General features: G+C 43.8%; 4 protein-coding genes and 2 long non-coding RNA genes across 19 annotated transcripts; 3 read left to right on the forward strand and 3 right to left on the reverse strand.

Moving 5' to 3' along the window:
• Positions 1–1,573: 1,573 nt before the first annotated feature.
• POLR2D (RNA polymerase II subunit D) lies at positions 1,574–6,338 on the reverse strand. The gene is made up of 4 exons (XM_064435796.1): positions 6,182–6,338; positions 4,451–4,631; positions 3,269–3,364; positions 1,574–2,172 (listed from the first exon to the last, which is right to left on the reverse strand). The coding sequence occupies exons 1-4, from the start codon at positions 6,252–6,254 to the stop codon at positions 2,094–2,096; spliced, it is 429 nt and encodes a 142-aa protein (XP_064291866.1). The 5' UTR covers positions 6,255–6,338; the 3' UTR covers positions 1,574–2,093.
• Positions 6,339–6,408: 70 nt separating this feature from the next.
• On the forward strand, positions 6,409–12,103 carry LOC135309623 (uncharacterized). Of its 3 annotated transcripts, none has more exons than XR_010369819.1 (2): positions 6,409–6,445; positions 7,118–12,103. It is a non-coding gene; the product is annotated as an uncharacterized LOC135309623 (long non-coding RNA). The 3 variants fall into 3 exon arrangements; XR_010369818.1 differs by lacking the exon at positions 6,409–6,445 and adding an exon at positions 6,552–6,609; XR_010369817.1 differs by lacking the exon at positions 6,409–6,445 and adding an exon at positions 6,653–6,827.
• AMMECR1L (AMMECR1 like) lies at positions 10,925–27,501 on the reverse strand. 2 transcript variants are annotated; one of them, XM_064435795.1, is made up of 7 exons: positions 27,361–27,501; positions 23,154–23,598; positions 17,920–18,030; positions 17,327–17,441; positions 16,514–16,604; positions 15,451–15,547; positions 10,925–14,311 (listed from the first exon to the last, which is right to left on the reverse strand). In XM_064435795.1, exons 2-7 carry the CDS (start codon positions 23,558–23,560, stop codon positions 14,200–14,202), a joined length of 933 nt encoding a protein of 310 aa, XP_064291865.1. In that variant the 5' UTR covers positions 23,561–23,598; positions 27,361–27,501; the 3' UTR covers positions 10,925–14,199. The 2 variants fall into 2 exon arrangements, with proteins under 2 accessions (XP_064291865.1, XP_064291864.1); XM_064435794.1 differs by lacking the exon at positions 27,361–27,501 and adding an exon at positions 25,822–26,076.
• Positions 17,688–19,472, forward strand: LOC135309624 (uncharacterized). The gene is made up of 2 exons (XR_010369820.1): positions 17,688–18,100; positions 18,495–19,472. It is a non-coding gene; the product is annotated as an uncharacterized LOC135309624 (long non-coding RNA).
• Positions 27,502–28,244: 743 nt separating the features above from the next.
• SAP130 (Sin3A associated protein 130) lies at positions 28,245–48,023 on the reverse strand. 7 transcript variants are annotated; one of them, XR_010369816.1, is made up of 22 exons: positions 47,868–48,023; positions 47,287–47,403; positions 46,370–46,605; positions 45,674–45,832; positions 44,479–44,590; positions 42,821–42,945; positions 41,907–42,031; positions 41,203–41,353; positions 40,903–40,993; positions 40,518–40,622; positions 39,357–39,498; positions 38,986–39,107; positions 36,430–36,732; positions 35,286–35,463; positions 33,963–34,067; positions 32,848–33,209; positions 31,255–31,503; positions 30,850–30,975; positions 30,025–30,128; positions 29,662–29,794; positions 29,251–29,364; positions 29,028–29,053 (listed from the first exon to the last, which is right to left on the reverse strand). XR_010369816.1 is itself a non-coding variant. In XM_064435793.1 (21 exons), the coding sequence occupies exons 2-21, from the start codon at positions 47,396–47,398 to the stop codon at positions 28,895–28,897; spliced, it is 3,174 nt and encodes a 1,057-aa protein (XP_064291863.1). In that variant the 5' UTR covers positions 47,399–47,403; positions 47,868–48,023; the 3' UTR covers positions 28,245–28,894. The 7 variants fall into 7 exon arrangements, 6 of the variants coding, with proteins under 6 accessions (XP_064291863.1, XP_064291861.1, XP_064291862.1 ...); XM_064435793.1 differs by lacking the exon at positions 29,662–29,794 and having other exon boundaries at positions 28,245–29,053; positions 31,255–31,500; positions 35,286–35,460; XM_064435791.1 differs by lacking the exon at positions 29,662–29,794 and having other exon boundaries at positions 28,245–29,053; positions 35,286–35,460.
• Positions 48,024–49,720: 1,697 nt separating this feature from the next.
• On the forward strand, positions 49,721–89,751 carry UGGT1 (UDP-glucose glycoprotein glucosyltransferase 1). 5 transcript variants are annotated; one of them, XM_064435801.1, is made up of 41 exons: positions 49,721–49,875; positions 52,183–52,318; positions 54,069–54,151; positions 54,695–54,825; positions 55,685–55,797; positions 57,017–57,191; positions 58,535–58,631; positions 59,270–59,348; positions 59,539–59,639; positions 60,453–60,552; positions 61,644–61,704; positions 63,252–63,343; positions 64,018–64,168; positions 64,418–64,537; positions 65,315–65,400; positions 65,797–65,932; positions 66,873–67,004; positions 68,330–68,494; positions 68,682–68,802; positions 69,493–69,591; positions 70,922–70,945; positions 71,475–71,569; positions 72,154–72,360; positions 72,953–73,084; positions 74,038–74,168; positions 74,800–74,895; positions 75,208–75,310; positions 75,761–75,840; positions 76,306–76,495; positions 78,205–78,363; positions 79,960–80,045; positions 80,377–80,461; positions 81,414–81,502; positions 81,973–82,077; positions 82,635–82,719; positions 83,274–83,456; positions 84,619–84,779; positions 85,263–85,377; positions 85,579–85,695; positions 85,988–86,147; positions 86,564–89,751. In XM_064435801.1, the coding sequence occupies exons 2-41, from the start codon at positions 52,194–52,196 to the stop codon at positions 86,587–86,589; spliced, it is 4,596 nt and encodes a 1,531-aa protein (XP_064291871.1). In that variant the 5' UTR covers positions 49,721–49,875; positions 52,183–52,193; the 3' UTR covers positions 86,590–89,751. The 5 variants fall into 5 exon arrangements, with proteins under 5 accessions (XP_064291871.1, XP_064291870.1, XP_064291872.1 ...); XM_064435798.1 differs by lacking the exon at positions 49,721–49,875 and adding an exon at positions 50,024–50,117; XM_064435799.1 differs by lacking the exon at positions 49,721–49,875 and adding an exon at positions 51,244–52,045.
• Positions 89,752–111,671: the final 21,920 nt, after the last annotated feature.

The raw sequence follows: 111,671 nt of genomic DNA on the forward strand, positions 1-111,671 counted from the left end.
CTCCCGGGACCCCCGGGGCAGCTTGCCAAAAGAGGCACTGCCCGCGGCCAGGGCGGTAATTGCCTCCCGGCACAGCCGTGTTGTGCCTGCTCCGTGATGGTTCCCTCACGCTCGCCAAACGCCCAGGCGCCACAAGACACTCCGCCCGGGTGGATCCCAGCAATCCCTTTGGAATGGGTGCCCGGGGAGGCGGTGGAGGCACCGTGTCTGGAGGTGTTTAAGGACAGGCTGGAGGTGGCACTCAGTGCCATGGTCTGCCTGGCAGGATGGTGTTTGCTCAGAGGTTGGACTCGGTCTCACAGGTCGTTCCAACCTAATCGATTCCGTGATTCCATTCTCTGTCCCCCCTACCGGGCCTCAGAACACAAGCAAAACCTACTAATCTCAAGGCTAATAATCTGTTTGTGTAGGATGGTGGGAACTCCTGAGATCGTTTACAGATCACTAGGTCTGTTACACTCCTTGGTATTCCTAAGGGTGCTTACAAAGGCCTCATCAAGTAGTAGAGTGTAGATAGAGAGATGCAGAATGGCTTTTTCCCCTGAATTAGTTGTGATTAAGACCTAAGAATCTGTGTGTTTAGATGAAAATGTCTTAAAGCTGCTTGAACAGAAACATTTTACAGAGCAAACCTGGTTCAGCAGGGGCAGCTGCTGGGAAGCATATGCTGTATTCAAAGAGGACACTAAGCTTTATAAAATAAAGCTTTGTTACCTTGATTTTCCTTCTTCTGTTAGAATTATCCTGACCCTGGTAAAGCTGCATGTGTGGTTTATAGGCTAGAAGGAGCCACTGCCACCCCAGCTCACACACAAATCTGTTTGAAGTACTGTGCTCCAGATGAGGTGAGCCCAAACAATTGTCACATACCAGGACAGCCTCAGCACAGCAGCAACATTACATTTCTAGCAAGACCCAAAATAATATTTTATTTCTCTCCCTTTTGCAAGATCAGCGAGACTATTGCTTATCATCACAAATAGTGTCTTACCACATCTCTCTGCCTCTTCTCTCAATGTTCTCTCCTGCAAAATTTTCCTTCTTTCAGGTGGGGTGGTGAAATTACAGGACTTGAAAGGGCTTGTTTAAGAAGTTTATCCTACACAAAGGACGATTCCTTTCCAAAGGAATAACAAAAGCTAACAATGTGTGAATGTCCCAGCAGCTGAGCTCTGGCAGCACCGGGTGTGTGATCCCCACAGGCTGCACCAGGAGCCAGCCCTCCACTGTGCCCCCTTATTTATGGTTTGGCTCCATCTCAGTCTTAGGGCAGTCAGGAACATAATTAAGGAGTCCATAACGTCAAAATTATTTGGTTTCTTCACTTTCTTTTTTTTTCTGTAGCAGGCTACATGTTGGGTGTCTGCAATCCCTTGGCACAGAGCAGGGGAGCAGAGAGGGAGATGCTGCCCCAATGCTTTCTCACTGTGACTGTAGTAACACCTCTGATCTGCCCTAAACTGCACTGGGGTCATTACACTCTTGGAGTTCCCAGATTTCCAGGATCTATTCGTTAAAAAGCTCCTCATTAACAAAATCATAATATGTACCTAATATTTATAAAACACACAACTTTAATTTAAAATATCTTTTAATTTACACTAAACGATAATAGAAAAATATTGAAGCTGTAAAAATTCACTGTCCCGATCAAACAATAAAACAAACAAACAAAAACCAGCACAGATATTGATGCTGCTCATCACTGAGCTTTCTGAGAACTATGAACAAGTTTCCACATCCTTTAGAAGTTCCTAAAAAACACAAAATCACATCTACATTTCTGCTAAAAACCAAAAACATTGAAAATTTACAACCTGGGGAGAGGGATTAGGGAAGAAACAAATACTTGAGCCACTGGGAAAAGGCCTTTCAGATTCTTTGCTCTCACAGCTCAGGGGATCCTTGCCAACATACACGTGGAACAAACCAAAAGGACAAGGCTGATCTCCAGTCTGAATGCACCTGTGGCAACACAGCACTGGAGCACCCTGCACCCACAACTCAGCTGGGAGGTGGACTGATGCAGAGGGCTCAGAAACAGCCCAGGTCCTCAGGATTTCCTGCTCAGGTAAAGGGGCTGAGGGGTAACCTTAGTACTGGAAGCTGCGTTTAGTCTGAATGTCGTCCAGAATCTGCTGCAATTCTTCATCCTCAAACCGGCCCTCCAGGCTGCGAGGCAGGAGCAATAAGGAGACATTAAAGGTTTCAGAAATGACCTCTCCCCGTGATTCATTTCAGTCAGAACTCTCTCCTGTCAGTCTCAACACACCATCACCCACCTGTGTGACCACAGGAACCACCTGTAACATCACTGTACGAAGAGTGCTCTAATCCCTATGCACTACTTCTTTACATGACAATTCCATTCTTCCCAGAACCTTCTGCTGAGTAATTTCAAAAGGTGTTTTCAAAAAAGGCAAGGCAGGTGTAAGCAGACCTCTAAATGAAGTCCATGTAGCTGCATGCTCATAAACCAGTCCGTTCTTGCTATGAAATTCACCATAAAATTATGGAATGGTTTGGGTTGGAAGGGACCTTGAAGATCATCTCATTCCAACCCCTGCCATGGACAGGGACACATTGCACTAGACCAGGTTGTCCAGAGCCCCATCCAGCCTGGCCCTGGACACCTCCAGGGATCCAGGGGCAGCCACAGCTTCTCTGGGCACCCTCTGCCAGTGGCTCACCTCCCTTACAGGGATGAATTTCTCCCTGGTATCTAATTTAAATCTACTTCAGTTGAAGTCATTCCCTCATCCTGTCACTACTCTTGTAAAAAAGTCTCTTTCCATCTTTCTTGTAGGCTCTTTCCAGGTACTGGGAGCCCACTATTAACTCATCCCAAAGCCTTCCCTTTTATATAATGACAAATAAGGAAGAAACTGTAATTCAGATGATTGTTTCATTCCCTCCTCTGTCTCAGGCCATGAGGTAACCAATCAAGACATGAAGAAGCAACTGCTCTTCCGTACATTATCCACAAAACAGTTCATTTGCTCCAACAGAAAAAACTCCAAGGAGCACAAACACAGCCAGCTAAGAACCCAAATTTAAGAGCTTTACACTTGAACCAGTAAAAGCTCTCAGAAGTACACAAGGGACATGTACAAAGTGTGTTGCTGTCAGATCAACAGGCAGGGAAGAAAGACTAAGACCAAATATTTTTCCAGCAAGGGAGCTGGATTGAAGACAGAGTACCAGGGCATGGCTGGCTTTGGGTCACAGGGAAATGACAGCAACCTTTGTAGAACATGTAAGTGCTTACCTAGGAATCAGAGCTTTTGCTTCCTCGGCTGTCTCAGGACACAAGTTAGCCAAACATGCCAGTTCAAACTTATGGAGCTTTTTCTGCAGCAGTAAGCTGTAAGGGAAGACAACAATTTGATGGAATTACAAGACAGAAATATAAAGAAGCTTAAACTGAAAGAAATACTTCTCTTTTTATACACTGCTTCTGGCACTGAAGTAATTTTTTTTCAGGAGAAAAGCCTCATTATATAAATGCACAGAGGAAAAAATAAAATCCTATCTGCTACCTCCACCTCCCCTGAATTATTCTGCAAAGTCTAGAAAATCCTCCCATTTAATGCAATCAGCTGTCAGTGAAATACTGAAAACAAAGCACTTCAGAAGGCTTGACCTGGACAAAGTATAACCCTCCATAAAGAACTTCTTGCCTCGTTAGGGACCCTAAAGACTCAATTAAAGAACAAATCGCTCAACACCATTAAGATGTAATTTTGTTTAAAAAAGCAGGTGTTAGAATGATAGGTGCTGCTGCCTATTTCTTGTCCCCAACAAACCTCTCCTGTTGAAAAGCAGATTGAGTTAACATTCAGGCAACACACTCAAACCTCCACTCAACACTCACTGCAACTGGCTCAGCGACAGCGGCAAGAAAGGCCCTTTTGCAAGGTTTTATTCCGGCAGAGTAACAGTAGCTGAAGGGAAACCCTGCTACAGGGAGAGGGAACCAGGTGGAGCACGCAGCTTAAGAAAGGGAAGGGCTCCAGGGAAAGGGGGGTGGCCACTGAGGAGACAGGAGAAGGAGAAACCAGAGGAAGCTGTGACACAAAGGTCCATTTGGGAGTGTTTTTTCTGGGAAGGAGAAACCAGAGGGAGCTGTGACACAAAGGTCCATTTGGGAGTGTTTTTTCTGGGAAGGAGAAACCAGAGGGAGCTGTGACACAAAGGTCCATTTGGGAGTGTTTTTTCTGGGAAGGAGAAACCAGAGGGAGCTGCGACACAAAGGTCCATTTGGGAGTCTGTTTTTTCCCCCAGCAGGGCTAACTCTGGTAAGTAGTTACTGATGTTTCCAGGGCTGGGGACTTGGGGATTGACCAAGGGGAGAGAGCTCACGGGATATTACACTTTTGTGAAGCAGGAGCAGTGTGAGGGATCCCATTCTGCAGGGCAGTGTTTGTCACAGCCCGACCCCGCCGCTCACCTGCGCACGCTGGCGATGGTTTCGCGGTTTTTGAAGCGGCTGAAGCGCGCGGTGTAGTTCAAGGTTTTCATGAAGACTTCTGACAGCTCCTGCTCATCCTCCGCGCTCTCGTTCTGCTGCTTGCGGTGCTCCAGCAGCATGTGCACCTCGGAGTTCAGCAGAGTTTCCGCAGTTTCAAATTCTGCGGGATGAATGAGGGAAGGCCAGCATGGAAAGAGGTGTTTGAAAAGGGGAATTGCACAAGTTTTGGGTGTAATTTAGATCTGGGTAATAAAGAAGTGAAAATGTCTTTCATGGCAGTGTGTGAGCTCTTTCACCAGTGACTGGGCAGCATTTCGTACTGAAAATGCTGATAAAAATTACACTGTGAGTGACAGTCCAAGGTGTTTGTCTTTTTGACCGTATATTTTACACTTGCAGCCCTGACATTCAGATTTTTTCATATTTGTGCAGTATGTTTTCTTCACCCAATTTTGGCAGAAGCAATGCATGACTTGATACAGAAAAAATATCTAGAACTCTAAAATTCCACAAAATTCAGAAGTGATGCCACAGTCTTCAGAAGTTTCTGAGCTCTTGAAGTAAATATGAATGCTGTTGAATGTTTTTAAAAAGGCTTCATTTACTTGAAAAGTTAATTGACCTGGCTGAAATTTTATTATCAGAAAAAAAAAATTAACCTATTTTTAAAATTCTCCCTTGCCCTTTAGCCAACTTTGAATTAATTCATCATCACCATAACCACTATAAGTCTTCCAATAACAAGAGCATCTTTCAACATCACAGTATGAGCTGTTCAAAGCAACAGGGTCAGAGGCTGCATCCCAGAGTGCCTGACAGCACTCTTTTATACAAGCAGATACAGGGACTGCTAGAAAGGGCCTGGCAACTCTTATTTTGCATTGAGCAGTAAATCAGCTTGGGCTAAACATGATATTTTAGCATTAAAAAAACCCGAAAAAATAGTCTTTCAGAACTTCCCTATTGTTCATAACTCAAAAATGCAGCAATGCAAAGGTGTCCATTTCAGCATGGTGTCCATTCCCCCCCCCCCCTTTATTTTCAGGGTGGCTCTGAGGTGTAAAAACATTTCTAGAATTTATACTGAATTAATTTTCTGAAAAAAAATACACAGACAATAAATGTCTATAGCTACCAACTCTGGATCTGTACAGCTGGTTTCCTAACTGCAGCAGTACTCACAGATTTCCAGAACAGCTCAGGCTGGAAGGGGCCTTACAGCCCATGCAGTTCCAGCCCTGCCGTGAGGACACCTTCCATCATCCCAGGTTGTTCCAAGCCCCGTCCAGCCTGGCCTTGGACACTCCCAGGGATCCAGGGGCAGCCACAGCTGCTCTGAGCACCCTGTGCCAGGGCCTCAGCACCCTCACAGGGAAGTACTCCTGTGTCAACAAACATCACTGAAAAAGCTTATATCAAAAACCAATAACCTTTTCACTATAACCTGACAGGACTTTTTTTTTTTAATACCCAACACACACGTGGCGGCCCATCTAAAGAACCGCCAAATCCTAAAAATCATGAGATCCTTAAATATATACAAATCACTTATTATCCTGATTTTTAATACTCGGGGTTAGCAGCTGCTGGCGGGGCGTTGAGCAGCGCTCCGCTCCAAGGAGCCGCTCGGCGAGGCTCGTACCCTGCAGGCGGCCGCTGCCGGCCTCCAACCACCCCCCGAGCCCGGGCTCCTCGCCGCCCCGCTCGCACCTTTGGGGAAGACGAGCTGCGAGGCGTCCTCCTCCACGTCTGCCGTCCGCGGGTCGCTGCCGCCCGCCGCCATCACCGGAAAGCCACGGCGGAAAGGGCGGCCCCGCCTCACGGGAGGGCGGGCGGCTCTCCGGGCGGGGGCGGGAACGGCTGTGCCCGGGTGAGGGCTGAGGGCTCTGCCCCGGTGAGGGGCGAGAACAGCTCCGCCCCGGCTGAGGGCTCTGCCCGGGTGAGGGCTCTGCCTCGGTGACGGCTCTGCCACGGGTGAGGGGCGGGAACGGCTCTGCCCGGGTGAGGGCTCTGCCCGGGTGAGGGCTCTGCCCGGGTGAGGGCTCTGCCCCGGTGAGGGCTCTGCCCGGGTGAGGGCTCAGGGCTCTGCCCCGGTGAGGGGCGAGAACAGCTCCGCCCCGGCTGAGGGCTCTGCCCGGGTGAGGGCTCTGCCCGGGTGAGGGCTGAGGGCTCTGCCCCGCTGAGGGCTCTGCCCGGCTAAGGCGCGGCTGCTTCTCCCCTCTCTGAAGGGCGGGGAGCCGGTTCTACCCTGGGCGCTGCTGAGGATAAAAGAGCTCGGCTGCCGCTGTGGGGGCACTGAGGGGAAACAGCGGGAGCGGGGAGATTGAGTGCTCTCCCAGCAAAACAGTCCTCAGAGGTGTGTTTAAGCTCGCTTAGTAATTAGCTGCTTTTAGAGAGAGGAAGCAGCGGGATGCTGGAGGTGGTGTGTATGAACAGAGGGCAAATAGCTGTAAAAGACCAAGACTGCAAGTCCCTAACAGGAGGGTGTAGGCAGGTGGGGGTCGGCCTCTTCCGACGAGAGGACACGGTATTAAGATGGGCCAGGGGAGGCTTAGGTTGAGTATGACGAAGAATTTCTTCACTGAAAGGGTGACTGGACATGCACTCGCCCTTCACATGAGCAAACTCTTCTGCTCTGTCCTTTAGGAAATAACCAAAGAGCTCAAAGCTGCATTGCTGCCCTTCACCAGACTGCACAGCAGCATCCGCCTGCCCAGGAGCACCTGAGGATGCCCAGGCATCAGAAGCATCTCATCTTCATTCCCAGCAGTGGATCAGGCAGCTGTAACCAGCTCCATTTCACTACCAGAACATCCTCCAGCTGGACAGCAAACCCCTAGCCTTAGGAAAACCGTGACTGTGCCAGAATTTCTGTCTAGCTCACTGTGATTAATAGACCTCAGACTGTAAAGAGGGAGTATGGATATCATAAATAACATGCTTCATAAGGAAGGTTAATTTTCAGACCATTCAGAAGCAATCTACAGTCCCCTAAAAGCCATAGGCAGGCTGAAAATGAAGATAATTCTCCCAACACTGCCAGCAAAATAACTTATGGAGCAGTGTTTTCCCTAAGGAGCTCACATGTAAGTGCCTAACCTAAGACTCTTAAAGTAATCATCTTATCAGCCCTTACTATGTCATCCTGTGCCCTTAAAGAAAGACAAAAATAGACTGTTGAAGGATTTATGATGAAAACACTCTTATTCTCATAAACTTGTGTCTGAGCCTGGGTGAATGGTTTCCTGCATGCTGGGAAAAGGAATGAATTAAAAATAAATTAGAAGAATATGAAGAGATCAAATAATAGATTTTTAATATTTGTTATCTAGATAATGAGCATAGCAGAGAAACTGACTGGAAAGTAATTTGCTAAGTGATACAAGCAGAAAGACATTCAGGAGGATGGAATGGAAATATCTTGGGGAACATCTGGCAAATTAAACAATTTCAATTAGGCTTAGGAGAAAACAAGGAAATCCATGCCAGATTGAGGAGAGAAGCATTTAAAATCACTTGGAATCCTGATGGCTGCTCAAATAACCCGTCAGTCAGAGCGCTGTGATTCTCAGAGCAGTAGGTAGCTCACAGAAGTTTCAGTTATTAATTTCCCTTTTTGTTTTTCCCCAAGGATCCATTCCACTTAAATATACAAACCCAAGATTTTACAGGTACAGTTAAAGAGGCTACCATGAAAGATTAAGTTTATTATCACTGATGTGTTTGGTTAAGGTCTCAAGAGCAAAATAAAAATGTTCCTGAATGGAAGCAGCTTTCCCCCACTTTTTTTTTTTTAATAATTAAAAAAAATAAATTTATAAACCCCATAGTAAATATTGCTCAGCTGCTGCAACAACCCAAACATAGCAGAGTACCTGACCTTTTGTTATTTTTAAAATGCACTGGCTTCTTCCTCACTAATAATTACTGTTTTGGCATTTACCAACAAAACATGCATAGAAAAGCAAGGTGAGCTTGATTAAAATAGTCACTGACTAAAGGAACTTTCAGGCTGGACATCCTAAAATAAACTTATTGAAAAAAAAAAAAAAGAATACTTGGCCAAACATAATTTATCATGAAGAAAGTCTCTAATATTCCATATTCCAGGGCAAAAAGCTTTGATCCTTGCTGGAGACATGGTGTTGAGGAGCAATTGTTACCATGCCTGTCATGGTAATTTCTGTGTAGCCACAGTCTGAACACAAACCCTGGAACAACTCATTGCACCTACACAGACCTTACAAAGTGCTCAGCTAAGTATCTCCCTGTAACCACATGTAGGAACTAACAACAAGTATATCCTGTTACCAGCATAAACCTGTTTTATAATACGCCTTCCTTCTAATTCATCAGCAGAAGAAATGTGATTTTTCTAGGAGTTTTTCAAGCTTTCTAGCAGTAATTATCTTTCCCATGGAGTGCCAGTGTGAAAGCAGTAGATCCTTGTGGAGATAACCACCCACTGAGAGCACCATGTGCCACAGCAGCCAGCATTGCACAGACATGTGTGATTTCATCTCTCCACTTAAAGTATAACTCTTCAGGTTTAGGTCTTCACACCATTTTACCTTTATTTTTACTCCATTGAAAATTATGTAGCCAAAACCATAATGAACGAACATGTATGAGCTAAGTGAAGTTATGCTAATATCCAGGAATAAAGTCATAGTAAGGCTCTGAATGCAAAACGACATGATCTGTTTTTAATACATATATGACATTATCAACTAGTATAATACATAATTTATGCCAGAATTCATCTGACTCTAAGAGCAGTCTAGCTGACCATACAAAAAATATGGTTCAATAATCTGGATACTGTTCCATTTGTAGAATTATATACTTTAAAGAACATGGAACAGTACTCTTCTGTGCTTGCTGTGTTTTGAGAGTGATATCAAACATATTTACAGACTGGAACTCTCCTATCCTACTGCTCCATGTCCTATCAGTGTACATGTTAATTTATGGAGTTGTATAGGTAAGTGTTCTGATTTTCATTTTATCTTCAAGATAAAAATGGCATTTCTCCATCACAGATAAAACAAATTTCTTTTTTGTGTTTAAAAAATGTTTAAAATATTCTTCCTTTGAAGTATCCTCTAGAAGTTTCTGCTAATCTTTCAGTAATTTGGTTTGGTGCTAAATGACTAATTCATTTTGTTTCTTATTTCAAACAGAAGTAACAACAGAAGAAACTGTTTCCAGGAGAATGATCCTGGTTTATATTTAGCCTGGATTGACCTATTTCAGTGTGCAGTCACATGCACACCCTTCTACCTGGCCTCATCCTCCCTGTGAGCTGCTGAGGGCTCCTGTGCTCAGGAGTGCATGGAAGAACCTCTGATGAGAGACAGCAGGCAAAGATTTTATGTCTGATTCAATAGCAAACAAAAAAAAATCAAGCAGGAAAGGCATATGACACTAAAATACACAAATTAAGGCACTGTATTCCTGCCAACAAAGCTGAGAGAATACCCTTGGTAATTCCCCTGGGGTAGGAGAGATATGGGTAACTTCAGAATTCACAAAGCAAATCAGCTGGAATTCACCTGGAAATCACATTAGTCACAGCACCCAGCTCACATTGCCCAAGGGATTGACTTTCTAGCCTTCCTAGTACCAGCACCTCAAAATAGGTTTTTGCTTTGGAGTTGTTCTGTGATAAATGAGCTTCTCAGGCATATTTAAGTCAAAACTACCCTCCCCCTTGGTTTGGTTGGTGTTTTTTAGGGTTTTATGACTGTTCATTGACATCCAGGGCTGCCCTTCCCAAGAGCCACAGGCAGAAAATGCAGCATCTCCAACTGTACAGCCCCCATAGATTAAAAGTTAACAATTATCTGAAAATGTTTGGAGAAAACATGTAAGCCAGAGATCCAATTCAAAACGATTCTACAATTCAGCTAATTCTGTCTCAAAGCAAACATTAAAATAGTAAGAATCTAGAAAGAAGGGTGTTTTATTCCTCTGAAATAAGGTTTTTAGATCACCTGAAGACTATAGCCCTGAAGTGTAGACAATTTGTTCTCAGTTCATTTTAGAAGTCAAACCCCAAAAGAACAATTTTGAATTTGAGAAAGATTTACAATACTCTGCATGTATGTACTTTATACATTTCACCATCATGACAAGTGACAAAGTTATTGTCAAGCAAACATTATATCAGGATACAAAGACACTGCCATGCCATTATTAACAAAATATATGTAATATTTGGTTTTAACTTGCCTACTATTTTCCCTTGCTTTCTTGTAGTGAGCCTGTTTGATTATTGGTGTGTTTCCAGACAGCTGTCACCCCACTCTGGCAATCTCCCTGGTTTTGAACCTGTGGTGCAATTCACAGGTTTGCTATTCACACCTGTAATATATTGCCTAGATAAGAACAATTTCATCTTATCCCCCATAAAGGCTGTGGGAACTCATATAAAGAGGACAGTACAAATAATCTTTATCCATTATGATTTATTCTCTACAATACTTCATTAGAGGATAGAGTTCAATTATTTACACTCAGAAATTATTATATAGGTAGGAGGCAACCAAGTGTAATATAAAGAATTGGTCTGACGTCTCTGCACTGTAGGTCAAAAGAGGTCTCCTGCTTTAAGGAAATAAATTAACCAAAAAACCCCCAACAAAACAACATGTAGTTTCTGAATACAAACAGAAAACAGCACTAATAGTCAGTGAAGACTGCAGAGGTTTGTTAATGTACTATGAAAACAAATTATTCTGTGCAAAGGTTAAAATGAACTCTTAGATTTCCTTACAGATTTTTTTCTTGTTCTGATAAATTGTAGATATGTGATATTTTGACCATGTAACATTCCCAAACCGAAATGGCTTCAGTTGAGATTGACTGTTGAACAACATGGAAAAAAAAAATTAAGAACCTCACAGTGGAAACATTTCAACACTGACAGACTCCAGTGATCAAAGACATTCTCCTGTAGTTACCGTAAAACAAAGACATTTCATCATTGCAGTGAGATTATTTATCACTCGTGGTTGTCATGAGAATAAGCCCTTCTAGACCAAAAGGCACTTGCTTCTAAGGATGAGTTAATCCAGATCAAACCAGGTAACAGTTGCTTTGAGGAGTAGTTCTAACCAGCTGTCCCAGCCAAGCAAACACAGAGAAAATCTCACATCTATTGGCCTGATTTTGGTTGTCTCCATCTTGAGGCAATTCAAAGTACGGTTTGTGCCCAGTTCCCCTCTTTCATCCTTATGCATAGCTGCCATGTAATGATCTAGAAACGGGATTATTTCCTGAGACCACCTGTCCTTGTCATACATTTCTCTGAGCTGACTTAGCTACTGACACAGTTTTCAACTGATTTTATAGCTGGACCCTTATGGGACTAAAGCTGAGAGGGCCTGTTCCTTAGCAGATCAGTGTTCTGATCTGACAGCTTCTCTTCTCACTGCAACAAGACAAGAACACAGTACATATTTAGAGGCATTTATGTTTTGTTTGTGTTTTTTTAAACCGACTGAGTGGGGAAAGAGAAGTGGGAGAGGACAAGACTTCCCCAGTCCCAAACCACCTGTCCCACTTCAGGCTTAAACCAACCAAGTTACTCAATCCTAAAATTCTGTTCTTTAAAAAAATGACAACTAACCCTCCCCACCCCACCCTTTATTCATCCCCTAGTCAAAGAAACTGAAATCAGGAAAACACTATACACTGTTGAAGACACAGAACAGGGCAAACACCTGAAAAAGAAACAGTATAGTTGAAAAGCCTGGCACAGTATGCCTGCATGACCAGTCTCACCGAGCGTGCTCAGGGGTGAAGTTTTAGCACCATTTTTTTGCCTTTTTTGAAACCTTTTAGAAATTAAATTCTAACATAGAACACTTGAACAGTAATGAGTGTAGCCCTATGTATCATACTGTTTGACAGCTGAAAGGTGAGTGGTATGCCTGGAGCTGACCCCACCCTCCCCCATCACTACACGGCACCTGGGGGAGCAACTACAAACTGCAGTGGTTTGTAACCAGACTCATTTATTCTCAGCAGCAGGAAGTCACGAAACAATCCTTTCATCTTCAATTCTTTTCAACAACATCACAAGGGAAAAGTGGCAATTTGTAGGAATGACCCAATACGGAAGGAAAGCTGGGTCAATATTGCACCGTTATCCAGAGGAATCTCCCTCACATCTCTCTCCTCCAGCAGAACTTACACCAACGTGAAGCGAAATGGCACAAGTTGTGCCTTGCTTCCTTAGGACCAGGAGCAGCACGCTGCAGCTCTCAGCTTCCTACCAGCCCTGTTCCTGCCATACCACAGCATAATTTCAGGCTTCAAACACCAGCCAACTACAACACACGAGCAGGCTCAGAAGATGTGTGCAACTGAACAGCCATGACTGCTATGCACTCGTGTTCTCTTCCCCAATCATTACTGACCCTCCAGAAGCTTGGAAAACCAACTAACCAACCAACCCATCCCACCCCCAATTGTATTCTGAAGTCCAGTTATCTCATTGAAAGAGTGTCATAGCTTAGAGTTTATGACATCCCTCAGTGATGCTGCAGAATAACAACTGCTATCTTCCTTTCACAAAAGAGTATTCCTTGTGATCACCAACCACCACGGGAGAAGAAACACAGAATGCACAAGAGTTTCATGCCATTTGGGTAATACAGATTTCCCCACTCACTGCCTGGACGTGGCAATGACTAAGCTGAGTAAGATAAATCTTACCAGCAAAACTGAACAGCACCATTCCACAGGCCTGGAATGAACAGAAACACTCACAGCCCCTAGAATCAGTAGTCATACTGGCAAAAGTGGCTGTTCTATCAAAAGGAAGGTCCCCAAGACTGTTAGCTTAACTTAAAACAAATTTCAGACACTGGTCTCACTTGTATGACTACAGTCAATGCTCTGCAAACCCCTCCCCAGCCCTAATCCTATCTCTTACAAATATTTGGAAACAAAATTTGGTCAAAACAAAGACTGTCCAGGGACACTCGAGGATCCTTTCCTCTGCGTACACAGCAATGCCATGTCACTCTCTTACAGCAAAACAGCATTATATTTCACAGCAGGCTTCATCACCAAGAATCCAACCTACCAAGGATCTGAGCCTTAAAGCCTTCAAGGGTTTATTTAAATAATGGGTTAATTTTTCACATGTTTTCTGTCCGTGAGGATGGGGTGCTATCCAGGTGTTCAACCCTCCCCAATATCATGATGTCCGCCTGTGATGCGTGGGGGCTGCAATCAGCTCTCAGTACACAACAGATACCAGAGGTTAAAAAAAAATTAAAAAGAACCTAAAAAATGTTTTGTTGGACTCCGTTGCCCAGGCTGCCAGGGGAATGCTCCTACTTGATCTGGGGGGCTTCCATAACAAACGACTCCAGTTTCCAGACGTCAGTAACAGCCAGGAACAGATCAGTCCGAAGCAGCACTTTCACTCCCAAAGGTCTTCTGCACCTCACGACAGTTCGTAGGCATGGAGCCCCAATCCGACTGAACCCCCGCTGGGAGGGAAGGCTGAGATAAGGCTTGGGCCCCTGAAGTCCTGTCACGCTGTCACCCTCCCCCCAGGTCAGTGGGAAGGCAGACTTGGCAACGGAAGCTAGCATCATAAAATGGTGCAGTAATAGAAGTAACTGGACCAGGAAGAGGAGGCGTCTGCCCCGATGATGTCATAGCCGTTGGCAGCGACTGGGGAGTGGGACTGGTCATGCAGCCGTGTGTCAGGAGTAATGATTGTAGAGGGGGGGGGCATGAAGGGTGCCATTCTGGAAACAATGCTGGCGGGAGGCCATGTACTCTGCATAACTGATTGTCACCTTCTCACTGCGGTACCTGCGGGAACAGGCGGAGACACAGCGTCAGAGCGCGCAGCGCCGAGCCACTCCACGTGCAGCAGTCACCCCACACCCGCCTCCAGCCCACAGCCACTGAGGAACAGGAGGAACCCACTCATATGTATAACCTGTGTGAGCTTGAATTAGCACCAGGATCCCAAAAAGTGAGTCCTAATCAAGGTGATGATAATTAAAGGGATGCCTGAAGAGCACACACAGGAAATAAATGATCGGTTTGTGTTCTTTTTTATCTACAAATTGCATGAAAATTTTGCTGGAAGAAGATTCAACTACAGTGATTAGTATTTCACTATTGTTTACTTTTGTGGTTATCTCCACATTTGAAAAGGTAGTGAAAGAAATTAAGAAAAGGTTTATCATAGCACATAAATGACTTAGTCCATGTTGTACAATCAGAATTCACAAAATGTGATGTTCCTTTGGAGAGACCACAGTTTTCCAAGCTCTTCTAAAGCATGCTAAACAACAGCCAGCTACAAAGTGGTTTTGAGTTGCACTAAGACCACATTACATGAGATTTTAATGAAAACCTTCACCCTGTCATCTCCTGTTAAAGAAAACCCTGCACACTCACCTCATTTCTCTAGAGGTAAAGAATGACCTGATAATTTAGTGTTTCTATAGAAAACCACAAAGTCCCAATTTTTACTAACATAAAGGGGGCAGAAACCAATAGGACAGCTGGGGCTATAGAAAAGCAAGCAAATTCTGAAAACCAGCCCAATGTCAGTGTAGTTTGGTTTTAAGACAGGTGTCACCTACTAACAGCTACAGCATTCACAGACGAGCACACTGAGAAAAGGAAGTTCATTGAAAAGATGCCAAAAAAATCAACCTTTTCAACTCTCAAAGCTTCTGCTTCTGATCTTTCACATATATAGTAATATTAAAACCAGTGACACTTAGAAAAATTCCTACTTTGATCCTGCATGGACCAAACACATTGTGCTTAATTCTATGTGCATTATATGCCTAACACATGGCATTTTTGATTTGGTTTTTCACACTATGTCTCCTCTGGAAGAGGCATAAAGGCTTACATCGAGCACAAATATTTTAAATCACCCAGAAAACACCATAAAGTAAAATTAAAAGGCAACAAATATATCTGCTTACCTGGTAAGTTTAATTGTTTTCCTAAAATCATTGGTAATGGGAGCCTTAAAGCCACCTTTCCTGAGTAAGGAGTCTATGGTCTGGATCTGATCCCAGTCTATTGAAAAACAGAAGCAAGGCAAATTTTTCAATATAAAAAAAATATTTCAAAACCACAAGAGATGCATTAAAAGGACTCTAGAAAAACAAACAACTGAACAGGAAACTCTGAGCTTTAGAAGTCCTAGTGTTGAACTGGACACACGTGGCCTGATGCATGCACACTATTGCACATGTCTACCCCTTTAAACTGATATTGCAGCTGGCCTATGAAAGAGCAATTCCATTTCCATTCCATGTCTTCTTATAAAGGTCTGTGCCTTGCTACTGTTGCAGGGACCCCGAATTTTTTCATCATGTGCCACTTAGGTCCCTTGAAAATAAGATAATAGTAATCTCTTTACAGAGACAAATTGGGGTTGATTCTCTAGGGATAGCACAGTGCACTGCTATGTGAGAGATCAGAGTTAAAGTTCCTACCTTAGTCTTTTGCCCCAGAGCCAGGAGAATGCGACCACTCCACTCTGCTAGGTGGAGGAAAGGAGGAGGCAATATTTTGAGCAGTTGCCATGGTGACCACTACTCTATTTGAGTGGGAAGTGTGCTCCAGAGGGGCTGTGTTTCTAGCCCTCCTCTGGAGGATGCTACTTTAGCAAGAATGAGGAGGAAAGTGACTCTCCTGTTGGTGCTGGGCAGCGTGCAGTTATCCTAGTTGGTGGGAGAAACATAGAAGAGGAAAGATGCACTGCTCAATGAGGCTGGAAGATCCATACTTTGAGATCCTCTATTTCTTCAGCCCTAAAACATTCTGGCACTAAAATACAGCTGTGCAAAGCTATGGGATGAGAGACAGGCCAGATGAAAACCCAGCAGCTGTATCAGGTGTCAGTTGTCCAGATTAAGCCTGGTGATTCCATGGCACCACTGTGAGGACAGCACTGTATTCCAAGCCCCAAACTGACAGATTGTTACCCAATTCTGTGACACAGTGTGTTGACATGTTGGGCTGCCATCTCAAACCCACCTTGTTCCTTAGCAACCTCAGGTAAATACGTGGCTGTGCGTTTGACACCTTTCTCATTGATGAACTCTATTCTGATCCCATGGATTCCAACCTACAGATGGAAATGAACAGCCAGATAAGAGGTGTTTGCTAGCACTGAGCCCATGACTGAGTTGTCATTCCCACAACGCTGTGCATCTCTCTCTCTGCACAGTTTGGCTTTTGCCTGGGTAAGGTCGTTCTCCTCCCCACTCTCTGCTCTTGCCTGGCAGGTCTCACAAGGAGCTCTCAGCCACCCTTCCCAGACAAGCCTCACCAGTGGCCCTGCCACTTCTCCTGAGCTAAGTCTTGTCAGTTTTCCATCTCTTCTGTCACTCAAGAGAGATAAAATCTCTGCACGCAAGAATGATGCCTAAAATTGCCTGACTATGAAGTCCATATATATATATTGAATGAAATACACTTCAATGTACAAAGTCCTAAACACCATTCATACCTTTGGTCTTAACTACTTTTTATTTCCAGTTCCTATCCACACCATCAAAATACTTCCCAGGTTTTTATACAAGTATTTATACCCATTTCCTATTGGGCCAAGTCCATAAACCACTTTCATGTTTCTTTTATTCCCATTCAGATCCCCCACAACCAAAAGCATCTTGCTGGGCCATCCTCTTCCTTCCTTCCTTCTAGATTTCCAGCCCCATTTCTTCTATTCCCAGTCTCTTCTACCCCCAAACACCCCTGTAAGGAAGGAGATACATCACCATGTACTAACCCGAACCCGAATGGAACGAGAGAGTGATGCAGAGTTCCAAATGCACCTGTTCTCACCTCCCAGTCCAGGTAGTCACTGGCATCCTCAAAGTTAGTGAGGAGGGAGACAGAGCAGAAGAGTTTGGGCAGCTCCTCGCGGGTCAGGGGGGGAAATCGGCTGTCCTTAAGTGCACTAAAGGGAAGAGGAGACACGTCACCCAGTACAAGCACCAAAATAGTGTCAGATGCTCAATTATTCCCCTTTTGATTAGGCCTGCATGAAACATGCTTCTCTGTGACTGCAGAGAAAGTGATTTGCATCTCTCCCCAATCTAATGAACTGTAATACCAGTGGCAAGCCTCCTGATGCTCCCCAATGCCTACTGCAGGCTGAGAGAAATTACGTGCTACAGATGTCAAAACTGTTAGTGTGCAAGATAGATTTGACAGCAGCCTTAAAATGCCAACTGCAACTCACCTTTTGCAAAGATGTTCCACTACATCCTGATACATCACCTCACTGTAACTCTCACACACTCAGGTTTAGTTCATTATGAAGCACATTACATTGAACTACGTTGATCCAACATCCTAACCTTGAATCCTTACAGATCTCCAGTGAACAAACTAATTTCATGTTCACTTCATACTGATTTAATTTGGACAGTTACCTGGTTAATGTGTATTCCCTGAGTCCTGAGTGAAGATTCATGGCTGAAAAGGTCCCGATGCAGCCACGAAGCCGCTTGTCTCGCCCCGTCTTCCACGTCACAAAGAGTGGACTGCAAAGGCAAAAACAGAAAAAACCCTCCAGCCTCTAAGATATTTGGTTGCTAAGGGGAGACAACCAAGGTACAAAAAAGCCCCGTGCCTTTGCTCTCTCTCCCTCCAGTAAACCCCAGCAGGCAGGGCTGCTCACCTGCTCTCTAGCAAGAACAAAACTTCATGCCCACACCCCCCACATGCAAGCCCCAACACTTCCCTCCACCTTTTCAGCACACTCCATCCTCCCAGCAGGACTCTGGGAGTCCTCCACAGACATCTTCCTGGTGTGCTGCCTTCTAATGACTGAAATGGTTATTTGATCCCACTGATTACCTGTCAGTACTGGCCTCACTTTGTAACATCCACTAGTTTCCAGCTTAGGCCATATGGAAATTAATACAGGTGATGCATGTTAGTTCTTTATACTACCACTTCTATAAATCAGATTTACAATAGAAGCTTTTATTTTTTCCTTTTTAAGGAATGAAAAGAAATCCAAATTATTTTTTCCCTGTTATTTCCACGAGGATCTGACTTCTGGGTCCATCCCTAAGTCTCAAGCAGTTTATGTCCACATTTTTGCTTACCTTACATTTGGTTTGTATTTACATGTATTTTCTCCTGTTGAACACATATCTAAAACACTATTGTTCCTACTCAAACATCACCTGGATTCCCACCTTCCTGTCTACCATCATGAATTTACAGGCACAACAGCAGATTCTCAAACTCAGCAGGATCATTTCAAGCTGTTAAACCACAACTGATTTGGCCTTCAAGAATAACAACTTCAGAGTAACAGAAGAGATAAAAAGGTAAAGATGACTGTGAACATTAAATACAAAAAAAATTAACTTCTACAGGAGTGAGTGAAATTGCAAAGAGCCATAGAAAGAAGCACTGAAAGGACAGTGGTGGTTGCAGCCCTACAAGAATGTCCAAACATCTGCAAAATTTTGTAAGGCAACCGATAATGCTGACCTAATTATAAAAACAGGATGAGGGATTCTGTGACTGGTTCAGAGTACTGAATGCAAGACATCAGTCTGTGGATTTCTACTGAACTTTAAGTAATATGATAGCATATGATTTTCTGAGATTAAGAAAACATTGACAGGAGATTTGAACCATCAAGACTGATCTGACAACACAGCTCAGACACTCACTTTCCTCAAACTCTTGAAGCTTTTGTGAGCAATGCACCACTGCAGCAAACCTTACAAAAATACTGAGATGTTCTGTTAGACAACAAAACCAGCATGGAGTGTGGATGATTTCTCAAACACAGCAACAGAACTTCTTATGTCTGAGTAGTGAGAACATCATTCAAATTGCAGTAATAACTCAGTGCCCACTGACGTTCCTCAGAGCAACAATGGAATGAAATCCATCAGCATAAACTCATCATTCAGGATCCAGTAACCAGCTGTGAGCAATGGCAAAAGCAATGCCCAAAAGAGCAATTAGCCCTTGAGTGATAATTGTGAAGGACTTTGCCCACAGAGGAAGTGGAAACATCCTTCCACACCCAGCAACAACCTCCTGGTTGGCTTGACCAAGACAAGGGATTTGCTGCTCTAGTTTTCCAGTAACACTTCAAGGCACTTACAGGATATAATTTTTCTACATTTTCATCTGTCTATCATATGTTGAAAGAGCAAACAGAAAAAAAAAGTGTAAGAAAATACATTTGAAAACTTAAAAAAAAGGACACTAAACATACACAGGAGATCTGTGAGAAACACTACTGTCACAAGTTCAGTGGAAATTTACCCTAATCTAGTAAAAATTTTGAAAGCACTACTCAGTCCATGTGACATTCAACCCAAAGAGAAAAGGCTAGGGACATAAAAACCACCACTCACAGAATGCAAATCTAAGTAAATTCCCCTTCAATTCAAATTGCAGGTTCACATTTTCAATTTACCTCTTTCCCCTTTCCAAAGGGAAAAAAATCCCACAACCCATCTTTCCATTGAGCTGCAGCACAGCTTTATGCATCTATAATAGAACAGATATTATCAGAGGGGAGAGGATAATTGCATTCTGAAGGCTGTATATTTTAAAATACCTTAAAGCACATTTAAAACCATTTTTCATTGTGGTCAGAACAACTGAGGCATAAAAAAAGATATGATTCTGTACACATAGATAAAATTTCACTATTTTCACTGCAGAGAAGATGATGTTTCTGTCTCTGAAGAATAAATGCACTCAGCAAATTGCAGGTGCAGCTGACAATAAGGCCATTGTTCCAGAGCCCCTCCTTGAAAAGTGTTATTTCCCAGATGTACTGAGAAAAGTCACAACAATCTTTTGTCCATGCTCACCCAGGAGCATTTACTGGTACTTTGCAGCCATATCCTCAGCAGATTATGTCAACCTTCCTTCCCCAGCCACAACATCCCACTTTATATATGTTTGATGAGGGTTTTGAGGCTGAGAGGAACTAAAACTAACAGCAGCTAAAAATTAGCTTCATCAATTGCAACTACAAAGGGAATTTTAAAGTAGAAAAGTACAGTTCATTTGAATCAGGCTTTAGCTTGTACTAGGGAAAAACCTGTTACAGAACAGACCTTATGATGTAATATTCTATTATTTGTCTTGTATGGCAACTAGAAGCTTCCAGTATAATATAGTTTTAGCACCAGTTTGTAATACCCACTATTAAAAAATCAGACTGGAGTACAAAAGTGGAAAAAGTAACCAATCAACTACTTGCACAGGTTCCAAATTGTAAATACTTGCAGTAACCTGAAGAGTAAAGGGGATATTTCCTTCCTTTGCCAAGTTAATTCAGACATAACTACAAGGCTTCAACGCCACCATCTCTTCACTGACCTGTGACCATCACTGCTAACACTGGAATAAGGGAACTTTACTTCAAGGTATCTTCCAGCTCCATAATTCCCATCAAGAGTGCTGTCCATGTGCACATCCCCTCAGGCTGGTGACTGAAATTCATGTGGTGTTCAGTCCATAACCCTGCAACTTGCATGTTATTACACTGTTTATGCCAAACCCTGACCTTCACACCTGCTTTTAGCTTTGCTATAAAGTTCAGCACCAGTTTAAAAACCAGTCTAAGAACAGGATGTGCCTCTTTCTATTCAATCAACAGTCTCTTCTCTGTTTGTCCAGAGAGACTCCTGGTATAAACCTTTGTTTTGTCCAAAGATCTCTTACATTAACATTAATTATGTCACAAAAGGCCACAATGCAAATTATTTCTGTATTTTCACTTTGCTTACTCTTGTGTTTGATAACATTTGGCTTGAAGTTCATTACAAGACTGTCTCAAGTGGGGCAGTTCTTCCTTGTGTGCTGCTCTTCAAGAGAGCAAACCCCAAGCTTTTCCCTGGGGTACATCCATTTCCTGGAAGCAACAGAATAAATGCTGAAACACAAGAAAATCCAGGCAAGCATTTGATGACAGGGGAAGAGAAGGGAAGGGCTGGTTATGCTTTGTTGGTGAGCTGATCTAAAAGACTTGTAATCATGAGCACTGAAATAACCAGTGAACAATTTTTAACTTTTCAAATCTGGGCATAAAAATTCAAGCAGCTGCTATTCCCTAAAGGATATCCTTTTTGATACTAGTCAACAGAAAAAGCAACAAAATCCAGCCAGAAATCTCCTCTGACACCAAAAGAATGTAGCTCTATAAAACCATCTCTTACCGGCTTAACAGCAACAGCCAATAACCCTTTGCACTCTGAGAGGCAAAACAACAACCAGCCAGACACCAAATGCTCCAAAGGGAGCCCACTCAGCTCCCTTTATGAACACCAGAAATGTTTCAGCCTGGGGACTCCCTGGAGCTATTTGATATCCTAGTCCAGAGCATTTCTCTGTCCATCTGTATGTACAGTATTAAACAGCTTACTCTGCAGCAGCATTCAGGACATGTCTCATAATCCAGCTGGAATAATAACTGCATGGAAGCACAGCCTGCATCCACCCTGGCAGCAGAAAGGTGGGCACACACTGACTACACAGAAACAAAGTCCTTGACCTGTTTTAAGCCATTGTTCTTTACATCAATTTAAAATTCATTAGCTTAAATTAAGGATGTCAGCAACTTTTTGTTTTATCTATTGCTCTGGAGGAGGCCCTGGAGGAGTGTCAGAAGGTCCATCTGTCACTGATCTTTCCCATATAATTCTTCTAACAAACATTTTAATAACATTAACATTTCCACACCTACGCAGTCAACCTTCAGACAAACATCAGCTAAATCTCACCAAAGTGAAACAGCTTCATAAATCCTTCTCCTCACTCCTGCTCATACACATCTCCTTTCCTCCTAACCTTGGTATTGTCCTTGAAAGTTAACTCTCTTGGCAGTGCTGGCTTCATGGTTGGACTCAAAGGTTTTTCCAACCTAAATGATTCCAGGATTTCTCCCCACATTGCCCAGCTAGCACGATCTCCTCCTTTCATCTTCTATAACTGTTAAATTTTAGCTTCCCCTCCCTGCTGAACCCATTCACTTGGACAGCTGAAAACTTCTTTGAGTGTCCTTGTCCAACCCTCACCAGCCCAGCATTTGTTTCAGGATGAGCTGGAAACTTCTTCCAACTTCAACTTTTTACTTTATTCCCTTTCCATTGCTGTGCAGAAGGAAGTCTCTTCCCCTCTCCAAGTCAGTGTCTCACATTAGAAGCTGGAGCTTCTTCAAATTAATGACATTATTTAACTGGTTTTCTAGTACAATTTTGTAGGTGGCACTACTCACCTAATTTTTTGCAGAGGAATCTACTTACAAAGAAGGGGGCAAACTTTACCAGAACATTGCCATGAAGTGGGTCTGCACTCCTCCACAAAGAACACAGCAGACTGTGAGCTGAAGAAGCACCACACCTCTTCACACTTGGCCCAGCTCTTGCTGTAGAGCTGAGCCCTTTCTCTCTCAAAGGACATTCTTTAAAGCTCACTCACCTCCACCAACAAACAGCACTTTAATCTTTTGTGCACTTACAGTGCATCCTTTTGTTCCCAGCAGACAAAGCAAGCAGCAGAGTGCCCCCCTTTCCCCCTGCACACCCCTCTTCCCGCTCCCAAAGGAAACCCTTCACCCTTCCCACAGCTCCGGAAGCTGTTTCCCAGCTTTGCTCCCACGTCAGGCTGTACTCACTAGGGGTCATTGGTAAATCGAGGAAGCCGTGGCTGAGGGAACCCGTAGAGATGACAGTAGAGTACATCAAAGCAGTAGCAGCACATCTCTGCTGTCACCACCAGGTTCTTGGTGCTGTTGGCAGTTCCATTGGGCCGAGTAAGTGGGCTCAGAGCTCCTGAAGTGGGATTCATTCGAGTAATTGGGGAATTTCCTGGGCCCAAAGTCAAGTCAGATACGTTCTCCCTTCCATTATTCCCATCTGTATGCTGGTGGTTCTGGAGAGGACCTGAACTGGAGCTTGGTACAGTTGTGGTCTGATTCCCATGACTGTGCGTTCCACTCCCAGACAATTTGGGCTTCTTCACCCCACAACAGCCAGCTGCCAGCTTGGGCTCAAGTGGAGGAACACAGCGTCTTTTTCCCATCCTGCTTCAAAACTCGCTGCCTGGAGCACTGCAGAACCCTGGCGTGGAGGGGTGGGGAGGGGGAAAAGCATTACACAAAGAGTTACAGGTGGAAAACCAACAGCTGCTTCCTTGCCTCTGCTGCAAACAGAGGAAGAAAACCCTCCAAAGCATGGGATCAAGCTCAGCAGAATGGGTGTTTTGTGTTTTCACACATAGATTGGAAGAGTATGGACACAACCTGCATGCAATCACACTTTCCAAGGTATTGAACACTTTAATAGGTGGCTATGTTACGTAAAAAAAGGTAACCAGACTTCCCATAAAAAGAACAAAACTGTGGGAAAACAAAAAGGAAAAAAGACTTGGGACTACAGATACACCCCATCCACTACTTTTCCTGCTCACCCATTCCTCCTCAGTCAATGCCTGAACCAGTGGCAAAAAAAGTGCATTTCCTATCTCTGTTTGTGAGAGAAGAGGACACCTTTGGGGCTGGACTCCCAGGGGTGCTGCCCTTGATTTAGCACTGGCAACATCAAAGAGGAGCTAAAAGCACTGAAACCACCATTTTCTGAACTACAGACGATTTTCCAGACCACAGACTGGAATCTGCATTTACTTTCTGGCACCGGGAGAAGAATACAGCTCCCAAATAAACATGCAGGGGGAACAGGCAAGATGTGCACGACAGGAAGAGCTGAAGCCAGCGTGGTCTGAACAGAGGAAAGTGATAATAGCAGGAAACAGGCATGGCACAAACACCCCAACAACCCAGAGCAGTGTTTTGCCTGCAAAGATGAGAATATCAGCTCATGCAGCACACGAAGGGGGGGAACAAACACAGGGAGGAAAGGCTGTGCAGACAGAGATGAACAAACATGATAGGCAAGGATTACAGGTCAGTGGCAGGAGCTTAAACACCAACAACACCGTGAGATCTGAACGTACAGGGGAGAGAAAACCTGTGTTTTCTGAGCCAAATGGGGCTCAGAGCACAGGCAGGTGAGGCAGGGAACACCACGGGGGACTGAAGTCACCCTCAGCCCCCAGCAGCACCAGGGAGCTGCTGTGAGCACCGGAGCAGCCCTCCAACCCTCCCAAGCTGAGAGCACAAACAGTGCTGGGGGGTGAGGGATGGCTGAAACGCACTGAAATTCAGGTTGTGACAACTCCCTGCCTCCTCTGCACGTGCAAAGACAGTAAACTCTGTTCTGAAGTTTCACCGGTCACAGCAGGAGTCACAGGACTCTGAACTGAACCAGAACCGATGTGAAGGGTGTTGAGAGGTGCAGCCTGCACGCCCGCAGTGCTTGCTCTGCTTAGGAATCCCCTCAAGGTTTTAGAAAGACCATGAGGAACAATTTACAAGACCTAAGGAAAATGGTATTTTTTTTCTTTGATCTCTACTTTTGTAATAATAATAAAATTTAAAAAAAACCCCAAAACCAAAACCAGGCAAAAGAAAAGCATAACTTTGACAAAGCAACCGTGTAAATTCTTCACTGCCTGTTAAAAGTGACCCGGCTCTGGCTGTCTGAGGGTGCTGAGCCTTATGAGCCTTCCCCAGTTATGCTCAGCCGCATTGGGGAAGATAAATCACCATTTATTTATCTGGAAGCACAACACTCGATTCAAGACCGGAGACGTGGCAGGGGCAGGGGGGAGCTTCCCCCTCGTCTCCCCTCCCCTGCAGCAGGGGCCTAACAAAGGCGGCCGCTCGGCTCCCGCCCCGCTTCCCGGGAGCGCCCCGCGGCCGGGAGGCACGGCGGGGCGGCGGGACGAGCCCCGGGCAGCCGCACACAAACTTTGCGGGGTGTTCGGGGGCCCCCGGGGCCGCCCCGGGCAGGGCCCGCCTTGGCCCCGTGCCCCCGGCCCGACCCCCGGGCGCCGCCGGGGCCGCCAGGGGGCGCCGCGGAGCGGGACCCCCGCCGAGCCTCCCTCAGCGCCGGGACCCCCCTGAGCCCCGGGACCCCCCTGAGCCCCGGGACCCTCCCTCAGCGCCGGGACCCCCCTGAGCCCCCCTCAGCGCCGGGACCCCCCTGAGCCTCCCTCAGCGCCGGGACCCCCCTGAGCCCCGGGACCCCGCCGAGCCTCCCTCAGCGCCGGGACCCCCCTCAGCCCCGGGACCCTCCCTCAGCCCCGGGACCCCGCCGAGCCTCCCTCCCTCAGCCCCGGGACCCCCCCGCCGAGCCTCCCTCAGCCCCGGGACCCCCGCGGCCTCCCTCAGCCCCGGGACCGCCCCGCCGAGCCTCCCCCAGCCCCCCCGGCGGGTCACCCACCTCCTGCACCCGGCCCGGCTTCTCCTCCGCCTCAGCCCCGCCGCCGCCGCTGCTGCCCCGCCGCCTTCTGCCGCCTCATGGGGCCATGGGCCTGGGCGAGGCTCCCCGGAGAAGCGGGCCCGGCGGGCGGGGGAGCGGGCAGGGCCCGCCGCGGCCGGGGCTTCCCGGGGCGGCCGGAGGACCGGAGCGAGGCCGCGGGCAGGTCCGCCGCTATCCCGGCAGCCTCCTCCTCCTCCTCCTCCTCCCGGCCGTGAGGTAATGAGGGACGGACACTCATAGTCCGCCAGCCTCCCGGCGGCGCCAACACAGCCAAGGCCCCAGAGCGGGCGCTCTGCCCCACGCAGAAACCATAGAGACGCGCGCTTCCGCGCCCTCCCCGTCACGTGAGCAGCGCACGTGCGGGAGCAAACAGTTCCGGGAACGGGGACGTCACTCGGCAGCAGCGCCGCGCTGCCATTGGCCAGCGGGGGCGATGACGGCATCGGGGGAGGGGCTGCAGGCGGGGAGCGTCCATTGCGCGGCTGGAAGCGGGGGAGGCGTTCCTCCCCTCGGTGCCCGGCGCGTTGGTGCGGCCCGGCGCGCTGAGCCCGTGAGGGGAGAGCCCGTGAGGGGAGAGCCCGAGCGCTGCCACGGCTTTAATTATAGCCGCTTGTGACGGGTTTATGGCAACAGCCAAGATACCACAACAGCACCAACGCAGAAATTACTCTTTTAGTGTTTGCAGCTGCCAGCGGGGCACCCAAACGCTTCCCACTCCGCCCTTCTTCACAGCACCATAAAAACCAAAGCAGGGAAGTCGTTACTTCCTCAAGGGTTTTAGGGACAGCGTGTAGAAATAGAGGCTGTGCATTCCAGCCTGAGGGAATTCTCTGGCAGCGGGCGGTGTGGAGTCACTCGGTGGAGGGGACAGGGGTGTTGCGGCTGTATGAGGTACACAAGGGAAGGCACAGAGAAAACCACAGCGCTCGTTCCCGATTCCCTTCCAGCAGCGCCCTGGGCACAATAAAGAGCAAACTCTGCATAGCCCCGAGTACCCACACTGCACATCCAACCCCAAGAGGCGAACGGGCTGAACCCTTTCAAATTGCAAAATGGAATTTATGCCATTTCGGATGGAAGCTTAAGCAACAGAGAGGCATAAAAACGTGAGCTGAAGAAATCTGTTTGAATGTCGGTGGATCTTACTGTCTCCTGTAGAACAGAATCACAGAATGGTTTGGGTAGGGAAGGACCTTCACGCTTGTTTTGTTCCACCCCCTGCCATGGGCTGGGACACTTTCTACAGTTTGCTCCTTTGACATTCCATAATCTACATGGTTTCCACAGCACAAGAGCAGCACTGTAATTATTGCCATTCTTAGGTTATAAAGCAGCACCATCCTTTTAAGTCTAGATGGCAGCCCTAAATAGCAACTTAGGAAAACTAAGGTTACAAAGAATCGGGTGAGAACACCCAGAATAGATCAAGAGGGAGTTCCTAACTTTTGCAGGGTTTAAAGAATCCTTCCCTCCCTTCTTCCCCCCACTCCCCAAACATACCTCACTCTGCTGGTAATGCCTTGGATTGCATCTCAAACCCATTTGCCAGGATATGAAACAGTTCCCAACCCTCAAAAATCCACTTCATAATCACCACAGAGCTTCTTGTGGAGTCCTTAGGAACCTGGGAGTGTCGGTGCTGTGTTTATTACCCTGGCAACATCAAACAAATACCTCACCAGTTGTGCATGCTCTTCTGTTCCTGCAGCACAAGAAATGTGAGGTGATGGCAGCAGTTTAGTTCCCACCTTTTCTGGTCTTACCTCTGCTTTTAATTTCAACACACATCACTACTGTAACTTTCCTAATATCCAAGTCACAATATCATTATTATTAGAATTGTATCTCATAATGGAAGTGGTTTCATTTGAACCAGCAAAATCAAGCTAACATGAAAGACTGCCATCCAAAGCTGAAATAAACTTGATTTTCATGTGTTAAAACATAAAACCAGTGTGAATATGGACATTTGACTTCTCTAATTATAAAAATCGGGAAATAAGAATTAAATACAATATTTTTAATTTAAGTTGTGAAAGAACTCAGTTCTGAATAAAGGCAAAGCACTACAACTGGAGGAGCAAAAGAATATATTCTGAAAAGAATTAGTTCATGACACTGAAGTTTCCTGCTGAGGAGACTAAAAATGAACTGATTTAGCAATTTCTCTAAAATATTACGGTTAAATGCACAAGTGCATGGGGGATAATCCATTTTTCATCTTTAGGACCTGAACTGGGAACTGCATTACTCACCCTCCACAGCAGAGGTGCTGGCTGGCTCCCAACATGCTCTCTTCTCCCCTCAGGCTTCTTCCAAAGCTTCGTTTTCAAGCTGACAGCTTGAAGAGTTTCACTGGCACAAAGGTACACGAACTGCTCACATACAAAACCCTCCAATTCCTTTATTCATGTTTTCAGGATGTATGTGGTACGTACAATTAACATTACACCAGCTACAGCACCTCTTGCAAGAGGTACCTCAACACAAGTATCCCAGAGCACCAACACAGACACAGACACTACAATATCACTTTGAAATGATTTCCCCCCTCCCCCCCTCTTTTTTTTTTTATTTAATCTTGACAGGGAGCTTCTGAGCTGTTGGAGATTCTTTGTGGCAGATCCCCTAGTGCAGTGGCACTGGTGTAAGAAGGCTGCTTTAGACACTGGAAGGTCAGGATGAGAACTGAATGGGGTAACTGAAAGAGGTGCCATTTCCACTGCTGGAAGCTTGGCTGCTGTCTGGGTCCACAGCTCTATGTCAGCCCCCTGCACAACCTCCTGCCTCACACATCAGGAGTTAAACAGCGGGACTGGAAAGACTTTAAAAAGGGATGAGCCTGAGAGAAATCTTTGTTCATTATGACAAGATCAAGGACAATCCCTTCAGGTCACCAGGCTTCATGTGTCCATCTGTTCCCTAAACTCATCCTTTTTTATTCCGATGCTCTGCTTAAAAATAAACCCAAACTACAAAAAGGTTCAGCTCCGTTCTGTACACGTTCTCCATTTCCAAAGTCATTAGTCTGCGTTCAAACCTTCTCCTTTCGCTTCAATTTGGACACTTTCTTGACAGTTCCATTCTTGTTTAGAAGCTTCAAAACACGATCCTTGTGATCCAAGACCTTTAGCATGGAGTCTCGAGCCTCATTGATTTGATCCATCACGAGTTTACACCTCTGCATGTTCCCCTGAAAGGAAACACTTGTCATTAACCACAGAATGCCTGCTCTGAGCAATGCCATTTCCCTACCTGTGCCCCTTGTAACTGGTGACACAGGAAGTGAACCCACATGGGTTTTTTAGGTCAGATTTAGCTTTTATTAAGAGCAGCAGGATGCCTTGTAACCAAGGGTATGGTTTTGGGCTGGGAGGCCACAGGACCCACCTGTATCAGTTCATTGATTCGGTGCAGGTCGTCATCGGTCGCTGCCTTTTTCTTAGGAATGAGTCCCTCCTGCAGGGCAGTCAGTCTCTCATACACATCGTGCTCCAGGTTTGTCTAAAAGACATCAGCCCTTCATGAGAAGGGTCACTGCCAAGCTGGCAAACACTTGCCCATGTTAACACAGAACCAGTGATAATCCATTCCCCTCTCAGCTGCTCGTGTCAGTGATTCAGAAGATGGAGCCTCTGACAAAATGTGGCACTATCGTTCCTTTTAACATCCTATTTACAGGACTGCTCCTCTTCTGAAGAAACATGGATCCTACCACAACTGCTTCCCCTACTGCTCACAATACTATTCCAGGAATGCAGAGGTTTTGGGGAGTTTGGTGCTAAAATGCAGAGCACCTACCTCACCCCCAACCTGAAACAGAAGCATCCAGGAATGTGGATCAGTGCTGCCTCCTCAGATCAGCCGCACCATCCCAAACAGACGCTTCTTCAGACCTGTGCATCAGCAGGAGGGAGTTGCCAGTTTTGATCATCTGTACAAAATACATCAGCTCTTATGTCTGGATCAAAACCAACACTCCAAGTTTCCAAGCCACTTATGCCACATTCCTGAGAAAGGGGAAAGCATGTCCCACTCCCTTTGGGCACTACACACCAGCTCCTTTAGGGCATCCCAATGTACTGAGTTTGTAAGAATGTCTTCCTGCCTTACACAGCTTCATGTTCCCCCATGTTGCAGGAAGCTCCAAGCCCGTGCACCTACCAGCTGTAGCAGCTGCGCTGCACAGAGATGGACCTTCCACCCTTGTGCTCGACAGGACACACCCTTCTGATTGGCAATCTCTTGCAGCATGGCCTTCTTCTCTTCTGTCACCAGGAAACACAAGAATACACCAGTCAAATTTGAGGAGTTGGCCAGGCCTCTCCTCTCAAACCACAATAACCCAGGTCCTTCTCCTCCCCTAAAACTTACTAAATGACAATGAGCAATATTTTGAGTCAGACAGGAAAGTGACTTCCCATCTGCCATGTACCTGACTGCTGCTCTCACTGACTAACAGGTTATCTGTACTTTCAGAAAGATTATGTCATAACCCATTTTTTCTCATTTAAAGAATGTAGTGCTCAGTGTTTCAAACACCTGGCACAAACAAGTACATGGTCCATCTTGTAATGTTTTTACTCTCTCCTAGATGTATTTGCAGTTGTGAAAACTCAGTCTGCATAAAAATTCTAAAGCAGTAGCTGAAAAGTACTGGAAGACAGTATCTGATCTCTGATTTCTTTGTATTAGGTAAAAGAGTCTTCTTTAAAAGCCCATTTGTTACTTGACAAGACTAGTTACACTAAATACAGAATGTCTGTGATTAACTGGCAAGCGTTAGGTGGCCAGTGAGAACACTCAGCTGCAGCCCATCACCACAGCACGCCACTTTGATAAGGACACCTTTTGTGAGCACGTTTCCATCACTGCACCAAAGCAGATCCATCAATAACCAGACCATGTTTTCATTGACAGAACACGGCTGATCCAGTGCTGCCCCCACCCTCCCTCCCTGCCCTCCCTCGTGCTCCCTCTCAGGCTGACCTTTGACGCGGACGTCGCTGTACCTCTGGAAGTGGTGGTAAGCAGCTTTCCAGGGGTTGCGGTAGTGCCGCAGCAGCGTGATCGGCGGCCTGGGACGCACGGGCACGTATCTCACACCTTCCTCATCTGCAGGAGGAACCACAACTGCGTGATCAGCCAGGAGTGAAAGCAGGCTGGCATCCAGCAGCAGGTCAGTGAGTGCTGCCTCATACAAAATGTGTGTTGAGAAAATTCGTTTTCCCTGACATTTTCCCAGCCCCATACAAAAAGTGATGAGGAATCCTTGGATTCTCCATTACTCGTATTTAGGAAGTGGAAATGTGACAGAGCACCTTCTCTGAGAAACACACAGAATAGAAAATACAGACCCCTGAATAAAGACAAAGACATCAGAGATGTCATTACCTATATACTCCTTTGGAGGAGACTTTCGTTTCTCTGCCTTCACCAGCAAACTTTTGGCAGTGGATTTCTCATCATCAGTGCTGTTTGTTTCCATCATGTCCCCTTCCTCTGTGGAGATGACATGTTGCTGCTTACGGGGTTTCTTCCTTGGTGAGGCACCAGGTGGCAAATCGCTTGGAGGCATGGAAAGATTGTTGGCCAGCAGTGCCAAAGATGGAGACACAGTACTTGTAGTCAAAGGAGGGACTGCTGAGAGGAAGGAAGAGAAGAACCCAACCATCAGCAGTGGGAAGATAAGGCACTGTTTGAACACCACCTCCAACACCAGCTCCTGTTTCAGCACAGTGTGAGGGATGTGATGTGCACCAACAGACCAGATATTAAGCCAGCAATAATTATTAGGACAAGCCTATAAGCTGAAGTCTTTAGAGTCTCATATACATAAAGAATGAGAGCAGAGCCAATTTGTTCAGTTGCTTCACATATGAAGCTTATGTTAAGTCAATGTTACAAAAAGGAGTCGCTAACATCTGTCTGTGTTACTGTAAAAAACCCCTCTGTATGCATACCAGCACAGGTCACTGTCAGAGTAAGCAAATCCCTACTCTCTCCTGATAGCAGAGTCAGATGGAATCAAAGCAGGACTGCAGCAGTCTGCTTGCACGAGTTTGCTTGTACTGCCAAGCCCTCAGCACTGCTCAGCAGGTCACTGCACCAACCAACACACCTGGGCAGCTGGCAGCAGTGTGGCAGGTAGTCTCTTCCCTTCAGGAAGAGGGAACACTCCCTGAACTTGGAAGGACAATCAGCCATGACTAAGGCTGCAGCACAAAATTTCTGGGATGGGATCTCTTGACAATTTGGGTACAAATGGCAGGAAGAGACAGAAGAGCTCCCAGAGCTTAATGCTATCTGCCCATGCTCCAGACACATCTGCAGAAGGAGCTGCTTTCTCACAGGACAAGACACAGCTTCACGGAGAGAGCTAAAACCAACAGCTAAACCTGAACTCTAAAACCCATGAATGTGGGATGCATTCCTGCCACACTGCCACTATATAGTGCTCTATGAGATCTGCAAGGGTCTGAATTTACTGACCATGCCATTTGACAGCAACTATGGCCAAGCTGGATAAGTAAGGCAATACAATGAACATTTTGAAAAGTTCTAGAGAAAAATGTGCATGAATCACACGAGGGCCCCAGGAAGTCCTACTGTGGCCATGAATTCCTCACATACAAGAAAGCCACTGGAACTGAACAGTAGGATTTGTAAACAAACTGAATTCAGCTGAGCTGTTCCATAATATGTCAGTACCACTGCTGAGCATGAGCACTTTAGGCAAGGAATTCACAGACTCTTTGGAGCTGGATCATTTGAAGATGAACAAAGCAGCCACAATAAGAAGTGATTTCATGGGAAATTAGGAAAAAGGCAAAAAAGATCTTTATAAAGCATATGGGAACTCTGGTGCTCTGTGCTACCATGGAAGAGATGTCCTTTCATTTTGAAGATGAAACTGTTGAAAAACCCTCCTAATCCTCCACTGTCTCAAAACCAAAACAAGCAACCTGATGATTCCTAGCCACGTACCAGATACCGGGCGCATGATGTCCATAGGCTCCATCTCCTCTTTGATTTTGATCTCTGGTACCACAGGCCCCAGCACCGCTGACAGGGCCCCGCTCATGGTGGAGGGAGGAGCAGGAGCTGCCACGATGGTGGTGGAGGTGGGAGGAGCAGCTGCCACAGCTCCTGGGATGGTGGACAGGGCTGCTGCAGGCTGGGAGGTGGGGCTGGCAGCTGCGATGATGGTGGGGATGGCAGAGGGGGGCTGCTGGGAGCTCGGGGGCACCGTGATGCTGGGCTGCTCGCCACCCTGGTTACACACAGCCTCCATAGACACAGGCACTGGCGTGGCCATGGACACGTGGATCTCAGGCTTTGGCTTGCCACTGGAGCACAAATAAAAGCAAAGAGAAGTGAAATTAACTGTATCTCGGGTTGTGAGCACCCAGCACAAAAGGAAATGAGCCAAGCTGCAGTCAGACTATTCAGTTTTTCCTGCACCCACTTGGTGCAGTGAAGTGTTTAACAACAGGAGAAGGCTTAATCTCAGTTATATTTCCTCCTCCTCTCCCTTTCCAATCTGTATTGATTACAGATTAATCTAATATTTTGATTTGCATTGATTACAGATACTACTTTTTTCCATTCACCGTGACAAACAAATCTCATTACTAATTCCAGGTAACTTCAAAATACTTGTAAAAGGATTAAAACAGTTTTACAATGCAGCCAAGAGGAACTTTTACCCAAAACTGTACTGGCCCCATCCTCTGCAGCATCTCCCACTGTGGCTTACAGTTATAAAACAACAAATTGTAAAGCCACTGAACTCAAGTGAAGCAGGGCATTTACCTTTCCTCAGAATTAATTTTCAAGTACTACAGAAAAAGCTTTGAGCCTATCTCCCCTTACAATAGCAGAGCGTTTTTGTTTTTGTGAAAGCTCATCAGCACAGCTTTTAAAGGTAATTTCCTCAGCTTCACAAACAGCAGAACTTGTCAAGGCTGTTGGAGTTTGTCACAAATTTAAAACAGATTGTTTCCCAAAAGAAAGGAAAATGCTCCAACAGCCAAAGAACACAACTCAAACAAATATAATGGAACTATTAGGCTGCAGGTGGCTGTTCCCTCAAGCCTTACCCAGCAGGCCTTGGTGATCCAGACGTGCTTCGCATCGTGCTCTCCACACGTGTGCTGGCCACTTCAGGGGGCTGAGGGGGAATTAAGCTTTTCCGGACTGCCAGCCTGGAAGAGACACACAGATCTAGGATTGCCACCTCCCTGGTGCAAAGACAAACACCCCTGAGAGCAAAGAAATCAGCTCTCTTACACAGAGCAGGACAGGAGTTATGGCTGTAGCACTGCTCTCTGTCTTCAGTGTAACCAATTCACTGCACAAAGAGTCTCATTTTACTTTTCAAATTAAAATGAAAGATAAGTTGCTCTGGCCTAGTCTCACCCAATTCAGGGCTTCTCTAAGAATGCCAGCTTTACTTTCATCCTGTCAGTGAGAACACTTTGCTGCAACTGCCAGGCTCCAGCAGTGGACAAAGGGGTCTGGCCATGCCACTGTCCAGCAATCCTGCCTCAAGACTGAGCAAATCACCTGGAGCTGAACAGTGCTCACAGGGGCATCTGCTCCCTTCAGCTGGACCTGACTGTCAGAGCCTGACTCCAGGACAGGAGTGTGGATATTAGGATGATAAGGCTGATTAAGGTCTTTTAGATACTATTTAGTCTCCCCTGGGACCAAAAGTCAAACTGCTATCCAAAATAATCAACAAATCGAAGCAGTCTTTAGTGATCTACCTGACTCTTTAACTTCTCTTTCAGTTTTACAGCCTACAGCTTCTCTGCCTTAAAAAAGGTTTCCACCCACATAAAAAGTATGCAATTTTAATCTCACAGGACACATTAGTGCCACACATTTTCAGTTGCTAGCTGGGAGGGAATGCATTGTTAATTCTAAAGCTGTCTCTTGCCTCTTTATTAAGGCATTTAAAAATAGACAGGCAACATAAAATATTTTAAGAGTTTTAGTTACTCCCTCCCTTTTTCCTAATCAGATTTCACAGCAGGGTACTAATCCTATCCTTTCCTCTCATCCACATATTCTTCCAAGAAAAGCACTGAAGAAAAAGCACCCAATTCTAATTTTAGTAGACTATGAACTCTTTCTTCTTATCACACTAAGCAAGAAAGCCTCAAATCCACTTTCTCTCAAAAGGTCACTTTCAAGACCCAGGATACAAACTGTCCTTCTCGTTTTATTACTGACACTACAGAAAACTACATCCTGCCCTGGGGGGGGAAAAGCACTGTTTCACTGGTCAGCAGGTTACTTGCAACCATTGCTGACTGAATAATCAGCTGGAGTATTCCTTATCTCCATGAAATGATTCCATTTGGCCGGGCTGGACTGCACAGAAGTGCCACCCCCGTGTCACCTTCAGTTCCACTCACCCATCCGTGGCTGGTTTCTTGCGGAGGATGCTCGGGCGTGGGGAGGAGCCCTGGGCTGGAGCACTGGCACTGGCACTCTGGTTGTGGGTTTGCACAACTGTAGTTGCTGCAGAAGCAGTGTTGAATGTGTTGCTAATAGGATTGGCTACAATGGTGGCTCCATCTGCCAAGACTACTGCTGGGAAGGATGGACATGGACACGGCACAGACAAAAACAGACAGAAAGTGGAAAGGAGCTGTTACTTAAGGGAATGTGATGACAAAGCAGGTGTCTGCAGAGCATATGTTGTACATTCTCTGAGCCCTCAGTCTCTAACTGCAGTGCTTTCAGAACTCCTTTAAACTGTGCCTCTGCCACGAGCAATCTGATCACTGGACCTTCTGCAGGGAAGAAGGAAAATACTTCCTGCCTAACAACCATTTCTAGGGAAATTATCTTTTCCAGAAGACAAGGAAAAGGCAGAAATCACTAAGGAGATCACCAACACAACTGGGTTAACAGAGCAACACTGCTGGTAGAGCCCATGTGGCAACACATGGCAGCTGTATGTAAGTGACATCAGCTGTGTTTGCATTCTGACCTCCTGCCAGAGCCTGTTGGGCCAACTGAGGGATGCAGAGCATGGGGACAGCCAGGAAGTCACTGTGCAGTGCCTGCCAGCTGTGCAACTGCATATTCTCTTGGATGCCATATCCCATTCCTCCTGTAAGTTCTTGGGGCTTCCTCAGACCAGTCACTTATCATGGTCTCTGTCAGAGCTCAGGATCAGGTTACCAACAGCAGCAGGTACCTGGCTGTACTCTGATTGCTCCTGGGATCTGCTGCACAGCCAGAGAACATCACTCACTTGTAAATTACTTTTGCTAAAAGGCCTTACTGAAGCCATTTGTTTAAGCTCAGGCACTACCAGTCTTTTCCACTGAAGTAACCCATCCAAGGCTACCCACACCTAGCACGCTTTAAAAATAAATCAATTCAGAAACAGCCAAGTATTTGCTGGGAGAGTACGTGCATGGACGTATTCAGTGTCCACCTCTGGACCACAGAGACTGAAACAACATCACCAGTGAGAGCCAAACATGCAGGACAGCAGCTCAGCTGCTCTGTCTGCTCTGGAGTGAGGGCTTGTCTGGTTGCTCTCACCTGAGGTCTTGGTGTCGCCCGGCGGCTGCTGGGCGCCGATGGGTGCCGGCTGCAGCCCCTGCGCGCCCATGGGAGCAGCAGGGTGCAGCCCTTGGGTCCCGATGGGCGCTGGCTGGATGCCCTGGGCACTGATGGGGGCGGGCTGGATGCCCTGGGCACCGATGGGGGCGGGCTGGATGCCCTGGATGTGCCGGGCGTGGGACGCATCCACGGTCATCAGCTGCATGGGGTTCAGGTGCACGGTGGAGGCCACTCCCACGCCGGTCTGAGCCGTGATGGCCGAGTTGGGCGCCTGGGCTGAAACTGAAGCAGCACACACACACCTCACCAGCAGGTCACCTCAGCTCCCCCCAAAACCACCACCTGCTCTAATACTAGTTTTTTCACAGATATTTTTCTGCTTTGAAAAATTGGTTTGCCAGTCTGCTTGTTGCAGTAGTAAATATGAGAGTAAGGAAGATTGTCTGCCAGAGGAATTAATTACTGTTGATTTTAATGATATTTTTTATTTGTAATTGCAGCAAGAGAGAAAAGAGCAGTTTAACTCTGCTTTTAAATAGACTCAAATTACAGTCCCAGAATGTTGTACTCTATTTTTGCTCACTATCATATTTTACAGTGCTTGTAAGTACCAACACTTGGCATTTTTCCCTGCTTAAAAAATAGATTAAAAGTAATCAGAAACCTAAGTAATTTCTTGTTGTCTGAAGTTGACTCAACTCTGAAGTTGAACACAACCTTATCTGGCCTCAGAACAGGCCAGATATAACAGGGATCCAGTTATAGGCTGGATCCCACAGCTCAAATGAACAAAATTATCTTTTAGTGGCAGAGCAATGTTCCCAACAATACACCTGCTCTAGGTAGCTCAACCATTTAAATAAATCCACAGCTCTAAACAACTGATTCCACCTTTTCAGATCCACTATACAGTGTATTACAGTTCTCCCATGCAGCACTTAAACAATCCTTTTGGATCACTTTTGGATCTCCAGATTTCCAGGCTCTGCAGAGCTGCACCAGGATTTCTGCAGCCACGCACAGATTGCAAGTGTGAACTTGCCAACAAAGGCCTTGCTTGCTAACAATGCAGAACAAGCTGGTTTTATCATTGTCACAGGATTTCCATCAAGTTCTTGTGCTGACAAGACATTCTAAAAACAGGCATCAAAAACTGAAACCAGGTCCCTGAAAATGGCTCTGTATAAAGTGTGGCACATTTATTCTCTTAGTCAAAACACTGCTGTTGCAAAATTTTCTATCCAACAAAACCCTTTTAGGATACTAAGTACAAAACAACCAGCATTTGGAAAACCAAAGCCAACATTCTTCCTCCAAAATTCTGCATTAACTCTCCTTATCTCAGTGATCTTTTAAAAAGTCTCTGAAATCTTCTGTACCCTCACCCAGCTGTGCTCAGCATAGGTGTACCTTCCTCCTCATACCCTGAATGTTCTGCTTTAAGTTTGCCACCACCAGCTGCCATAATTAATACCTTTCATGGATAATTAATACCTTTCATGACCTCTTCAAGTCAATTTAACAAGTTAATTAAGTAAAATGTCTCTGTCAGTAAGCTCTTGATGAAGAACACACATCTGCATTTATAAAAGTGACCATTAGCCTACCTGCACCAGAACTGGAACCCCTGACTGTGCAATTATGTTCTGTCAGGGAAGGTTTAGATTGGATATTAGGAAAAAATTCTTCACATAAAGGGTTGTTAAGCCCTGGCACAGGCTGCTCAGAGAACTGATGGAGTCCCAACCCCTGGCAGTATTTAAAAAACATGTCACTTGGGAAAATGGTTTAGTGGTGGCTTTAGGAGTGCTGGATTAATGATTAGATTTGATGATCTTAAAGGTCTTTCTCAACCTAAAGAACCCCATGATTCTACACTTTCAATGGGCTTTACCACCTCCTAGTCCTTCTAAATTTCCTCTGTATTGCTCACAGATATCATCCTGCCAGCAGACACAGATATTCCATGAAAATCCACACCATGCATGTTCTTGCAGTCTGGATAGTGGAAATGATCACATTACAAAGAACAGCCCTAAACAACCTGGTAAGGTAAATATGTTCCAAATTTTGTCAGACAGTGACATAAGTTTGGGCTGTGCATCATTTTTTTTGACTGCAAATTACTGCAACTGTTCAAATACATTAATTTCTCCATTCTTCTCAACAGAACATTAATGCAAGTTTGCCATGCAAATTAGTTTTTCCCTTTTTGGTTCAGGTTGCTCTCTCAAACTGTACATTCACGTGAAAAGATATTAAAAATAAAAAAAACAGGGAATGAAGATAAACTGAAGAGATGGCTTGGTGTGGAGGAGCCAAACTGTTTAGATTTGTAGACTCAAAACTTTTACTTATGGACACAGAGCCTTTGGGATATCAAATACGAAACTCCTGAAAAAACAACAAATCAGAGCCTTTTTGTGACTAATTGTCAGAGTGAAGCACAAATGCCTTCAGCTGCTCCCATCACGGGAGCACATCCATGAGCTGCAGGCTCAGCAAACCCCGGGGCTGGTGGCCCAGCTGGCTTACCTGGGTACTGGCGGATGGTGGACACGGAGCTGGTGATGGGGGTGTAGGTGTGGGCAGTCAGAGGGTAGGCAGAGGGGGGGTAGGTGGGCAGGAAATACTGGAACTGGACAGGCACCGACTGCCTACAGGCATCAAAGAGACCAAGGGTTACACAGAGTTCAACAGGTAACCTTCAACCCCTGCCCTTTAGCACTTAGTGCTTTACAATCTCATCTAAGCTACTAGTTATCTCAACTATCATAACTGATTCAGAACTGCCAAATCCCACCCCCACTCCAGTTTTTATGTTATTTCCACCACAGCAGAAGGGAGAAAAGCAGCAGGGCACCTACACACACACTCTCAAAGGTAGAGCTGCTGGTTCTGCCCACCTGTTGTCATTTCTGGTCTCCATGGCTACTGGGTTTGGAGAGGCCCTGTGGCTGGACAGAGGAATGAGGTTACTCCTCTCTGCTGTGTAATCAGACTGGATCCGGGGAGAAGTGTGGGTGATTTGCTGGGGAACCACTTTAGCTGCATAAAGACAAACATGTCATCAACTGACAGTCAAAGGAAAGGCTAGTAAACACTGCAAACAAAGCAAGATCAATAACCTTGTCAAACAAAGCAACCAACACTACTCCCTTCCCTCTCAACCCAAAACAACCCACCCCATCCACAAATTATTTCCTACCCACAATAGGCATTTCTCATCAATTTATATCAGAATGGATGGATATTCTAAATACATATATAAATTATACTTGCTAACAAAGTCACTTCAGTGCTCAGATTAAGTAAATTTTTTTAGGATCAGCCCAAACCATTCTGATGCCAAGAAAAAGTTATCTGAGCTCTGATAGCAGAGATCAAGGGAAATGAGACCAAGCAGACAAGTGTCTGCAGACAGAGGCCACAAAAAGTAAGAAAACACCTACAAGAACTTTACAAGAAACACTGATGTATGAGATACAATTTCACTCCTTGAAAATTTATCGTTGGAGAAGAGATTGCAAGATTTTAAAAGAACAAGGAGGTCAGCAGGAAAACAGACAAACAAAAGGAAATTTATGCTGTTCTGTAGGAAACATCTCAGGCACATTCCACATCCAAGCAAATAAAGTTCCCACCTTTAGGCCTTTGTGTTTTAATTCAAGTGAACACACTAATCAAATCCAGCTAGGCTACACCTAACACTTCAAGAAGCACATGAAGTAACTTACAAAATCAACTATGAAACCATAGTCTATCACCAAGCACTTAAAACTTTTAGAGTATCCAGTGCAGGTTTTGAAATGCCAGAAGGCCCAAGTTTGTCTAAAAATTCAACAGAGAAAGTAAATGAGGCATTTTATTACCTGCTCCTGCTTGAACATCTATTTCTTCCTGATATTAAAAAAAAAAATAGAATAGCAGACCTGTTAATGGGTTTCTCCCAGCTTGAACTGATTTTCTTTCCCTCCTTAATTTGCTAACATGCACAAACACTTCCAGCATGCAGAGAAAAACTGAAGCATGAGTTACACACTTTTCTGAGAACTGAAATCACTCACCAACTGGGATGTTTGAGGTTGTGACAGCTGTAGCATGGGAAGAATGTGAGGGCATTGTCATGGTAACAATGGTGCTTGTAGGCGCTTGGGTGTGAGATACAGAACCTGAAGGAAAAAAAAAACAACAAACTTAATAGGAGATCTTTCTTTGGAGCCCTACCATGCCAGTATGTCCCCATCCTAAAGAGGGCAAAACCCCCAACCAGACAACCTCCCTGAAGAACTCAGTAATTTCACTCCTGAAGCCATGCATCAACAAATGCAGTCTTTACCATGAAAAACTACTTGCTCAAAAATGATTGGGCTCTAAATTCAAAGAAAGCCAACAAAAAGCAACAAACACCAGCCCTCATGATGCTCCCACAACAGCATCATGAATACTCACCAGCTGTGGTTGCTGAAGCAATGGTATTTGTTGCCAAAATAGGTGCCACAGTTGCTGCTGCCACAGGAGTACCAGTACTGAAAATGGTTTTCTATGAAAAAAAATTATTAAAGTTAGAAGACTAGTAAATTTAACATCTATAGTTGGTATGCAATCCCTTGCAGTGACCATACAGAACTAGAACATTAGAACAATAATAGAACATTAATTTCTAACTCTTCTCCAAAACGCAATCTTAGCCTGCACGCTACAAACAAGAGTCAGGAAGCAGCAGGAGGGTGTGTGGCTGCTGCAGCTCACCTGGGCCATGGTGTGCAGCTGTGGTTTCTGGGTGCCGATGGCGGGGTGCGAGGGCAGCGTGATGCGCGTGGCCGCGTCGCGCGGCTGCGCCGGCCGCTGGATGCTGATGGCTGCAGAAGGGGGGTGCTGCTGGATGGACAGCGTGGGCCGGCTGCAGAGTGAGGAAAGCAATCATCAGCAACCTTCTGGAGACTGAGGAAGGGAGATGAGACACAGGCACACACATCGGGCCTCAGTGTCCTCCCCGGTGGCAGCAGCGCTGCTGTCAATCACGCGGCAAAGCAACACAAGGAACTGGAGCTACACTGCTCTGTCCTCATCTGCCCTATGCACCCAGCCAGGAGTTATCATAACCCTTATCTGCTGAACTTCATCTCAGCATTCATCTATCACTCTTCACAAAAAATATAGGCCAAATACCCACAAGTTCCTGCAACACAAACTCTGCTGCCCAGGGAGCAGGACTACAAAAATGATTCATTAAGGTCTTTCCTTCCCATAACACAGAGCCCTTTTACCCATATATATGGGTATAAGTTTATGCTTATACCCATTTTTATTCACAGATCTGCAAGGAGTTGCATTGTGCAAGCATACTATGTTGGTTTTATATCATCCCACAAGTGGAGGATTATCAGCTCAGGCTGATGAACATTTCCTCTTGCTGCAGTTTCTGTCAAATACAGAGTTTCTGTAGGTTTTACCTGAGGGTTGACTCTGTGGCATGGGCTGCTGTCGTGGTTATAACAGGGGACTGAGCTCTCGTGGCTGAGACAGTTGCCACCACTGCAGGAGGAATAGTGCTTGAAGTTGTCACAGGAGGACGAGACTATTAAAAAACAAAAAAGTGTCAAAGAGAGAACATTCAGAAAGGAAATTCTGCTGTTTAGAGAACAGCTAGGAATTCCTTGATTAAAACTGGCTTCCCTACACTTCCCCAATATATTTTGGCATTCTGAGACATTTCCAGTCTTCCTGAATTGATCTGCAAGCTCCCAAGCAGAACTGTCCTGGTTTTCAACACACATACAGCACAGGAACCAATAAGCAACAAAGTTAACACGACTGGATCCCTTGAAGTTCTTTAGGAAAAACCTCAAAGGTGAGTTCCCTTCAGAATGAAAAGAAAAGAAATCCCAGTACACATGAAGTTACAGGTGACTGGGATCCTAAGTGAAACCACAGTGGGAAGATGTTTAACCCTCTGTCCTAGGGCTGAACACCAGCACTGCTGTAGGGAGACAAGATCTACCATCTTCTCCTTATACAGGTACAAATGCCAAGATATACAGAAGCATATTACAGTGAGATTACAAAAATTCTACATTGATTCATATATTGAACAATAAATTAACACCAGGACATTGTACCGGTCCTGTCAGACTTTAAAACTTGAGCATGTCTGAATGAAATTGTCTTCCCAGTTTCTAAGTACTTTGGAGCCAGATTAAAACCCACCAAGTCTATGAAGGAAACACAGAAACTAGACCTGGAAGAGAGCTGACAGTAGCTGCAGCCCAGTGCACAGAAATAAACAGAGGTTATACATTACAGCAAGTGCCAGGAAGTGTTTGGAGCAGGGGTCAGGGAGGGGCAGAGCTGCCTGGCTGCTACCTGCCTGGATTGGCTGGTGGATGATGTGCTGAACTGCTGGCTGGGCTGCAGCTGCATTTGGCAACTGGGACGCTGGTCTCAGGACTGTGGTTACTTTAGAGCTGGACATCACTGCAGCAGCTGCTGCACCTGGGGAAGAAAGCAAGCCTGTTAAAATTCAGCTCCACCACAACCACAGACAGACCCTGACATCAGCTGGCATTTCAGTTCTAATGCATTTCATACTCAGGGCAGTTCAGGATGTTGGTGTAAAAATAAGGCTTTCAACAAATATATATAAGGTTTATAAAAGCATGTGTGGAAGGGTAGGTATTACTTTAAATTAATTTGCTTTAGAGGTATTTCTTATTCCCCTATAATAGCCTTGAATTTAAAATGCCATGTTTTCTTATGCCAAGCTATGGAAGTCAGTAGAAATAATTCAGTTTGATTACTGGGCCAATGTGTAAATGAGTCACTTGATACCAGCAATGATCTCACTGCAGCTGATGAAGTTCAGAAGAAAATTACACTTGCAAGAAGGAAACCAAAGGAACAACAAAACACCACACAAAACAAAACAAACAGCTACACCTCCCCGCAAAAAATCAAGACCAAAACTCCACACCATATAAACCTGCAATTGATTAATTTGTCTCCTGTCTGATGACTCCTGATCATAATAAATCACAGTAGCAGGCAAATAGCCTTGCAATCAGATGATGCACTGGATTGCATATTTCCTGTACATGTCCTCCATTGAAATTACCTCAAAAGTTAATATTCAGACCCAGAGAAAAAGGTAGGGAAAAAAAGAAAATGTGTACTGAGAGTCCAAGTCTGTGGCAGCTGTCCCCTCAGAATTACGTGAACAACACTACTGTAGCTACAGATAAAGCTCCACAGTCATTCCACCTGCTCTAGTTAAAGAAGATTATGTTTTTGCTCACATCAATTTATTTGTCTTGAGTGAGTCAGCAAATAACATTGAGCATGAAAGGAAATAAAACTGACAAATGGTACTTGGAATTCAGACCAATTTAAAGCTGAACTGCAAACCTAACCCACAAGACTTTGAAAGCAAAGTTGCAGTCAGAAATCTGACAGGCTGTACTGAGTACAGGGCTGCATTAAGGGGCTGATCTCCTGTTTTACAAGCTGTAGCATCCAAAACCCTGGGAAACAAGAGCCTGTAGTTATCACCAGCATTTAACTAATGGGTAAATGCAAATGCACACAATATGATGTGATAGCATGCATAACAATGCACGAGTGGTCCTGTGACAGGGGGACACAAGAATGTGGCTCACAACTGCCCATGTGCCCCTGCCATAGGTGAGCAATACATGCCACCTAAAATGTACATGACATTTTACAGGGCAGGTGTGTCTCTACCTGTAGATGTTTTTTCTTGAAAGTGTTGATTGTTTTAACAGCAAAGAATTAGAATAACAGATGTGCTGGTACCTGCAGGCATTTTAAACACTATCACATGGTCCTGCCCTAAATGGCTGAAGGCAACACAATTCTAAAGAGGCCAGCAGTCACTCACTCACTCATGCCAGCAGTTTTAACATCTGAAGAAACAGCTGCATTAGCAGTGAGGAGCTTCAGAGGTGTGGGCTGAATGCAGCAGCTGAGGGCCTGTGAGCAAAGACAGGGACAGCACAGCTGGGTCTTTACCTCGGGGCAGATGAGAAGCTCCAATGTGCAGGGGAGGCCCAGGAGCACTGCTCCTGATGATGGACATCTGCACGTTGGTAGCCATGATATGATGCAGGTTACTGGGGTGCCCCTGCAGAGTTCAAGAAGAAAACAAGTCAGCTGTGTTGACAAACATCAGTGCCCACAGAATCACCATATCCCAGCCTCAGAGACAGAAAAGAGGTCTTGGAGAAACACTTGGTGTACCAAGGCTGCATGCATTAAAAGCTGAGTGGAGAAAGAGGCAGGTGCTTGTACAGGATAAAGTTACAGAGCCTGCTGCCACTGGAAGATGCAAACACTTCTCTGTTTCACTGGTGTGTTTTGATGGTGGGTACTTGGGTGACAGTCACCCAGCAGCCACCCACAAACAACCAGAGTTGTCCCTTCCAGCACTGGTGACATTAAGGCATAGTTTCATACCCCCTCTCCAATAAAGTTGAGAGAATGGTGGAAACCTGGCAAATGCTGGAACAAATTCTACTTTTTTATAATTCTAGACCTCCCGGGGATATTAATATAAGATAAATCCACTGGAATTGCTGCACATCCTTAGCCAGACTAACTCAAGTCCCCCTAAAGGCACTTTATATCAAAACCCTGAGAGGTTTAGACTGTTCTGACAAACTATTTTCAAACCAACAGCAGCCAAGTTAGAGGGAAAAAAATTCAAATCTCTGCAGCCAAGTTAGAGGGAAAAAAATTCAAATAATTATTTACAGACTCCCTCAAATTTTGTCACTCCCAGTTCAGTAAGAACACAGTGCAAACCCATAAAGTGTTCACTGGTCTCCTCTGATCTCCTCCCAGGGAAGCTGAAGAACACTGCAATAATGAATCCCAGCAGTTTCTCTACAGCAGAAATTCTCCAAGTGACACTGACACAGCAGGAGCTTTTAAGGAAAGACCCAACTTTAGGGTATGGCTCTGCCATCACAGCCTGGCTGTGCCATCCAGCTGGATGATCCCAACAAATCAGCAGCTTTGTAAAGAGATGGTGATAACCAAGCCTGAAGTTTAATGGTGCAGGCAGAACTGATCCAAACCAGCAGCACTGAATGGGGAAAGCTGCTCTCTCTACATTCCCTGCTGCTGCAAAAGCCCACCTCAGCTGTACTTGTACTGATCTGAGCATGCAGTGAGATGGAACAGAAAAGCCACCAAAACACCAGACCTGCTGCCCACTGATGGTTGCCACAGGGATTGTTGGAGCCTGTGGTATGCTGCTTTCCATGGTCACAGTCACTTGCCCAGGGACCTTTGTGGGAGCTGAGAGAGTGGAGGGTGGAGCAGGAGCAATGGGCCGGCTGGGCATGGTGGGCTTCAGGGGAGGCTGCAAGAAAAGGAGAGACAGAAACATTGGCAACTTCAAATGAGAGCCCAGTGTGGAAACTGCAATCAATCTGTGGGGTCAAAGCCTGAGGAGAAAGTTTATGTAAGTATGGCTAAATATTTGGAGAGGAAAGATAGTGAACATTTGGTTATTCCAAACAAAGAAAGGGCATATTTTGTCCTGGAAAAATCCAGGTTCTGGCATGGTCATCAGTGGAATCTGTCAGGGCTCTGGTATTGCCCTACAGACACTGGATATTAAACAGTTAATTTTATACCCTGTAAAGAAAATTGAAGAGTTCAGAAACTGATTGAAATCACTGTTCTCCTCAAAGATAAACAAAATAATGCTGAAACACTAGCAAGTCCTCAGTGTATCATCTGGAACAGCCAAACCCACAAGGCACTGCACAGTTAGCAGAGGCAGGCAGGGACAGCTTTAGAATCAAAAGCAGGGAAGGTTTTGGTCTAATTTACTTTTTATCAACACTGACTCATACAGATTGTATTTTTTCCCCCCAATGAATCCTCTCATTACCTTCATAAGTCCATCTGAAAAGGAAAGTGGCACAGCTGGAGTCAAATGTGCTGGTGGTGCTGTCACTGTCACTGGGGCACCAGACTGCACAGGGTGGTGCTGTGTCAGCATCTGCACCTGTGGGTATGGCCGGACCACCACGGGCTCCTGCTTCTCCTCCCGGGGCTGGATGGAGCCACTGGGGCCCATGTGCTCCCTGGGAGCGACCTCTGCCTCACGGCTGGATTCGTCACTCACTAGGGAAAACAGAGAACAAGGTCAGGATTGTCACAAAGCTCGCTTTGGTCACCCACTAGGCCAGAGATGAGACATGGGAAATATCGAAATTAAAGAAGTTTAGTCTTACAATTAAACCTATTTCAGTGATGGAGAAAACTGGGAATCCTGGCACTGCTTCTGTCTGTCCCCCTCAGAACTGATGGGCTGGGCACCACTGGGGCAACCTGGGGTCAACTCTGAGAAGTCCAACTAAACAGCTTCTTTAAACACAGACTGACTAACTTTTTCTTTCAAGTGAAAAGTACTTAATTATCTAAGTAACTGCCATTAAATCCCAGATCAAGCAGCATGAAAAACTGCACATGTAATGCAACATGTATCTGAACATCAAGCAGCAGACAGGCATGAAACCTCCTGAAGATGCAGCTGCTGCCCCAGTCACTTCTGAAAACCCGTCGGGGACAGCAGGAGCTGGGACCAGAGCTCCCACGCCATTTCCAGCTCCATGAGATGCTCCCACTTCCCTTGTGCTACGGACACAGAGGGCCGAGCTGAGCGGGGCGGGCACGGTCCCGGTTCCGCCGCCGCTGTCCCGAGCCAGCCGCGGCAGCTCCAGCCGGGCCCGCCCGGCGGCAGAGCACGGGCGGGGCGGGGCGGGGCGCCCGGGACCGCGTCCCGCGGGGCCGGCACGCGCTTACCTGTGGCGGCGGGGGCGATAATCCCGGCCGAGCCGCTGCTGGGGATGGGCGGCGGCGCTGGTCCCAGCGGGGCGGGAGGCGCGCCCGAACGGGGGAACTGCTGCGAGCTCATGTCACCTGCGGGCCGTTATGTCCTGTTATGTTATGTCCTGTTACGTTATGTTGTGTTATGTTATTTTATGTCCCGGCCCGGCTCCCCCCGTCCCCGCCGCTCCCCGGGCGCGGCCCCGCGGCCCCGCCCCCCCCGGCGCGCTCGCGCGGCGCCCGGCCAATGGCGGCGGGGCGGCGCCGGCCAATCCGCGCCCGCCGTGCGCGCCCCGCCCCGCCGCGCCGGCCGCAGGGCCCGGATGTGCCCGGCAGCGCGGCGGCCCCGCCGCCTCGGGCCAGGCCGCGCCGCTCTGCCCTGATGCCGCCTCTTCGTGACACCCCCTGCGCGCCGCTTCCGCCGGCCGGAGGCTCGCTCCCCGCCTGCCGCAGTCGCGCTGTGAAGCGGCGGCCGCCGCCCCCTACCCCCAGCCCCTCCTCGGAGCCACCCTCAGCCCGCAGATCGGGGCGATGCCGTGCGCCGGCCGCGGCCGTACCTGTGCCCGGGGCGGTGCCGTGCGCCGGTCCCTGAGGCCGGTCGCCCCGCGTCGCCGCCGCTGCCGAGCGCCGCTTCCGCCGCTGCGGCTGCCCGCACCCGATTGGCTCCGGCCAGCCCCGCCTACCCCGGACCGCCGCGCCTCATTGGCCGCCGAGCCCGCCCCGCGGGGCCGCCGGGAGATGTAGTCCGCGCTGGGGTTGTGGCGGGCACAGATCTCGCGAGGCGCGGGAGGGGCGGCGCTGTGCCCGAGCGCGCCATTGGCCGCGCGCCGGCGGGTCTCCGAGGAGACGCGGGGTGGGCGGGACGGGCCGCCGCCGCCCTCACGGACCCAATACCGCCCTCACGGACCCAATACCGCCCTCACGGGCCCGCCGCCGCCCTCACGGACCCAATACCGCCCTCACGGGCCCAATACCGCCCTCACGGGCCCAATACCGCCCTCACGGGCCCGCCGCCGCCCTCACAGACCCAATACCGCCCTCACGGACCGGCCACAGCCCCCACGGACCCCATACCGCCCTCATGGATCCGACACTGCCCTCACGGACCCAATACCGCCCCCACGGACCCGCCGCCGCCCCCACGGACCGGCCACAGCCCCCACGGGCCCGCTCCGGCCGCCACCCCCAGCTCCGCAGCCCGTTGTTGCTCTCCACACCCGGCCAAACCCCCCTCACACCCCCCCTCAAAGTCCTCATCACGCAGCCTGGGAAGTGACAGGCAGACACGGCGGGAAGGCGTTGGGTGTCCCTGGGGAGGGCACAGAGGGAGCCAGCGCCCAAAAAACATCCCCAACCCGCCATAATGCGGGCGGTCCCCCAAAACTCCCTGAGGGGCTGCCCAGAGTGTTCCACCAACCCTGGGAAGGGACACAAGGACATGGCGGGGGCTCTGGGGATCCCTGGGGCTTAGCACCCCAAACCCCCCAAGGCACCCCGGGGATTCCCCAAAGTCCTCAAACCTCGTCCTGGGAAGGGATGGGGGATCCCCTATAACTGGGATACAGGGGGAAAAAGGATAATAAAACCCACACACCTCGGAGACGACGCACATCACAGCCCTCAGAGACCACCAGTGCAGGGCTGCCTTGCTTTTGGTCACTGACACACTCTTCATGATATTCTCATGTTTTGACACTCAGAGATGAACTCAGCCAGACACCTGCCACTTTCAGAGTTTTAATAATGTTTTAAAACGAGACCAGGAAGGAAACCTTTAGATCACGTGTAAGTAATCCCTAGCTCTGCCTCGCACACCTTAGCGTTTGTGCTGTGATCAGGAGCAGAGCAGTGTTTGTGTTTGTGCCCGGAGCAGCAGTTTGTGGCGGCGGGTGTCACCCTCCAGGCCCCGCACCAGCCACGCCTGTCCCGCCGTTCATCTCCCTCCTGAGACATTCCCTTCCCCTCTGCCCGGCTGGCCTTACAGCTTCCCTCTGGCTCTCCACGTCCCGCCTGAGACCCAGTGCCGCTGCCGCAGCTCGGTGTCTCGGAGGGCTCAGAGGGGCGGCCGGGGCAGCGGGGCACGGAGCGCACGGAGCCGAGCGGAGCGCGCTCCTTCCGCACGGACAAGGCAGTTCTGATGGGAACGTGTACAAGGGGCAGAGAACACAAATGAAGAACGGCTGGTTTTAATCTGCCTTTGCTTCTTTCACTTCCTCCCGCCCCGGTCTCTGCACCGTGCATAAACGAGCAGCTGTTTGCACAGGGTGTCCTTCCAGCAGCACAGGCTGGCGACCGCTCAGGGGACAGCTAATGGCACAAAATCGACAGGTTCCGCCTTCGCTTCGGGCGCTGCCTCGTCACACCGAGAGGCACAGCAGCCCGGGAGCAGCCGCTGCTGTGGGCCCGGGCTGCGGGCGAACCCTGTCCCTGTCGCTCTCCGTGTTCCCTGTCCCAGCCCCGGCCCCGGCCCCGCCGTCACTGCGCGGCGCCGCGCGCCGCGGGCTGGCGGCGGAAGCGGAAGCGGCGCGGGCGGCGGGAGCCGGGCGGGCGCGCGGCCGCTCGCAGGTGCGGTACGCGGTCGGCGGCGGGGCCCTGAGGGGGCGGCGGCGGGGCGGGCCCGCGGCGCGGCCGGGGGGCAGCGGGCGGCCGGGGCGAGCCCCGCGCAGGGACCGACACCGGCGGGGCCCCTCGAGCGGCCTCCGCGCCCCGCGGGGTCGGTCGGTCGGTCAGCGGGACCGGGGAGCGGCGGAGGCTGCGCTCGGGTTTATCGCCCCGCAGCATTCACGCCGTGCCGGGCCGGGTTTGAGGTGCGCTTTGAGCCCTGGCTGCCCAGCGCTGCAGCGGCTGGTTTCTGGCCGCGGGCTGGGTCCAGCACGGCAGCGGAGCCCTTACGGGACGTGCCCCCCGGCGCCATCCGTGCCCGCCGGTACCGGCGAGCCCCGTGCCGGTGCCTCAGCGCTGTGCCTGCAGCAGGGCTCGCCCCTCGCTCCCGCTCTCCCGTGCCCTTCACCCGCTTGCCACCAGACTGACCCCGCAGGGCATGGCAGAGGGCACTGGCTGGCTGTGTGATTCTGATATGATTTATTCCTGCCCCCGAGGCTGCATGTGCAGGTTTCCAGGAGTGTTTTAAACGGAGCAATTGGAAGAAAAATAAGAAGGAAAAATATTTACACTGCTTTGCGGTGTTGTAATTCACGTTGGGTTTTGCTTTGTTACCTGGCACAGAGCTGGAGCTCCTTGTGTCACTTTTGTTCATTCCTGTGCCTCTTGCCTGTTTCTGTGGTGTATTTTAACTTGAGATACTGGTCATTCCTTTGTTTTGTGGCTGTTATTGAGGAATTGTAGATTTCTAATGTGCAGGTTTTCAGTTGGCTAAACTGTGTCCAGTGTCAGATGTGTCATTTTTTTCCCTATTTCATACAGAAAAAGGCTTTTAATTCCGTCTTTCCCAGAGCAGGAAGGCAGGCACAAGAGAGCAGCACAGGAGCTTTAGCCATGAGAGTGCTGTTGGCTATATTCATTTACCTATTCCAAACTCCAGTGTGTGATTTGCAGAGAATAAGAAGGATCCATCTCTGGGAGGAGCTGTGAACTGTGGTTTTTCCTTGCACTTGGCAGCAGCCAATATTTCACTCCACAAATATTGGCTGAGCTTCCCCCTGTGCACACAGGGCGTGATGGCTGTGCCCACTCTGTGATGCCATCTGTCTGCTTCCCAGGTGTGGCATAAAGCAAATGTCCTGTGCAGCTGACCAAGCTGCTCTTTGGAGATCACAGCAGGAATTTCTGGTTTTATTCCCAGAGAAACAACAATGTCTGAGTTATTGTTGGGAAACATTTGGCTGGAGGGGTGTAAACTTCTAAAGAGAGCAGGATTTGGTTTGTTTGTCTATGTATATGTACAGGTAGCTTAAAGCTACCCTATTCTTTATGTTGAGGTTGTAATAAAAAAGAGACAAAAGTTAGATGCTGGCAGGTTGTTGGGTGTGATACATGTAGAATTGCAGCAGGGCATTTTTTCAGGTGCAGGGGGGACATGGAAAATGAGTTATCCAGGAAAAAAAGATAAAGAAATGAAAGAGTACTTGAGTGCATATTGGGTGTGTAATAAATATAAATATACTATATTAGAGAGGGGCAAAACCAGCTTGAGTCTTTGGAGAATGTAATGGAACAGAAGAATTCAGGTCTTCCATAAGCTGAAGAGTTGTGGGCAAGGAAATTCCACTTGGCTTTCTTTTGGGGTGTAGGCCAGAGAATACAAAGGCTTGAGAATACACAAAATGAAGGACAATAAAGAAATGGAATAATTTGGTTTTTTGGTCACTTCTTGCAGTAGGTTGTTTAATTTGAGTCTGTTTGCATCATTTCATTAATTTTTCAGCTTTAAATTTGGTGGTGCTTAGTGCAGCCAGAAAATACTTGTTTCTTCATTCCCCAAAAACCTAAAGGACTGACTGGGGAACCTCACCCTTGCCTGGATTAGTCCATAGCTGCTGGATCTTTCCTAACACAAAGTGTGATTTTACTTCCTATAAAATGTGGGTTATTTGCCCCCCAATATAAAATATGTGCAGTTTGTAATACCTCTCAAAGCAAGAAGTTTGTGGTGTTGGTGTCCTGTAACAGAAAGCATAAACACAGAGGAAGCTGGAATTGATTTAGATTTAATTACATCTCAGGAGTAAGTTTGTAAATTCCTTGCCTCTCCAAGTTTGTGATTTTGTAAGCCCAGGTGAGAGTGTGATCATCTCACTAATGTATTGCATTAAATGCAGTTTAAAATCTTAACAGATGTCTCAATATATTTGAGATGCTGTATTTATAAGAAGAGACAATGCAAGACTTACTATTTTCCTTCATCATTTTCAGTCTCCTATAAAATGGGAATACTTATTGCAGTTCTTGGAGTCTGGTTCAGCTCTTCTCTTGTAAAAGCAGATTCTAAGGCTGTGACAACATCTCTAACTACAAAGTGGTCTTCAACTCCTTTACTCCTTGAAACAAGGTAAGTGCATTGTGATTGCTTTTCATTGTCAAATCAGAATATGCTTAGAGGATAAAGTAAAGTGTTCTCGTTGTTATGTGGCACTTTGGTTGCTGGTCACTGACAACAGCAGTAATGTGGGAATGTGATCCCTGCTGTGCATGGGGAGATGGGAGGAGGATTTTGGAGGAGACAGTGGTTGTTTTGTGTGATAAATTCTCTCATTCTGCATTAGAACAAACATTAATGACCATAAACAATTACATAGTTGGTATTTTTTGCCTTATAAAGTTTTACTCAAAGCACTAGAGGAGTTCAGCACGGTCTTGTAAGATTCTGTAGCTGAAGGTATTTTACTTCAGTGTTGTAGGTTTTGGTACACATCTGCTGCTCGTGTATATTTAGCTCAGTAAAGCTTGAGTTTAACTTTGTTCATGTGAGTTTTGCATTGATTAAAGTCAATTGCTTTGTTAAATATTGTGCAAGTCGCCCTGGGAACATTTCTGCTATGGTATTAAAGACTTTTTTTTTAAGGTGTTGTATGAAAAGAAAACAAAATGCTGTCTTTTCAGTGCTAGTCTGCTTAGTGATTTTGAAATCCCTCATTGTTTAATTTTGTAATGTTTTAGTTTGGAGATGTCAGTAGAAATTGTCAAATTTCAAGTTAGTGTGTGCTTAATTTTGTGTCATTTAAGAGTATTGCCACATGTGGAATTTTGTCTGTTTTACTGCAGTTGTTCCACATGAAAATAGTTGAGCATTGCTGGGTTTCATTCACATCAGCATGGCTTTCATTCAGAGGACAGGTGTGTCCTAGCTGAAATTACTTTTTTGTAGCCTTCTCTGGAGAAGCTGAAGACTGAAAGTTCCTTAAGCAGTAAAATGCAAAACACAGGTGTTAATGCCAGGATTTAGATACCCTGGGACTGTGTGACAATGTGACACTGCTAGGGAAAAACTCAACCTAAGGGAATGAGAAACAGTATGCAAATAATCAAAATGAAGTGCCAAAGACTTGCTCCATTGTAGTCAGAGGCTTTGGGTAGGGCAGGGTGGTTCACCTGGGATGAACTGCAGCATGCTGCAGCACTGCAGTGTCCAATCACTCCTGCTGGTCACTGCACTGAGCCCAGCACTGCAGTTTGTTACCCAGGGCTTCCAGCAACACTTGGATTGGAACACACAAGTTACTGTGGCACTGAGCAGGCTCCAAAATTCTGTTGTAGCATCCTTTAGCATAGCAAGTCTGTTACATGTGTGGCCATGATACAGTGTTTGTGCCTAGCAATGTTCAGAGGGTGAATTTCATTATCTAGCCTTGTATGCTTTATAGATGGGAATTGTAACATGGTTTGAAGCTGTGACTTCTCCTTTTGCTTGTTCAAGAACAAGCAAACAGAAAATCTCCACCAAAGCTCATAATTGCAATTTGTTTCAGCAAAATAAACAAAAATGTGTGTTTCTCATAAAAGAGAGATTGCAAAGAAATGCATTGGGGGGAGAGCTGCCAGGATGGACACTGCTGCCTGGTAGTGGCATTTGAAGGATCAGGAGGTGCCTTACAAGCTGCTTGCTGTACTGTGTGTTTGTGCTGGTCTGCAGTGATTATTTGTTTGGGTTTGTTTGGTTTTAGCTTTTTTGCAGTGCTTTTTCTAGTAACACAGTTTGCTGATATAGGTGGTAGGTGCTAACTTTCTGTAAAGCATCACAAGGCATCAGATTTGTAACTTGAGAGAAAATTTGTAGATCTAACTCACTCTTCTCATCTTAGTGAATTTTTATCAGAAGAAGGTCAAGAAAAATTCTGGAATTTTGTTGAAGCCAGTGAGAATATTAAGACAGCTGAGCATGATGGTAAGTTTTTATAGTTTTTCTTACTGCTGACTGCTAGTTGAAAAACATAGCACAGTATTCTGTCTTCCATTATGTTAATCCTCATTTGACTTTCATAAAGTACTTATTTCAGTAATATTTTTTGCTATAATGTGCTCAAGGCTTTTGGATATCCATTTGACAAAAGCTGTAGTGGATGAGTCTGAAACATTTTGCTTGCCAGATTCTTTTTCAGCATGAAGTATGAAATATTTTGAATGCCTTTTCTGTGTGTTACTATTTCTCAGCTGAAATAATATGGGAGCTCTAAACTGTTTCCCTCCTCCCCTGCCCATGTTTACATCCTCAAGAATGTATTGAAGTGTACTCTCCTGGGTCTCTGTTGAAGTTCACTCTCATCCATCTGTAGAATTGGCTGTAATGAAATTGGAGGAGGAATGGTCATGTGCATACTCAGAAATCATGTCATAGGTTTCTGTTGGTGTAAATCACACCAGGATGAGAAGCCTCTCTTCAATGAGATTATGGGATAGAAAGATAACTGCTTGTACTTTGATTTTGCAGGTAGTGATTATTCTTCTTACCAGGAAATGCTGAAAGTGGCCTGCCAGACTCTGTCACCTTTGCAGCAGAATTTGTTGAAATTTTCCTTGTCTTTACGCTCCTACTCTGCAGCAGTTCAAGCTTTTCAACAGGTCAGTACAGGAAATGCTCCGGTGATGTGCACAGCATTTTACCAAGGCTCAGGAAGGAGGGACCTGTGGAAGGAAACATTTGAGATATAAAAAACCTGAACTGATTAACTGCTCTGTCCCCCTGAGCTACAGAGTGGATGTGTATACAAATTTCATGAGGTGCTGAATTTTTGTCTAGAGTTAGACTAAAGAATTGGCATTTTGATATGTCTGCATATCTTCGTGCCTGCTGCACTAAGAATTGGTGCAAAGATTTTTGTGAGGACATCTCTATGGCTCCATTGGTACTTGGGATACTGCTGCTGTTCCTGCTGCTCAGATGAACTTATAGATAGTAATCCATATATATATATCTATATCTATGTGTGTGTATATATATATATATATAGAAAGAGAGAGAGAAGGTGATTAGAACTCATAAATAAAAGTTCATTGTGTTCTCTGTTCTTTTTTTTAATATTTTTAATTCTTTGGAAATTGTCTCACATGAGAATGTGCTTTATTTAAGTAATACTGTAAAAGATCTTCCTTGTTCATGTGGATTCATTTTTTCGTTTGATATTTAACAAATACAGATTTTTGTGATGTCTAAGACAAAAAAAAACCCCCTCAACCAAAACCCCTTGCTTTCTGTACCTGCAACTAACCTTACAGTTAATACCAACAGACTGAAAAATAAGTAAAGGCTTAACTCTCCATCTTTCCATTTCACCTTGCATTTAAATTATGTCATAAACATAGAAGAAGTACAAGTTTGGAATGTAGGAAATAATAGTTTGCTGCACAGCTACACTGTTACAATTTTCACTTGTTCTAAGGGCAAACCTTCAACCTACATTATTATAAATGTTTTATACAGATAGCAGCTGATGAATCTCCACCAGAGGGCTGTACCCTGTTTTTTGTTGTGCATGGGGAGAAAACATGTGAATTTGACTCTCTTGGAAAACTTTTACAGGCAGCTTCAGACAGGTATTTGTTTAATTTCCTGTTACTGGATTAGCTCTTAAAATTTAACCTAACTTTAGACTTACTGCAGTTAAGAGGTTGTAATAAACTTTTTGTTTCTGTGTTCTTCAGTGCTGATTTCTCCTGTCCATTGTTGGCACTGGAGTGGCAGTCTCTTATTTGGTGTTAATTCAGATTGCAATGATGGTTTTCTTATCACTTGCTCTTTGATGATTCTGCTAGGAAGAGGAATGTGCACAGGAAAATTTGAAAACAAATTCTGAAAGTAGCTGGAAACTGTTGAAGGACAGTAGGAATTTTCAGGAGTGTGTAAAACCTTCAGTATGTAGGGAAAATAGGAGGAGCTGTGCTGCATATTCAAATGAGAGTTAATGTAACAAATTGTTTTATGAGTGGGTGAAAGCAAGCACAGTATTTTATTCTCTGTATAGTTTTCTCAGCATTGACAAAGAAAACCATTACCACACAATATATTTAAAATTTAGATTTCTCTACAAGAATAAAACTTGATTGTAACTGCTAATAACAAAAAGAAGGTATAAAATATAATACTTATTTTAAAAACCAAACAAGTAACAAACCAAAACCAACCAAATCCTTACATTTCAGATTGTTTTCATAATATGAAAACATTTTTGTTTTCAATACAATTTTTGTATCCTGGTTATTTAGTTCTTTTAAGAATACAGAGTTTTTTGTCAGTGTGCAGGCATATGGCATCTATAGCTCACATGCTGTTCTTCTGACTTACTGGGAGTACTATAAGTATTTATTGCACTTTAGACTAAATGTAAACAAAGAAGCTGAAAATAGACTTTTAATTCACTTTTTTGTTTGCATACTAAGCTAAGGACCAGGTTCAAATGAATTTCTGCCCTTGGCACATCTGTTCTGTATCAGCCTTTTAAATTTTCCATACAGAATTTATGAATCACCATCAGGAGATAAAGTTAATTGGAATTCTAAGGGAAGTAGTTTATTTTTAAAATTAGGATCATATTAGATTCCAAATAGCTCTTAGTCACTTGTTTCTTTTCATATGTTCATTTTTCACAAAGCTTTTGTCAACGTGCACCAGGTGCTGCCAGCCTTGATATAATATGTGGGAATAGCTCAACATATGTATTCAGTGAAAAATGAATAAACAGAAAAAAAAAGTGCATTTTGCATTGAGTGAGAAGTGCTGTGACTCACACTGTGACTCTTCACTGTTCCCTCTTAGGCCAAAGCCATTTCTGTTCAAGGGGGACCACAAGTACCCAGCAGCAAACCCTGAAAGTCCTGTGGTCATCCTTTATGCAGAGATTGGCTCAGAGGAGTTCTACAGGCACCACAGGAGGCTTGTTTCCAAGGCTGAGGCAGGAGAAATCACTTATGTGCTCAGACACTACATTGCTGTGAGTATATTTGTGCATTCTATCAGAGGTATTTGAAATTGAGTAACTGGCCTTGGTTTTCAAAAAGAAATCTGACCCAGGTTTGTTCCCTTTAAATTGACATTTGCCTACTCTCATTGTTAATTTACTGGGAAGACTCAGAAGTTTTTTTTTTTTTTTTTTTTGTTTGTTTTGTTTTTTTTTTCATTGCATGTAGCTGAGTAATACAGAATATTTTAAATCTCCTATAAGAGGGTAAGATTTTTTAATAGTAAGATTTTAAGTACGATTGTTTGATTTCACAAATCCAGATTTAAATTCCAGATTAGTTAGAGACTTTAGTGTAAAAAAAGTGTTTCTCTACCCATATGAGAGCATGGGAAATAGTCAGATCTTTCACAGTCAGGCCACTTAGTTACTTTAGTTACTTGATATAAAAAGCAAGGATTAACATTTAGGTACCATTTTCAAAAGCAAGACATTGTTTCTGTAGTAATTTTTTACAGAACCACTTACCATTTCTAGTGCAGTTTATCCTGGTGTCCATCTTCCTCCACTAAATTGTGCATAGCCACTGGATTAGTATTTAAAACTACATTTCAAAAGGTATGAAGAACTAGAGTTCTTTGATTTGATACTTGAATATTACTAAGTATTGCCAAAACCTTCAGTGTAGCAGTTAGGCTTGAATGTGGAAAAAAAAAAGCTGGTCAATTTCTAATATTACTTGTACTTTTAATAAAATAAAGTCATACATTGCATACACTACTTTCCTTTTGTAAAAGGAAGTAGTGTTGTGAGGAGTACTTACATTGAAAATTCAGTGTATTGCACTTTAGATTTGGTATTATTATATGACTCCAATATACTTCAAAATACTTTTAGGAAGTGGTCATATTTCTCTCATTAAAGGCAGAACTAATTATGCACCTGTCTTTTGTCATTATTTTATTCCTAGTCATTCTTTGTGGTAGCTTTTCAGTGAATGTTTCATATTTGAACTTTGAGCTGAAGTCCTTTCCAGCCTCTATCTGATTTGATAACAGGACTCTATCTCCCTCGGCTTTGCTCACACACTGAATCCTGAAAACACTGCTTTGTGTTCCTCTTTACTTTGTGGATTTTGATGGTTTTTTGGTTCATAGACATAATTCTTGCTTGGTGAACTTCAAGAAGTGTTTTGAAAAACAGTAGGAAATAAAATTATTAGAGTATGTTACTGCAGAGTCACTCCCAGTGTTTGTTTCTCTATGCTATTATGTCTGAAATCCCAGACTGAGATTTCTCAGCGTTGGGAAGAGGTAGTTTTTCTTTTTTGGATCAAACAAAGATGACAATATCACACTGTTGGCTTTTCCTTACAGAATCCCAGCAAGGAGAAGGTCTACCTCTCTGGCTATGGTGTAGAACTGGCTATTAAAAGTACAGAATATAAGGCCAAGGATGATACCCAGGTGAAAGGTGAATTTTTATTTTAAGTATTTTAATGTGATCATTTTAATTTTGCCAAGGTAATTTTATACTCGTTTTGCTATGAGTGTCTGAATTGCAGATATTTTTCTTTCCTTACCTCTGAAATCCCTTTTGGGAGCTTGTTCCTTATGAAACAGATCTTTGCCATGGCACTTCCACATTTGTGAAATCCTGGAGTCGATCTTAGTAATGGCACTACTAATGCAAATAATTTTTTACCAGCTACTCTGCAGCCATCCTCAGAACAGACTGTGTTCCCTGTTCCTCGTGGTTTTTTTTTTTTTTGGTTTTTTTTTCGGTTTTTTTTTGGTTTTGTTTTTGGTGTTTTTTTTTTTTTTTTTTTTTTTTGTTTGGTTTTTTTTTTTTTTTTTTTTTTGTTTTTTTTGGTGCCGGGGGAGGGAAAGACAGAATTCTCAGAATTCTGCACTTTTTTTTGTTTTCCTGCTTTTATGGAGCACTGATCTCTCTTCTACAAACTCCCATGCATCTGCCAAAATTATTTTGATAGTGTAATCTTTGTGTGTACTTTTTCTTTACATGTGCACATACACACACAAACCCCAGATTTTCCTGCTTTTCTGTTTGGGAATAGCTTGGTGCTAGTGGTGTTCTCTGTGTGTTTATAGGCACAGATGTGAATGCCACAGTCATAGATGAAAATGACCCTATTGATGAAGTGCAAGGATTTCTGTTTGGAAAACTAAGGTAAAACCCATTTGGACTTTGTCATATCAAAAAACTTGTTGCAGAAATGCTGATCTTTTGCTTTATTACTACTTTTTACATGTCTGAGTTTCCCGTGTGTGGTAGCAGCATACTTTTTAATTTCTTTAAATTAGCAGCAGACTTTCTGATAGGAAGCTACAGGAGTTGTTTGACCCTTGTATCCTTTTAGGCAGCTGTATCCTGACTTGTCAGAAGAGCTGAAAGAGCTCAGAAAACACCTCGTGGAAAGTACCAATGAAATGGCACCTTTGAAAGTATGGCAGCTCCAAGGTAATCTGGATAAAGGCTTTCAGTTATGGTCTGAAACAATGTCAATGTAAATATGTCAATGTAAATATGTTTTCTGGTGTTTTACACTATTGAGGTTGTGAGTGGCTGTGTACAGCTGACAGAGTTTGGCTGTAAATTCCTGCACTCAGTCTCACTTGGAAAACACTTGGTTTTTCAAGTACCTTTTCGTGTTGAAATAGCTTTTGGCATTGTTTCATGGGACTTCTGACATGAGGATTGTTTTCTGTATTGTGAAGTACAGTAAGCTACTTGCTCTTAAACTGACTGCTTGTATGGGCTGCTGAGTGCAGAAAAGAAAGGAATGCAAAGTTTCTTTCCATGATCACACTTCTGATATGAAATCTCGAGATTTCTCAAGACCACAGGAAAACTATTTCAAAGTCAATTACATGCTGCTTTGGCCTCATTCCCTTAAAACATCTATAAAAACCTGTGAAAAACCTTTTCGTCCTCTCAAAAAGACTAATTCAAAAGGCTGAATATATGTTGTAGCCACAGGGAATCTACCTATATTAGTGGAAGGGCAGATCCTTCCAGCTCAGCCAAAGAAAAGGAGAAACTGAAACAACCTGTAGGGAGCACACATTGCTTCACTTGGAGAGGGTTACTTACTTCAAGGCAACACATAGAAGTTGAATACAAAGAAGATGAGTTTAAAAGTATCTATAGGTGCTCATAGAAAGTGAATTTCCTTAGGTAACATGCAAAAAAGTTGCAAGATAAAGTTAAGATGTCTCTGCATTGCCTTGTTTTCAGTTTTGAGTTGTTGACCTCTGTTTTTTCACTTCTAAGATCTGAGTTTTCAAACTGCTGCTCGCATTTTGACTGCTCCCCCTGTGGATGCCCTGATGGTCATGAAAGATCTTAGTCAGAACTTTCCTACAAAGGCCAGGTAACTTTCATTTTTACTCCTAGAAAATTTTATTACCCTCCTTTTCCTGAGCAGGACCTGAGACAAGCAGCATTGGTTGGGTTAATTCTGACTTGCATTTAGCTGGAAGCAAACACTGGGGGATGTTTATGCTGGGAAGTTCTTCAGCCTACTGTTACAAAGAGGATTTTATGGTGTTTTTCTTGGATGGCAGCTGATGTGGCCTGGTAGAAAGTTTGCCAGAATTGCCCATGCTATTTTATTGTGAAATGCATCTAAAGCTATTACATAAAGTCATCGAGAATTTAATGGCTGGGTTTTCTGTTTAATGATCTTAACATTTATTTGTTCACAGGGTCCCACTCTTCTTCTGGGGTATACATTGCCAAACAACCCAGTCAGTCTCATGTCAGGGCTGGTGTGCAATTCCACTGGTTTTTGCACTTTGTCAGTGACTGTCTTTAACAAATTCAAATCAGTTTCAAAAAACTCAGTATGACCTAGCATGGCCAGCCAGCCCTAGAGATATATTTCCCTTGATAAATTTCATTGTCTGGATTGTGGAGATGATATTACAGAACCTTTTTGAGTAGGTGGGAGATACACCTGAGATGAATGCAAAAATACACTGATTTCTGGTTTTATTTCCCATTACCTGATGTTAAGTTGTTATTTAGGGCTTCTTAAGGCAGGTGTTGCATCTCACTGTGTTTTCAGGCTGATCTGTGGGCTCTGCTCACCCACTCTGATGATGGGTCCAAAGCAAGGAAAGGAATGGGAGCCACCATGAGCAGTGAAATCCCCTGTTTTCCGTTGTCAGCCTCCATCTTTACATTCTTAGCAGCTGCACACTTTTATTATGGTTAATGTGAAATTAGACACTGAGCGTTGGCATGTGGTTAACATTTTTGTGCTGCTGGATTATACAGTTTAAAAAAATGCTGCATCCTACTATTTATGATGTCACCAAGTGCAACTGCTTCTTGCTGCACCTCTTTATACTAGAAAGTTCATTATTTTCATATGTAAGGTACAAAAGATAGGATAAGTAGATATCTATCCAGTAGATAAACAGAAAGAGGATTCATAGCATGATGTTTTTATTTTTGTAGAGCCATAACAAAAACAGTTGTTTCTTCGGAGCTCAGAGCAGAAATTGAAGAGAACCAAAAGGTAATGTGTCCAAAAAGTAACACAGTGCCTTTGCACTTAGGTTTGCATGTTGCTCAAGATAATGACCCAGTATTTTCACACACAGTTTTGTAGTATGCATCTGGGAAGTGAAGAAGTGGTGGATTTTCAAACGTGGATGAGGAACATAATTAAACTTCTTTGGTCAAATATGAAAATACTGCTCTGGTTAGAAATTTATGGCTTGAAAAGCAGCTATATTAAGCATCTTCCTACAGTTTTATCAATGCAGAAGAAAATCAGTTCTCCTTATCCAGTTTGAGATAATGTTTAGATCTCTGTGTACATCAGTGATCACTAGGAAGTCACAGAAAAAATTCAAGACCTGCCGTGGCTTTAGAATGTTTCATTCTGTGTGGAGGAAATGTTTTCAACGTTGGTGCTTAGTGAAGTGATAAAATTTACCAGCTAAGTCTAGATGTGCTTTGAAACAGAATCATAAAACTCCCCAGGTCACGAAGGGCCTCTGGAGGTCACTGAGTAGGGTCTGTGTTTGCAGAAGTGTTTCAGACAGCTCAGCTGTGTCCTGGCATTAGCAAAGCACTGAAAAAACCAACAGCCACCTGGGGATTTTGTACAGAAATTTGTGCAACTAAAATATGCCAGGTAGTGGGGTCTGGATAGAATGCAAACCAAAAGTTTAAGATAGTAATGAAAAAAAGTCAAACAGCAGTGTTTGCTGTTTGAGCTACATTGCTCTGTTCACACATTTCAGTCTTATTGGTATGATTAGAAAAAAGACAGTGTATGTTAAGTACACACACACATTGTTTAGAAATCTAATACATGATATTTGGTGAGTCTAGTAGTAAATGCAGAGCTACAAGTCCCCTGAGGTTCCTGTTCTGGGAGAGAAATGCCTTGTTGTTCAGTAGTGATGAAATCAGAGGTGAAGGGATGGGCTTGACATTCTTGTCCCATGTGGTTCTGGAAGGGATGAAGTACAGGATGCCAGTCCAAGCTAAAGGTACCTGGTGGCCTTTCTGTTGTGTGTTAGACCAGGCTCTGGTCTACAAGTAAAGCCATGATTTTGTGGATTCATTTTTATTCAGAGGATACCTGGGCTGCTACATCCAGACCAGGCTGTATCTAACTGTGCCTTTCAGAGCTGTTCTTTGCACTACTCACTTGTGTGGGTGTTATTTGATAGTTAGGTTCACTGCTACTGTTACATTTGTGTTTACAATGTAATTATCCACAGAAAGATACAGTTTGACAGCTTTTTTTTGGGAGCCTTATTAATTTAATAAAAAATGTAAATTTTTTCTGATCAGAAGCTACTTTCCTGTTCTTGGTACTTCATGGGTACTTCTGCTATTCCTCTGTTTGCTTTGCTCACAGACTTCATGATGGTTGTGTTGCAAAATATCCAAACACAATGTTTCTCCTTCAGTGTTCATCATGCCTCTAAATAGAAAATTGTAACTGGTATTGCAAGACAAGACCTGTTGGAAAAAAAACAACATTAAACTCTGTAATATTATTTTCTGTGCAGAGCACTCTTCTAATGGCTTTCTAATTCTTTTCAGTATTTCAAGGGAACATTAGGATTGCAACCAGGAGATTCTGCCCTATTCATCAATGGACTACTTATTGACTTAGACACTCAGGATATATTTAGGTAGGAATGTTTTATTTTTAACAATAATTTCATCCTGTTTAGAAACTTGCATCTTTCTTATGCATGACTGATAAAGTTTTGAACCTTCTTCATAATCTAGACTAGGTTCAATTGTTAAGTACTGTAAAAAGAAAATCATGGTTCCTTGTCTTATTCAAAGTGCATTTCCAACAAAAAAATCTAATGTGGAAAGTGGAATACTCTGAAGATTGGAATGAGAAGTCACCTTTGTGCTGTTCTTTTGACCTGTGCTGTGACTAGAAAGATTTTGTTTTCTCAGCTGTCAGCATACAGATTTATTCTGAAGACAGCAGACTGATTCTCAAAGGATAAACCACTGTAAATTTTTCATCTGGAAACCACCCTATACCTTTGTCAAGATGTGTTTATATACATAAGTGTATATATACATACATATGTGTATATATACATAAGTGTATATATATATATATCATGGATTAGTTATCCTGATTTAATGTTGCTTTTCCTACTTATACAATATTAATTGAATAGATTCAAGTTTCTTAGGATAGTAAGAAATAGGTGATAAGTAAGAGCTAATACCTGGACACAACAGGCTTGTTGATACCTTTCATCTGTTAACTTAGGGTAAGAGTAAGTTATTTTCAACTTAAACAAAAGTTGAATTAACCCCATTTTGCTTTTCCTTGCAGCTTGATTGACGTGCTCCGCAATGAAGCCCGCGTTATGGAGGGCCTGCACAGCTTGGGAATTGAGGGAATTTCCTTACACAATGTCCTGAAGCTGAACATCCAGCCATCAGATTCTGACTATGCTGTAGACATCAGAAGCCCTGCCATTTCAGTGAGTATGGGTTTTGATAGAAATACTTGATTTGCTGTTGGGCAGTGCATTCTTAAGCTGTCAGGGGAGCTTTTGTCCTTGTCTCACAATCAGCTCTGAAACTGCAGTGGAGTAAAAAGAATAATGAGGTTATAATCAGCACTTTTTAAAAGCTTTATTTCATAAATGTAGTGTCTGATTTGAAAATATTTTAGTCTCAGACCAGAGCAGGAGGATAGTCAATCATTTAAATGCCTTTATTTTCCTTAGTGGATCAACAATCTGGAAGTTGACAGTCGGTACAATTCCTGGCCTTCCAGTGTGCAGGAGCTGCTGCGGCCCACATTTCCTGGTGTGATCAGGCAAATCAGAAAAAACTTCCATAATTTTGTAAGTAATAATCTGACTGGATGAAATGTGCATTTTGTTTTGTCAAGAGCAGGAACATCAGCTTTTCCAGCTTACTCACATGTACACTGGATTCCCTGTCACTTAAATAGCTTGAGAGAGAGGCTGCTTTTCTAAAAGGTTTTGTTCTCGTAGCATTAGTAAGTTATGGCTGAGATTCAGAGAATCCTAAGCATGATTCTGTGGCATCTATTAAATCCCTGGACATTTTGTCAATGGACAAAATTATAATCTGATAAATAACAATTTGGTGTGTTTCAACTTCATGATAATACCTGAAGTTGGTTAAGGAAATCTGTCAAATCTGTTAACCATTGTCTTCTTAGCAGAGTTAAGACCAACTTCAGTTGTGTCAGTTAGAAAGCATTCATGCACCAAGACTTGAACAAATGATCAACAGCCCTCAGCTTAGTCCTGGAAATCCTTTTAGTCTGTAGATAAATTACTTAGATCTGATGAAGAGTTTGCAAATTGTGCACTGTAACTCTTGTCATGTGGAAAAGTGGCCCTATGAAAAACAAGAACTCTCATTGGGGGAAAACAGGGATTTGAATCATCTGAAACTGTGGGAGCTTGGACGTGTTACCTTTTTCTCTGGAATTCAATATTTTTAACATAGAAATTTTTAAATTCTAAGGCAACAGTTGAATGCATGCAGTCTGAATGGCCCGGTTCTCTCTGGGTTGGGACAGAAGAGAATATCTTGGCAGCATTGGCTCTCCAGGGCATGAAAACTTTTCACTTGCTGTTTGTATACAGGTGCTGATAGTAGATCCTACTCATGAGACCACAGCAGAATTACTGAATGTGGCAGAAATGTTCTTCAGTAACCACATCCCTCTGAGGTAATTGCTGTGTTTTAATGTTTGGGGTTTTTTTTACATCGTGCATGTGACTTTTGCAGTTTTAAAATTCTTAGTGCTAGGACACTGCAGAAATGTTACATTCCTTGTGTTCGAGGTACAAGTATATTGCTTGAATATAACTTTTTCTACTAGGAGAACAGAGTTCTGTTTTTTAACAGTCCAAAAGAAATTTGAAGTTTTGGATGGGAGAGAGGTGAAAAGCAAGATTCTGATGGACTCATTACATGTCCTAAGTTTGGTTCCTGGCTGCTCTGCTCAACATCTTCCCAGGCTATTCTAGAAAAAACCTGTGTTTAAGATGATGATCACAGTCAGCAGTTGTGTGAAGAGTTGATTCTTTATAGAAATGTGACCTGGGGATTTGTGTGATTGCAGGATAGGACTGGTCTTTGTGGTTAATGACTCTGAGGATGTTGATGGACTTCAGGATCCTGGTGTTGCCCTCCTGAGGACATACAATTATGTGGCACAAGAAATGGACAATAATTATGCTTTTCAGACCGTCATGTCTGTAAGTATTGATTTAAAAGGAAATGAATGTTTTAATATTTTATTTTCTATGTATAAGATTATGTTAATGGGCTAAAGTGTAGCTCATGGAAGGAATTGTTCTTTGGCTGGGATAGTATGCAGAGTATCTCCAAATACTGGGACCACAGAACACTTATGTCCTTGTAATGTGCTTCTCTAATCCAACTTTAACAAGTGAGACTAGGTTTCATTGTGACACAGGTCTCATGGTGACACTTAACACTTTTGCACGTTTTTCTGATCCTGTCCCTTTGCTCATTCTGTCTCTTGAGTTCTGAACTGCCCCATCCCTTCAATGTTATAATTTGGTTTGAACTGTTCCAGCTGCGTGCCTTTGCCACATCAAAGGACAATACAGGTGCTGGTAAATGAATTTCACCAGTGGTTTGATACTTGTACAAATGACAAGCTGGGGCATACTGTGACATTAAATTGCTGGTTACTTAGTTACTTCTATTCTTTTTATTTTGGGTGTGTATTTGTAGCTTGAAGTAAAATCTTGCGCCGTCAAGAGGGAAAGAGTTTTCTGCTTTACCTGTGAGGTTGTATTGTTCATAAGCATATCCCAAGTTCTGAAGGGAAGGTAGCTCCTTGGATATGCTTTATTTGAGGCTTTTTCCCCCAGAGAACTCTTTTCCCTCCTCAAATACCTTTTCTAATTAAAGATGCAAGTTATTATTTAAACAAATAAATATTTACCTTCTTCCAATCTCAGTGGAATGACTACAAGGTATAACAAGATACTTATAATGGCTGCAAGTGCTTAGGAACTGTTGCAACTGCTAAATATGAATGTGAGTTTTGCAGTCTGGCTGTTAATGCCTTATTATAACTGCTGTAATACAGGTGACAGGTTCGTTTACCTTTGATAAGGACAGAGGCTTTACAGTTGCAGCTGTAAACTTGTATTCCCCTTTCAGATCTATAACAAAGTGAAAACAGGAGACCAGCTGAAAGTGGAACATGTTGTTAATGTTCTTGAGAAACAGTATCCTTACGTGGAAATCAACAGCGTGCTGGGAATTGATTCTGCCTATGATCAAAACAGGAAGGTAAGAATTCATCAAATGGAGCTTTTTTCCCCCCACTTCTTTTGCTGCAATAGTTCTGAAAATGTCATTACATACAATTTCTTGATCCAGTTCTATTACTAACCAGGGAACTAGTTTGTTACCACCTTGGGGGATTTCTAGTAATACTTTACTGTTTATCTTCAGCACAAGCTTTATATAATATACATAATACATATAATGGAATATATATTTTTAAAAAAATCTATATGTGAAGAACTAAGGTAGCTTTCTTGTGACTCATAATTCATGCTTTCATTATGGAATGCAGACTTCTGCAGAGTTTAAAAGTGTCTGCAAAAAAATCAAGGTGATGGAATGGTTAATGGAAAAACAACAGCCTTAATGTTGGGAGGGATCATTGTGGGGCTTCTGAATCAGTATTTGAATACTGAGTGAGATAAAGCCATGATTATGAGTTCAAAATGCCTTTTCTATAGCAAGACATCCAACAAATTTCTGCAAATAATTCTTGAAGTGTTTTTTAGGTCTGATACTTTTCTGTTTGGAGAAAATTAGGAGGGCAAATCATTATTGAACCATGTTATATGTGAGATAAAGCAGATTTTAGTTGAGGTTTTGTAGGGGGATGTTTCTTATATTTTGTTGTTCTAAAACAAATGCAAATACTGTCACCAATAGTTCTTAACACACTTGATGCTGCCTACATCTGTAAATGTAAGGAATGCAGTCAGGGTTACAGAAAATAGGCTTGTATGCATATGAGTCTTCCAATGCAGGATAGTGAAGAGAAAAACATTTTAAGGAAATGAAAATGCATAAAAGTAAGACAGACATTTTTGTATGAGAGGAGAGGCCTCAACAAGAACCTCTAATCAGGAGAACCTAACCTAACTTTAACTTCTAACAGGGTATCTGTCAGTGCTGGTGCACTTTTCAGAGGTTACAAGAAACAGGGAAATTTGTCTTGACAAAATAACTCCTTGCCTCACAAGTAGCTGTTTTTTCCCTACCCTGTCTTTCATTGCAGCTATCACTGCTTGCATTTCATTTGCTTCCACAGGCAAAGTGATGTTTTCTCTTGTGCATCTTTTGCCACTACCAGAAAGTGCTCATTGGAATTAATTTACAAAATGAACTTAAAGGAGTATTTTGCACTTCTGTATTGTGAAGTAACTTTTTTGGCTTTGAAACTCTGAGAGTTTCAAAGATACATTGTCTGTGTCTGACAGAAGTGGTAGGGAGGATCTCCTGGTGTGTTTAGACTTGTGGATATTGCACAGCTTGTGAGGAACCTTTGTGGCAAGGGGCTGACGTGCTAAAGCTGCTTCTGTTCCTGTTTTTAGGCAGCAAGAGCTTACTATGAGCAAACTGGTGTAGGCCCTCTCCCTGTTGTCCTGTTCAATGGGATGCCTTTCCAAAAGGATCAGCTGGATCCTGATGACCTGGAAACTGTGACAATGCACAAAATCCTGGAAACCACGAGCATCTTCCAGCGCGCCGTGTACCTGGTGGGTGCTGAACTCCTCTGGGGCTTGAGAGAAACTAGATTTGGAAAAGCTGAGTCACAAGTGCTGGCTACATATTATACAAGACAACTTAGCTTTCAGAATTGCTTTTTACCTTTTTTTTTTTAAGTTATGTAAGGCAATTTTATATGTGAAGTAACAAATAATGCTTCTTTCCTCTTTCCTTCAGGGTGAACTATCTAATGACCAAGATGTGGTTGAGTATATAATGAACCAGCCTAATGTTGTTCCAAGAATTAACTCAAGAATCCTAAGGTCTGACAGAGAGTACCTAGATCTGACAGGAATGAGTAAGGGATGCTTTTAATTGTGTTAAATCTGAAATGTCTGAGTGAAAGACTTGCTGTTCCAGTGGGAAGCTCAGGTGGCAAAGCATTAATCTGAAGTGATAACCCAGCCCTGGTGCAGGCAGATGTTATGTGCAACATTAAATGTCTACTGATTTTCAAAAGGGGAATTTGTTTTGTTTTTGTACAGACCTTAAGGGGAATATGACTCATGAAGCTGAGAAATTATATAATGCATAAAGCAGCAGTTTGTTTCTTAGTTCTGACCTTCTTTTGAGCAGGATTGACAGACATCTCTGGAATTAGTTCAGCTTTAGCAAAATGTGCCCTTGCTAAATGAACACCCAATATAATGACTTCAGTACAATGACATGACTCTTGCCTTTTTTGAGTTGCTTGAAAAATAGTGACAAAGTGGATTTTTCAATGTATGTTATTAATATACACTAGTGTCCACTAAGTGAGACTTGGGAAATTCTTTCAACTGACTTCTCCCTATCCAATATGTAATATAAGTTGTGAGACAGCAAAATTCATTTCTCAGCCTGTATAGTAACAGTGAAAATAAGACACAAGCAGTATCACAAGGAGCAAAATGGAATGTGCTCTTAATGTTCTGGTAATAGTAGTGATTTTAATTTCATTTTACATGGAATAGTTGCCTTGGCATTTACTGCTTGTTCCCTTCCTCAGATAACCATTTTGTGGATGACTTTGCTCGATTTACCACATTGGAGTCTAAAGATAAGACAGCTGCTGTTGCAAACAGCATGACCTACTTAACAAAGAAAGGTAACATCTGTGGTGGATTCTGAATCCAAATCTGCTTCTATGTGTGTTTCCAAGCATATGTGCACATCTTCACACACTCACTGAGCCTTGCCAGACCCATGGGTAGTGGCACAGTCTGTTAAAAATTTCTTTTTTTTTTTAATAAGACATGACATCTGCATGGGACAAGAATGTTCCTCTCTTTAAACCCAGTCCAACCTCTTACTGAATAATGAAGTCTCACCCAAACTGCTCTTGCTGCACTGCAAGTGACCCCAGAAATGCAGCAGTGTAAGCAAGTGACTAGAAAAATATAAAAGAGGTTTTAGTTCTCTGTCTCATAATTCAAAATTGCTAGAAGTTACATGGATTCAGAAGAAACTTCTAACTGCTCATTATATAAGACACCACCTAATGTGGTCAGCGCTGTTTTTATTGCTCCAGTGCTTTTCTCACTGCTTTTCCAATGGCAGTGTTGTTACAGTTGCACATGAAAGTGTTCAAACTTGCCTCTCAGGTGTAGGAAATGCATGGATAAACATAATACAGAGCCTAACCAGGTCTAACCAGACACCATCAGGTGTTTCCTTTATCCATTTTGGTTAGATTCCAGAAACAAGCTGCTGTCATTTGACCCAAATCCTCCTGTTCCTGTCTCCTGTCTTTACTAGACTGTCCCAGGTTTCCATGGTCCTGTCTCCAGTCACTGCCATCCATGTGCCCTACCTGAAATGTTCCCATTGCTCTTCCTGTCTCATGCCTGCTCTTCATTCATGTTCAGTCACTTGGATTGAACAAGTTAATTAATTAAATCCACACCTTGGTATGCTTGCTGGAAAGTGCATTAATTTGCAATTCCATGGCCTGACATATTTTGGTCACTGCCTCTTCTGCCACTTAAGATATTTAGTAACTGCTATCTGATTACAGTAATGCTGTATCACATTTATTTTCTGAAGTAATAGAGGAGTTCTGTGTGTTGCTGGCTCAGCACCAGCACTGATACAGCACTGCCATGCTGCATTTTAAAGAGAGAAGATAACGGCACAATGGCACAGCAGTGTTTGTAAACAGTCTTCAGAATGATGTCCTCACCTGTGGTGTTATATTAGTGAGTTATATTAGTATAACTAATGCTGTAGCATGGAAATCAAGCATCCATCTGTTTGAGGGGAAGAAAAAGTCAAAGCTTATTGAAATAAAATTAGCACAAACTTGTTGCTGTGGATCTGCACTGTAGTGATTCAGTTTTGTCCAGTACAGTGCTGCAGCTTCTTGATACACATTGGGATTACCATCAAGTTATTAATGTGTCTCTCCTTTTCCCCTTTCCTTTCTGCTCTTTGACCAGGAATGTCTTCCAAGGAGATCTATGGTAACTCATGCTTTGGCATTTTTTATATTGTTCTTGGAATTTTCTGGTTCCTTTATGATACTGGCCTTAGAACCAGCAGGCAGTGAAGGAAGCTGTTGGAATGCATGTTTGCTCCAGCACTTTTGTCATTATGCAAAACTGATTTTGTAAATTAACAGCTTCAGTACAAAGATGTGATATGTCTGCTGGATTCCAACCCCAGTTGGAATCTCCAAGTCATTTATGTGTTTCTTTATGATTTGTAATTAAAAAGGTAGCAAACAAACAAAAATACTAAAAGAATCTATCTTAGAGCAATGCATGCTGTCCCACATGGGTTTTCTGAATGACCTAATAAAGACTAATACACCAATGCTTTTAATTTTGTCTTGCCAGGCTTCATAGCTTAGGCTCACCCATTGCTTTTCTATGGAATTTTACTTTTTTGAAGTCTTTGCATGTATGTCATAGTTTACCTCCAAATGAGGAAAAAATGGAGCTTTTCTTCCTTTCATCCTCAAATTTATCTTTTTTTTTTATACAATTGCAGATGATTCCTTTGTTAGACCAGTTACTTTTTGGATTGTTGGTGATTTTGATAAACCTTCAGGGAGGCAATTGTTGTATGATGCCATTAAACATCAGGTAGGTAACATGTTCATTGCAGTGGTTAGCAGTGCTAACAAAGCCCTTGGTAAGAGGCTTGTAAAACACAAGTTGTGCATCTTCCTGTGGTATGACCCTGGTTCTCCCTGCACGGTCTCTAATTTCCAGCCTCATCTCTTCTGTAGGGACTGGAACATTGCTGACCTTAAGCTGGGACAGAATACAAGAAATGTTCTTTTAAACCTGTGTGTTAAACTGAAATGTCTGTGTTTCAATTTGGAGATAAACATAAGCATTGCTCTATGCTCTGTCCCATTGGTTCTGGGAGGATAACTGAAACATAAAAAAGCACAGCTTACAGCTGTGGTTTGCCAGACTGGGCCATGGTCCTGGATTTCTTAGGTACCACAGGGTTATCTGGAAGATTGCTGTCATAGTGGTACCTATACATAAGCTAAATGCTTGATGTTAAATTAGTTAATTCATCATTTTAATCTTGTGCTGTTTCTTACCCAATTTGTAATCTGGTATTCTGGTTAAGAAATGCAAAGCTTGTGCTATAGTGTTTATTATACATTTATTATATCTGAAATGTGAAACTTTACCTGTTTTGTTAAACACAGAAATCCAGCAATAACATTCGAATCAGCATGATTAATAATCCTAGTGAAGAGCCCAACAGCCAGAACACCATTGTAGCTAAAGCCATATGGGCAGCTTTGCAGACACAAACCTCAAATAATGCCAAGAACTTCATCACCAAGATGGCAAAAGAAGAAACTGTGAAGGCACTGGAGGCAGGAGCTGACATCTTGGAATTTGCTGTTGGGGTAGGCATGTCTGTGGGTGTTTTCATGGGGAGGGTGCTTTGCTTGTTCCTCAAATTAATTTTTTAGTGTAGTATATTCATATGCAGAAAGGGCAGTAACAGAGAAAAGGAACAATGATGGGTTTGCTTGTTTATTTTTTTTTAAATCTCTGAAGGCCTTACCTGAATAGAACAATCCATCTGAATATCAAGTAAATCCTCATACCCATCAGAGCTATGTAACTTGGAAAAGGCAAAAGGAACATGGGTGCAGGGATCCATTTAAGTGAGTCAGCTGTTTCTTGGGTGGTTAAGAGAATAATGTTCTTTTAAAAGATAGGGAAAAAATACAAGTGCATTTCGCAAAGTAGATTTTAAAAAAAGTTAGGCAGGAAGATTGGAACTGGTCTAAGTAGCTGTGGCCCTTCACAGCAGAAGTTGGGATAGTGTTTGATGGTGACAAGCAAGAACTAGGTTTAAGACCACAAAGAAAAGGGGGCCAGGGATCAATTTTAGCAAGATGTTCTTGAATGGAAACAAAAAGGTTGCTTTAAAAAAGTGTGCAGAGTTCTAGTTTACTTCCTATTCCAATGTCAAGTATTCTTTTCTTTTAGGGTATGGATACCAAAATTTTCAAAGAAGCCTTTGACTCTCCCAAGGTGGATTTTATTCTGTCCCATGCTATTTACTGCAGAGATGTTCTGAAGCTGAAGAAGGGGCAGAGGGCTGTGATCAGCAATGGACGGGTGAGATGATCAACAGACAGTGAAAGAAACTTTCCATGTGTGAGAGAGAAGCAGATTGGAGCAGCACAGTCTGGGTGGGGATCAGGCACAGGAGTGCCAGCCTGTTTTAGGTCTCAGCAGTCTTTAGGATTGCTTCCAGTTTGGTTTATTCACACCTGTATGACCTTTTCTTCTTATTGTGTGCTGTTAGTTGCTGGCATTTGATACAAATTCAGGTCTCTCAATAACAAAGTTCCTTTCATGCTGGTAGTGAATTGAGTCCAGGGGTAGAAGGGGATGATAAATTTGAAAGATTTTGCTGCTTTAGTTTACTGAGTAAAATGCTGCTGCATTTTGCCCTGACCAAGGTGCCTTGGTCTCTTCTACCATCTGTTTTTATTATAGTTTATCTGAAATGAGGTAAGTGATGTTACAATAGTATTTCACTGCAAATGATGAAACACAGCTGTGTACAGCACTGGGTGTTCTTCTGTTATCTGTTTCTACTTAGGAACAAACCCGTTCAGGTCCCAGTGGTTGCTGGATATTTCAATGGGTTAACAATCTCAGGTGTTGAGTTGTTCTGTTCTATTTTTCTCATTAGCAGAATAACAAGACTTGTCTAGGTAGCTTTTAGGCTTCTGAAGGCTACAGGAGGGAGATTTGCTGGAACCTTGCTGGACTATTAGAATTGGCCTGATATTCTGCTGTCCCTTCCAGATGTGGTACTTCATGTATAATTTTAAGTGCCTGACCCAGTGAAAATTTTAAGTGTGTAATTTATGCCTTAGTCTAGGGCTCTTGGCTCTAAATACCTGGATTTACCTGTTAAACTCTGCTGCCAATGATGTTAATTCCAGCCTAAACAGTTGGCTTCCACTGAGACTGGGCTGGAGTATTTATTTAATACATCTTTGAATTTTGTTTCAGTGTAGCCTTTACCTAATAATGCTGATTCTGCTGTTTTTTGATAGATTATTGGCCCATTAGAGGATGGAGAGATGTTCAATCAGGATGATTTTCATCTCCTTGAAAATATAATACTAAAGACATCAGGACAGAAAATCAAATCTCAGATTCAGCAGCTGGGATTTGAAGAAGATCTGTAAGTAAACAGCTGTCACTAGAAATCTCAGTTAATTCAAGAAAAGCTGACAGACCTGTAGGTTACAGTTTTGCTTCTTGGCAAAGGTGTGATGTGCAAATCTATTTTCATTGAACTTTCAAGAGATTTTACCCCTCAAAGATTGAATATGTTCTTAAAATACTAGACTGAAAATTATGGAAATACTGAAAAAGTAGAAGTGCCCAAAAGTAATTATCTTTTATGATAGGACCCCTCTCAAAAGTTTCTCCACTTAGTGCTCAGAGTTGCAATGTAAAATGGGAAGAGCAGTGAAACAAGGGTTTGATCTGAATGGCTTTCAGCTCTGAGTGGTTGGTGAGGATCAGGAATGTAGTTCCTGTAACATGGTTGACCCCTAAAATACAGCTGTTCTATATTTGTTGGAATTAAATCCTTTGGCATACTCAGTAATAAGGCTGCAACCAGTTTAAATTACTGGTGGATTAGCCCTTAAATACGTTTAACTCTTCAGAGCCCATGTAGAGAGGTAGTAGGAGTGTTTGGGTATCTGGATTCTCTTTGCCTTCTGTTTGCTGCTGCAAACAGAAATGTGATAACTACAGCCTTTTTTTTATATATCTGAAATCCTTTTTCTTTTCCTTCTTTTCAGGGCAAGTGACTTGGTAATGAAAGTGGATGCTCTTCTTTCTGCTCAGCCAAAGGGAGAGGCAAGGATTGAATATCAGTTTTTTGAAGAACGATACAGGTATAGAATTGCTGAACAAGGCTTTTCTGTGTCTTTTAACTTCCCCATTGTTCTGTGTTGCATTTAATTAAAAAAAAAAATCTAAGTAGCAGTAGGAAAGTCCCCAACAGTTTTCAGAAAGATTCCAGAAATTAATTTTATACATGTTTATATATGTAAATGCCTATTTTTTTCTCTATTTAGTTTCTGAAGGTGCAAAGCATTTAGGAAGTAATTTCAGTTCAGGGTGAGATGGATAGCAGTGGGTTATAATGCATTTCAAGTGTTTGTCCACATGTTTGGTACTTTAAAATTGTATTTTCTTCTGTTTAGTGCAGTTAAACTGAGACCAAAAGAGGGGGAGACATACTTTGATGTTGTGGCTATTGTTGATCCCGTGACCAGAGATGCTCAAAGACTTGCTCCATTACTTTTGGTACGTAGGCAGGGTTGTGAGAACTTCAAATTCCATCATTTTGGAATGTTTGCTTCCTCTTTGTGTGGTGACCAGTGGCTCTCTGATGGTGTGTCTGAGTTTCACAATGCATTTATCAGTGGAAATACTGATTAAGCTGCACTACACACTAACGAGATCATACTTGGGTATTGTCCAGAGAGCTTTTACTTTTACTATTTAACAGCTTAGTTTGCAGTAACTCTGTTCTTGAGGAAGGTCTCAGCACATCAAAAAGAATCCTGAAATATGAGGAGCAGGTAACTGTGCTTAAAATCAGCAATTGAAAAGGGGGGAGGGGTGGTAAAGCAAAGCACAAGGAGGGAGGATTGGGAATGAGCAAATAACATCCACCCTGAGGTCCTGTCTGTAAAACAGTGGTCAGCTCTCCTCATTAGCATTTTAAGGGATGTCTCTTTCTTATTACTTTAGGTTTTGAACCAGTTGATAAATATGAACCTGAGAGTGTTTATGAACTGCCAGTCTAAGCTTTCTGACATGCCACTGAAAAGGTAAGCAGTTCCATGATACAGGGTGGGCAGAGAGAGAGAAACCTGTTGGCATGTGCAAGCACAGAAGCATGGTCAGCTGTCCCATAGGAAATCTCAGTCACTGCTTTGAGCTCATTTATATAATGACATTGTTTTCCACAGAGAATCTGGGAATTTGTGGATGGCATGAAGGAATTCTGTTCTTTTACAAGTTGGGTCCTTTTAGTTTTGGGGTTTTTTTTGGTATTTAAATAAAATTAAATACCTTACTAGTCTTAATGGTTGAGTCTTGCACAGTCTGTTTTGGTCCTTCAAGATAGAAATTCTGATGTGTCCTAAGGTTAACATAACCTGCATTACTTTGGACAAGGGCTTGGAGACATTAGAGGTCAGGAAAAGCTGATGGCATCTGCAAATGCAATGAGAGTGAAATATTAGCAAATTTTGGCAGATGGGTGTTCTAACATTTTCTCTCTGAAATTTCAGCTTTTACCGCTATGTTCTGGAGCCAGAGATTTCTTTCACTGCAGAGAATAACTTTGCTCCAGGACCAATTGCCAAGTTCTTAGATATGCCCCAGTCTCCCCTGTTCACTCTGAATTTAAACACTCCTGAGAGTTGGATGGTGGAGTCTGTTAGAACTCCTTATGACCTTGACAATATCTTCTTGGAGGAGGTAAGAGAAATCATCATGTTCCTACTGCATTTAAATGGTGCTGCTTTTCCAGGGCTTGTGTTTATATAAGAAAGAAATGCAGAATTTTAGAATGCCAATAGACAGAGCTGTGGATATTACTGCATTTACAGACCTCTAAATGATTTCTAGGAGGAGAAGCATAAGCTCCCCAACAGCAAGATTGCTGTTCTCAATTACTCAATGATGCCTGACCCAGAGGTTCAGACACCATAGGCTTGGAGCAGGTCCTTTCCCTTGCTCCTAGAAGCCACCAAGCTGGTTTCAGCTGCCTGTTTATTGTCACAGTTCCTGTTAACTGGCAAACACTCCCGTGGTCCACAGAAGGATGTGCAGTGTCCATGCAGCAGTAAAACCATGCAGCAGAAATCCACTCAGCTGCTGTAGGTTCAGGAGTTGCTGCTGCTTGAGCAGACCCTGACTCAGACTGTTGGACTGTGAATCTGGGCAGTGCTGCCCCACATACAGAGGGAGAAATAGGGAAAATCCTTTATTTATTTACCTTATTGTAAAGGTATTACACGTGTATGTACATGACTGTCAAAGCCTTTACAAAGAGGCTTCTGGAAAAGTCTTTGCAGTCTTGTGGGCATCACAAATGTGGGTCCCCCTCTCACTGATCACTGTATTATCAGTCCCCTCTTACTTCTGCATCTCTCTGATACTGTCTGGGAATATGATATGGTATTGTGGTGTATCTGGTATTGCTGATCCTGTACTAGTTATTCAGAAATCCAGGAAATTGGGTGTGTGTTTTATGGTTTTGGTTTTGGGGTAGTATGTTTTGGTGTAGGAGTTTCTTGTTTTTCATCTCTTAACCTAACTGTAAAGGCATAAATGAAGCATTAATACTACATTTCAAGCCTCTGATTTCCATGTCTGCCCCACTGATTAACTGAAAGCCTGTGAGAGAGGGGGCTTAAATGCTTCAGGCATTCCAAGTGCATTCCTGAGCTTCCAAATAAACAGCAGCTTTACTTTTGCAGGTGCACCATTTCCAGTTCCCACTGTGCAGTCTGTTGGTGCTGTAGCAATTAAACTGTCATTTTGGATGTGCAGTGACAGGAGATGCTTTTTGGCATTAGACTAACATTCTGCTTATGTACTGTCCTCAGGCTACATCTGAATTTGGCCTGGTAGGGACCCAAGTCTTTTGGGGTTGTGGGTTTTTCTTTTTTTTTCCTCTTCTCTTTCCTTGGCACCTTTGTTCAGTGTAGAAAAAAAAAAGGAATGGGTGTTTCCTGACACTACCCTAGTGCACTGTAAGAGTAATGCAGAGCACAACAAAATGTTTATTTCAGGTGGCTGATACTAGGTGAGACCAGCCTTAAACAGATTTACAGTCAAAATTCTGAATCCCATAATATGCTTTTTATGAGATACCAACTCCATTCTCCAATAAATGTTAAAAAAAATAAATTGAGGAATAGAACAACAATCCTTCCTTTTTATTATCCTAGCATATGTTGAGATTCAAATTCTTTTGGTCTGGGCCATTCTTATATTTGTGTGAGTTTTGTCACTTGCAGGAGCTGAGCTTTTGAGGTTTTCTAGGTATTTGTCTAACAATAAAATTACTCTGGTAAAATTGTTTTATTTAAATTACTATAGCCGTTGTAGAGAGTAACTGACTGACTAAAAGCTGGCACTTTAGAGCTCGTGCTGCAGTCAGCAGTGTCTGCTCCTTTCAGGTGGAGAGTGTTGTAGCTGCAGAGTATGAGCTGGAGTACCTGCTGCTGGAGGGCCACTGCTATGACATTACAACAGGGCAGCCACCTCGGGGGCTCCAGTTTACCCTGGGCACCTCCAGCAGCCCTGTCATCGTGGACACCATCGTCATGGCCAACCTGGTGAGTGTCCCAGCACAGCCCCTGCCTTCCACCTGGGTATTTCCTGGCATGGGGCTCTGGGTTTGGGGTGTAACTTGCACTCCACAGCTTGAAAATGCACCAGAACTCCATCATTCCTCATACTGATGTCTGAAGCCTCACACCTTCTCTACCTCTTTCAAGATGCACTCCTTTTCCTTCTGAGATACTCTGGAATATCTTTAAATGCTGCCAGTATTCTCAAGGGAGCTCAGTTGTTTTCCTGGGACAGGGTCCTCCTTAGGCCACTCACTCTGGTGTTGTGAGCCTCAGGCTGTCTCATTTTTGGAACCCATTTCTTCAGGAGATCCATGGCATAAATGGAGAGAGTCAGAAAGAATAGTTGGCACTGTAGAAAATAAAGGATGTGTGAAAGAAAGGGATTTGCTTATTTGAGTTGAGGAAAGTGCTGGAAATCCAAGTGTTTGATTGTTCCCTGCAGCTGCTTTTGTAATGTCACTGCATAAGGGATGTGTCTGTTCTCAGTGTCCGCACTGGGCCAGGAGAGAGGTGATGGACTGAAATTGTGGCAGAGGAAGTTTGCCACTGGAATGTTTTCTTGATCTGTAATGTTAGTGAAAAACTGTAGTAAATTACCTCTTGTGTTGTTTTTTTTTTTTTTTAATCTTTAAGTTTTTAAAAGTCATTACATTTATTTAAATGAATTAAAATAAAACCAAGGAAAAAATATTCCTTGTTTCCTGGTGCTAAACATTTATTTTAGAATTCTTACTCATTTTCAGTTTGTGCCTTTTCTTAGCCAGAGTATATCCTACAGTAATGTAGTATTTCTTACTGTAGAAAGAAAGATGTCCCTTATTTTACATGTGATCACATGGTGTGTCATGCTGGGGAGTAAAACTCAGAAATGTCCTTTTTCTAATTAGCTATACCAAAATTTTCAAAAATATTTTTAAATTTTCTTTTTAAAGCAGCCTGGCTCACATAGGAACTGCAAGCATTTGAAGCCACAGTACAAAACTGAATGGGACACTGAAACTCTCTACAGTTGCATGTATCTTCTATAGGTGTAATAATCTAAGTCACTGAGGAAACTATTCAGATCTGGACTCTAAAGCTTAAAAAGACTTGAGCACAATATTTGAATTTCATATTGTAATTTTTTAAGTTCTTTAGGAGAGATATCTTGTAACATGTAAATTATGTTACTGCTTCTGCTGTAGGTGAATTGCCACTCTGTAGAGCTTCAGAATTCCTTTAGATTTTCTTGTACAATTATAAATTAGTGTTTTGAAATTCCCTCACTTCTTCATGAAGGCTGTCTTTTTCAGGATAAGACTTTGGGTTTGCACTGTTCCCATCAGGACAGTGAAGACTTTGATCTAACAAATAATGCCAGACTTTTTCAAGCTTCTGTCTCTGAGGGGAACCACAACAATTTTGAACGGAATAATTTCTGGGGCTTTTCTCCTGTTCTCTGGGTATAAAGCCCTTAATCAATGGGCTGGCAAATAACATTCTAGATATAAAACAGTGAGTCAAAATGCTTAACTTTAAAGCTAATTTTTCTGCATTTGCATTTTCTGGAAACTGCCACATATTCTTTTCACTTTACAGGGCTACTTCCAGTTAAAAGCCAATCCTGGTGCATGGACTCTAAGACTGAGAAAAGGCAGATCTGAAGATATTTACAGGATCTACAGGTAGGTCAGGATAAGAAATAATTTAGTCTTTTTCTTGTAAAACTTCTGAAGTAGGTAGGCATTGTAATATGTGAATCTAGTGGTTCCCTTGCCAAAGTGTGGTGACCTGAACAGCAAATTAAACAGCAAATTACATTTCCTGCTGAGCATAAATTATGCTGGCTGAAATTAATTAATTAAAAAAATGTTCAAATAAATGTATTTGTTTCTTTGTCGTGTCTCAAACCTGTTTTGCAGTGCTGAGGCTTAATACATGTATGAAAATGGCCAGAAGAAATAAAGAACATATTTTTGCTTTGTAGTAAAAATCAGTATCTTGCTCTATTTTCAGCCACGATGGCACAGACTCTCCGCCTGAAGCTAATGAAGTTATTGTTGTTCTCAATAACTTCAAGAGCAAAATTATTAAAGTGAAGGTGAGTTTATAAACCAGAGGTGCCCTTAAAGAAGTCTGTTTGACCAGCAGCGGGGAGAAACTTGGATTAAGGCCTGAAACTCCCTTCCCATGAGCAGTCTGCACAAGGTTCACCTCACAGTATCAGCGGTAGAGAGCATCATCTGTAGCCTTGATTTGGGTTTTCATACAGGAGAGACCCTATTCCTGAACTGAAATAACACTGACATTTTCCTGACTGCTTATAACTTCAGGAAAAAGCAGTTTTGTATGCCCTATGTGCGTCTAGTATTAAACATTCAGTATGTCCACTGAACCAGCATTTTATCTGTCACAGATAAATTGTATTCATTTAGCAATACATTTTGTATCACTCTGACACAGGCTAGGTGAGAATACATTTGAAAAAAAGAAAAAAATGGTAGATTACTAATCTGCTGTCTCTTAGGGTTTCCTGTGAGGTAATGCCATAGCTGAGAAGTTCAAGGAGAATGACTGGTAGATAAGTGATGGCTGTAAGAGCCAGTTCACACCTGACACCATTTACTTGTGCTGGATGCTTTTGGGATGTTCTCCCCATTCACTGTGTGTCTGCTTTGGAGTCTCAGTGGCCAATTATACCATTTAGTGGAGTTGGTGTGCTGATTTTATTTTTGGTTTCTGAGGGGTGGGGGGTGTTGGTTTCTTTGAAGGTTTTTCTTTGCCAGTCTCCATCATCAAGGTTGCTCACTAAACATCTCTTAGAAAAGCATTTTAACCATCCAGACTAACATGCCTTTTGTGTCTAAAAGCTCCTTTGGAATCTGTTTGGAAAAAGTCACTCATTACTGAGCTGTTTTCCCAGAGAGCTTAGGTTACCTGTCAGGGGGTGTAATTCAAGTAGGTAAAAACAGAGCCAGTGTCAGGATAACACTGCTGACAATATCTACTCAATACGTGGTTCCAACTCACTAAAGCCATGTCTTGCTTCACAGGTGCAGAAAAAGTTTGATATGATGAATGAAGATCTGCTAAGTGATGGCACCAATGAGAATGAATCTGGATTTTGGGAATCTCTGAAATGGTAAAACTAATTCAATGGTAACCTACAAGTTTCTTGAAACGGAAACTATTTGGCAATACCATGGTGTCTGTGAAATTCCACAGCTGTCTGTTAAGACTGCTTGAATTCAGGGCTGTCATTCATGGGACTCCTCTGTTTCTAGAGATCTGGGCTCCTCCTTTGCACCTGCTTTTACCTTCCCTTGCCCCCCCTGCTACTCGGGATCCTGAAAACATTGCTCCTTCCCAGAGCTGCACCTCAGCCTGTGCTCTCTCAATCAAAGGTGTTCATGTCTGAGCTCCTGGACTTTCCCTGTCCATGTGCACAGACTCTGCCTTGGGGAAGATGCCCTGGGCAGCAGGGAATGACACCCAAACCCACAGACCAACTGTATGAAAGCAAAAATGGAGTTATTTTCTGTATTTGCAGCCTTTCCTGTAGAGCTGGCCCTTCCCAGCTTGTTCTTCACAGAACCATGTTTTTCTTTTCAGGGGATTCACAGGAGGACAAAAGAATGAAGATGTGAAACAGGATAAAGATGATGTACTAAATATATTCTCTGTGGCTTCAGGACACCTCTATGAGAGATTCCTACGGTTAGTTGAGAATTTATAATCCCAGTGTGCCAATGGTAGTGGCCTTGCACAAGGAAAAAGGTTACAATCTGCAGCAGTATAAAAACCCCACTTTCTCAATGCTTCAGAAGTCCACTAGAATCTGCATCTCCTGTGCCTTAGGAACTTTTGTCTGCAGTTAAAAAATAGACTTAGTTTAATAGCTGGTGTGTTGCTGTCCTAAATTTTTTTTGCTACAATAAAACTAATGTATTGTTAAGAAGTTACAGAATAAATCACAGTTCCTTTGGAAAGAATCTGAGCTTCTGTTGTTCTGAAAGGACTGTAAAAGCCAACAGGCTGCATATTCTCTGCCTAGTTAAAATATAGAGATGTTGGGGGTTTAGTAATTTTGCTGATAAAATTAAGCAATTTACAACAGGCTGAAGCTACCCACTTTATGCATGAAGTTCAGTTACCTGACACATAACTGCAAATAATTTAATCATGTAGCCCAGTAATTTGTAATCTATTACACAGCTCATCTTCATGGGTGCCACTTGTTCCTGTAACTGCTTTATTTTTTTTTCTTTTGATAGCATAATGATGTTGTCTGTGCTGAAACACACTAAGACTCCTTTGAAGTTTTGGTTTCTGAAGAACTACTTATCACCTACATTCAAGGTTTGTTACTAATTAAAAATTTATTTGGTGGTGGGGGAAAGGTGCCACAAGCTGCTTCCCCCCCCTTTCCCAGGGCTGCACCAGCATCACTTGGCTAAACCTGAATTGACCCAAAGCTGGAGAAAGCCTCACAGATGGGAATGTCAGCTGATGTGACAGTGGGCCAAGTTTTTCTAGTAAAAAAATGCTGAATGCCCAATTCTCTTCTCTCATTTTATGTGCTTCTACTTACACTGCTTTGTACACCCCTAAATAATTGTCCCATCTGTGAATTTTTATGATTTGAGTAATGCATTCTCATCTGTGGATCACTATGAAATGGCTCATAAGGAACTGTGTGAACAAAAATGCTGAAATATTTAGTTGCCTCTACAATTTGTATTGATTGTTCAGAGTTTTGTGTGAATTAAAAATGAAACTAATTTTCTTTGTGGTATTTCATTTTTGGATGTTCTGTGCTTTCGACTGAAGTCTGTCTCTTGTAATGTGCTTTTCTTTTTCCTGCAGAGGAACAAAGAACTGAGATAAGCTGCTTTTTTCCCCTCCCTCTGCAGGAGTTCATCCCATACATGGCCAAGAAGTACAATTTCCAGTATGAGCTGGTCCAGTATAAATGGCCACGCTGGCTGCACCAACAAACCGAGAAGCAGCGAATCATCTGGGGTTACAAGATCCTCTTTCTAGATGTGCTCTTCCCATTAGCTGTTGATAAAATCCTCTTTGTGGATGCTGATCAGGTAACAGGGGCTGGAGTTATTTGATCTTTTCTTATTTTCCTTTTTTTTAAAAATTAATAAGTTCTAGAATACAATTTCCATATTGTTGGAAGGGCTGCAAGTTTGAGCCCTTCACAGGCATGACTGGAGTTTGATTCTGTAATTATGGCATGCTTCACTGAGGGCTGGGTTTTGTGCCTGTTTCCACAAGATTGGTTTTGTTGGCCTGTCTTTTACTGTTATCTGGTCCCTCAGTCACTCACTGTGATTCAAGCTAGCTTGCCAAATAGATTCTCATTTCACCCTTCCATTTTTGCAGCTCAGTCTGTTCTCCCAGCCTGCAGATCACTTCCCACAGTCAGTATTTTCCTAAGTCTCCAACCACTCTGCCTTCCCAGGCCTCTGCTTTTAACCTGGCCACATCTGAGTGGCTTTCAGAGGAGGAGAAGGCAAATCCCTCGTGCACAAGGCCAGGGAAGGCTTTGGCTATGCCCACTCCTCAGCTCCTGGGTGGAAAGGGCAGGAGATGTGCAGAGTGAGAGCTGCCAAAACTACTCTCAAAAGTACATATGAAATGAGAAGTACAGATTATCAACAAGTGAGTGTAAACTGCCTGGGGGGTTTGGCACGTGTACAGTGTGAAGCCATGCCAGGTCAAACTGAAGCTGAAGGATCAGTAGGAGAGAGTTCCAGCTCCCCAGTTGTCATTTTAGACAGTTTGTTTCTCTGCTTGTGAGAGATATGAAGGCTTTTTTTTTCCCATTAGAGTGGTATTTTTAAAGTAGTGCTAGTGCCACATCTGTGTCAAAAAGGCATTAAAAAGCTTTCATCCCTGAAGGGTCTGCAAACACTGGAGAGGAAGGGGTACCAAGAATCACAGTTTATGTATAGCGAGAATTCTTGCTGCTTATCAAGAAACAGTTTTGCACTTCAGCTGTTGAACCACCCCCCATCAGGTTATTTGAAGCTCTATTTTATTTGCTCCAATCTAAGGGCAGAGGAGGCAACACTTTTTGTGCTGTATTTTTGTACTACATATATATAATGCAAAAACTGCCATGTATAACAGGTAATTCTTCCTTTACCTGTTTGCTCAGTTTGAATTAAATCCTGTACAGCATTTGCAAACAACCACAGAAGGGCAGGCTCCTAGAAATGAAAATAAAATGTCCTTTCCCTTCAGATTGTGCGCACAGATCTAAAGGAATTGAGGGATTTTAATCTGGATGGTGCTCCTTATGGATACACTCCATTCTGTGACAGCCGAAGGGAAATGGATGGCTACAGGTTCTGGAAATCAGGATACTGGGCAAGTCATTTAGCTGGAAGAAAATACCACATCAGGTATGAAGAATTCTGTTTTTTTTCTCCTCAGAGTAGAGGGGTGAAGTTTTTGTTGCTACTTAGACTTGGCATAAAACTAGCTGAGGTATGTAGCCCTACATGAAAACCACTTGTTGCTTCCTGTTGCCTCTTTAAAGTTCTGTGGGCTGTGGAAGCACTAGGGACACTGAAATTATTTTCAGCATGCTGCAGTTTTTAGAGATGAAGAACTGAAGTGGTAACTAACAGACATTTTCCTTTGTTAATAAGAAATGTTGGAACAGGGACTGCATGGCAGCAAAGCTAAGACAGATTTATTGAAAATTCTTTTTTGTATATGCCATGACTTTGTTAGAACTGCTTTCCTGCCTTGTAATAGATGATAGATGTGCTGCCACCCTGAGATTGCTTTAGGGTGTTGTGTCTCAGGGGTCTAGTGGGGCTGCAGAATTACCCCCCAGTGAAATTACTAATTACAGTCATTACTAATTGCACCATCTCCAGTGCTCTGTACGTTGTGGATCTGAAGAAGTTCAGGAAGATAGCAGCTGGAGATCGACTCAGAGGACAGTACCAGGGTCTGAGTCAGGATCCAAACAGTCTGTCCAACCTTGATCAGGTGTGCTTTATTGTGTTTGTTTTGTTTTACTGGGCTGTGGTGTCAAGCTGGGACTTGGGATTTTCCCAGAGGTCTTTGTTTGGAATGGGATGAGGTGTTGACAAAAGTTAACCCTCATAATACTGTTGGTTTGGGAGGGTGGTAGCTCCTCCCATCCTGCACCCTGTGGAAACAGCTACTAACTCTTACTCTGCACAACAGGATTTGCCAAACAACATGATCCACCAAGTACCAATTAAGTCCCTCCCCCAGGAGTGGCTGTGGTGTGAAACATGGTGTGATGATTCCTCAAAGAAGAGAGCAAAAACCATTGATCTGGTGAGTGCAGGATGATTCCCTCATTCCTACAGCACATTAAAATACAGCAATGAGTTCTAGAGGCACTTCCCTCCCTCAGCACATTTTCAGCACTGGAGTTTTTACCATTAGCTTCTGTGTTTCTCTTACCTGGAGCAGTGGCATTGTTATGAATTTGGAAAAAGACTTTGCACTGTTCTCTGGCTGAAGCACAGGCAGGTGTTGTGCCCCACCAGCAGATTGATCCCTGCAGAGAGGAGCACACCTCTGTTGAGTGCAGAAACCTTTTGTAGCCAGTCTGTTCTGTTTGCAGTGTAACAACCCAATGACCAAAGAGCCCAAGCTGCAGGCAGCCATGAGGATAGTTCCAGAATGGCAGGACTATGATCAAGAAATCAAACTGCTCCAGAGTAATTTCCAGAAGGAAAAAGAAATGGGAACACCAGCTGAGATGCCAGGACAACACACACATGGTAATTTTTCTTTCTGTATGAATTTTTCTGTGCCTGTTGGTCTTGTGCTGTGTCCTGCCTCACTGTGAGCTTGTACCATGCACAGGGCTGGATGAGGGCTGAACTAAATCATCAGGGAGTGTCATGGGATGGAAGGAACTTGCTGAGCAAGTCTGGTGTAATTTAACCTAATTCTGAAAGCCAGAGAACAGATTTGTTCCAGTTCTGTGAAAGACCCTCACTGTTCCTGCAATTTTATGAGCTTGGCCTTATCTTAACCCTTAAAGAAGTTCTGGTACACACTGTGGGTGAGAATTGTTCTTCAGGCACTGGTACCTTGTAAAGAACAAGTCTTGGGAGGCTTTACTGATTCTCAAACCAATCTGCCAACTGAGGCAGCTCAAACTGAGTGCTCATTTTTCTCTCTTCTTCTACAGATCCAGCAGCACATGTGGAATTATGATCCATGGAGACAAATTCAAGTTAGACTCTTTCATAGACAATTTTTATATTGAAAGCTAGTTTTTTTCCCAGTGTGTCTGCAAAACTGCTGAATAATTGAATGGGATGATGTATGCATTTCTATTACTTGCCTTTGGGTTAATTTCTGCATATGAAATAGGATCTGGATTGCTGGAATTAGCATTACTGGTGTTTTGCACCTGTGGTGGAGATGAAAGACCCCGGGATGGAATTTAGAGTTTCAGAAACAAAACTTCACAATCCACCAGAAGAGCCACAGCCTGTTCCTTCAGCTGTTGCTGCCTCCACCACTGATGAAGCTCCAGTTTAGCCTCAGATCTAACTTGAGAGTCTGGGAATTGCAGACATACATCCTAACCTCATCTGATGGACATAATTTTTCCAGGTAACATTATAAAGCTCGAAATTATGCCTTGAATTTGGAGCACTGTTTCATCTTCAGGTTTTCAAACAATTGAAAATACTTCTTGGATTTGTTCAGTCTGCCCTTGGTTTTGTAACAAAATCAGCATTATTTTGATTTTCTATTTTCTGTCTTCATTTATTGCCCAACTTTTGATGGTTTGGCTTAATGTAAAGCTACCACAATCAATTTAAATGCCCATCCAAATGTAAATGCCTAAGCTCACAAAGTGAGCAGAACACAGAATTTGGCAGCTGAGTTCATCCTAGCCTCTATGACTTGAATGAAAGTGCCCTCCCTTCCTCCTCCTCCAAGTGTAAATCAGACTGCAAAACTGGCAGGGCCTTACTCTTGCTGTGGTTCACTGATTCATGAATGTTTTTTTGTCTATGAGAAATCTGTGGAAGCTTGGAAGTTTATCATCATGTAAATTTCATTAACTTTATTTTTCTTCAAACAGAGATGTTGTCACATCAATAAAAACTTCAGAGTTCTTAGGTCTTAAGCCTTAGTTCCCACTTTGATCATCCTTTTTCCTTGCACACATTACAGTCCTAATTTGATTTTGGGGTTTCTGGATATTTCACTTGCATTTGCTTTCATTCTTGTATAGACAAGGAGGTCTCTTCTTGCAAGGATCAATTACCCTGGGCTAGTTTTATCACTCATATTCATGTCTTCATTTTGAAAGATGCTGCTGCCATAGTTCTGTACTATGAATATACCATTTAAAGAAAACCCTCAAACCCAGTTTCCCCCAGTTTCTGGGGTTAATAGTCTGCTCCCTATAAACTGAGGAGCTGAAGAGTTGAAATGTAAGAACTAAAAGGAGATTTCTAGTACAAAATATAGTCACCTATGCAGCTTGAGAAATCCAAACTTCTTTGGTTTTTGTGCCTCCCATGTTTTCATACAGGTAAATGTTTTGTCCTGTAAGACCTTCAACCCAAGAATCATATCTCAGTATAAGAATATTGAAATAGTCTTCTGGAATTGCTGTGGTATAAATCCTATCATGTTTTGGAGGAATCTGAAAGAAGACATCAATAGTGTTTAAATTGTTCAATAGTGTGACTTAAGAGAAAAAGGTCTTCTCCAGCCAGCTGATAGAAGGGCCCAAACTCTTAAAAAAAAAGCACATTAAGAGCAACTTACAGTTTATCAGCTTAGGTATTTCCCACTTTGTGGGGTTTTAAATTCAAATGTTCTGTCTGGTGTCTCTGGAAATTACAGATGCGGTGCCTTATGCTTCCCATCAAAACTGCTCCACTTTAGGATAAGCAGACTTACAGTAGCAGGACTTTTTTCTAGTATAAAAAACAATATGCCTGCCAACAAATTAATGACATGTGATGTCAATTGGCCTCTTTTAAACAGCTAAAGACAGCACAGCTAAGGTTGTCCTTTCTGTGTTCAGCTACAAATCACTTCAATCTTGCTGGAGCACATGGAGTGGCACAGGAAGAGGTGGTGAGCACCTGTACACCACTTATTCCTTCTAGAGATGGATGGAGCAAGAATGTGCTCAAGCCCTCAGAACAGGAGCAGCTTTCTGTGAAACAAGGCTTTTTCCTATCTAGAACCATATTTGGCTTCTTCCCCCCCTCCCCCCAAATTATGTTAGGACCCACAAGACTGAGAAGAAAGCCACCTCTTAAATTCAGCACATTTACATGCTTTGTTCAATAAGAACATACTTCTAAATTAAATGCCAGTTACAATTGTTTTTTTAAAATATGCTCCTTCATTGTGATAGTTAATGTATGTACTGGAACACCCACACTGCATCCTATTTTTTTTAATTATAAGATCTAGCTGGGTATGGAGGATATTTTTATTGTCTCCACTTAGCAGACATATGAAGAAATAAAAGTCATCTAACTCAGAATTGATACAGAAAGAAACCAAAAACATACTCTGATATTCTTTACCTTTGCAGTACTTGTAAGATGTTCTCAAGTACAGTACAAAATGCACATGGTATTGATCATTCTGAATGTGAACTCTTCCATTTTTCCTGAGAAGCTGCTGTTTATTTCCAGCCAAAAATGACAATCAAAAAGAGAATAATCACTTCTTTTGGATCTGTGCATGTGTTTGCTCTTAGATGCTCAATGGGCCTTGAAAGACAAATAGTTTGTCACCCCCATGTAGAAAGCATCTTGGAGTGAGGTGCTTAATGAAACAGAGCTGCTGTGGATCATATCACTGATGGCCTGGTCCTGTGACTAGCAAGAGTGATGATAATCAGAAAATGGGGATTGCAGAGGTCACTGTGGGGTTTTGCATCCCTCAGACTAGAACAGCCACTTCTGGGGCAAAGTGATGACATTGTTCCCATCTCTGGCTACAAGCAGCTTGAACTTTTGGTGAGGAGTTCACGCTTGAGAAATGCCCTGTACTTTTACCTAAAAAGGAAGATTTCACTGCCTTACTAAAAAGCAAATAGCAAAGAAATGAAAGTTTAAGATTTCTCTTTCCTTTAGCTATATGGGGTTATAAAGAAAATGAAAAGGACATATACAAAGCAGTAAATACCCAGTAACAGTCTTAGGAATCAAAATATCTTTAAATTATGACCTGGTTTTACCCAAATTTTCTGTAATCTGTTCAAGAATATTCCATAACTGTGTGGCAAGTGCCCCAGGGTGTGGGGAGTTCTCTTTACTGAATGGCACTGAGATCACAGTGAGATTCCCTGAACAAGACCCAACATAATAAAACCTCTGCTGTTCTTTACCCACGTCTCTCCTGTCAATTGCTTTGGGGCAGGTAACTGAGGTGTTAACAGTGTTTGTTCCTTGGAATACATTTTGCACTTCTTGCATGCAGGTGTTGGGATGCTGTTGGAAAGCTAGAAGGGAAAAGGAGGAAAGAGTTCCTCCTCCCAGCCAGTCTTGTTAATCATGGTATTTGAGTAACCCCTAAGCTTCTGTCAAACAATAGGAATATTTTATATAAATCTGCCTTTTAGGTCTTTTTTTTTGGAACTCTACCTACTGCTACTTTAAGAGAATGTTTCTATGTCAGCTTTTTGTCATTTCTTCATTTGATTTGGTTTTACACTGATACTTCACAGTAAGCACTGGGAAAGTGATCCTCCTGAAATACTTCCAAGTACAGAGGTGTGTCTGAAGTTCTTTCAGAGTTGGGAATGAATTCCAAACTCCTATGGGACTCTCAAAGCCTCTTTTCCAGAGCATCTTTATTAATCAAAGAGCTATAAAATGGACAGCTTGACACAGGAAGCCCAGCTGAATGCTACAGAGACCTGTACTTGACTGTTAGAACTTGCTCAGGTTTGGAAAATGAGACCAAATCCTAGGAGGCAACTAAAAGGGGAAAAGGAAGCAGCCAGAAGGAGTAAATACACATCATATGCCTATGACCTCAACAGGGTTTTCCACTCCTCCCTTTTTGCTTTTTGAAGTACCTATTGAAGCATGTAACTGTACATACTTAATTCTGAAGAACTGATCACTCTCCACCCCAAAAGAACTGCATAAATGAGAAAAAAATTCTGGTGGGGAGAGGGGAGTGGGGATGCAAAAAGTAGTTTTGAATCCTTTTTTTAAATAAAATTTTGAAAAATTGTATTAATCTGAACACAATAGGTTGCTTTGATGGGTAGACTGTCCCATTCCTTTCTAGTTTGCTGTGTACCATTTAGGCTTTTTCTGGGGAAGATACAAAGCCATATCAGGGCAGGCAGCACTTTGTCTACAGATGAACAAATCACCTGGCCACAAGCTGCTCTTGCTGCCCATTTCCATGTATTTTACTTTAAAAGGAAAATTTCACTACTAACAAAGAAATGAGACTTTAAGATTTCTTTCATTTAGCTGTATGGGGATATAAAGAAAATAAATTTTTGCACTGATTAACAAGATGAGAAGTCACTAAAATGCACTTCAGAGTCAGACACCACCAGCTGTGCTGTCCTTATCCCCAGGGCTTACACAGAGGGACAGGGATAACCCGTGTCATTGTCCCATGCCCATTGTGCTAATCCTGAAGGGATCCTGCTCCCGAATTGCTGCTTTGGCCCAAACCAGGCACACTGGCAGTTCCTGTGCACACAGAAATGTCCCTGAGTTCAGCACACAGCACTCCCAGCTGGGCTCTGGGTGCAGCAGCCCTTCCTGCCCATCCCCAGGCACTCCTTGCCTGCAGCCAGCTCTGTGCTGTGCTAAGAACCAGCCAGCACTGCCTGGAGAGCCCAGGCCACTGGATTACCCCATCCCCAGCAAACAGCTGCAGTCTGCAGCACAAGGGAAACCCCTTGATCCATCTGGGTGGAAGTTCTCTGCAGGCTGTGCTCAGCTTGCCAGGTCAGCCCTCCCACCACTCCTTGGTGAAGGTGCCCAGATCGAGGGGCAGACCCTCAGTGAGGATCCAGAAGCAGCCCTCAGCAGTCCTGGAACTGCTCTCCAGAGCTGCACGGTGCCTCTGGCACACATCTGTGCTGTGTCCAACAAGTACAGCCTGATCTGCAGCCTCTGCACACAGGGAAGGAGTTAAACCTGTACCCTCTGCAATCAAACCTCTCCAGCCTGCCATCCCTAATTCAGCAGTGGCCAATGGGACACAAAGCACAAGGTTCCTCCAGGAACTGACCTTCCCCAAGCCTGCCACTCCCCCAGAGCGGCCTTGCAAGTCACCACAAAATATTAATTCTGACACTGGATTTACACTTCATGCTTCCACCTTGGCTAGCAGTGACAGTGTAAAATCCCAACATTCAAAGCTACCCACAAGGAAATTCCTCTCCATTTACTCTACCCACCTCCTCTTTGCCACATAAGGCCTTAGGTTGGAAATGGGTGTATTTTATTGCCATCTGTCAGAGCTGGGCAGTTCTCTGCTGTTCATGGGGCAGTTTTCTTTATCTCTCCCACAGCCAATCCTCCCTCCAGGAGATCTCTGCTGTCCATGGCCACTGAGTGTCCCTGCAGGGCTGATCCAATTCCAGCATCCCATGGGGAGATGCTGTGCCCAGGGCAGGAGCCAAGCATTCCTACCTGGATACAATCTGAGCCTGGAACAGCACAGCAGCCTTTGCCCACTGCATTCCCAGAGGAGCAGCTTTCTCCTGCCCTGCATTCCCAGAGGAAGAGCAGGCCCATCTCCAGCAGCCCTGGAGCTGCAGAGGAAAACTCCAGCCTTGTGCAGGATCCCTGCTCCAGCAGAAGCACAGCTGGCACTGCAGGAGGGCTGAGCCCCCATGGGATGGGATTGTGCCACCACTCTGACCCACAGAGGGGCAGGGCCTGTTCTGACTCTGGCAGTGGCTTGTTTTCTTTTTTGTACTAATACATTTGTGTTTTTTAAATTTTCCTAGTAAATTACTGTTATTCCTATTCCCATATCTTTGCCTGAGAGCCCATTCATTTCCAAATCATTATAATTCAAAAGGAGGGCATTTATATTTTCCATGTCAAGGGAGGCTCCTGCTTTCCTTAGCAGACACCTGGCTTTTCAAACCAAGACATATATTTATCCAGCTATGAGTACTGCTTATGGATTATACCACACAGATGGATTATGTGTATATATGTATATATATAATCCATCTCTTTGGAGTCAACATGTGGATCTTCACCACCTTGAAGATAAAGACCTCTCCCAGTCCCTTTCTGACTGCAACATCTATGCTGGCTGCTCCTTGGAACCCAGGTAATTGAGCAGCATTCCCTATTCCCTAACTGAGACACTGGGAAAATCACTTCTGACTGCCAGGGTTTATTGCTGCCTAGACTTTATTAAGACCACTGCAAAGAAAGATTGCCTTATTCTTGGAATACATTGAATTTGTTCCTTATTAGCCAGGAGTGGGGAATGAGAGCAGTGTTTGTTCTGTGTGAGGAGCTGGAACAAAGAACTCTGCAATGCACCTGATGATGCTACAGCAGGGTCCTCTCCTGCTCCTGGGCAAGGAAACATGATCAGAATTCTCCCCCTGTCACTAGTGTTGCTACACCTGAGCACAAATACACCTGGAGACTCAGAACCTGCCTGGCCACAGGGCTGTGCCTGGGGACATGGATTTGCTGAGGATCTGATGAGCCTGCAGGGTGTGGGGGTGTGTGAAGCACTCCCTGGCAACACCACTGGGAAAGCCAAGAAATGATTGACCTTTTCCAGCTCACAGAGATGAGAGGGAAGGACCAGGACACGCTGTGACCTCTCAGCAGTGCCACAGCTCAGTGCTCTCACCAAGGCTGCTGGATTTCTCACCATTCCACCTGTACTCAGCTTTTGGCTTCCTCCTAAAACATACAGTGGAACAGAGAACCTGCTTTGTTTCCTTAAAATTAATTTTCTGCACTAAAGGTGTATTTTCTTTTTTTCTTCCCGTTTTCTGGGGGAAGTTTCCACCACACATATTCCTCCTTCCTCTGCTGGAAGAGCTGGTCTCTGCTCTTGGATTCTTCTCCAACCTCTTCCCTCCATCTAGGTGTTTATTTACTACAATAAATATGCAGTAGATACTTCCAGACATCAAAGTACTTCCCTTAGCCTTTAGACTGTTCTTTTGATATTCTCTCCTTTGCTTGGTTGAGTGTTTTTTAATTTTTTGGGATTTTTAAATAAATAAAATGAAAACTTGACACCAGAACTGGATACATTCATTTTCATCAACCCTACATCAAGAAAACATGTTTATGTGCATGTGTATTTCTGTATATCCACCCTCATCCACCCTTATAAAAGGCAACTTTTATACCACCAAGCTCCACAGGAATCCTTCCACCCAACCCACTGAGAATTCGCTATGAACTGCTTTGTCCACAACAGTCCCCAAAACTCCTTGTTGGCTCAGGAATTCAGCCTCTGTTTCCTTGAAGTTTTTGTGTTTCATATTCCTAAATATGCACTTTCAAACGTGCCAAATTACCAAAAGCTTTCTGTGGTTGCCCTGCAGAAAGAGGCCTCGGGATTTCGTGTGTGATTCACTGCTGCTCAGCAGCTGCCCCCACAATTGCTTCCAGACCTCCAGGAAAGCACCAAATAGCACAGGGGGAAAGAATCTCAAACACATTTTTGGTAGGGATTCCCACTAATTATTACTACTAAAACTTTGCTAACTGGGTTTTAATTCTTTTAACACGTGCCCCAGCAATAGAGTAACATTATTTAATAGTAATATATTATTATTTTACATACAACGTTTTTATATATTACAGTAACATATATCAAGGTACAAGCAACAAGGCTTTTGTGAGCTGTTTATGACTACACTCAGTGTTGCTATTATCCCAAACCTATAATTCCTCAAAGTCACACTGCATTGACAAGCATGATGTCCCATAAAAAACCCTCAAGAGTAATTTTAGCTCTCAAGGCACCCCTGATCTCCCAGGAGCTTCCCTCTGGTTTCAAATTCATGCTTGGACAAGGAGCTCCTTGCTGAGCTTCTCTGAACATGTGCCTTATCTTCCATAGTTTATCAAAAGCCAACTGCATTGGGTCAGTGACTCCTCCAGCTATACCAGCAGACTTTCTAAATACCAGTGTTTGAATTGTCCCTTTAGAAAAATCTTAAAATACCAGCTACTCCAATCTACTGCACAAGACTGATGGAAGGTGATATTTTAAAGAGTTATACACATAGCACATAGATTCCTGGTATATATCCTGCCTTTTTAAAAAACAATTTTTCCATCTTCAACTAATAAAGCTTAACAAGTAAGGGACATTTTCCCAAATGTTTTGCTGCATGTCCTCAAACTGAATAGTATTTAAAATATGTTCAGGATTGTGTATATTTTCCTCCCTGTAGAAATAATGCCTTATTTTGTTATTAATATTTTATTATTTATTATGAGTATATTTATTTACAATAAATATACTCATTATATATATATACAATGAATATATTTATTTACATAAAATTTTATTATTATTATTCTGATGATGATTATTATTATTACTACTATTATTAGTGGCTGCTGGCAGCCCCCAAGGCGACTAAGGACCATGAGCACCTAATCAACAAAGTTGGCATTTTCACAGGGAAACAAAACTCACCAGGCCAGGTTCCTGATGTCAGTTTGCAGGAGGCACTTGGCACTGTCAAAGCAGCCACAGCTGCTGATGGTGGCACTTTGGGTCAGGGAGGCATCCTGAGACATTCAGAATTTCAGCAGGCAGCCGGCTACCCTGGGGCACAGGCCCCTGAACACAAATATCGTCCCTTTTCACTGTGAAAAAAACCTCACCAACCCAGGTTCCTGATGTCAGTTCGTGGGAGGCACTTGGCACTGTCAAACAAGTTGAGTTTCCAGTGGTGGCAGCTTGGGTGTGGGAGGCATCCTGCGCCCTGAGGAACCTCAGCAGGCAGCCACCACTCAGGGCCTCAGGCCCCTGGACACCAATGCCAGCCTTTTCCACGGAAACGAAAACTCTCCAGCCCAGTTGCCTAATTCCAGTTTGCAGGAGGTGTTTGGCTCTCTCAAACTGGCCTGATTTGGTGCTGGTGGCAGCTTGGGTCTGGGAGGCATCTTGTGCCGTTCGGAATTTCAGCGGGCAGCCGGCCACCATGGGGCACAGGGCACTTGAAAACAAATGTCGGCCCTTTTCCCTGGGAAACAAAACTCATCAGCCCAGGTTCCTGATGTCATTAGAGGGAGGCACTTGACAATGTCAACTCAGCCCAAGCTGGTGCTGGTGACAGCTTGGGTCTGGGAGACATCTTGTGCCATGTGGAACCTCAGCAGGCAGCCACCACTCAGGGCCACAGGCCCCTGAACATCAACTCTGGCCTTTTCCATGGAAAGGAAAACTCATCAGCCCAGCTTCCTTATGCCAGTTTGCAGGAGTTTGCCAGTTTGGCTCTCTCAAAGCATCCTGAGTTGACAGTGGTGGCAGCTTGAGTCTGGGCATCATTTTGCTCTGTGCAGAACCTCAGCCAGCAGCCGGCCTCCCAGGCCCCAGAACACCAGTGCCAGCCTTTTCTCTGGGGAACAAAACTCACCAGCCCAGGTTCCTGATGCCAGTTTGCAGGAGGTATTTGGCTCTCTCAAAGCAGCCTGAGTTGTCACTGGCAGCTTGGGTCTGGGAGGCATCCTGTGCAGTGTGGAAACTCAGCAGGCAGCCAGCCACTCAGGGCCACAGGCCCCTGAACAACAATGCCAGCCTTTTCCCTGGGAAACAAAACTCACCAGCCCAGGTTCCTGGTGTCAGTTTTCAGGAGGTGCTTGGCTCTCTCAAAGCAGCCTGAGTTGGTGCTGCTGGCAGCTTGAGTCTGGGCATCATTTTGCAACGTGCAGATCCTCATCAGGCAGCCGGCCACCATGGGCCACAGGCCCCAGAACACCAGTGCCAGCCTTTTCCCTTGGGAACAAAACTCACCAGCCCAGGTTCCTGATGTTAGTTTGCAGGAGGTGCTTGTCAAAGTGCCCAGTTGCTGCCTGGGAGGCATCCTGCACAATGTGGAATCTCAGCAGTTATCCCTGCTGAATGAATTATTCCTGCTTCTGGTCCAGGAATGTGTCTCTGACCCTGGACGGAGCCACGCTGGTGGGATTTTCTGGGAAAAGTTGTTGTTGCTGCTCCCTTCAGATCTCTGTAAGGACACATTGCTGTGTTTTCACACCCCGTCTCTCTGGGGTCTTTCAAAAATGCCTCAAAAATAAAGTAGTGGCTGCTCTTGGCCTCTCGAGTCTTGTGGGTATTTGTGCCAACATCACTGACTACTGGTGTGAAAGGTCTCACCTGAGTCCCCAAGGCCAGTATCTTGGTAGCAGAGCCACTTTTGCAGAATCTCATTTCCGAATGGATCCAAATCCCGTGAAATGAGTTGGGTTTTCACTTTCCCACCCTGCTGCTCAAACCTCCCCACAGTTAGTGTTGCAGATCACCATCCATTTGCCCACCTCAGCTTACCTATATAACATTATTTTGGAGCATCACATCGACATCCAACTTCAAATTTGCAGCTTTTTTTTTTTTTCTTTGCCACCACCCCTTTTCTGACTGAACAAAGCAGCCAGATTCTTAAAAAAAAAAAAAAAAAGTTGATTTTCTAGTAGGTGACACAAGTTTCTGTTGGAAGCTGGCTACTCAGAGGCACACGGTGAGCTCACTGACAGAGATTTTAGCAGTGTGGTAAATTAAGATTAATTAATCTTAATTAAGAGTCTAAAGAAAAGGATTCTGAGTGTAGTGCACAATGATCTCAGGAGATGCTCTGAGCTGTAGATGGAGCACTTGCACTGCTTTGAAATCCACAAGTGCCTGCTGACCCCTTGCAGCAATTCCCAGCAATTTTGAAAGTGGGAATTTTTTCCCATGTGGTCTTCTGTGGCCTTCCATGAAAAAAAAAATTAAAAAACCAAACATGCCTCACTGCTGCACTGACATTAAGACAAGCAATGAGCACCACCTCTGTAGAGTGTTGATCACTCACTAGAGTTGCTGCTATTGCATTCTAAGTATTTTCAATTATATTTAAATATAGTTACCTTGGCAAGGTCTCAGTGCTTCCAGGAAAAGGAGCAGCCAAACAGATTGAATTCTGGACCTATTGTGGTTGGGTTTTTCTTTGTTTTGCTGCTTTGATGATTGGTTGAAGGTTTTTTTTTTTTTACTGTTTATTAATAATAAAATGAATTGAAACTGGTATTTCAGTTACTACCAAGTTTCTAGTGCAAATCATGAGCCAACAAGGAGCCCTCTGCACTATGTTGAGGTTTATTTGGTCCACTGCCTTGCATCACAACTGTCACAAGCTCTTCAACAAGAGCTGGCAAAAAATCTTGTAGAAAGTAATTCAGAAACACCTGAATAGTTCAAGAATCATCTTCCTGCCCCCTCCTCTTCTGGCAGAAAGGAGTCAGACTGACCTTCTTACAGGAAAATCCTGTTTCCAAGAGAAGCTCTTGTCTCACATCCCACCCAGAGAAACACTTCTGCCTGCGTAACATGAACACCTAAGAACTAACATAAAGTTTAAAATCAAATGTGTGCTTTTCAGACTTTCATTCTGTTCACTGATACAACCAATAAATTTGATTTCTTTAAAGGATGAGGACTGGATATACAGAGAGAGTTGTGAATGTGTGTTCCCCTTCTTCTGTGTTTGCAGAGGAGCTGAGAGTACGTAGTGATTGAGTCACAAAATTACCTGTTACCATCAGAGAGCTGAAGATATGCTCTGTCTACACTTTGAAGCACTGAGTTTCCACTTTTGCCTGAGTTTCCAAGCCTTTCTGCTTACTTCTGGACAAATCCACTGGGGAGCAAGATGCAATCCTCTCCCTCATTGTCATAGTTCCTGCCTTGCCTGTTTTCCCTCCATCAGAGCTGATGCATGAAAAATCTCTTGCCAGCTCATATCTGCGGAATAATAAATGTACCTGATCACTCTGTGCTGATGATCAAAGCAAGAACTGAATTCTAAAAGCAGAAATGTGATCTGACAACAGTCAGCCCCATCAAGCATAAACTGAATATTTTAACATCTGGAAGTTGATTTTAAAAGCTCTTCAGCAAAGGCCAGGAATTTTATCAAGGAATGAGGTATTAAAAAGCTCCTACTACAGGGACCCAGCCTTGCAACCACCTCAGTGCTGTCCAGCTCCTTTTTTCACTCATTCATTCACAAAGGGCTGCGAAGCTTTCATGTCTGTGCAGCAGAGAACAGGAGAGAAGCTGCTCCTGTAAATCAGCAGCTGCTCAGAGCAGTACCCACAGCACTGACCTGTGCACCTGCACCAGAGCCAGTCTGAGAAATTCATCTGCTGCCAGCAATGGCACACACTTGGGGGAAGAAATTAATTGCTTTAGGCAACAAAACCCCCAGTCATGACCCTACAGCAGCCACAGAAAACCAGGACTTAGAAGAAATACTTGTTTTCATCCTTTTCTTTCTTCATGTTTGAGCCCAATATGGAGATGACTCTGAGCCACAGCTTTTTCATGTCATGATCATCCAATTCAGACTCAGACCCAAAGCTCCCTCTGTTTGGACCTGCAGCTCCTCAGGGTGGGGAGGGAGGGGACAAGGAGTCAAACCTGGAGTGCTGCAGGAATCTGCAACTCAAAATGTCTTTCCAAGGCACAGAATTCATGGCTCACCTGTGTTCACCCAGGTGTGCCCACCAAGAAGAGGGGAGTGGTTCCTCAAGCTGTCTCCTAAGCTTTGTCCAGCAAGAGTTCAGAGGTGCCAGACACTCAAAAAAACCAAAAAAAGGGCTCTGCATGCTGCCAGCTTGTGTGTCACAGGTAAATAATTGAAGAATTACTGAAATCAGTAGCCAGGCTACTCCGATAATCGAAATCCAAAACACAGCCAGAAGGAAAGGAAAGAATTAATTCATCATCTAATTACAAAAGCAGCACACAGCCTTCTCTAACTAATCTAGTAGCAGAAGGTAAGTGATCAAATAAAAACAAGCAGTACTGAACTACAAAGAGAGAAAAACGAACCAAAAAGCCCCCAGTACTGCTGAAATGATAGACTCATGACCTGAAAGCAGATACATTATTTATTTCAACTATTTATGTCCTTTTTTATTCCCTTTTGGCTCTGATTTGCTGTCACTGGTGTGTTACAAGGTCATTAATAATGCATAGCAATAAATAATATATCCACAGTCACACCAACTGAATTTTGTTTGTAACTATGGCCCTGTGAACATCTTGAATTTATTATACGTGGGCCTTTTTCTGAATGGTGGCTGAGACCTGTACACACAGTCTAGTTCAAACCTATAAAACATCAACATTTTGAGCTAAATTCTGGAGAAAAAGCAGACATGGAAGTAGTCAGTTGGTTTCAGCCCAGACAGCTGCCAGGAGGCATGAACTGGGGCACCAGAACCCTGGCTAGACAGTTCCATACAAAACTCCTCCTCTGTCCTTCAAACAGCCTTTTGGATCCACAACCTGCAATGACATTTCCAACTGTTTGTCACAAAAAAAATGCACACCCACAGCAGCCATAAAATCCACCAGCGTGCATCTCCTCCTGCCCTTGAGATGGAGTTTCATGGGGCAGGAGAGGTTCTCTGGAATTCCTTCAGAGCCTTACCCCACACAGCACCCTGCAGCTCCTTGTGGTGCCTGGGGAAAATGAACCAGCCCAGAACAGCCCAGAGTGAGCTCCTGAGCAGCTCGGGACTCCTCAGCGCTTGTGTAGGAAAAGGTAAAACCAACATGGGGAACACCATTTCCATTCAGGTAAAAGCAACAAGTGACCATATTTATGTGTCCAGAACCAAAAGAGAAGCTCATTATATAACAGGAACACAAAATAGAGACATTCCAGCTTTAGAAGGTGAAATTTGGATTTTAAAGCCAAAAAAACCTCCAAAAAACTACCAACCCTGCACTGTACTAATGCTTTTTACTATTATTAGCAAAGTAGTAAAACATAAATCAATGCCTTCTGAACATCTCACTGTGAGTAAACTGCTCAATGGAGTAACACAGGTACAGTCTGAGCTGCATCTACTCCAAGTATAGTCCCAGGGAGAGCTCATCCCAGCCTTGTTTCTTTCACCCACTGCATTAATTCCACACCTGGAAAGCAAATAGGTTCAGCAAGCTGCTCTGATGAGAATAAATATTTGCAACTTTTTTTTTTGTGGGGTTGTTTCTGCCAGCCCAGCTTCCCAAACATGCTGATTCTAAGGCCACATCATCACTGTGTACAAAAAAGTGGGAGAACATGAACTTAAAAAGAAAAAGGGAACAAACAAACAAAAAAGCCTCTCTGTAGTGGAAGGGCAGAGATGGGACTGAGCTAATTTTTCACAGCTGTTGAACAGTACATAAAATTAGATGCAATGTAGAAGCACTTACTTTACCTTTAAAGTAAAAACAAGGAATTAAATGAAGTAATCCTGTAGTTGTTAGTGAGAATACAAATTAACTTTCTGATGCCTGATCCAAGTCACTGCATTAACAACTCATACTTCCATTGAAACTGAAAATAAGCAGCCTAGAAAAACTCCCTTTATGTGTATTCCTCTGGTGTTATGCAATATACCCACATTCTAAGTATTTACTTAGCAGTCCCCACCTATTATTTAAACACATTTGAATACAGTACAGCAAAGTATGATCACAGTCCAGATCTGCAGCAAGTCTCTGATGGGAAATGCAGAAAGATTCCCAAGCTGTCACTGACCTCTGAGTTAATTAACTCAGAGGTTAATTAAGGTGAGGAGGTGAGAAATGGTGACACCAAGCACGAGACTGCAACAAACTTCAAACTTAAGTTATGACACAGCTGCATCAGTGTGCAGAAACAATTTTTATTTGGGCAGTTTAAAAGCAAAGCAAAGTAACGGAACAGAAATCCAGGATCCTGACCCTACTTTAAGGGCAATAAAAAAAGAATTTTGACTGAGATAACCACTGCTTATCTGCAAGGAGCTGAGTGCTACACCACCAGGCATCAGCTTTTCAAGCATCTCCCGAGAGCAGACCCAGAACAGGTGTCCATTTTCTCTGTTATCTCAGAGCCTGTAGCAAAAACCAGAGCTCAGTCTAATCAGCAGTTCCAAGGTAATAATTTCACACCACTTGGCTGAAGCAGAACTTCACAGCTCATCAGGTAACAAGTGGAAAAATCACTTTTGTCCTAAATTAGTTCCTTTTCCCCTAGTGAAGATACCATCAACCCCCGTCACCAGGTATTGTTGGAGGCCTGTTTAGTGTAGAGGCCATGCATAGAAAGAGATTTCATCACAGAGCTCAACTCTGACACTGACCAGAGGCCACAAATTCTCACTTTCACTCCCCAGTGCTTGCTGAGAGTTGGAGACAGAACATTATGTGTAAAGCCTGTCCTTAATGCAGGCCACAGCCTGTGTGCAATAAATGCAGAATGTGTTCAGTTTAACACAGCAAACACAGCCCAGATCCCCCCTGGCAGCCTGGAGCTCACCCTGCAGGCCCAGGGACACCTCCCTGGTCTGCCTGGCACCTTCCCATCCTGGGCTGGCTCTTACAGCCCAGCCAACAGAAGGTGCTCACATAAAACACTCCAGACAAAGCCTGTCTGCCTTGGGGGCTGCGATCCCTCTGCTAGGGCAGGGCCAGGCCAGGAAACTCCAGGCAAACCTCTCTGGGCTTCAGGGATACCACTCCTCCCTGAGATCTAGGGACACCAGCTCCTCTCCCTGAGCTGCAGGGATACCACTCCTGCCATCCCTCCCTTGGCAGGCAGCAGGAGGAAGTGCAGCCTGATCTGAGCACAGATCAATAAATCTTCAATAAAATCATTGCCCCTCTGGGATCCCAGCAACTCTCAGCAGTGATCTTGTTTTTATGTTTTTCAACCTAAACCGGTCACATTTCAAGTGACAGCCTCACCCATGAAGGTGCAAATGATAAGTGCAATCCTGCAAGGAGCTGTGTCACAGCAAAGCCACCCAGCAGTACCACACCAGCAGCTGTGCTGACATCAAAACACCCCACCCTGGTTATCCTGACATCCCAGCCTGCTGAGAATTCCACAGATTCCAGGATTCTCAGAGTTGCTCAGCACGAGGCTGTTCCCTGTGCAGTTGAAGCATGCCATATGGTGGCACAAAATGATCTTGAAAAACCTGAATTTTTAGCCTTCAAAATAAAAAATAAAAATTGAATCCTGCTGCTCCAGACTGCTTCCATACCAAAGGCAGTAGCCAAGCAATGGCTTTTCTTGTATTCCTATCCAAAACCAGTAGAGAAATAAAGATGCACAGTGAATTCCCAGAAAACTGGCTGCAGTTGTGGCTTGTCTCTGTCACATTGGCACCTCTATTACCTCTTAATGTGGTGCAGGAAGGCCAGAGCCGCATGTCTGGCCAGGCTCCTGTGGGCATCAGCATCTGAGGGAAATCAGGCATTGTGGCACCAGAGAAAACCCCAGACTCCAGCTAAGAGAGAGGATGTGATAATTCCAGCCTCTTCCCACCATCAAAGATGCAAATTTCTTCCAAGTGCTACAATCTCAATATGGGGTTTGGCTCCAGGGGCAGAAGAAGTGAACCTAAGAGCCAAGTTTTCAAACCTAGCCTGGAATATGGAATGTGCTGAAGATCTGCATCCCCTGCCTTGGGTGGTGCTCAAAGAGCTGCTCTTGCCAGCCTAGGAGGGGATGTCTGTGACCTGCCCTGTTTCATCCAGAGCTATAGAGAGGCAGGTTTTGAACAGAGTGAAACCATTCCTGAAAATTTAAACAGCTTTTGGGTCAGGACCCTGAATTCTAGGGAACATAAATGCTTGTCTCAGACTGGGTAGGAGAGCAGAACTCAGGATGACATGAATGGGTGAGGAGGAAAAAAGCCTTCCTAAACCCTGGTCTGTGAGACCTGACAATGCCCATGTGGTGTGGAGAGACAGAAACTTTTCCAAGAGAGGTGTAGAGAGCACCACCTCATTCTGCAGGGCCCTGTGCTCAGGATCTGAGGCCCCTTTACGGAACTGACCCAAAGCTGAGCTCTATCTTCCTATGCAGACCATGAAACCCAAATGCTTCACTCAGGCTTTGTGCTCTGCTCTATCCATAATCATCTCACCACACTGACCAAGTTTTTCAGACAGTCTCGGTATAGAGATGGATTTAGGGTCTCCTCCTCAGTTCTGACCTGCTCTCTCATCCCTCCCTGGTGGGCCAGGTTCCCATAGCTCTGTGCACCTGAGTGCTTCAGGTGATGCCTTAGCATTTTGGATTTTCTATTTTCCATATATTTGTAATCCTGCAGTTCTTTAGTGTATAACTCTAAACTCCATACACAGTGTGAGCTGCTGCTTTCCCATTGTGGGCAGACACAACAATTCCTCTCCAGGTCTGGCAATCAAGGACACCTCACTGCCTCAGGCCCCAAGAAATGGAAATAAAAGTGAGTTGGGGGAGCAGACTTGGGGTAAATGACTTCATTACCTGAAGCTGTAATTGGAAGATTAACCCCCACTATGCAAATGGCCCAAACTTATAAATTGTGAAAACCCATGACCCATGCTCCATTTTTGGGTGTAGCCCCTGAGGGGCTTTGTCTGCCCTGGATGTACCTGAAGGCCCTTCAATAAATATACCTGCTTTTTATTCCCTTAATTTTGTGTGTCTCTGTTTTTAGGTAGCCCTGAAAAGGCATCACAGGAGCAGTGTCACAGCTGCTCAGCAGCTCACGGATGGGCAGACAGGCTTCCAGACAGGTCACTTACTCCAGCTACCTTTAAATGCTCTTTTCCTTCCTCCTCCTCCCCCTTTTCTCAGAGCAGAGCTGTTTTGCTGCCTCTGGGGCTGCAGGGCAGGGAGGCAGCCATGCGTTCACACATCCAGCAGCTAACTGTGCATGATTCCCTCTGGCAGTCCTGTCAGGACTCTGGTGTTTGTATCCATGAGATGTCACTCTGGGAAAGGTTCTTACACCTGTTCCAAGCCCCTTCAGAATTCACAACCAAGAAATACTCACTACAACCCAAAAGGCTTTTCATTTCAATTCTCATTCATGGCTGATTTTTTTTTTCTTTCTTTGAGAGGAGCCCAAGATAAAAGTCAGCTGTGGTCTTCCACAACAACATATGCATGTTTCCTGAAAAAATGAAAAAAATTCAAAGTCCTGCAGCAAAGTGCATCAAGTCTCACTGGCCTCAGAAAACACACAGTTTACCACAATGCTCTCTCAGAGCAGCATTCTACAAACTGCTCCTGTGGGAAATTCCCTGACCTGGAAAGGAGATTACCCCTTGGAGTTCCAGCCAGAGGAGACCACTTTCCTTCTCACCAGCACACTTCTGAACAGAGAAGCATGGTAATTTCTCATCTCTTTTAATTTTTAAGCATTGCAATTGAGCAGAATGCTTTGAGGACTGAACAGAAGCCTCTATGTTTTCAAGTCTGGCAACAAGAAGCAGGCACTAATACTTCCTCAGCCTTGCAGGGAGAAGCCCTGAATGACATTGGTGAGCCTTCAGCAGGAACAGCCTCACGTGAAGCTGGTGGAAATGCTCTCAAATGCCTTCCACATGATGGCTTACCTGATCTGCAGAGCAGGCAGTGAGCCATCATTAAATATTCCACAGAGCACATGAGCACTTGCTCATCGCTGTGTGTGGAAGGAGTAGTTCCTACTCAGCTGTCACTTTTGAAAGCAGGAACTGTCTAATCCTTACTCAAATCCTGACTCCCTTTCTCTCCCACAAGAGAGGCTCACTCTGCTTTTCAGAAAATTCACTTATTTCCCCGATTTCTGTGTGAATTTTTTTCAGGAGAGTCAATCTGGACTGGAAATTCCTTCAATACTGCATGCTGTGCCAAGTCTCAAACAGTAGAGCAGGGGGTAATTAAAAGGAGCAGATAATTTTGACTGAGAGGCAACAAAACACAAGCTTTGAAAGGAGTGGGGAAGGATTCATTTGCAAGAAGCTGTGCTGTGATAGAAAACTCAAACCAAGCAGGTAGCTTGCAGCAGGATAACATGCAGTGGTTACTGTGCTGGACATGCTGGTAGGTGCAAAGTTTGTGTAGTTGAGCAATTTTCATGGCCAATCTCTCAATTTACAATTCAAAAGCAACCCAGGTCTGGCTCCCGTCACCTTCAGTCAGCAACCAGGAATGAACATGACTACTGAAAACAACCCCTACCTGCACATGGGCTTGAATTCTCCAACAAAAAAGTGGAAACAATCTATTTTTCTACAGTTTTGCAATTAAAATTCTTGCTGCTGGGGCTGTCCCAATTTCTCAGTTTGGTTTCTAGACCTTCTCTGTTGTAGTTCTGGATGTTGAGAATTTTAGACTTTGTGTGCTGACAGACACTGACCCCAGGAGAGCACTGCATTTGACCTGAGGCTGTGGAAAAGGCTTCCAGAATTGATTGATAGCACTGAAATTACAGGTGTGTAATCTGATTAAAGGCTCCCATCTTCTCCTTCCTCCCTTTCCTCAACTCTTCCTCCTGTTCTGCATGGTATTCCAGCTTGTTTTCCTCAAACTGTCCCCTGTCACATCCCACCCCCTTCCCAACAAACAACATTCACCTTCCTTGAAGTCACTCAGGTCTCCTCCTGCCTTGCAGAAAAGCAACACAAATGCATTTTTTAAGACCTGGTCCACAAGTTTATTTCTACCAACTTAAGTAAAATCACACCAATTAATGTTTATAAAACAGATAGCTGGATTTGGGGTAATTGTCCAACTGTGGTGTGCCTGTTGCCTTCAATTTCAGGATTTCAATTATGTAAAAAAAAAAAAAAATAGCCACATCCTTCACCAGCCTTATAAGCTTTCCATCCTTAGGGTATAGGAAATGCTCTGTTACCTAAGGATCTAAAAAACCCCCAAACCAAACCATCAACCCTCTTCCCCCCTGCCCAAATGAGAAAACCTCCTGCCAAATTGTTGCTGGCAGCAAAGTGAGAGGCAACATTAACTTTTTATACCATACTTGTGCTCATTCCTCAAGCCTAGCTTGCCCAGCAGTGTTAAGGGGTCTGGAGGTGCAAACCAAGAAAATGTTTTGGCTGTTTTAGGGGGTCAGTGTTTCTGAAGTGCACACAGGACAGAGAGATGAGGCGTTTGCACACTTGGAAGGAAGATTTCTCTGTGGAGAGCAGCTGCTACTCAAAGCTGATCTCCAGTTCCCTCAGACATCCCACCTTTTAAAGAAAGACCATCTAGGAAATGAAAATCCCCCTCCAATCCTACCAGAGCAAGCAGTGGGCAGCCCCACAGACAGAACCCTGGATCTATCCAAGCAGTGCATCTGCCTGGGGAGCCCTGGATGCTGAGAATTTCAGACTTTCTGTGCTGAAAGGCACAGACCCACAAGAGAACACTGCATTTGACCTGAGACCCTGGAGAAGGCTTCCAAAATGGAATGACAGAACTGGGATTGTGGGTGTGGAGTTTGAATAGAAGTGTGTGATGTGGGTGGAAAACTTAGAGTTTAAGGTTGTAGAATAAAGCAATATATATAAAGCTAAGATGGAGGTTTTAGGGCAGAGGCTGCTCCTTCTTCTCCATGGGTTTGGGTGGCTTTGTGCAATTGGATAAAAAAGTTCACATTGTGAGACTCAAGGCATTGGTTATTGGGTTAAAAGTGACAATAATTTAGGTGTCATTTCTTAATTGGATAATTTAGCCTTAAGAGACCTTATAGAGAAAGGTCATATTGGATATGACTTCCAGTACTTCAGCTCACCTCTCCCAACAACACCCAAGGAAGTCCAGGCCATCCTCCCCCAGATTCTCCTGACAGCACAGAGAGCCCAAGTGTGCACATACCCTTAGCATGGAGGAGTTTTTCCAAGTGGAAGCTCCCAAATGTATTTTTGGGGCAGCTCTGTGGCTGGAGAAGAGACCCGAATATCCTCTAGATAGAGTACCAATCAGACCTCACAATTTTCTGGGTCTCATTGCCTGTGAAACTCTGTAGTAGGAAATTCTGTTGAGTCTCCTGAAGCTGTAGTTTCAAATCTTTACTTGTGTAGAATAAGGGATAACCTTGGAAAGTTTTTACTCAAAGAAAAGAAACTAGTATTTTGTACACCTGTAAAAACTTTACCTCATAACATGAGAAAGTTTTGAGGGAAGAGGCAGAACAGTCCATCAGGAGATAATAAATCTGACAAGAAATTGTAGGATTAAAGATAGCACTTCACTATATTAGGAAAAATTACTAATTGACTTGTGATTCATACATTCTAATGGAGTTTGAGAGCCCCCTCAGTGCCATCAAATCATTGTCCCCTCAAAATCATGGCTCAGTGCCTGCTCTGTAGATGAGGAAAGCCTGATAGGGTAACCAGGCACTTAAATGAGATGACAATAATATTAAGGAGGAATTCTGTGTTTTTACATGCCCCAAATAGGCCAGGAAATTTTAAAGAAAATCTTTTGATGTTAGTAATACTCACTTTTTGGGGGGATTAAATGTAAATCTGAGAAGACGCAACTTTTATTCATTCTTAACGAGACAAGGCTGCAGGTCCTTACAATGCTGACACTGAGCAGCTCCTATCTGACCTTCCCATTAAAATCATGGATGATGCCAGAGCCCAGGGGGAGGCAAAACCAATTCTCCTTCCTCAGGATCTGCGTTCCAGGGCCTGAGACAGGGGCTCCCTGTGTTCTGTGTTCTTTTGACACAAGCAGGGCACATTTGATGAACCAGGATGCAAATGTTGTAACACTTCAAAATAACACGATGAATGAAAACCTGCAGCATTTATTATGTATCAAAACCCCAGACAAGGACAGTATTTTTGTGGTTTTTATTTTTTTTTTAATTTAAGAATAAATCTCTATAGTGAGGGGAAACAAGAATTCTAACACAAATGAAAAAAAAAAAGCACACTGACCTCCTAGGTCAGTGTTTTAAGCACATTTCTATGCAATTCTTTTTACTCCACACTACCACTTAGCAATACGAAGGGCCTTAAATATGACAGGAAGAATAATTTGGCTCATGCTCAACAATTAAATGGAAGCTGCCTGACGAGTCAGACGTGCCTGTGCTTATCAAGGTGGCAGAGAGCTCGAGATAGAGTAAGGGAGAGGAGAGATTGGCAGTTAATCAAGGTGATCTTTCAATTTATTTTATCCTGGAGCATCATCTCTGCCAGCAGGAGAGCTTTGGGTTCCACCCTGCCCTTAAAAAGTGTGACACAGTTTGGTGACTACCAGCTCGTCTGTCTTCATCCCTTTTTGCTCATTTTCTCCAACACTCACCTACCGGTTTTCCAGACATTTCAGCATCATTTCAGTCACAGAAAACTGTGCCTTAATTACTGAAAGTATGTAACTGAATATGTGGAAGTGCAGAAAGCACCAGACACCTTAAAGGCAAAGTTATCCCATGAGGTGTCTGTGCTGGTAAAAAATAAATAGAACATCAGTAGGAGAAGAAGGCTTGAGGGGAAAACACCACAGACAAGTAAAAAACAAATTTGGGAGCACCTGACTGCTTTTAATGCACTAAAGGCTGCTCTGGACTACCTAAGGAATGAATGCTGGAGGCTGGAAGGAGCACCCTGCCTTCCCATCCAAGGAGAAAACTGCCTCGCATCCTCTCATTGCCAGCTCCTGGTGGCTTTGGCCAGCCCAGACCTGCAGGCCACCTTTACAAAGAAGGAGGAAGGATGATGAAACAAATATTTTTCACAATGAAGCCATGGGAGAGCAGAGAAAAAATAACTCACAACCAAAAATGTGAGACAGCTAATGAAATTCCCAAACAGAGAGAAACCAACCAACCAAATATGCTGATGTAGTTTGTAATTCTAGTCCTGCCACAGATGTTACAGGCACTGTGAATTGCTAGTGCCTCTACTAATAGAGTTCTTTTCTCTTGTCAGGATGAGTAAAATATACACAAAATCAAGAACAGGCTTAGAGCAGAAAGGCCCTAACAAGCAGTTGCTAACAAATGGCAGATCACTTGGTGAAGAGACAGTAAAGCCTGTTGGGTTGGCATGCCAGCAGAAATCTTTATTTATTGCTGTAATTGTTCCTCCCCACACTGTCCCTGCGGGTGTACGGTCTGATTTTCTTGGGAAAGTCCTTAAATGTAGATATAAAAATCCAGACAGCATGCACACATCTCCAGAGCTTGGCTGGCAGGCCAGCCCTGCTGGAGGACACTACTGTCCCCAAAAAAACCCACACGACAAAGCCCAGCTTGGCCAGAGTTTTGTCCCCTGAGGCTCGTCCTGTCTCAGTGCTGTCCTGGCAGTTTATCCTGGGTCTGTCCCCCCTGGAGAGGGCAGCCACGCTCGGGCCTTTCTCTGCCTGGCACAGCCACACCACTCACCAGGACAGGGGCACACAGACAGCAAAATGACCCCAAATTACTGAGACACTGCCAAGGAAAGCCTGGGTATGCCCTCAGCTTAAACACACTTCCAAAGGTTTAGGGGTGTCTTCCTCTGAGGGCAACATGAACAGCTGGAGATGAGGCCGTGCCCCATGAGGGCCACAACTTCAGTTTTGCACTTTCCTTTGACAAGCTTTGCCAGTGGAGAGAAAACAACAGAATTCAGAATAAACACATGAAAAGCTCTGCAGAACATTTGTGATGAAGGGTCCCTTGATAACACCAGCTAGGCTGCTCCTATCAAAATGTTTCTCTTCCAACAGGACCCCTGTCTCTGTTTTCACCTCCAAACCAGCTGAATTTGGTCGTTTTAGCTGCTTCAGAAGGCCAGACTGCCCTCAAAACAGAACCCCACACACCCTTAATTCTTAGCATGACTTGGCACTCGAGCAAAAACCCAACAAGCAGCAGATCCCTGGGTCAGAAGGCTGCACACCTCTGCCAGCAGCAGTTTGCCAAGCGCCAGGTTCTCCAGCCAGGGAGCAAAGCCTCCATGAATGGGCTCCAGCAGCAGCATGGCTTTAGCATTTCCAGTAACACAAAAGGAATGATAACTCACCAACCCAGTAAAATTTAAAAGCCCACAGGAAGTTGTGGCTAATTGGGTTCAGTTCATAAATTCTCACTTAGCATTAAAATATTTGATAGGAAGGAAATAAAAGAACAGATGATGAATAGCAAACAGTGCTGATGGGGGCTGCTGTAGTATACAAAACACCTGAGCATTCACCAATCAGGCTGTGAGCTCTTGCTCAGAAAACAATGTCTGGCACTAATAATCCAATCCCATGGAAAGGGCTCTACAGGAAAGTTATTTACCATCTCACAGAGGCTGTGTGATTTATATGTGTTGTCACTGCCTGTGCCAGAAAACTGATGAGTGATTACCACATATTCATTTGAGGATCAGGTATCCAGCCTGAATGAACCAGATTAGGCCATGTGGAATTTCTTTACCATTTACAGCACAACTGAGTACAACATTTGGTTTAAGTCAATAAGGAACTTTTAAATGCAATCCAGTAATAACCAGAGTCTGTTAAAGCCACTTGAATTCAATGCTTATTATTTATCACTATTACTCATTCATTGCACAAACATCTGGATTCCAATCTGATAGAATATATTAGTGGGGAAGGACAAAATAAATACATAAATATGATCGAGTTCATTAAACATTTGCAAAGACTGCTGCCCCTCATTCATTCCCAGCTCCTAGGGGACAGGTATTCAACTTTTCCCTCGTGTTGTTGGCTGGATGTTTATTTAAAAGCATCTCAGTTCTGCAGCTCCCTGTGCACAGGTCACAAGAATCCTGTCTGAGACACTGCATGCCCTCCCTCTCTGGGGACAAACCTTCTGTGAAGCAGGAGTAGCAGTGGGCCAGAGTAAGGCAGGGACATGAAAGCACCCAGGAGTAAAAAAGCTTATGAGAAAAGCATCACCAAAAGAGAGAAATGAGTAAATTCATGTTGGACAAAGAATTTCTAAGCCCTAACAAGCAGTATCACATACAAAAGCTCCTGCTTGTGCTACAGTGTGGTCTGACCAAGAAACAGAAACTTATTTTAGGCTCAGAGAGGCTTGCAAAATCTGGATGTGCAGGATTTCTCTTCCAAGCCACTTACTTCCCAGATCAATTAAAGCAGACAGGGCCTTGCTGGAGCAGCTTTCCCCACTTGAACCTCTGATTGCCTTAAGAGATACACAGCAATGCTCTATTAAATACGGCTCAATTAGTGAATATTTCATTGGCTACACCCCCTTTATCTGAAGTTTATGAAGTAACTGCTATGGTAAAACTCAAACTACTGTTAAGTTCACAATATATTCTTTTGAGCT

The sequence above is a fragment of the Passer domesticus genome, chromosome 11 (assembly GCF_036417665.1).
Source record: "Passer domesticus isolate bPasDom1 chromosome 11, bPasDom1.hap1, whole genome shotgun sequence".
Taxonomy (NCBI): domain Eukaryota; kingdom Metazoa; phylum Chordata; class Aves; order Passeriformes; family Passeridae; genus Passer; species Passer domesticus.

What these genes read in the sequence shown, in the direction of transcription:
- AMMECR1L (XM_064435795.1), bottom strand. Translation starts at nt 23,560, where the DNA reads ATGGGAAAAAGACGCTGTGTTCCTCCACTTGAGCCCAAGCTGGCAGCT. An exon ending in CGATTTACCAATGACCCCTA is followed by an intron (nt 18,031 to 23,153) that starts GTGAGTACAGCC and finishes TTGCCTTTGCAG; the next exon opens with TCCACTCTTTGTGACGTGGA. An exon ending in GTGACTACCTGGACTGGGAG is followed by an intron (nt 16,605 to 17,326) that starts GTGAGAACAGGT and finishes TTCCATCTGTAG; the next exon opens with GTTGGAATCCATGGGATCAG.
- SAP130 (XM_064435787.1), bottom strand. Translation starts at nt 47,398, where the DNA reads ATGAGCTCGCAGCAGTTCCCCCGTTCGGGCGCGCCTCCCGCCCCGCTG. An exon ending in TCATCCACCAGCCAATCCAG is followed by an intron (nt 42,032 to 42,820) that starts GCAGGTAGCAGC and finishes GTTTTTTAATAG; the next exon opens with TCTCGTCCTCCTGTGACAAC. An exon ending in CACCATCCGCCAGTACCCAG is followed by an intron (nt 36,733 to 38,985) that starts GTAAGCCAGCTG and finishes GTGCTGCTTCAG; the next exon opens with TTTCAGCCCAGGCGCCCAAC.
- UGGT1 (XM_064435801.1), top strand. Translation starts at nt 52,194, where the DNA reads ATGGGAATACTTATTGCAGTTCTTGGAGTCTGGTTCAGCTCTTCTCTT. An exon ending in CAGTTCAAGCTTTTCAACAG is followed by an intron (nt 54,826 to 55,684) that starts GTCAGTACAGGA and finishes TGTTTTATACAG; the next exon opens with ATAGCAGCTGATGAATCTCC. An exon ending in TTACAGGCAGCTTCAGACAG is followed by an intron (nt 55,798 to 57,016) that starts GTATTTGTTTAA and finishes GTTCCCTCTTAG; the next exon opens with GCCAAAGCCATTTCTGTTCA.
- POLR2D (XM_064435796.1), bottom strand. Translation starts at nt 6,254, where the DNA reads ATGGCGGCGGGCGGCAGCGACCCGCGGACGGCAGACGTGGAGGAGGAC. An exon ending in GCAGCTCGTCTTCCCCAAAG is followed by an intron (nt 4,632 to 6,181) that starts GTGCGAGCGGGG and finishes TTCATCCCGCAG; the next exon opens with AATTTGAAACTGCGGAAACT. An exon ending in ACCATCGCCAGCGTGCGCAG is followed by an intron (nt 3,365 to 4,450) that starts GTGAGCGGCGGG and finishes CTTCCCTTACAG; the next exon opens with CTTACTGCTGCAGAAAAAGC.